Source organism: Gracilinanus agilis, chromosome 1 (assembly GCF_016433145.1).
Source record: "Gracilinanus agilis isolate LMUSP501 chromosome 1, AgileGrace, whole genome shotgun sequence".
In the NCBI taxonomy this organism is placed as follows: domain Eukaryota; kingdom Metazoa; phylum Chordata; class Mammalia; order Didelphimorphia; family Didelphidae; genus Gracilinanus; species Gracilinanus agilis.
In genome coordinates this window covers 780,511,423-780,652,828 of record NC_058130.1, presented here as the reverse complement: position 1 = coordinate 780,652,828, position 141,406 = coordinate 780,511,423, and the positions used below count along the sequence as shown (strand labels likewise).

Genomic DNA, 141,406 nt, shown 5'->3' with positions numbered 1-141,406 from the left:
CCCCAAGGGAATAGACAAGGCTGAAAGTGGGCATAACTTGAATCAGACCCCTGTAAAAGATAGCAAGTTGGGCCAGCAGTGGAGCAGGAAGGGAAGATTCCTTTGCACTGAGCCATCTCAGACCAGCTGAGTTTCTTTCATACACTGTATCTGTGAGCTTAGCAATGTGCCTGTTCCCTGCAGCCATGCCTCTCATCCTGGCCCACTTCCCACTTCCGGCCATGCCCTCCTGTAAGAAGTTGGCTTCAGGTGTGGAGATCATTGACACCTTCATTTCTGAAGATCTCCCTCTTACCTAGTGAGGTGTCCCTGGTAAATACAGATTTATTCTAGTTTATTTTTTAACTGTTACCTTCTGATTTAGATTCGATACTAAGTATTGGTTCCAAGGCTGAAGCGCAGCAACAAGGGCTGGGCAATTGGAGTGAAGCAATTTGCCCAGGGTCACACAGCTAAGAAGTATCTGGGGTCACATTTGAGCCCGGGACCTCCCATCTCCAGGCCTGGCTCTTTATCCACTGAGCCACCTAGCTGCCTCCAAGGTTTGATTTTTAAAAAGAATCTCAATAAAACTAGTCCATACTTCAGCTATATGAGAGACTTCGTGGAAGATGCAAACATCTGAGGAAAAGAGATGTGACCGGGCCATTCCTTTGCTCAGTAATCTCTCAGGCCACCTTTCCTTTTAGTTCTACGTTCCTGACTCGCTGCCCACACTCTTTGGTCCTATTTCACACAGGACGCTCCATGGCCTGTCTTTGTGTCCCCCATGCCTGGAGTGACCTCTCTCCACATCTCTGCTGGTTCCAATCCCTGTTTCCTTCGGAACTCCACTCGAGGGCCACTTTTAACACAAGGCCTTTCCTGAACCTGCTACGTGCTAATGCTTTTCCCAGCCAAAAAAAGGTCTTGTTTTGCTTGTTTATATTTTGTAGGTATACGGATGATGCTTGTCTGTTTGGGTCTAGATCTCCCTCTATCAAATATAAGCTTTTGGAGAGCAAGGGCTCTTTCATTTTTGTCTTTGTATCCCGGCTACTTCTCCCAGTGCCTGGCTGGTAGGAGTTGCTTAATAAATGGCTCGATCGATTTTTTTTAAAGAGAGAGATTAAGATGGTGAGAGTGAGAGATAAGGAGAGACAGTCAAAGAAAGCTCCAGTGTGTTTGTAGACCCTTGATGGAAGATTTCGCGGAGGTTTAAGAAGGCATGGGGGAGATTATAGTGTGCTCCGGTTAATGATGAGGAAATACCCGGATGAAGCCTGTAGCTCCCTCCCTCAGTGTATCTCTGTGAAACAGGATCAGAAATTTCTCCCTGTCTGGTTGGGCCCTGAGAGTGACCTTGTGAGCAAAAGCCTGGCTTCAGGTTCTTTGTCTGTGCTATACCACTTGTTATTTAATCTCATTGAGCCTCACTTTCCACAGTTGCACAGTGGAATGACACTGGGAACCTTGTCCGGTCACTATATAGATGCAAGCTGTTATTTTAGAGGGTCCTGATTACCAAAAGGTAGTAGGAACCCTTGGTAGAGAGAATTCACTGGATTATGAAATAGCTCCTCTTGAAAAACAAAAACAAAACCAAAGAAAATACCCCAAATGCAAGTGCTTTCTAATGGAGAGAAAGCCGATCTGGAGAATGTTTACCCAGGGAAATAATTAGGTGAGGATTCTTTTAAGAGGGACCCCTCAGTGGAACTGAGGAAATGGAACCAATTCTCCAGTCCAGACCTAAAAGGAACTATTAAGCAAACTGTGGAGGTTGATTGTAGGAAAAAATAGACATCCTCTAGAGCAGAAGACCACTGGGAGGACGTGGGATTGAAAAGGCGGTGTTTACCTTGTCTCATGGAAAGATGCTGCCGTGTGCAGCTTCAGCAGGACTAGTGCTGAGCGGGCTTTTTCCTGAGGCTGTCTGCAGAGGAAGGCAAGCCCCAGGGATTAGAGACCCTGGGCAGCCTTTGAACAGCTCTGCCAAGCTCATCATGGGGCCAAGATGAACAGCTGACTTTCTCTCTCATTCAACCAAAATCTAGTAAACTACTTTGGGCCAACTGTAATAGAGTACTGAGACTCTGGGAAGGCAAAGGGCTCAAGGTTCAGAGAAGTTGATTTCAGCCCAAAGGACTGAAAAACTTAGCAGAGATAGTTGTGGAAAGTGGGCAGGACTTACTGGGAGCCAGCCAGTGAGCTGCTCCTTCCTGGAGGGATTCCAGCACAAGATGGCTGGACTACTTGTCTGGGATACTCTGCCAGGTAAATTTTGGACCATGAGGCTTCTCAGTTCCCTTCCAACCCGAATATTCCCTGATTCTAAAAAGTGTGTCACAACTAAGCCTGGAATCGAGAGTCCTACCTTGGTTTGCCACTTACTACCTGTGTGACCTTTGTGTCACTTCCCCCTCCATGGCTCCCATTTCCTATTAAGGAATCAGGCTTACATGGCCTCTGAGGGCTTTCTTTCTCAAAATTTCTTGTTTTCTTTTCTTTTTTTTTTAAACCCTTACCAGAAGAGCGGTAAGGGTAGGCAATGGGGGTCAAGTGACTTGCCCAGGGTCACACAGCTGGGAAGTGTGTGAGGCCAGATTTGAACCTAGGAGGCCTGGCTCCCAATCCACTGAGCTACCCAGCTGCCCCCATTGTTTTCTTGATTCTATACCTTAAAGTAATTTAATTTTTATCTCTGCCTCAGGGATTGACTTTTTTTCCTTGTGGGTCCAGGGCACTGCATAGATAAAAGATTCCCAGTTCCCCCTTGTACAGAATTATTCATTGTAGATCGACAAGGCTTTGTTACTGTGGGCCCCATGCCCAGATGTGGAAATGGTTTTGTTATATAGACCCTGGCTTTGTAGTAGTGTTTACTCTAATGAGATTAATCTGATGACAAATGGAGTTCTTGGAAAGGACCAGTCTCTACTGAATGGACTTCTTTTCTTCTTATCATTTCTTTGCTTTGTTGTCCTCATCTGGAAAGTGAAGTAGAATTCTGCTGTTTCACAAGTTCTCTGTCCTCAGTTTCCTCTGACAAAGGTGGTTGGATGAGGCAGTGTCTGAGGTCCCTTTCAGCTCTTAGATCTGCCTTCTGAGACCCTCTTGTTTCAGTCGAGCGCTCCAGTCCTCAAGAACTTAGGTACTGTTCTTGCTGGTTTCCTCTTCTAGTGCCCAATCTTGATTTTTAGTGTAGAAGCTCCTCGATCAAGGCAAATCCATTGTCCTTTGGTGAGCACGTGATGCTCCTCCTGAGCCCAGTGTCTAGTGCTTTTGCAGCTGGAAGTAACATGGCACGAGGCCAGTTGGGACTGATCCGGACTGGTGGGGGGAGGGCAGAGGGAGCATAGCCACTGCCCCACAATTGAAATTTTGCTTTGTAGTCTGTTGGAAATCTGCTTGTACCTGGTGGCATTTCCCTGGAAGGAAGGAGGTGGTGTCAGCTGGGAAGTTGGCTCTCCCATCCATCCATCCATCCATCCATCCAGCAGCAGGCCAATCCCTGCTCTGACTGGCCAGTAGTACTGACCCAAGCCACGTTTAGACCTTCTGACTCTAAGGGACTTCAGCTAGAATTCAAACAACCCATGCATAACCCAGGCAAAAAGCATTCATTAAAACAGGCTCTGGCCATACAAGTAACAAAGGATGAACCAATCCCGATTCCTAAGGAACTGATAGTCTGATGGGGTAGACAGATGTATATACGTAAATATACAGAGAATAAACATACCCATAAACGCAAGGGAAGGGAGGAGGAAGGTACCAGCAGGTAAGAAGAATTAGGAGTAATGGGGTAATAATGCCAAGTATTTGTATAGCAAGTCGATATTACCTTACCTCATTTTATAGTTAGGAAAGGTTTTATATAGAACAGAGATTCTTAACCTGGAGTCTCTGAACTCAAAATAAATAAAAATGTGTGTGTGTGTGTGTGTGTGTGTGTGTGTGTGTGTGTGTGTGTGTACACGTACACATACATACAGTAGACTGCTAGGTGGCTCAGTGGACTGAGAGCCAGGCCCAGAGATGGGAGCTCCTGGGTTCAAATGTGGCCTTGACACTTTCTCAATGTGTGACCCTGGGCAAGTCACTTAAACCCCATTGCCTAACCTTTACCACTCTTCTGCCTTGGAACAAAGCATAGTATTGATTCTGAGATGGAAGGTAAGAATTTTGAATACACACCCACCCACAGGGTTTGATAATTGTCTCAATAGAATGGATTCCCTTGGCAATCTTGTATATTTTATTTATTTAAAAACATGATTCTGAGTGGGGTTCTGTAGGCTTCATTCATCAGACTGATACAGAGGCCCAGGACACAGAACAGCAGCAATTCTAGCTTACCTTTCTATCATGCCTACTGTGTGCCAAAGACAAAGATATGTCACTGATCTTTTCAACAGTCCTGGGAGAGATTTATTCCCATTTTATGGTTGAAGAAACGGCAGCTGGGAAGTTGTGTCTTGTCTTAGGCCACACAGTTAAGGAGTGAGTGTCTGAGCCCAGTTGAACCTAGGCTGGAGCCTGACTCCACTCTTCTCTAATCTGCCCCAATAATGTGTCTCTGTTCTGTTGGCTTTTTCTTTAAACTCTAATATTCTTTCTCCCCGAAGCCCTCTGTGCGTTCCTCAAGGGCAAGGACTGTTTCCATTTCAGTGTCCCTTGCCTAGCATAGGCTCAGCAGCCTAGGTTCTCAATACACTTTTTTAAGTTAATGAGCTCTGTCTGGCACAGGGCTTTGCATTCATCCCTAGTAAATTCCATCCTCTGTGCTGAAATCCTGCTGTGATGGATCACCTATTTGGATCCTAGGGTGGAGCGAAGGGATGCTAAGATCTGGAAGGCTATACCTGCATGTTCCATACCCCAGCAGGACCAGTGAGGTGGAGAGGCTTCAAGGACAGGCCAGGCGAGCTCATTTTGGGGAATTTTGTCCCGGTGAAGTTGCTCTTGACTCTAGAGGCTGCTGGCATTCTGATTTCCTTGGAAATGTTTAATCACGTTGTCTTGGATCAGCCCAATGTCACAGCCTGTCAGAATCTCTTTGGGTCTTGATTCCATCATTCAAGGCGGCCCCCTTTCTTCCTGCTGTCTGATGAGTGGCAGGAGCCCAAGATACGGTCAGGAGAGCCTAGGTTTCCAGTCTCACCGTGACCTGGTGCTGTGTGACTGTGCTTTCATAAACTCTTAGAGCTTCAGTTTTCTCATCTAAAGAGTACAAGTAAGACTAGTGTAATCAAGACCTCCTGTGCTTATGGGAAAGTCCCAGGAAATAATCGATGTACTATGCTCCTCAGAATGTCATGCTGCAGTCATCACCACCAGCTTTGGGCTCTTCTTTTGCAAGTTTGATGAGCTTATCACCTGTGTCTCATCCCTGACCCAGAGCCAACAGAGACTCCTGGATCCCTCCCTCAAAGATGGACGTGTCACTTCAAGGTGACAGGCAACCATTCTCGTGCCCATCAGTCTACCCTTTAAACTGTCCTTGTCTAGGCCACATCTCCTTATCTCGTCTATCTGTTAATTTAAAAATGTGTGTTTATTAAACAAATACTGTTTCACGAACCATGCTAAGCACTGGAAATACCCGCTAAAACCCTCACCCAAATAGTCTCTGCCTCTGTTACATTCTAATGAGGGACACACCATACATCAAAGTAGTTGGTCGGTAGCTTTAAAGAGGGGGCCGCTAGCATCTGGGAAGGCCATGACAGGCCACTGGCAAAAGGCAGTTGAGTCAGAAAGGACCCTAAGAAGCTTGATCTGGAATCAGATTCCAGACATGCAGAGACTTGGCCAGTGACCTTGTTGGGATCCTCCTGGTCATTAGGCTGGCCGTTCTGTCAAGGTAGATAGGTGATAGATACTCCCTACCTTCTCAACAAAGCAGTTGGATAGTAAGGTGAAAAACTGGGCCAGTGCAAAGCTGCTGGGAGGGAAGACTGGGGCTTCACTAGTTTGAAGGTGGGAATAGATGCCCCCGATTCTGGAGCCAGCATGGCCCCATTCAGCTCATTTAGGCCATTACTGGGAAGAGCCACTGGTGGAGAATGCTGTGGTTTAGTCATAGTTTGCCATTTCCTTCTTCAATGGATTCTGACACACACCATTTAGTGACCTGCCCAGAGTGTCTGAGGCCAGATTTGAACTAAGGTCTTCTGATGCCTGGCCCAGTGCTCTATCCACTGAGCCACTCAGCTGCCTCTCCCCAAATTGGAGACTATCCCTCTTTTTATCAAAGGGGTATCACTCCTTCTTTGTCTCTTGAGGCAGGCCATGTTCCCCATTAGAGATGCTTCTATTCCTGTTCCGAACTGCATTCTTCAAGACCTTTGTGGGCCTCTTGGATGTGGAGCCTCCCTCTCCATGCCTTCGCATGTGCTGTGACTCTTATCCACATAAGTCATAGGATCATACACTTAGAGCCGGAAGGAGAGGTCTTGAGGCCATCATGTCTACCACCCACAAAGGCCCTGAGAAGTTACAGCAATTAGCCCAAGGTCACACTGCTGTGAACCAGGTCCTCTGCCCCAAGTCAGATGCCTCTTATTTAGTGCCAGGCACTGTGCTTGGGTGCTGAGGGGACAAAGACAAAAACTGAATAGCTACTGCTCTCAGAGAACTTAGACACTGGGCACCATTACAGTCTAGGGTCTCTGCAGGCTCTAGATAGTCAGCTGGCACCTAGTAAGCACACCCTTTGCCCCAGGCTCCACGCTAGGCTTTGGGGACACAGATCCAAGTGAAATGGAGCCCACCTTGTCAGCTCTGACAGCTTAAAACTGCCAAAACCTTTTGGCCCATGGGCAGTATATGCAGGATAAATACAAAGAAGTTAGGGAGAGCAGGAACCTTTGGGATCTTCAGCAGAGGCCTGAGGCTTCTTCCAGAAGGTGGTGCTTGAGGGGGGTCTCTGGGTGGTGAGGAGGGAGAGCGTTCTGGGCCTGTAGGACCTGCTGGCAAAGGCCCAGCCTTGTAGTATTGTACGTGAAGCTGGAAGAGCTAGAGAAGGGGCAGATGTGATGAGGACATGGAGGGCTGGTGGGGCCCAGCTCTGAAAGGCTTCATTAGGCAAACAGCATTTATATTTGATCTGTTTGGTTTTAGAGGCTGTAGAGAAACCCTGAGTAAGGGTGTGATTCGGTCAGGCCTGCTCTTCTTTCTGGATTTAAAAAACAAGCTGCTCTTGCCTCTTCCCTCCTCTTTCCCTCCCCACATCGAGCAAGAGTTAAAAGATAAATAACCCCCTCAGTATACAGGGAGTGTTCTAGATGAACCATGTAGGGAAATGGAGCTCTCTTGGCTGCCATGTCACCTTCCACTGGAATATTTAATCTTTACTCTTTTGGATTCCTGACTTATAATGGCATCTCGCAGAGTTCTAGTTGTTCCCCTTCATCAGTTCAGAAAGGTCCCAGTTTCCTCTGAAACTGCCCTTTTCATAATTTCTTATGGCACAGTAATATTCTGTTCCATATTCTGTAGCACGTTATTTTTAACATTCCCCAACAGGAGGACACACCCTTAGTTTCCAGTTTGGGCTCCTACAGAAAGAGCTGATATAAAAATGTTTGTACATAGAGATTCTTTCCCTCTTTCTTTGATCCTTTGGGGCTCTCAACCTGGTAGTCGTATATAAGTGGATCAGAGGGTGGGCACAGTTTGGTAACTTCTGAATGTAGTTCCAAACTGCTTTCCAAGATGGCTGCACTAGTTCCTTCAAAGGTTTATTAACAGTGCCCTGCTTTCCCCCAGCCTCTCTAACATTTACTATTTTTTTCTTTTGTCTTCTTTGCCAGGTGCTCAGGCCCACCCTTTTTTAACTAATATTTTATTTTTAACTCAGTTATATGAAGAAACAGATTTTAACCTTCATTTTCTATAAGTTTGAGCCAAATTTTCCCTCTTCCTCTCTTCCCCTTTCCAATTTGATATAGATTTTCTGTGTGTAATAGAATAAAACATCTTTCCATATTAGCCTTTTTGTGAAAGACAACTCAAACAAATGAAAGAAAAATGAAGAAATGAGTAGGATACAATACAATGAGACTTTGAAGGAGTTGCCTTAGAAACGGACTGACAGAGGAGCATTTCCTTTCCTTTTGGCCCCCTCTTTAAAAAGTTTGCCCATCCCTGATCTTACAGATTGAGAACGAGGTTGTAGAGCTAGAAATGGCAAGATTTGGTCATCAATTAGTTGTGTGGGCTGAGAGAGTAGAGTTGAGGGTAGTCCTGAAGCTGTAGAGGTGGCTGCATGTGGGTGCCTTGAATAGTAATAGGAGAGTTCAGAAGAGGGGCATATTAGAAAGGAAAGATAATGTGGTCTGTTTTGAATAAGATTCATGGTATGAGTTTGACATGTCCAGTAGGCAGTTGGTGATGGGCAGGATTGAGCCAGATGCAGAGAGGTGTACTGAGAGCTCAGTAAGAGTGAGAATGTAAAGAGAGGAGAGGTGATGGCCCAGGGCAGAACCTTTGAGTTTAGGGATGTGAGGGGGTGTGAAGAGCAGGAAAGGACCCTGAGAGGGAGTGATTGGGCAGGCAAGAGGAGAACCAGGGGAGAGCAGGGCCATGCAGACCAAAGAAGAGACCATCCAGGAAGGGGAGGCCCTCGTTGTCAAATGCTGCAGAGGTCAAGAAAGAAGGGGACCAAGAAGAGACCATGATGTTCGCCAGTGAGAAGATCACCAGCTCACTGAGCTCTTTGAGAGAGAGAGACTGAGAGAGACGGGATGGGAGAAGATAGAGAGAGAAAGAAACCGAGAGAGAGAGGGAAGACAGAATATTCGGTTGAGTAAGAGTCAGAAGTCGGTTTTACTGAGCCCTTTGCAACTGGTCAGGTGTTCTCTAAAGGTCAGCTGTTATTCTCTAGTCAATAATGTCCCTTTTGGGACTTAAAACCGGGGGTTCTCCCCTACTTTTAGCCATCAAGGACATAGACTCTCTTCTTCTTTATCTGTCCTAGGTAACAATAACTAAATAGCTAGGAAAGGGCATTTCGAGGTGGAGGTGGCCACATTTGGCTTTCCTGTAGTAGGTTGTTTGTGGGAGAAGAAACATTCCAGAGCATTGCCTGAAAGTGAAAAGCAAAGTCTTAGGAGAATGGCTGTTCTAGCCTAGCTAACAAGGTCAAATTGGGTGAGCCATTAAAACCTTTTGCTTTAGCCTGGCCTGGCCTGAGCTTCAGCCTCAATTCTCAATTCCCCGATTTCCGGAATGATTTGGTGGTTATTTCCCCCAATAGACAGCAGTTCCTGTTGCTTCTTCCTTTCAGGTTGATGAATAGGGAGCTGATTGGGGCCCATTCACCAAGAAAGAGGAGCCCTGGTTAACTTGACTCCAGCTGCCCAAAGAACTTAGCATCACAAAATGGGTTGAAACTGAATAAAGGTTTGCTTTCTCTCACTCTCTAGCTTGAGATGCTCTGAGATAACTGACCTTCTAGGAATTCCCATCCCAGCTGAAGCTTTATGTGGGCATCTGAGTCATCTTCCCTGTCCTTTCCTGCTGGGCTGAAGGCTGGGGGACCTTGTTTGTCCAATGTGCCTGCTCATTTCAGAGCGAGAAAGGAAGTCAGAGAAATGACTGACTTTCAGGATTGGCTCTTTGGACCTAGCCTCCATTTTTCACAGGCTCTAGCACCAGAATGGACTCTTGAGAGCCTTCAGTTCAGTCATCTCTTTGTTTAAAAAAAAAAAAAAGAACTTGAGGTCCCAGGGAAGGAAGGGCTTTACTAAAGAACCCAAGGAGTTTGGCAGTGCCTGATCTGGGATCCAGAGCATCGATGCCAAGATGAGGATGTTTTCTCCTATACTGAGGGATAAAGGGGAAGGGTTCTAGCTGGCAGGTGGCAGAACTGAGACTAGAACCCAAGTTTTCTGCTGGCCCATGTTATCTCTTCATAGGAAATCCTAGCCTCACTTTAGCTGGAGAGAAAAGTCTGGGAACTTGAAGATGGCAGTGCCTTCACAAAACCCCAGGGCAAAGGAAGCTGGTCACATGGTGCTTGTTGTTCTTCTGGGGGGAGTTTCCTTTCCCTTGCTGTCGGGACATTTAGCCCAGTCATTTATCAGTTTAGTAGACTGCTTAACTATACCCTCAGCCAGCGAGTCTAGCATCTTCAGAGAAGTTCTTGGGCTTGTGTAGGTTGGTTCTATTCTGCTCTCCTGGCTTCTGCTTGCTTTGGTTTGGGTTCTGGTTGCAGGTTCTTGAGGCAGTGTTCACTGTTCCTTTCATTCTTAGCAGCATCAGAGGCATGAAGCCTGGCATTGAGGAAGAAGCTTGAGCTTTAGTGTCAGTGCTAATGTGCCTAGACAGGAGACCCATTCAAGCCTCTGAGCCTCTGATCTTCAGCATCCTCATCAACTCCCCAAGCACCTGGCAGCACAAAGTGGAGTAGGGAGTCAGGAGCAGAAGAGGCATGGTGTTAGGACGCAGCTGGCATCACATATGTGCCTGTCTCATGCTCTCCACCCCTGTCATTCTCTTCCTCACTCCGGTGCTGCCTTTTCCCCTCTGATCCCTTCCTCCTTCCAAGAAGTGATCTGTTCTTCCTCAGGCAGAGTGGCCTCTCTGTGTGGGCCCTGAATCGTTTCTTTCTATGCTTTGTCACCATCTGCTATCTTGTTCACTGCCAGGGATGTTGTTCTATTAGTCTTTGTACCTTTGGCACACTCTACATAGCCAGTACTTAATAAATGTATAGTCAGATTTTTGACTGGCTCAGTGTTGCATGTAGGGGGTTTGTCTGCGTAGCCCAAGCTAGGACCTTGGTCATCTGCACCTATTAGGTGACAGACACCATTAGGCACTAGGAATAGAGCCTCTACCCTCAAGGGTCTTAACATTCGAGTGAAGGAGACAACATGTAGGTTTGTACAAGACCGTTTCCAGGTAACCTAGAGGGGAAGGTGCCATAACCTGAGCATGCCAGAAAAGGCCTTGCACAATAGGTGGGTCTGGAAGGAATCTAAGGATCTTGGGATGCAGAAGGGGAAATATTTTCCAGAGTGGAAGGAGATAGGCTGCTTGTGTAAAAACGTGGAGTGAGAAGGGGTGTCATGGGTGAGGAATTGGTAGAAATAATCAGTATGGCCGTGCAGGAAAAGAATGGATGGGGAAGGTCAGAAGGAGCCCATTGTGAAAGCTTTAAATGTCAAACTATATATATGTATATATGATTGCTATTGGATCTTAAGAGTCATAGGGTGTAACTGGACTTCATTGAGTAGGGGCTTGTGATGTAGTCAGACTTCTGCCTTAGGGAAATGACTTGGATGTCTGTGTGGATGATGGATCAGAGTGGAGAGATTAAGGAAGAGAACCTGTAGGGGTCTATAGCACTGTCTGCTAAGAGCCTGATTTTAAGAGATAGTTAAGTGAGTGGAGAACCAGGCTGAGTATATCCAAGGAGTGTGGTAGAGTCAGGAATGACAGGATTTGGCAGAGGATTGGATGTGCAAGATGACTGAGAATTATTAGGTGTGAGGATGACACCAAATTTGTGAACTTTCTAGTGACTAGAAAGATGATGGTGCCTTTTGACAGACATCGGGGAAGTTAGAAAGAGAGGAGGGCTTGTGGGGAAAGGGGAGGAGTTCTGTTTTGGGCATGTTGAGTGTGAGATACCTAGAAATGTGTTCAGTTTAAAATGTTTAATTTAGTTAGTGGTATGGACTTGGAGAGCAAGAGAGAGACTACAACTAGGTAGAGGGATTTGGGAGCTGCTGATGAAGTCACCAAGTAAAAGGATGTAGAGAGGAGAACTGGACCTGGGAGAGAGCCTTGGAATCAATCTCTCTCTCTCTCTCTCTCTCTCTCTCTCTCTCTCTCTCTCTCTCTCTCTCTGCCATGGGGGGAGAGAGTATCCAATCAACCATGCCATAGAGGTGAAGCTGGGTGAGGGTTAAGAAAAAGGCTGTTCATCAGTCAGTGGTAGCTTGGGGGAGAGAGAATAGGGTCTGTTGGAGGATGAGGTTGGACAATGTTCTGAAGTAGATGAGAGCAAACTCCAGGAGTTTGGTTGAAAAGGGAAGAAACCCCAGGAAAGAAGTGAATGGGGAGAGTGGGACTTTGTGGGAAATTCAAAGTAAAATCAGGAAAAGAAAATCAAAGGGAAGCCAGAATTGGCAATCACAGGTATGGCTACCAATTCAACCTTTGACTCCCAGTTTGCCAAACTCCCTCCAACTCTCCTCCAGGAAGCCCTTTTGGACTGAAAAGAGAAGGATTGCCTCCAGACTCCCCTTGTTCAAACAACCACCTCTCCGACTGACTTGTCACCCCTCTTCTGATAAAATGTACCTGCCTGTCAGTCTTGGTTCTGTTGTTTCCACTGTCTATTCATAGAGATACATATGTTTCTACAGATACCCTCGGCTCTTGCTGGAGATTAGCCAGCACATTTCTAGGGTTAGACTGAGTGTGGGTGGCTAAAGACAGAGCTCCTATTAGACAATGAGGTCAGGATCTTCCCAGAATAGTCTTGAGGGTCTGGCCCTTTGTGGTATCTTCTCGTCGTATCTCTCGTGCTGAACTTGGAGCCAGCCATCTAGGAGATGCTTGCCAGATATGTTCACAGGATGTAGCTGCCATGAAATGTCACGTGTGTACAATCCCCAGGCTCTTCTTAGTGAGTTCCTTTTGGGTACCAGGCCACGTGCTAAGAATCCAATGAGTCTGCCTTTTTGGAATTCATTCAGAGGAAAGGAGTGAGTTTTGGGGATGAAGCCAGTTGGGAGGAGGTGGGCCTGGACAGAACATAGGAAGACTTCGTTGACTGTCAGACCTGAAAGACCAGATTGTCCTTTACAGCTCCCAGGGAAGGATACTAGAATGTGAGGAAGGTAGGTTTTGAGGACTGCCGTTAGCCTTCATCCCCCCTAATTATACAGGAGGTAACTTGGAGGAGGAAGTGACATGTGGAGCAGAGGGCAGGAGCAGGCTAATACAGCTTGTCCTGAAGCTCTAGTTAAAGGTGACTGTTTTCCAGTAGCTTCTAACTCCGGCAGAAGAGAAGAAACCCCCACAGCAACCCTCTTGGAATTAACAATATGAATCACCTAGTGCCTTTCTCTGCTACAGCTTTAAAACTCCCTGAGGAAGAAGAAAGGTCTTGCTATGCCCACAGAACTCAACCTCAGTGTCCTTAGTTTGGCCTAAATTGTGATGCTTGAAAAGTCACTTTGGAGCCAGTGTGGTTCAGTGGAAAGGGCTCTGGAGGTAAAGGATCCAGGGTCAGATTTCACTGCCTCTTATACCTGTGAGGCCTTGGGCAAACCTCTTGACCTCTGGGCCTTAATTTCCTCATATGTAAAATAAGGGGGTCAGACTTAGTAGCCTCTGAGGTTCCTTCCCACTCCAGATCCGTTATTGTGGGACCCTCTGATCTCTGTATGCCCCTCTTAGTCATTTGGCAAATGAAAGAATGGCTGGTGGACCAGGCAACCCCTAGGGTCCGTTATGGTTCCAGTGTATTGGAGAACAATAAACAAGAATGCTTCATGTCAAGACTCCCCAGTGGATTTGGATCCCCAGGGCAGTTTAGACTGTCATTCTGACTTTTGTTTGCTTTCCATTAGAGTTGGACCCCATCTGAGCTGGCTGTTGAGCTTGGAAAGCCATTTGGAGCATGTATGAGAGTGTAATAAAGCTCTGCTTCATAGAATTGGGCCCTGTGATCAAGGTGTGTGGAGCCATCCTTCTTTTTTGCTTTTTCTTTGTTTTTAACCCTTACTTTCTGTCCTAATAACAACTCTAAGAAGGACAAAGGCTAGGCAAATGGAGTTAAACGACTTACCTGGGGTCATACAGCCAGGACGTGTCTGAGGCCAGGTCCTCCTGACTCAAGGCCTGGCTCCCTCCACTGACCCACCTAGCTGCCTCCATCCTTTTTCCGCACACCATCCTCTCACCTGTGTCTGGCTGTATCTTATTGGTTTGTCTGTGGACAGCAAAAGGGTTTAAGTTAACATCTTCCTAAGCCATCACATTGCCTCAGCTCAATCCAAGGAGGAACTTGGCTGGGTTGCTCTCTCTGGATGCTTCCAGCCCATGATGCTCAGAGGAGGTGCCCTGTTCCCTACACTAGGGCCAAGGGATAACTCTCTGACTCTTGGTTTTCTTTCCTCTCCTGCCATGGGAGCCTTTATTGCCACAGTTTGATCTGCCTCCTTGAGGGTCTTCCACCTCATTCCTCGATTATAAAATTCCTGTCTGTGACCGCTCTTTTTTTTTTTTAAACCTTTAACTTCTGTATATTGGCTCCTTGGTGGAAGAGTGGTAAGGGTGGGCAATGGGGGTCAAGTGACTTGTCCAGGGTCACACAGCTGGGAAGTATCTGAGGCCAGATTTGAACCTACGACCTCCTGTCTCTAGGCCTGGCTCTCAATCCACTGAGCTACCCAGCTCCCCCCGTGACCACTCTTGAAGAAGCTGTCCTCAATCTGCTCAGCCATTCCCCTAAGACCTCCAAGAGCATTTAGGGGAGTAACTTTCAGATACCCATCTACCATTGCCTCTCATAGCTGTCTATGTAGCTATTTCCCAGACAGAACATACTCTACCGGGCTGTGTCAATCCCATCACATCCTGGGATTGGGAAAGAATCTGGCTTTGTTGCCACAGGGCTGAATGTGCTGGTGTGCCTTGACCCTGGGAAGCTCTGTCTCACAGTGAGTGCTATGACACCTTGTCCTTTGATACACAGTAAGGGCTACTAAGTGTGTGTTGTTTTTGTACTCTCCAGGCTGATGGTTTAGTCTGTCACTGCTGCACCTCCCTCTCTTCCTCCAGATGACTTGGAACTGATTCTTGATTTATACACACACTTGGAAAAACTTGCAGGAGTCTCTGTGCCTCGTTAGGCTGATCCCTCTGTCTGCCTGAAATGCTTGGCCTCCCTGATTTCCTTCAAGTTCCAGCTAAAAGCCTATCTTCTATGGGAAGTCTTCCCTGAGCCCTCTGAATTCTGGTGCCTTCCTTCGGTGCTTTCCTTCTTATTTCCTCTTGGTTTGCTTGTTGTCTCACTCATAGATTGTGAGCTCCCTGAGGGCAAGGACTCTTTTGCCCTTTTTTTTATCCCTAGGACTTAGCACAATACTTGGCACCTAGAAGGTGCTTTGTATTTATTGATTGTCTACTTGGGGACAGGAGTGCAGGGGTCTGTGCTTTCCATTCTGACCTGTCACAAGGTGTCCTTCCCCCGTCCCCTGGTGTATATGCCTTTGAGAACCCAGAATACCTCAGATGGGGCATTGCCAGAGGATGTGCTCTACTTAAAGCAAATGATTGAGTTTGGCCCTCACCCACCTCCGAGCCTCTTTGGTTCTCTCATTGACTTGGACTTTTTAGAGTTTCTCGTCCCTTTCCTAGTTTCACCAATGGGAGCTCGGCCTGTACAGAAGATGTTTATGATCTGAATATGCTCCCTGTTTGTGGTTGTAACTCCTCCCAGGGAAGGGGCTCAGGCCAAATGCACTCTGTAACTAGGTGCGGATGAGAGGCAGAAAAGTGATCAGCTGTGCAGGGGACGTGTATTGATTGGGGTGGGGGGAGCTGGTACCCAAGCCAACTCATCCAGGCCTACTGAAAGAAGCTGGAGTTTCTGCTCCCATGAGGCCTCTTGATTTGCTGGTGTGCCTTAGCACTGAGAAACACTTGTTTTGAAACAATCCTAGCCTCATCTACCCTCACTTCCCTCCTTTCTGTTCAATTCCTTGGCCAGCCTCTGGCTTCCACATCTCCTTTTAGAAACAGAAAGATAAAGACTGTAAGCACTGACAGGTATATCAGAATTACATCCTTCCTTTCTCATGTCAGAGCACTATTAATAAAGCTCTTCTTGTGGCCGCCTTCTTAAATAACCGGGTGCCTTGCTCATCGCCAGTCTAGCATATTGGGATTCTGATTTGAGCTGAGAGGCTTCCCTAGGAGGCAAGGAGCCATTGCTAGGCAGTTCCCTTCACTAACGCCAAACAGGATGACTCAAAGTGACCCTGGAGAACTAGTTACCTGGGAAAAATGTTCCTGTCAGATAAATGGTAGAAAATGAATGCTAAAAATTGTTTTTGCAGGTAGTTGGGAAAAATAAAACATTACTGAAGAGTGAAAAGAAGAAAAAGGAAAAAAGGTCTTATTTCCAAGTGCTATAAGGGACAGATTTAACTTCCTAAGAATGTCCATTCCCTATGGTCAGAGGATATGGCTAGGCAGTTCCCCAGGGAGACAGTCCAAGCTTTCTATAACCATATAAAAAATGCTGCAAATCACTAATAATTAGAGAAATTCAAATCAAATCAACTCCTGAGGTTCCATCTCATACCCGTCAGACTGATCAAACTGTCATAGAAAGACAGTGACAGATGCTAGGCAGGTTTGAGGGAAAAGACACATCAATGCCCAGTTAGTGGAGCTGGGAATTGGTCCATCGATTCTGGAGCACAAATTGGAACTCTGCCTAGAAACTGCCAGATTCTGCCTACCCCTTGACCCACTGGTACCACTACTAGGCTAGAAGAAAAGTCACATATGTACCCATTTTTTGATGTGGCAAATGTGGAAATTTCTTTTGTTTGACTCTCCTTATATGTTATAACATGTTTCTGCTTTTTCCTTTTCTAGGAGAATTAGGGAGATAAGAAGGGAAAAATTAATGCTTCATAATTTGGGGAGGGGGGTGAGTTAAGAAAACATTTGAAAAGAAAAGTGGCTCTAGAGCATCAGAGATTAATTCAGCTTGGATCTGGAGAGAACAGAAAGGAACTGGACTGTGAATCCTTGGCATATCCTGGATACTGTTGGCTTACAGGACCTTGGACATCACAAAACTCTTGAGTTTGCTGAAAGGAGCTATGAAAGTGCAGAATGAGAGAAGTAGAAGGTGGTTGGAGGAGGGTGCTATGGACTACAGACACAACAAGAGAAGCAGCATGTTCTAGAGCAGGGGGTCAGCAACCTTTTTGGCTGTGAGAGCCATAAACGCCACATTTTTTAAAATGTAATTTCGTGAGAGCCGTGTAGTGCTCGCAGTGCTGCTCCTATAACAACGCCTGAAAAAAAAAAAAAAGGACTTTATGGCTCCTGCAGAAAGAGCCATACGTTGCCGACCCCTGCTCTAGTGTTTAGGCACTGGTTTTCTAGTCAGGAAGACTCTGGCACAGGCCCTTGGTATTTCCTGGGTGGGGTATGTGGAGCCGAAAATCCCTCAGCCTTTCTCCGACTCAGTTTGCTCCCTTGGAAAATGAGGCTAATAACTCCTGTAGTAGCTGCCTTGAAGGAAGGCTGTGAGACACAAGGAGAGAGTGTGAATGAAGCACTGTGCCATTGAGAAAAAGCCAAGGAATTGGTTATCATTAGGTGTTAATGTGATGTGGCAGCAAGAAGAGATGGTGCAAGTTTGAGCCCCTACCAGTAGTGGAAGGCTGCTGTCCAGAAATGATAGAGCTCCTTTAGTGGGCCTGGGTGAGACCACAGGGAGCTGGCCTAGTGTGGGCCCGGCATTTAAGAAGGATGTCTCTAGGCTGGCGTGTTTCCAGAGAGAGGAAGAGGAGGTGGAAGGAGACCAAGAAACAAGGGTTTGTCTAAGGATCAGTTGAAGGAATTGGGGATGGCTAGGCTAGGGAATGAAAAATAACGTACACAGACGGGGCGAGAGGGCATGGCAAAGCAGGATATCAGAGAAAACTGTCTGGGAACAGTTTCCCTTCAGGGGAAGAATTGCTGGGGGTCGAGCACAGCCTCCCTGGTGGGATGACCACTTGTTGGCTCTGGTGCAGGCAGGTTTGGTATTTTAGGTTCCAGTAGGACCAGATGAAAATGTGGCTCACTCCCAACACCACAGGGGGAGACAGAAGCCCATTTTGTGTTCTGTAGTTCTTTAATTCAGTTAGTCTTGATTTAGCTTTTGACTATCTACATCCCTCCCAAGAATGATCACGTTTTATTTTTTAAATAAGTATCAGACTCATTTGCAGATATGGGCTGCCCTCCTTCTAGCCAGGAAACAGTTGAGCTGGCTCTAAGAGGCCCAGTGACCACCCGCATGACTATCGATGGGCTCCATCTCTTCTCTTCTCTGGGACCTGGGCTGGGGGCTGGTCCTTACAGCTTCTTCAGTTTGGCTTCCTTTGACTGTTCTCTTCAATGACCTCATTACTGTCATTGTGTAGCCTTCATTCCAATCTCCTGAGTATTTACTAAGGGCCCATTAGTATGCAAGGCACCGGGAGAGCTCTCCTTCTGTGGGGGGAGACTCAGGCTGTGTGCCTGACCTGACATCTTAGGGGCCTTCTCCTCTTGAGCTATTGATAATGTGGATACCAGGGAAGCCCTTTTGTTATTCCATTTGTCATTCTTCAGGCCTGCCGCAGAGCCAGCCCACCCCCTTTTCTGCCCATACATTCCCGGACATCTCTTCTCTGTTCAGGTCTTTGTCAGTGATGGCTACTCCTTTCTTGTGTCCTTTGCTCTGCTAAATCGAATGGTTGCTTTTTTCCCTCTGGGGGAGGGAATAAGTGTTTGCATTAAACCTATAACTACATGCCAGGCACTGTGCTCAGGGCTTTTTTTGAATAGTATGCACTCGATTTCTAGTCAACAAACAAGCTCGGTGGGGTAGTATATTTTATTTACTTTTTATTCAGTCGCAAAACTGTAAAATGTCATCAGCTCCAGAACTCAACCTGTGTTTCCAACTGTGGGTGGAACTCCTAGATGAGAGAACTGCATCCATCCCAATGCAGGTGGCACCTTCTTCGCTATTGTTATAAAGAAGGTATCTCTGTCTATTATTCTAGTTATTATAGGGTATATTAATCAGGGAAGTTGTGCCTTGGATTCCCTTGCTAGCTGGTGCAGGGACAGCTGAGTCCTGTCACTCAGCTGGATGTTATAATAACTGCCCCTTCTTGCTAACAGTGCCCAGGCAGGATCCCTAAAGGTCAGTGAATGGGTAACCCTTTCAGGTCCCACCTGGGATTGGATTATTAGTATTGGGCTCTATTAGCCTTGGATAACATTTTTTTTAAATATGTGGTATTTTATTAGGGTGTTTATTAGTGCCTTAATTCATTTTTTTTTTAAATCCTTAACTTCTGTGTATTGGCTCCTAGGTGGAAGAGTGGTAAGAGTGGGCAATGGGAGTCAAGTCACTTGCCAGGGACACACAGCTGGGAAGTGTCCGAGGCCAGATTTGAATCTAGGACCTCCTGTCTCTAGGCCTGACTCTCAATCCACTGAGCTACCCAGCTGCCCCATTGGATAATGTTTTCATCTGACTGCGTTGCTCCCTCCCCAAGGGTTGTGATGTATTAACCACTCAGGCATGTACTTAATGAAATTTTATCTATAGTTGTTAATAAGGGAAAGAAATAATCAGGAATGGATTAGGGATAGGAGACCTTGTCTCTAATGGCTATGATCACTAATCCCTCAGGACTGTAGGCTATTTCAGTAATGCTGGAGCTCTTGTTCTTCCCCTCCTCTGGCTCAGCTTGGCCACGGCCAAACCAGAGAAGGCAATCTGCTCGGTTGATACAGATATTGGTGATCCCTCTCAGCTTCTTATTGCCAGTTGTTATGTCAGTCCTACAGCCGTCAGGAAATACCTCCCTTACCTCCTTCTGCTTCTTTTCCTTCCCTCTTCCCGGTTCCCACCCGGGCCTGGATGCCTAAATATCTAATGATGGTTCAGATGTCTAAATATCTAGGGGGAATTCAGAGAGAATCAGAGGACCCACGGTCAGAGATCTACAGGTCAATGCTCCAAGATCAGAGATCAATGTCCAAGGCCAAGGGTTCCAGGCCAAGGGTCCAAAGCCAAGGGTCCTTGTCAGATGGCTGTCGGGGTATTTATATCCTCTGGCCAACTGCCTTTCCTCTTGTCCTCAAGGCATCTGGGAACATTCCGATGTCTCCAACTGTCTTCACCTGTCAATCAAGGTGAGACTCACAACTCCCAGAGTTTGAATATGACACTATAGAATATTGTTTGCAAAGAGCCTTCTTGTTCCTTTCCTCATAGCTCAAGGATGCCCTCAGTCTTTGTGAACAGTTTTCTCATGAAGATTTTCTAGAGATGGAAAAGGAGTTGTTGGGTCAGCAGTTTTCTAGGTACCTTTTCCAGTGGAAACCACCTCCTTGACTTATTTTAGGCATTTGGTATCCTCTCCTTTTTCAGGTATCTGGAGAATTGGTCCCTTGACCTGTGGAATTGAGCTGCTTTCAGTCTGGCCAGCTCTACCTACTTTCTTTAGGTTTATTTCTCCTTTAACCCTTTCAGAATGGTGGTGGCAGAGTGCCTTGTTGGGCTTCCCTGCATTGGTCATGGGTGGAGAGAATCTTTGACCATCATCGGCACTCTTCCCTTGGTTCTTGAATTCTTAAGCATGAGCCATGTGATTGGGTGGCTCATCCTTCAACCTTTCTCTATACTTTTTTGTTCTCCATGGTGTCTGTTTTAGGAGTTGATGCTGTGCCCAATTGTGCTCTGGCCTTTCTCATGGGGACTGGAGCTGCTCTATGCAGTTATTATTATTGGGATCTCCCAGAGGAGGATGCAGGTTGGTGTCTTCTCTGCAGTCTGAAGTCACATTGAAGTGTCTTGAGCCCTGAGAGGCTTAGGGACGATTTTTGTCATGTTCCTCAGGGATAGGGCCCCTCATCTGGAGGCAGGTGGCCTCTGTTGTCAGCAGCCTAGTTCTTCCTCTTGAGGTCTATTTTCTCTCTGCCCTTCTGCCCACCTTTGCAAGGAAACCACAAAATATTTGTGAATTAATTTGGAGACTTATCGAATTCTTTACAGAATTTCTCTACCTTCTCTTCATGGACCCCAGTTATTGTTGAGTCACCTACAGTTGATCTTCCTGGTTGTCTTTTTCCATGTGATCATCCCATGCCCTGATGGCCCTCAGAGCCTTTGGAAGGAATGTAAACCAATCTGGCTAACTCCTTTGTCAGTCACTCTGAGGAGGAGTGGCAAGCAGAGAGGAGAAAGTCCATTTTTTGTGATTGGGACAACCCATACAGATGTTTGTAGGTGGGAAATGGAATGGCTGGCAGTTCAGTTTGGCGGAAGCAAAGAATGTTCGAGAACCTTAAATGGCTGGACTTAGCATTTTAGCCTGGGGGCAAGACAGAGCCCCAGAAGATTGGTTTTTGAATAGGGTAATATGTTTAGATCTGTGTCTTAGAAGATGAATTAATCATTCAAGGTAGGGGTGATGGAGGCCTAAACTAGTGTGGTGACTGTGGTGAGGAGAGGGCAACTGATTAGACATGGGGGTGAGAGAGGGAAGGCGGCAAAGAGGGCCCCAAATGTTGTGAATGGTTGACCAGGATGACTCCAGGTCTGAGGATCTGTGCCTGATCCTGTACTGTTTAACATTTTTATCAAAGATTTTGGTAAAATTGTAGAGGCTTTGCCCATCCACAGAGCACACCATCTGAAAGGGTCTGGCTAACACGAGTTGGGAATTGTTGACTGGCATAGCTGATAACGGACCTTACGGTCTAGAGCATCAAACTGAATCTAGCCGGGTGACATTCAGAAGGCGCCAGTGTCAGTCTTTTGTACAGAGGAGCAGCTTGTCAGGTATAAGATGGAAATGCATATTTAGACAGCAGCTGTTTGGAAAGAGATCTGGAGGGGTTTCAGTAGGCCACAAGCTCAGTGGAATTGGCAGTGGAATGTTGGAACCAAAGAAGCAGCTAATGGTGTGTTGGGCTACATTCAGAGATGTCATTTCCTGGAGGAGGCAGGTGATCACCCCCATCTGTTCTCTGCCTGACTCAAACACCACCTGGAGTTTTGCATTCTTTTCCTCACACCACATTTTAAAAAGGAGAATAGGAAGCTGGAGAATGCCCAGAGGACACCATGTTCCTTGAGCGTGTCATCTCTTCTGAAGACTAAATTGAAGGAACCAGAAAAGAAGACTGAGGAGAAGCCCGAGAGCTGCCTTCAAGTACCTAAAAGGCCATCATATACAGGCAGGATATAGAATTGAGAAGTGAGGGTGATCCCCCTCCTTGGAGCCTCGAGCCAGACTGAACCTGCAGTGGATAGTCATTCTAGTGGACCATCCCTCTTGTGTATGTTGAACTAGATCAGTGGTTCCCAAACTTTTTTGGCCTCCCGCCCTCTTTCCAGAAAAAATATTACTTAGCACCCCCTGGAAATTATGAAACTATTTATTGAACTCAGAATAGAATGTAATACTAACAAAGTGTGGCCGTCGCCATTTCCCTGGATCGCGGCAGCACCCACCAGGGGGCGGTAGCGCCCACTTTGGGAATCACTGAACTAGATGGTCATTGAACTCGAACATTTCAGCTCAGAATTTTGTGCTTCTATCACAGAAGTAAAGGATCAAGGGGGAAGCTGTGGTGAGGCAGATTTGTGCTTGCTGGAAAGAAAGACTTCTTAATCAGAATAGCTGTCTGTCTCCGAGGGAGGGCTGTGAGTGCCCCCTTGCCAGAGTTTATCAGTTAAATTTGGGTTGATGGGGATTTTACAGAGGGGATTCATATGGTGGTAACAGGTTAGCATCTGAGGTCCCTTCCATCTTTGCCATATTGTCACCATGTCAGGCAAGAGGGTAGATATTCCATGTAGTATTGTGGTAGAAAGAGTACCAGTTTGGGGGCCTCCAGCTTTGGGTTCAAATCCCACTTGTCACTGGTGATCTTTGTGACCCTGGACAAGTTCTTTCCCTGGACCTCACATCTCTTGTCTCTCCAATGAGGGAGGGCCTTTGCAGTGATGGGCAAACTTTTTAAAGAGAGGGCCAAAGGAAAGGAAATGCTCATCTGTCAGTCTGTTTCTAAGGCAACTCTTTCGAAGTTTCCTTGTAGTGTATCCTATTCATCGTATTCGTCAGATTAGGAATAATGTTGCGCAGCCCGATAGACCATTTCAGGGGGCTGCTTCTGGCCCACAGGCTGTAGTTTGCCCATCACTGATCTAGATGATCTCCAGGGCCCTTTCTTGCGCCATGTGATTCTTTGAGTGTCATTTGAGAATTTCATGGCGATCCCATCAGTCTTGGGTTGAAACTAGCCTGAAAACATGGCCCCTCCATCATGCTTCCTCCTGGGACTATATCCTTGTATCATCTCACTATGTATTAGAGAGCACAGCTTTCTGTTGACCACACAGGTTCCAGACGATTCAACAAATAAATTCAATTTGATTAAACACTTATTAAATGCTTGCTATCTGCAGTGCTCCGTGGCAGGCACTAGAGATGGAAAGATAAGACAAGTTGTAGGCCTCACCCTTGGGAGTCTCACAGTCTGGTAGAAGGGAAGACAGATATACTCTATGACAAATGTATGGAGGAGATAAAAATCCAGGGTCTAGCCAGAGGGGACCAGAGAAGCTCTAAGCAGGAAGTGGCACCCACGCTGGCCCTCGCAGACCAGGACAGGTCTCACCCATTGGAGCACATGCAGATGGGGGAGAAAAGGCAGGACACAATTGGGGAATGTCAAGAAGGCTGGTGCGAGCCTCAAGGGGAACATGAGACAGTAAGGCAGAACCCTCTTGTTGAAAGCCTTAAAGAAGCCAGAGTATGACACTGACATTTTTCTTGGTAAGAAGTGAGGAAGCACAGTCATCTTTTGAACTGAGCCTGATGGGATTTGTTCAATGTTTTGGGCTAAGATTCTGATGTACAGAGCTTTAAAACCATAAGGACCCTCTAAGATCATCCGGTCTCTGACTCATTTTAGGGCTAGTACCAGAGAGATAAAATGGGTCACCTGGTGGTCACCCAGGGAGTAAAGGCTGAGCCCTTCAGAGACCCAGAATTCCCTTCTCCTCTGCCTGTGTGCCACTGGCCACCTTGTGAAGGATAGATAGTGGAGAGAGAGTAGTCACAAGCTTGGGCCACCATTTAAGATGATGGTGGATTTGGATTCTGCCTGGGTTACTAGGAGGAGTCTGGGATGGCTATTTGCCAAGGGAAAGAGTGTGAGGTGATGGTGGGTCATTAGGAAAAGATGTCCAGTGGGCAGTAGGAAACTCAGGCCTGATCTTCTGCCATTCCTTCCTACCTGCGAATAGTCAACATGCAAGTTATAAATGTGGTATTTACTTACAAAAAATGAACTTACAGTAAGTTGATTCACCTCCCCACCTCGGTTAATTTAGGATTGTCCCTCTTAAGACCTAGGGATTTGGAAGCATTTTCGTATTTTACTCATTACTTATGATAACAAGTTTCCATGCAATTTTCCCCAAGTTATATGATCAAATTTATCTCCCTCCCTCCCTTCCCTTTCCCCTGCCAGTGCTGGCAGGTGAGTTGATCTGGGTTATTCATGTATTATCATACAAAACACTGGAACCATTTTTATCCCTGGTCTTAAACCCTCTTCTCCACATGAAACTTTCTCTTCTGAGGATCATGCTCTAAATGCAAAAAATAAAATACATCAGATTAGAAAAGGAACCCGTTATGCTGATATGCAGTTACCCGAATATTGAAAAGCAAGTTCACTGAGCCCAGGCTGAGATCCCTTGGTGGAAGGAAGCTTTGCCATGACCCAAGTTTAGTTATTGTGCCAACCAGACACACTCTGAGGTAGCTCCATTCCTATCAATGACAAGGAGAAAAGTACTTGAAAAAAAATCTTTGGTTGGTGGGATACAGAGTCCCGAAACTCAGATTCAAAGCCTGGCTCCACCACTTTGGAGCTTTGGACCTTTGGGTAAGATGATTCACTTCTGAGCATGGATTTTCCCATCTGTAAAATAGGAACCATAATGATTGTATCACTGGCTTCCTGGGTTGTTGTGAAGGAAGTGTTCCCCCAATGTAAAAACAAGTACAAGTTACCATTGATATTATTACTGGTCTTCTTAACAATAATAAAGGTGACCTGCATTGTTAAAATATTTGTGAATCTTATTGTCTTCTAAAAAATACAGGCCAACTGATATGTCTTCCCTTTTCTTTTTTCTCCAGGCAAACCAATTTTTTCTGTTGATATTCATCCCGATGGGACCAAGTTTGCAACTGGAGGGCAAGGTATGTCCATAGTTTCACCTCTGAGAGTGTTCTCTGAGCTTTGTTCTGGGTCACCAGCAGTTGGCCAGTTAGACACTTGTAGACCATCTGCCCTTTTCAGAGGCCATTCCTCTTTTGGTATGTGATGGTTAAGGCCAGAGAAGCCTAAGGCCTCTCTTTTAAGTTTAGGAACACACACAGATTACATGTGACATTTGGGTCACAGTATACCTTTCCAATTCTTTCTCAAACAAACCTGAAAATGATTTGCATCTGTCATTACTTCATGACAGAGAAGGATAACAGCATGTTGGAGTGAAAGAGAACTGAATTGAGAGACTTGGTAACCAGTTCTAGGTCTGGTTTTGGGTCTATGTGACCTTGGTCAATCCTTGTTTCTTTGAGCCCTTGATTCCTGTCTCCAAGACCCCTTCCAGCCCTGAAAATCTCTTCCTGTACTCTAAGGTCACTCCCTCAGCAGCTCTGAGGTTCTGTAATCCTATGACCTGTCAGCTATACAGATAACACAATCCCAGGACAAAGAACTTGGGTGGTAGGCTAGTAAAATTATTTTTATTAAATGTTTTTTGACATAAATAGCCCCTAGTAGGTAGCCAAGTTTTTGTGGTTTTGTTCAAGTTATCAGGTTAAGTCAAGTGGAACAGACACCAAGAATGTTTTGCAGTATCCTGTATTGACCCTGATAACAAGCTTCACAGTAAAAGTCAAGAGTCAGAAGTTGCCTCTGGAAGCTGCTTTTGCTCCTTGGGGCCTCTGTGACATTGGGTAAGGCCCCTAGCTGTTGGGGCCCTCCACTTCTCCTTTGTAAAGCCAAACAGAAAGGTTAGGGAGCAGTGAGGTGGCTCAGTGGATTGAGAGCCAGGCCTGGAGTTGGGAGGTCCTGGGTTCAAATCTGACCTCAGATACTTCTTAGCTGTGTGACCCTGGACAAGTCACTTAACCCCATTGCCTAGCCTTTACTGTTCTTCTGCCTTGGAACCAATTAACAGGATTAATTCTATGATGGAAAGCAAAGGTTTAAAAATGAAAGACTAAACTCCAGGAATGTTTTAGGTCTGCTAGTTCTAAATCCCCAGTACCTTTAAGAGCATGGCGCCCTAGCCTCTCCTTTTATGAGTGAACCAAAGCCCAGAGTGAGTGAGTGCCTAAGGGCATACAGCAAGCTAGTGGGATGAGTCTGAAGGGAGGCCTACCGGGCCCCTCAGACAAGGGCTGGAGAAAGGAAGAGAACGTCCAAGTTTCTTGAAAGAGAACAGCTGTAGCCCGAGGTTCAAGTTCATGCTAGCTTTGAGGTTTGGTTCTCATCCGGATTCAGCCTGAAGGCTGTATGTCGGGTGCTTCTCTGGCTTCTTCTTGGAATTTGGGCTCATCCCCAGCGGAGGGTATTACAAAGGACTTTTAGGCAGCTCAGAACACCCTTGGGAGAATGCTGACCCTCCTGGTCACTAGCTGGCTTCTGGTTTTGTGTGTGGTAACAATAAAGCTGGCCTGGGAGTGGGGCCTGGCAGCTCCCTGCTCCAAGGGCTTCATTGCCTTTGTGCCAGCCTAGTTGGACACCATTCAGCTTTTCCACAGAAACTCAGCACTCCTGAGCTTGAGTGATCCACCCTGGGGGCAGGAGAAGCCCCCCCCCCCCCAATTTCATCATTGAAGACCCTCATTCTTCATTCTTAGTACCTCCTTCTGCCAGTGTTTTGTGAGGAGAACATGTTAAAAATTCTCCTTCCTGAGCTTTGACCGGCACATTTCCATGCATGCCTGTGAGCTTAGGAAACCATTGTTTTCCTGTGTGGGCACATGTGTATGCATTCAAAGCTGGAGGGAGTCTAGTCAGCCTCCATCCTGCCCTCATTTTACTGAAGGAAACGAGCCCAGAGGGAGTGAGGAGACCCAGGAGCTGAGCCCCACATCTCTGAGTGCAGGTCGACTCCTCAAAGCCAGCTCTTGGTGGGCCTTGTCCGAGGGCTCCGCTGCTCTGAGCCCTTTCTCTCTTAGCTCCCAGTTAATGTTTACAGCATGGGAGGCCCAGAGTGAAGGCTTGAAGAGTGGGCGCTGTTCATCATCCCAGGCCATTGGAACCCATCTAGAACTTAGGAAAAACACCCCAAATCCAGAAGGTCTTTAGCCTGTCAGAACTGGAATGGAGTTCAGGGAAATAAGCTTAGGTTGACCAGGAGCCCCTTGAATTCCTTGCCAGTACTCAGCACCATGCCCACCGCACTACATGCAGGCAGTAAGTGCTTCTCAGTGGCCTGGCATCCACCCAAGACCCCTCAGGGAGCCTGTGGCCAAGCCAGGGCTGGAGTCCAGGTCCCCTTCCTTGCAGGTGGCCATCCTTTACTTCCTTCTGGGCCAGGGGAGGCTATTTTAGACCTTGTGCTTTGGTTTGGTTTTCTCTTTTCCTCTAGATCAGCTAGGTGAGCAGTTCTGTAGTTTCTGGCCTATTGATCTGGTGTCAGTTTAATAGAGTTTCTCCTGTTCCTTACAGGGCAAGATTCTGGGAAGGTTGTGATCTGGAATATGGCTCCAGTCCTCAAAGAGGAAGATGAAAAGAATGAAAATATTCCCAAGATGCTTTGCCAGATGGACAATCACTTAGGTATTACAGAACAGCCCTTTGCGGGCTTTGCGTGTTGGCAGATTGCCCAAAGTTAGCCCATGTGTTTGTAATTAGAAATATAAGGCCCCGTGCAGCGGTAAATGTCCCCGGTCTGCTGTCAGAAGGCACAGATGTTGGCTACACACCTGGTTGAGTTATTCAGCAGAAGACTTGGCCAACCCACAGAACCACCTTTGGACAGTCCTGCAGGTACCTCTGGTGATTTCCTGCTCATGAGTCTTACTGCCTGATTCGATAGGGCTTCCACAAATGTCTCGTGCATCTTTGGGTCCAGCTTCCCAGCAGTCGGAAGATTCTGGGGCAGGGGGTAGAGAGTGGACTATTGGCTGTGCTTTTCCAGTTGGACCAGTGTGGTTCCTGGGGTTTCGCTGTCAGGACCCCTTTGGGTGCCTGACTAGATGTCATAGACTCCTTTTCTGTGTCTGTGACTTAATTTCCCACCCCTTGAGCCTGGTAAGATCATTTATTTTCACAGTATTTCCAGCTTTTGCTGTTCCCTTGCTGATTTCCCATGAGTCATTATTGAGCCATTCTTTTGGCCTGTTGGTGCATCACCTTTCATGGTATAATAGAGGGAATTCCAAAACCCAGTTCTACTTCTTTCTAGTTGGGGGACTTGAACCAAATTATTTAACTTCTCCTGGCCCCTGTGGCCTCATTTATAAAACGGGGCATGTGGGTTGAATGACGGATCTCCGAGGTCCCTTCACTCCGATCTCAGATGCAGCTCTCATGTCCTTGCTCTTGGAGCACCTGCTGGGCCTGAGGCCAAGATGGCCATAGGCCGCTTTAGTGACAGTTTCTATTCTCTTGACTCTATTTGGTTCTCCTGAGGATTGAGCTAGGAACCCTCTGGAAGCCTCAGCCCCTAACAATGACCCTGGCAGATTCTTTGCCTGTTTGCCTAGTTGGCTCTGTTCTGAGAAAGGAATAATGTCCCAGGCCAGGCCTCCCAGGCAGACCAAGTCAGTTTATTGTGTGTCCCTCATGACTCCTGTGCTCTGGTGAAGAAGACATCCTCTTCATTGGTCCCCGCATTCTCCTCCTCCTCCTCCTCTTCCCTAGGCTCATTCCAGCTCCAAAATGGGCCTGCCCAAGACATCCAGGCGTGCCCTTTGTCAGCTTGATTGTGACTGCTGATTTTAACTGTTCCCCAGGTCACTGACCATTTCTCCCTTCCCAAACGGTGGTCCTTCTGGGCCAAATCCAGTAGGTATCAAACCTGAGCAGTGCCTCCATGTGACCAGTGTGACTTTTCAGTGCACCTACTGGCACAGAGATCCCACTTAGGGATGGGAGAGGCCCCTTGGTGGGCCGGCGCCAGGCCTCAGTTTGCTAAAACCCCGACCCATTGCTGCTCACGCCGGGATGCTTTTAGGTTGTGATTTGGATGAATGCTGGTGTTCCTCTGGTGTTGCTGCTGCGGGCAGAGTGCCAGCTCACGTCTCACACATCGGGCCTGCGATTCTTGGACCAGAGCCTGCAGAAGATGAAATGGGCATGAATTAGGGATTTTCATCAGCCTCTTTTCTTTTTCTTCCTAGCCTGTGTGAACTGTGTTCGATGGTCAAACAGTGGGATGTATTTAGCTTCTGGGGGAGATGACAAACTGATTATGGTGTGGAAGCGGGCTACGTAAGCATTCTTTTCCTTTTTTGTGTCTTATTTTTGGAGGGTTTATTTCAAGTTGTCCTCTTCCCTGTCCCACCCTTCGATGAACAGCCACTTAAAGGTCTCATGTGGAACTTGGGGGCATCTTCCTAGAGCTCCCTGGGTGGACTCAGTGTAAGCCTGAAGTCCTGCCCTGCTGTTCCTCCTGGAGCATTCTGTTACCCAGGCCAGAGCTCAGCTCTGCTGTGATTTTGGTCTGGATTTTATTAACAGAAGGTCTGGACTCAGGCCCTAGCCCTGACCCCTGATACCTGTGAAACCTTGGGCAGATGAATTAACGTTTTCTAGGTTCAGTTTCTTCACCTCTTTGTAGTGAAATGAGCACCAATTTCAGTGTCCAAAGATCTGGGTTCAAGGTTCAGCCCTGAGGTTTCCAACAGAGTGACCCTAGGCAAGTCATTTATCCTGATTGTATCTTAGTTCCCTCATCCACAAAGGGAATTACTTTTCTTAAATGGCATCCCTGCCATGTTGATTGTGTAGAAAGTGCTTGCAACCATTAGAGTCATAGAAATGTAACTTGCTCTCTACAAAATGGGGACAGTGCATGCCAAGTACTTCTCAAAGAGTCTGCAGTGTAGATGTACCAGCCATCATTGGTTCAGAGGCAGGAGGGGGCTGCACAGGTCATGTTAAAGACCCTAGAAGTCAGGACCAACTAGATCCATCCACAAAAGCATGGGCTGCCTTCTCCCTCCCTGGAGAGGCTTTTTGGTGTAGCTCTGCCTTAAAGCTGTATGTGTTCTTTGTATCCTTATTTTGTCGGGACTGATTAGGGGACATCTTGACTTCTGTCTCATACAGGTACATTGGCCCCAGCACCGTTTTTGGCTCCAGTAGTAAGCTTGCCAACGTGGAACAATGGCGATGTGTGTCGATTCTCAGAAGCCATTCAGGTGGTGAGTGACCATATGGTTGATTGGATGTGAAGAGCCTAGAGACCTCCCAGGAGGCTCTGCCTCTCTGTTATTTGGACCTAGTCTGGGATCACTGAGGTTTAATGGGACGAGGAGTCAGGACTGGACCAGATACTGTCGAGGACCCTGCCCCTCCTGGGCCCTGGTTATAAGAAAAGAGGTGGGAACGTGGGATTTCTAAAAGATGTTCCCTGGTGTGGACATCCTGTGTTGGAGCCCTCTATGTCTTTCCCTCCCCCTGTGGAACCTCCTTGGGGGAAGGTGCTCTCGTGTGGTAGTGGTGGTCATTGCCTGGAGCCTAGCTATGCTTCCCCCCCCCCCCCCCCCCATCTCTTTCTTTTCCTTTGCTTCCCTCCCTTAGTCTTTCAGCCCTTTTTCTCACTCCCTCTAGCCCTCTGATTCTCATGTTTGCTTTGTCCATTCCTCTAGTTTGGGCCTCTGTGGGCTTCTGCCGCCTGAGGCACTCTCTTTTTTTTTTTAAACCCTTGTACTTTGGTGTATTGGCTCCTAGGTGGAAGAGTGAGTGGTAAGGGTGGGCACTGGGGGTCAAGTGACTTGTCCAGGGTCACACAGCTGGGACGTGTCTGAGGCCAAATGTGAACCCAGGACCTCCCAATTCCAGGCCTCGTGCTTTACGCACTGTGCCACTCACTTTTTTTTTTTTTTTAAACCCTTAACTTCTGTGTATTGGCTCATAGGTGGAAGAGTGGTAAGGGTGGGCACTGGGGGTCAAGTGACTTGCCCAGGGTCACACAGCTGGGAAGTGGCTGAGGCCTGGTTTTGAACCCAGGACCTCCTGTCTCTAGGCCTGACTCTCACTCCACTGAGCTACCCAACTGCCCCGCCTGAGGCACTCTTAATCCATCACCAAAATCAAGCCAAAGCTTGAGCATTTGCCTATTCCATTAGCCAGACAGCCTTCATGCAGTTTCATGCAGTGGGAGGAGGCAAGGGGGAAGCTGGCTGGGTTCTTTACGTAGTTCTGCTGTTTCTGTCGGGTGGGGGGTGGGGGGCGGCCATGCTGTTCTAACGCAATGGGATTTGGACTTTATTTTATACTGGTTTCAAACAAAGAACACAAAGAAAGAATAACAGCTGTGAATGGGGTTACAAATCATACACAATCCATTAAAGTCTAAAAAGTAGAGATATAGGTGCAAGGACAAGGGCCAAATTCCAACCACCAATTAGTAGGGGTTTACTTCTGGGAGCAGAAATAAATTTCATGGAGATGTTTACTAATTGCGTTCTGCCTTGATTTACAGATCTGCACCTGGTCAGATAGTCTGGACTAAATTGTCTGGCTCCAATCCTTATCTAAGTAATATATTTTTTAGGGTTTGGACTTCTTAATTATCAAGGAGAGAAATTGTTAACTCAGTAGCTTCTGGTCTGAGTATGGACTTTCCAATAACTCTATAATGTTTTTCCAATAAGAAAAGGCATGGATCATAAGAGGTGTCAAAAGAGGGGTCTCAGATTTTTATCTATTCTCTTATTGGCTTCCCACAGGGCGGCTTCTATAAAATGTGGGATCAGACTAGATGATTGCTAAGGACTCCTGGCTCCAAGCTGGGGATCTTCAAATGAGAAGGAAAGGGAAAAAGTATTAAGGAATATAGTAACTAGGCCATTAGCAAAAGAAACAGCTGCTGCTCTCATGGCCAGGCCAGGCCACTTCCAGGACAGAAGCATCCTTGCTTAAATTCTTTACTGAGACTGGCACTGTAGACCCTCTCACAGAAAATATTGTGTCCAAACATCACTCGTTCTCCTCAGATCAGCCCATTAGGTCAGTCAGTAAACATTAAGCACCTACTATGTGCTGGGCTCTATGTACACAAAGAGGGGCAAAAGACAGGCCTCCCCTCCCCTCCCCCACGGAGTTTACAGTCTAATAGGGGAGACTACATGCAAACAAATACATAGAAAGCAAGCTCTGGGCAGGATAAATGGGAAAGAACTAACTGATGGAAGGCACCAGAATGAAGAGGGCTTGGGGAAGGCTTCTTTGAGATTTTAGTTGGGACTTGAAGGAAGCTCAGTAGTCAGAGTGGAGGAGGAGGGAGAGAATCCAGACCTGAGAGGCAGCCAGAGAAGATGCCCAGAGCCTAGAGATGGAGGGAGTTGTTTGTGAAAGGCCAGGAGGCTGGTTTCACTGTACTGAAGAGTGTGTCTGGGAGCAAGATGTAAGAAGCCTGGGAGGGTAGGCAGGGGCAGGTATGGGAGGCTTTGCTAAATTTTGTATTTGCTCCTAGAGGTGATAGGGAGACAGCAGAGTGGAGGGGGGGGGGTGACATGGTCTGACCTAGGCTTTAGGAAATCACTTTAGTGGAAGCTGGACTGGGGAGACAGTTGAAGTAGGCAGACCCCCAGCAGCTACTGCAGAAATCCAGATTCGAGGACATGAGGGCCTGCACCAGGGTTGGGGCAGTGTCAAAGGAGAGAAAGGAGTAAATGGGAAAGATGGTTGGAAGGTGGCATGGACAGACAGGCCTTGGCAACAGCTTCGACATGGAGGTGAAAGATGGTGACTCCTAGGGCCTCGGAGGATGCTCTCTGGTGATGGTGGTTGTCCTTTGTACTCGAAGAGGACTGAAATGACATCATGAGGTCAGGGTCGATGGACAGTGTGCCCGATTGGCCAATCAGACCACTATGAGTCTGCCACAGTTTGGACACAAATAGCCCCCATGAACATTTGGGGTGGAGATGTCTCAATTTGTGCATCTCGTGTTTCTTTCACATTGCTCTACTGTAATAGGGTAGGTTTGGGGCCAAGATAATGAGTTCTTTTGGGGACATGGAGTTTAAGATATCTACTGGGCGTCCTGTCAGAGATGTCTGAAAGACAGTGAGACTGGAAGTTGGCAGAGCTATTGGGGAAACATATGTGGATTGGAGAATCATCAGCAAGTGAAGTGGTATAAAGGGAGCCAAGAAAAGGGCCCAGGACAGAGCCCTGAGGGCACAGTTTAGAGGGTGTGACCTAGAGGAGGAAACACTAGACCATTGGTCAGCTAGGTAGGAGAACCAGGGGAGGAGGTGTCTTGAAAACCAACAGTGTCAGAAGGCCACAGAAAGGTCGAGGATGAGGTTTGAGTAGAGACCACTGGATTTGGTAACTAAGAGAGCCTTGGGAACTTGGGAAAGAGCAGTTCCAATTTTTTAAAAAAGTTAATTTAATTTAAAATATTTTTCCATGGTTACATGAATCATGTTCTTCTCCACCCCCCTCCCATAGCCAACAAGCAATTCCACTGGGTTTTGCATGTGTCATTGATCAAGACCTATTTCTATATTATTAATATTTGCATTAAGGTGATCGCTTAGAGCAGTGATTCCCAAAGTGGGTGTTACCGCCCCCTGGTGGGTACTGCAGTGATCCAGGGAGGCAGTGATGGCCACAGGTGCATTTGGGGGCTGTGAATTACTGTAAGGGAGCGGTGATAGTATGTGACAGGGGGCGCCAAGTAATATTTTTTCTGGAAAGGGTGGTAGGCCAAAAAAGTTTGGGAACCCCTGGCGTAGAGTCCCCAATCATATCCCCATCAAACCATGTGATCAAGCAGTTGTTTTCCTTCTATGTTTCTGCTCCCACAGTTCTTTCTCTGGATGTGGAGAGCTTCTTTCTCATAAGTCCCTCAGGGTTGTCCTGGGTCATTGCGTTGCTGCTAGTTCAGAAGTTCATTACATTCGATTGTGCCATAAGTATATGCATCTCTGTGTATAAGGTTTTCCTGGTTCGAACAGTTCCAATCTTAGTCTTCGTATCCCTTTAGAAGTTGACTGAGTAGGAGGAGCAGCCCTCAGGACTTACCACTTACCCCACTGCTGCCCCTTCCAAGATCCCTAGGCACTGCTGACCAGACTACCCAGGTTTCCTTGGGACTCCTTGGGCTTTTCTATCCAACCTTCAGCTGAACTCTCACATTTCTGTTGTTTCTCTAAAAATTAAAGCTCCCCAAGAGCAGGCTGTGTCTAGGTCTTTTTGTTTATACCTCTAGCCCTTAGTGCCAATACTTAGCACAGGGTCCATGATTGCCATTTATTCCAACATGCATGTACTGGACAAGTCTGGTGCCTTGAAAAGACCACAGCTCATAGGACTCACTTTATGGCATAAAATCATGAAGGTCCATCCTGCTAGGATTCTCCCACTGAAGTTTCCTTCAATCCATTAATCATTCAGCAAAGCTTTGTTAAGTGCTTTCCCTGTGCTAGGTCTGCAGAAACCACATAGATCCTCAGAGAGTTTACATTCTATTTGGAGAAACATTGATATGAATATTCCTACTTGACCTGTGCAGATCACAGCCCCCTCTTGGCTTCTCCTCCTCTGACTTTGTTGGCCAGGATTTCCCATAAGTCCATAATGGGAAGATTCAGCCCAGAACACCTGAAGCTACCTTGGGGTCAGCCAGTGTGACCAGGCATGAGTGTACCCTCTGTCCTATAGAGCCCAGTCTCACAGTCTCATCACTAGTACTAAACCCCATTGATTTAAAAAAAAGGTCTCACCTAGAGAAGTTTCCACATGACACTTGGGAGAGGTTCATAGTTGTGTTACCCTCCATTCAGCAATTCAATACTTGCTTGTTCAGACTCTCCCAGTTCATGTTAGAGCTCCAAAGTAGCTAGTTCTTCAGAGTCCTCCAAAGGCTCAAGGCTCCAAACCCAGGGCTCTTTGCACAGGCCTCTGTGGACGGCTCAGCACCCAACAGGAGGAAGGTCCTGGCCAGCTCCAGAGCTGCAGGCCTCCTCTAAATAATAATTGGTTCAGGATCTATTAAGGCCCCAGCCTAAAGTTCTTCCAGTGTAATACTTAAAAGATGACACTTTCTGAGTACCCAGAGGAGCTGTGAGCTCTCTCTGGCCATAGGATTTGTACCAGGAATGCCACTAGTTTTATGGGAACTTGTAGGCCTCTGTGTGCATGGTGTTACCTCTTGCCTTGGGGTTGAAACACGTAGTAATGTTTACCACCCAGAAGTATTATAAGTGTATGGGGTGTGCAGGGAGGAAGGCTTGCTGAGCCCCTTTTCATGGCTGCTTTTTTAGCATCTGCCTTTCACTCAGCCTTCACCTATGGCTCCAGGAAACTGTAGCACAAGCAGCGGCCACACCCCAGTAAAACCATTAAGGCAGATGGAGAAGTCACTGTCAGGCCCAAACTCCTCAGTGAGTTAAGGGGGTGTTTGCCCCAGGCACCGAAGACTTTCCTCAGTGGAAGAGACAGGACAGCTGAGTATTTGGAGCTTGGTCAGACATGGAAGACGCCAGGGTCATCCACCGTATCCCAAGCCATCACCAGACATCCTGACATTTGACTTGCACGCCTCTGGAAGAGAGAGGGAGGCTGAACACTTACTCTAACTCTGCCTCACTTAACTCCAATTCACAAGCAAGTCAAGGCATCACCCTATGTGGTGATTGTTCCTCTTCAATACAAAGGGTAAACAATGCTTATCCTCCAGAAGTATTGTCATCTAGTGATAAGAGCCATGGATTTGGAGAGGGGGCCTGGGTTCAGATCCCGGCTCCAGCCAGATCAAGGAATCCCTGAGCTTAAAGGATTCTCTCTGGTATCCCCTCCACAACCTATTAGAAGACATCACCAAGCCACTGCTCTAAGGCCTCTATATAGGGAGACCTTCCCTCTTCCTGGGGCGGCCCATTTTCTTTTTATATAACTAATCGTTATGAAGTTTTTCCTCCCTTTAAGCCTATTTCTTCTCTGTGACTTCTGCCCATTGCTCTGGGGCCAGGTAGAACAAGTTTAATTCCCCTCCGACACAGCAGCCCCTCCAATACCTGGAGACTATTAGCATACGCCTCCCCAAGTCTTCTTCATTAACTTCAGGCAAATCCTTCCCATTTCTCTCAGCTGGTCTTTCCATGCTCCTTGACATCCCGGTGGCCTTCCTTTGAAGGCCCTCAGGTATCTTCCTTAAGATGTGGCCCCTGATAGGACCATCTCTCTGGTCACAGCAGCAGTAGAGCAGAATGTGAGACACAGCAGTGGTCTGGGCTGGTCTGAGCTGGTCTGGGCTCTGGACCCACCCTCAGCATGTAGACCCCCAGAGGAGGCCTGATTTGCCCCGTGCTTGTGTTGCTCCTGGTTCTCCCCTCTGTCAAACAAATCGCCCCATGACAGCCTTTCAGTGACCTGCAGACAGCTCTCCCACTCTCTTCCCTCTCTTTTTCATCTCTCCATGTTCCTTGCCCATCCTGGTCACCTCCTCCTCCTTAAACTGTGGGGACTAGTTCAGTACACCCAGTTCTCTCACAAGGGCAGCGGACAGACAGTGAGGCTGTTGCTCTCCCATTCCAGGAAACCGTGACCCACTTCTTAATGCAGGCGAAGATCCCATTGGCATTGTTGACTCCCACAGGGGCCTCCTGACTCTTGGAGCTTGTAGTCCCCTAACAGCCTGAGATCTTTTTTAGATGAAATGCTATGTGGCCACTCCTCCCTGTTCTGTACTGAGGAAGTTAATTTATAAAGTTGTTTTGTCCACACCTTTGAGCTTTACTGCCTCCAATGTACTTTTCCTCTAGGCTAGCCCAACATTCTGGTCTGTCGGAACCTTTATGGATCCTCTTCTGTCAGCCAGCACATCAGGTCTTGGTCCCAGCTTAGTCTCCTGGGTAAATTTGACAGAAGTTCTAGCTTCGCTTTTATCCGTGTTACTGATAAAAACTTTAACTAGCCAAACAGGGCCATATGCTGGGGCCCTCCACTAGAGACAGGGACGCCCTTCTACACGAACACTGAACTATTTGTGATTCTTTGGAGAGAGCTTGGGCAAGTCAACATCCTCTTTTTGAGCCTCAGTTTTATGCATATGTGAAATGGGGTGATTGTGAGAAACCTTCACAGCATGATCACAGTGTGAGTTATGGCTCTGAGTGGTTGTCCCTGATCACTGAGCTCCACCTCTGAGATGGGCTTCCTAGTTGTACTGCACCAGATACAAGTGGCCTCCCACTGCGTACACTGTCTAATCCCCGGGAGAAGATCCAGGAACAATGGCTCGTGGTCAGGAAGCTCCCCATTTCCACTAAATGCCTGTTTGCCTGTCTGTTTGGCGTGGTTGGCCTGGGCCTCTGCACTGTCCCCTTTACTACATTGGCCAGCATTTTGTCTACCTTCCACAATACTACAGTTCCTCTCTGCAGGCTCAGTTCTGGGTGCGGGAACTGCTCTCAAAAAGCACCAGGTTTCTGGATGGAGGCCCCTCTGAGCTCAGTTCCCATTTGCCTTGACTAAGTGCCCTAACCAGAAGGTTAGGAGAACCTTCAGGAAGGAGAGGTGACTTTCCAATGGGAAGAAGCCCAAGAGAGCCTCCTAAAGGTGGTGCCACCATCTGATCAAATCTTTGAAGGCTGGGGAGGATTTCAGGTGGAAAGGGCAGCCTGCGAAGCAACACACATGGGCAAAGGTGGGGGCAAATTGAGTCAGCTAGAGCAGATAACTGGAAAGGCAGCCTGGAGGCAGCTCGTGGGGGGCCTTGAAGGCCAGCATGAGGAGTCTAGCTTTAGTCAGTGTTAGGGAAGAGGATGTGTAGCCAGGCACTCGTGGGTCTTGTGTGGGTCACAGATGGGATCTTTTCCATTTCTAAGTTTGTGGTAAGATACTTTTCTTTGGCATCAGATTGATCTGTCCAGTGGTTCCAAATTAGCTTTTAAATCAAGGGGTCAATGGCAAGAGTGCCCAGCACTGGGAGCCAGGGGTTCACTACCGGCCATGCACCTTCCTCCCTGAGCATGCCACATGATGGGCAGAGTTTCCAGCTCTGGCCAATTCTGTATGTGATTAGACACGATCCTCATGGACCTGGAGGGAGCTATGCTCTTTGACCTTGGTTTGGGACACTGCCAGGGAATTGTGACCCCATCCTGTCTTCTTTCTAGACGTGATGGATGTTGCTTGGTCTCCTCATGATGCCTGGCTCGCGTCCTGCAGTGTGGATAACACTGTTGTCATCTGGAATGCTGTGAAATTTCCAGGTATGAAACTTTTGCTCAACCCTTCTCTGTGCTAAGGTGGGAGAGAGGAACAAGTATTTCTGTTGGCTGCTCTGCCTCAAGACTCTTGAGTTTCTGAGGTGGTCCCATTTCACTAGAAAGGAGAAGGGGCCCTATGCAGCCTTAGGTGTATGCCTGACACAGCAGGGCCCAATCCTGGGCTCTTCATGCATCCATTCAGCTCTATAAGCAGCTCCCAGAGAAAGGAAGCAGCCCTGGCCAGAATGGTGCCAAGAGAGGTGGGGAAGGATTGCTGACTAGCTCTTAGCTCAGTCTTATCCTTGATGGGCCGCCCTGCTGTTTATCTCCTGGCTCTGAGAAGCCTTGATCCCATAGGAGATGATCAGAGCTAGAAGCTGGTCAGGGCCTGGCTCTCCTAGGCCACAAGGTAGCCTGCAGGCAGCAGTGTCACCAGCCCCACTTTGGGGATGCTTCCATAATTGCTCTCTCAGTCAGTACCAGCTCTCTGGTTCCATCATCCCAGGTGGACAGCACATTTGGACACCCTCTGCCCTTACTGAGGGGATCAGATTGGTTTGCTGTTAGCCTGCTCTCCTGGGAGCTCTGACTTCAGAGGAGCTGGGGCCTTAGTTGTGGGGCTCGGGGTCTTAGCTTCACCTCACTTTACTAAATAGTCTTCTTTCCTGAGACTTCATACTCAGTCAGCTAGGTTTGGCTTTTCACAGTTTCCTGATTTTGTCTTGTTTCATAGAAATTCTTGCCACTTTACGGGGCCATTCTGGTTTGGTGAAAGGGCTGACCTGGGATCCTGTTGGGAAGTATATTGCTTCTCAGGCTGATGACCGTAGTTTGAAAGTGTGGAGAACCATGGACTGGCAACTGGAAACAAGCATCACCAAACCCTTTGATGAGGTAGAGACTGTGTGGTCCGAGCTCTGCCCCCGCTATGTTGTTGGGTCCATGAGTGGCTTCCTGACCTTCTCTGTCATGTCTGCAGAGATTCCTATGGTCACAGATGAAAATATGGGCTCCTTTCTCTGACATTCGGAATCCTCTCCAGTCAGGCTGTACCTCCCTTTGTAGCCTTTTCCAGAAGTCATGCTCCAGGCAGATGGGCTTGGCTGGTCTCTAGTCCTGGATCTTGTCCTGCATTCTCCTCCTCTCTGCCTTTGTATTCATTATCGCCACCCCTGGAACCGACTGTAGCCCTCCCTGTCCAGGCTCATCCATAAGCCCCCATTGCTCTTTCTGGGGCTACCATTATGAACGGTGTAACTTTGAGCATTGTCCTGGGCTCCCTGACTTCCAAGGCCTTTTTCAGCTCTAAAATCCTAGCCTTATTGGTATTTTAGAGGAATACCCTGAAGTGATTGGGAAAAGAAATGACATGATGCATATTCCATGTTCGTATTCTGTGGGAAGTGCAGATGTCCTCGCCTCTGCCTGCCCACATCATGCCCTCTCGCCCACAACCTGGGCCCAGCAGTTCAACTGATCCCTAAAATCTTAGTGCCTGGACAGAGTGGTGACTGGTGCTTCCTCTGCCGTCATCTCTACCAGCCTGGATCTTTGCCTTCCCTCTTGTCTGCTTCGATAGCTCTCTCGTCCACTGCCAGATAGGACTTGGACTTTAGGGATGTGCCAGGTGATCCTAGCTGCTGCCCTGCTTCCCTGTTGTGCCATCCTGAGCTCACATGACAGGTGTTGGCTGTAGGGTAGTGATGTCTTGAACAGCGTTCGTGTTTAACAATGTTGACTGCTTTAAGTTGCCCTGGCTGATTGCCCCCCTCTTCCAGAGTCAGGCTCCAGGTATGTTTATTAAATCCCTGCTAGGTGAGCCCCACAAGGAGATGGCTGCAGCATCAGGGGCCTCCTTTTGTCTTTCGTGTGTGCTCCCCACAGGGAGCCGCAGTAGGGGGTGGCTTACTGTGGCCTGTTGCCTTAAAGGCTCTCTTCTATCTTTCTCGGCAGTGTGGAGGGACGACCCACGTTTTACGTCTCAGCTGGTCGCCTGATGGACACTATCTGGTCTCTGCTCATGCCATGAATAATTCAGGACCTACTGCTCAGATCATTGAGAGGGATGGCTGGAAAACCAACATGGACTTTGTGGGCCATCGGAAGGCAGTAACGGTGGTGGTGAGTTTGCCCTGGTGTTGAGAAATGGCTCCAGCCACAGTGGGATGCAGGTGGGTGACTACAGCTTCCATGGGACCACAACTGAAAAATGCTTTGTCCACCTCAGGGTGCTACAGAAGTGTTGGAGAGAAGGAAAGAAATGGAGCCAGGGGTGTTTCAGAGAGAATGCTCCCATAGAGCGAGACATTGCCAAGGGCCAATTTTCTTCTCTACCAGACTTCTGCTGCTGAATGCAGCCTTTTGGAAGCAGTCCAGTTTCAGTGCTGATGATTAAGGGAAATTACTAGGCCTGCAGGGGAGACTACCTGAGTGGGAAAGAGCACCCAGATCCCAGGGCAGAATGAGAGGCAGCACCCAGCCAGCCATGGAGGGAAGAGGGCAGACTTTAGGTCCAAATTGTGCCCTGGCGTGGTGCCCAGGGACTGGCTACATCTCTTCCCCTAGCCCCATCTGTGCCACAGCGGACCTAGATAGCAACCAAACTACAGGATAGGGGGCCATCCCCATCTCTATAGGATTGATTATAAGGAGGCAGTTGTTGGAATATAAGGAGGCAATATAAGGATGGAAACCCCAACTGGTAGGGGAAATCTGGCTAGGAGAACTGAGCATCCTGACCTTGGGTGTGGCTCAGCACAAGAACGGGGACCCCCTGTCCCTTTGACTTAACCCTCAGGCTTGATTTACCTGCTCTGTGCTTGCTCTGGACTCTAGAAACCTTCGCCCTTCATCTGGTGTCCCAAAGTAGTCACCCCTCTCTTTCAACCTTTCTCTTCCCAATTTTAGCAAATCTTGTAGTCCTTGGATATGAGCATGCTCGGGGTCCCCAGCCTCCTCTGTAGCATGAATGTGCTGCCCACCTCAGGGTGTGGGGAAGGCTTTGCCCAGATCTCATCAGCACCATGGCACTTCTTTTGAGGGTGCTGTAGGCAGCATGGCAGCAGAGGGTCAGACTCTTTGAGATGGGGCTGAGAACTTCAAAAGAGTAGGAGTCTAGGCATGGCCTTTAGGACTATGAAATTCCCTGGTTGGTTTGGAGACAAGGTGTTTGTTCCTGCTGGCAGTCCAGGGCAACTGGCATGGGCCATGGCTAGAGGGCACCCTCTCACCTGCCCAGCCAGGGCCTTGGGGGATCAAAGGAATGCCCCTTCCCATAAATCTCATTAGTAGAACGGGCTGCCCATGCATGCATTGGTCCAGTAGGACTTTCAAGGATGTGGGTATTGCCTCTGACAGGCCTCAGGGGCCCGGGAAGATGAAGAGTTAACTGGTATTTAAGTGTCTTTGGGACAGGTGCTTACTGGGGGTCTTTTTTTTTTATGTTTGGATCCAGAAATTCAATCCCAAAATCTTCAAGAAGAAGCAGAAGAATGGGAGCTCAACCAAGCCAAGCTGCCCGTATTGCTGCTGTGCCGTCGGCAGCAAGGATCGGTCCCTCTCTGTCTGGGTGAGTCGCCAGAGGCTGGGGCTGGCTGGGGCTGGGAGGCGAGACCTGCACCTGGAACAGGAGGGCCCTCTATATTGAGTGTCTTATCAGGGTCACACAGATAGTGACAGAATTGAGATTCTAACCCGGGGCTTCTGAACCCAGCCCCAGCATCTTTTCTATGGGTTGTGCTGCCTCTCCTGGGCTGTCCCGAAAGGGATCCATGAGGTAGCCTGGGCTAGGGAGTGAGGCTCTGGTCCCCCTGGTGAGGCTGATGGGCCCTCTGCTCCCAGCTGTCTGCCAAGCCTCCTTTTCTATCACCCCCACAAGAGGAAAAGAGAAGCCTTGTGCTTCGGACACTGCTCTATGTTTTCCTCTGGTCCAGTTGACTTTTTGAGTGCCCAAGTAAGCCAGGAGAAGTCACTATGGCTTTTGGGGAACCCTCATCGCCTTGGACGTACCCTTTCCGTTAACACAATCTCAAGGAGCCAACCTAAGGGGCAGTGGCATGAACATTGGCATGGCCTGCTGCTGAGAACACAGGCCAATTCAGGTGGGCTCTTGGGAGGTAGCTGAGTGCGGGCTGTGATATGCACCAGGGTTTGAGGGCTGGCATCAGAAGGCCCCCTCTCTTCCCACAGGGAAGTCTGACTAGACCATGACCATTGATTGGGCTCCTGCTGTGGGCCAGGCCCTGTGAGTGGCCGACCCGAATATAGAGGTCGCCCCCAGGCTAGTGGGGGAGATAACAGGCAAATGGCTCCAGACATAGTTACCTGTACTGTGTGTGAGCTTGGACAAGCCAGCCCTAGACAGGGAGAAGGCCCTGGAATGAAGATGGGAAGGCTTCCTGGAGAAGGCAAGATTTGAGTTGAGATTTAGAGGAAGCCAAGGAGGTCTGAGTGAGATGAGGAACAGGGAAGAGAGCTCATGGCCAATTGCCATTTTTTCTGTAAAATATGAAATTCTCCTGGTTCTTGGCTGAGGGAGAGGAGGCAAGGGAGCCACAGGAGACCTGAGGATGTTGAGGTGGTCTGGAGGAGCTGTGTGGATGGTGGCAAAAAGAAGTAAAGAGGAAGGTGTTTGCCCAGAGGGCTTCGGTCTTGGCTCTGCTGCCTGCTCCAGGCGACTTTTGGCCAGTTCAAGTCTTCAGGCTTCAGATCGCAGGTGCTGTAGGCAATCTTGCACCTTGGAGGCATTAACCAGTATGAGGTTTGCCGGTGTGGAGAATGAACAGCCCTGCTCTCTGGCCTGTCCCTCCATGCCCAACAGAGCCACGGGAAGGGAATGGGCTCTGGATTCAGCTTCTTGGGACCTTTTTTTATGTTTAACTCAGTTAAAAGCCCATCAAGAGTGTGTCATTGTAGCACCGCTGGGCACCATGGAGAGACTCAGTGTATGATGACTTTGGCTCTAGTGCTGGCAGGGCCTTTAGAAGCCATCTAGTCTAGCTGTCCTTTTACAGTTGAGGAAACTGAGGCCCTGAGAGACTCAGTGACTTATCCAGAGTCACTTGGCTGGTCAGGGTCAGATGATCTTCCCTCCCTACAAGGCTGGTGCTCCCCTCACATTCACTGATACCTGGCAACCTTGCTGTCAAGGCTGCATGGCACAGCCCCTGGAGAGCCAGGCTCGGGGTCAGCAACACCTGGATTTGCCATCCCCCTGCTGCCCAGCTTGGGCAGGTGGCAATCCCCTGCATTGGCAAGGGTGACCTCAGCACTAACAGAATCCTTTCATTTCTGGGCCCTGGTTTCTTGGTGACTGAAAGAATGAGGATTTGTCTAGTAGTGGGCAGAGAGGGCACCACTGGACTCAGACCCAACTGTGTGCCCAGAGGCTCCCGGGAGATGCCACCGCCAGCTCCCCTCATTCTTATTCTTGGCGCTTCCCCTGCCCTGGAGGTGAGAGATAGCCTGGGGATTTCTCCCCTTCCTGGTCTCCCTCAATTCTCTCTTCCTCTCCTGCCAGCTCACGTGTCTGAAGCGGCCCCTAGTGGTCATCCATGAGCTATTCGACAAGTCGATCATGGACATCTCTTGGTAAGATGGATGTTCTTCCTCTGCAGACATTCATGTGATCTGACTATGCAGCGCTCTGCCCCGAGCTCCACTGTTCAGGCATAGCTTGTTGGCTCCTCTAGGTTGGGGAGCCCCAGGGGCCAGGCTTTATGTGCTTGGTGACAATCCTGGCATACACCCAGGCTGCCATCTGACTCACAGAGAAGGGCACACTATATAACAAGACTGATTTACTGTGAGACTCCTGGAATGCCATTGTGTACCCGACCTCGAGTCTAGTGTCTGCATGGCAGGGATGGTGGGGGGAGCAGCCACAAAAAAGAGCTCTGTCCTGGCTCCCTGGGGACCCCCTCAGCCTCTGAAAAAGGAGGATGACCAAAGATCCTGGAGTTCTTAGACTCCCAGATTTGGAGTCAAGAAAGTCCTGCCTCGACTTACTAAGCATGCTGAAATGGGTGGTAAAATCCCCTGGCTTCTGAGGCTGTTTGATCATCTGTAAAATAGGGTTCCCAATCCATGGGACTCCCAGGACTATGGTTGGGATCCAGCAAGGCAAGATCAGTGAAGTCTTGGCAAAGCCTCACATCCCACCCTGGTAGCTCCTCCAAGGCCTTCAGGCTGCCTGGGGGTGGGCGACCTCATTGCTGTCAGGTAGCTTCTCATTAGGTGAGGGGCTGACGACTCAAGGAAGAGTCTATGACTCTGATTCCTTTGCAGGACTCTAAATGGACTCGGCATCTTGGTGTGCTCTATGGACGGCTCTGTGGCCTTCTTGGATTTCTCCCAAGATGAACTTGGGGATCCCCTGAGCGAGGAGGAGAAGGTACTGAGTTGGCCCCATTTTTTTTGTCTCATTCTCACCTGGGGGACACTCAGCCTGCTGGAGCTCAGGCTCCCCTAAGCACCATACCTTGCCCTGGGATCACAGACCACCCAGCATCTCAGGGGGAAAAAGCCAATAAAGAAGCCTTCTCCTGGCTTAGTCTCCATCCTCCTCCTCTCTCACATGTGCTTTTTCCTACTTGGAAGTGGCAGTTGCCCATCTAAGAGACTGTCTTCCTGCAGGAGGAGTTCTATGTGAGGCAAGACACAAGGAGAGTGTGATGCTTGCTCTCAAGGAACTTGTATTCCCCCCAGATTTCCTAAATATGTTTTGATTTTACATCTACTACTTTCCCTATTCACTCTTCCTCCTCCTCCCAAAGAACTCTCATAACAAAGATTAAAGAAGGAGAAAAAGCAGAGTGGCTCGGTGGCTCAGGGGATAGATCTCTTAACTTGGAGATGGGAGGTCCTGGGTTCCAATGTGATCTCAAGCACTTCTTTCCTGTGTGACCCTGGCCAAGTCACTTAACCCCATTGCCTAGCCCTTACTGTTCTTCTGCTCTAGAACTAAAACTTAGTATCAATTCTAAGACAGAAGGTAAGGATTAAGGGGGGGAAAGAGAGAAAGTTGAACAAAACTCTCCAGTACATTGGCTATGCCAGATACCCCGAGACTGCTCTGTCTCTGCTAGCCCCTCCTCCCCACAGAGAAAGGGGGCTTCTCTTTTCTCTCCCACCTGTGTATTTGGAGAGGTCAGACGCAGACCAGTCAAGCCAGAGCCTTTGAGAACCCAGGCTCCCCTCTCTCTGGCAAGGAGCAGACTGCTAGGTCTTTGGTGGGTGACTACTCCTTGAATGTAGTTCAGAGAAATCTCCTTGTAAGTCTGCCACTCCTTGGAGCCCCTCTTCAAGCTGGTTTTAATGGGCTCATTGAGGGGACAGGCCCAAGACTCCTAGGACATCTACCCTCAGCTCCAGAGATGCTTTCCCACCCAGATCTTTGGGCCCCTGCAGAGTCACTTTAAGCCTCATCCTCTGCTCAGGGGAACTTGCGTTGGGAGAGGCATCCTTTGTTGAGCCTGCTCTATTAATTAGACCTTAGCGGACAGGAATATGTCAGAGCCTCCAAGGTGGTGGCTTTTGATTAGAGGAAGGGGGAAAGACCATAAGGGTTCATGGCATCCAAGAAGAAAGGAGAGACTGGTAGCACCCAAACTCACCCACCTGCCAGGGTCTAGTCTGTAGGTAGGCTGGAAGAGGCAGGGCTAGCAGGCCCGTGGCCTCGGGAGGCTTCTATGATGGGTCCCCTGCAGAAGCTGACCCAGAGTGCTCTGGGCTCTATTTCTCCTCTCAATAGCAGTAACAGAGCTTTGTATTCCTGATTATACATGGAGAGAGGCAGGCTGTGACAGGGTCAACTCACTCTGTGACCTTGGGCAAATTCCCTCTCTCTGAGCCTCAGTTTCCTTACCCCAGTGGTTGGGCAGAAAAGCCTTGTCTAAGTGTTCAGTTGGAAGCAGCTCCTTCAGATGTGGCCATCTCAGTTTGAAATAGCCCTTGAGGTGGGGACACTGATGCTGGGCCCTTACTTGTTGAAGCTTCTTTTTGTTTTCAGAGCCACATTCATCAGTCCACCTACGGGAAGAGCCTTGCGGTGATGACGGAAGCTCAGCTCCCCACCACCATAATTGAGAACCCCGAGATGCTCAAGTACCAGCAGAGGCAGCAGCAGCAACTGGGTCACAAGAATGCAGCGTCCCGGGAAGCTGGCTCCAACCCCAAAGTGGCCAGCATGGTGAATGGGGAGAGCCTAGAGGACATCAGAAAGGTGGGTCTCACCCCAAGTCCCAGTAGAGTGAGGACCAGGCCCGGCCAACAGAGGTGTGACTTAAGCTTCTTCTGTCTTCAGGCCAATCCTCAGGGGTTCATGTCTGTGCCAGGCATGTGGTGGGCCCTGCCCTTGGGGAGCTTCCTTTCTCCTGAGAGATCAAACCATACCAGAGAGAATGATCTGAGCTGGCCAAGGATTGAGGGCTGAATCCTGGAGCTCACTGCCTCTATCATTGGGATCTGCATTGATCCCAAAGTGAAGCATGTTGAGGCAGGGCTGCCTGGACAGCCTGGGAGCTGGACCTTGAAAGGCGGCAATGATCAAGAGGGGGGACGAGGAGGATGACTGTCTGAGGCAGATGAGGAGGCCAAGGTGGGGAAGTCTCGGGTCAGGAATGCTAGCAAAGATGAGATAGCCCAGCCCCAAAGGTCTAAAAGGCCTGGCCCGGGGAGGCCAAAGCAGCAGTGGGAGTGTACTGACAGCCTAATAGGGCTTGATGGAGGAAGATGAGTCAAAGAGAGTTTGGGGGATTGATGGGGCCAGTGACAGAAGAAGAAAGGAATGCACCCACCTGTGGCTGACTCATTCCCATTCCTTCCTCACTGATTGGTATGTCCTTTGTTGTCTGTCTTCATCTGGGACAGGAGTTACTTAACCATTTTTATGGTCTGGACCCCTCCTCAGAGTCAGGGTTTTTAAATATCTTAAATAATATCTTAAGAGAAAACATGTTGAATTCCCAAGGTGTGACCCCTGCTGTCAAGGTAGCACTGTGTAAGGATTGCTGAAAAGACGGGAGTCACAGATCCCATTGCAAGAATCCCCGATCTCAAAGGACCTCACACTCAGCCACCTCACTTGCTTTCTGGGTTAAGCTAAGAAGTTAGGAAAAGGAAATAATATTATTATTCCTAAATAAGTCCCCTTGGAGAACCTCCCAAGTCTCTCTGAAAACATACCTTTTTACCTCAAAAGCGTCTCCTGGAACTGTTCTTTTCAGTTCACCTAGTAAATCCTCCTGTTTACCTAACAGTCCTGGGAGGAATGGCTGAAGCTTTAGTCAGGTTGATTTCCTGGACTTGGTGGCCTAGTGTTCGTAGCCCTGTGGTAGCCCCTCATACTTACCTGGGATACTTGTCAGCAAATCAGTTTGCTCATGATGACAGAAGAAAAGGCAGTCCTGTCCGTCTGCTTGGGCAGTTGTTGGGGATTGGCAGAAGGGGGCATTCCATTTCACTTGCATGTTTTCCCTTGGCAGAATCTCTTAAAGAAGCAAGTGGAAACACGGACAGCCGACGGCCGCAGGAGGATCACGCCCCTCTGTATAGCTCAGCTGGACACTGGGTACTCATCCAGGTTTTGGTTTTTTTCTTTTACCTGTGGAAGATTTAATCGGATCTATTAGGGGTCTGCTTGGAGGATGCAGCATTGCCTTCTCAAAGTCCTCAGGCTGTCGATGTGATGAAAGTGCTCTCCTGGATCCCACTGCACCCTCCCTCTCTGCTAGCCATTTTTCTTGGGCACAGGCCTTGGATCCCGACACAAATCACTTAAGGCGGCTTCCCAGATTTGGTTCAGTTGAACCTGCCATTGACAGATGAATTCTTTAGCCTGGAGAGGTGATAGGGCCCCCACACTTTACTCCCTCCCACACTGGCTGTTCCCTCATTCTAAGGATCTGCTTTGACCTTGTGGCCATCATCTCATAGGCCTTTTATTCTGCTTAATTTTTGATGGTAGCCACAGGATCCCAGAATGGGGGACAGGAGCATAGCTGTTATCTAGTCTTCCTGTCTTATTTCCCAGAGCAGGAAACAGCGGCTCTTTCTATGGACAAAGACCTTCATCCATTCGAGGGACCAGTAGCTAACTGAGCCAGAATACAAACCCAGGTCTTGGATTGCTGAGCCTGGTGCCCTCTCCACTAGGAACCCTATTAAAACTCTGGGCCCTGATCATGCTCTTTCCACTTCTGGATCATATCCCATCATCCTCAGGACTGATCAGGAGGGGACTGTGCCCCAAGGACTCTCATTCTGGAATGATCTGTGGAACAGCCTTGTCTTTTCCCTGTTGTTTCAAAGCAGAGGCAACAGCTTCCACGGGTTGTGAGTCCCCCATCCTGGAAGGTGTACGGGCAGAGCCTGCCAGGATGACCCTTTGTCTGAGACATTGTAGAGCTGCTCTGACATGTCCATCTCAGACCTCCACCCCCAGCAGCCAGGCTCAGACTTGGCATGGTAGCCAGATGTGAATAGGGCATCCGTGAATTTATCCCACCCTTCTTGATTGAGGCCTGTTTGAAGGTTCTCCCACCTCCTCGTCACCGAGCACTGAGAAGTCTTTCTTCCTGATAGGACCTTTGATCTGAATAGAAACCACACTTTGACCCAAGCATGGATCAAAGCTGTCATCAAAATCAAGGGGTCTCTGTGTGTGTGCATGTGTGTGCATTTGCCATTTCCTCCTCGGAGGCTCGGCCTCCTTTCAGACCAGTAGTCTGTCCTGAACTGGCCAGCTTCCTTCTCGCTTCAGACACGTAGAGCAGGACAGCTGGCACAGGTAAGAGGGAAGGAGAGGAAAAGGAGCAGAAGCCTAATGAGCTCCCCTCTGAACCCTCCTGTCCATGACTAGAATCTGGGAGCCTGTGGTTCGGACTTGCTGCAGTAAGGTTGGGGCCCTGGCTTCCCCCACAGCGGTTTACAGAGCCCAGCCAGTGTTGGATCAGGTTCCACAACGACGGTCCCAGGGAATGTGCCCTTCACGAGGGTCTGTAGCATGGAGGCGACATCTGTTTGCATCTCTAGAATTCGAGATCCTTCTTTTCAAGGATACTGATGACAACGACCAAAAATTCCTATTTCTGAAGTGCCTTTCCTTACAAGGACCCTATGGAATAGATCACGTAGAGATTTAGGGTCGAAGCCCCTTTGACAAGGCTCAGAGAGATCATATGACATTCTCAAGGCCCCGCAGCGTCAGTGACCTCTCCAGACTGGCTCTAAGGCCAGACTGGGCAGTGCCAGATTTTCACTACTGGGCAGTGCCAGATTTTCTTTACGATGGGATGAGGTTGTATTCACACACCTGACTGGCTCCAGTGGACTCACCCTCAACAACTCCCCTGGCATGCCCAGCTTCCAGGGCTTTTCACTGTTAGATCCTTCCTCATTGCCCTAGCAGAGTCGGGCTGCCAGGATCCTTTAGGCACTGGGTACATGACCTTGGGAGGCAGGGGCTGGCCCCCTGCTGTCTGGTGGAAACCCTGTTGACCTGCTTAGCTGCCATCATTTGTGCTCTGGTGGCCCCTGAGTGGGAGTGCAGGCTAGTCCTACTTTGTCGGGAGGGACAGGAGGAAGAGAATTCAAGCTAGTGACTGTGCAGTAGACCCTGCCATAGAGAATGCTTGCTCTTGTCCAGCAAGGCCGTCATTATAGAATGTTCAGGCTGGAAGGGTCAGAGAATGGACAACATCATAGACAGAAGGGACTTGAGAACATGGAATGTTGGAGAGGGAAGGACCTGAGAACAGAGAATGCCAGAGAGGAAGACCAGCAGCTTTAGCCTAAAATGTCAGATTTTGAAGGGATCTTCCTTGGATGATAAAAGGTAGAATGTCCAGTCTAGGACAGAGCTAAGAAGTCATCTTGTGTTCCCCTCCTTTATTTTCTAGAGAAGGACACAGAAGCCTAGGGTGGGAACGGGATTTATTCCCATTTTTACATGGCTCAGTTATGGCCCAGCTAGGACTCCCACTGTGGCCTCCTCCTGGCCAGAACATTGATTCCTAGGGCCCCATGCTGGTTTATAGGTTCTCCCATGCTCCTGTAGGAAAGGGTAAGAAACTTGTTTGTTTCTCTTTCTTGAAATGGTTGCTGAGTAGACCAGACCATCTCAGACCTGCAGGTGGTGGTGACCAAGCTCCAGTAGCTGAGAGGTCCTCCCTAGGCCTGGGACCCTCCAAGGCTTCCTTTTCCACCTTGACCAGACAGAGGCTTCCCACAGAAAAGAGCTTCTATTAGACTCTTGAAGGTGACATTTTCATGAGATGAAGACCTTGTTTCATGGTCTTCTCTTGTGAGCCCTTGCTAGGCCACAAGCCCATTTTCCTTTTGGAAGCTAGAAAACTCTGGAGAGGAGAACATGGGCTTTGGGGGTGTCCAGACCCCAGCCCTTTCCAAATCTGAAGCAGTTCTGTGGTGAGATCTCAGACAGATGTAGGATGGGGGAAGAATTTCCCTGATCACTCTAGACTTGACTCTTGACACTCATTTCTCATGGCCTTGCTCCTAGTTCTCTGTGCCAAGATGTGGCAGTCGCACCAAGGACTTGCCTTTTTTTGGTCCCCAAGGCCATGCCAGGCTCTATACGCTGTATGCGTTTAATGAGTGTTTGAAGACTCTGTGGGTCAGCCCACAAGCATTCATTAGATGCCTTCTGTGCACTTGTACCCAGGAGAGAAACAGGAAAAGGGTGAGGCCTTCCCTGAGAGAGCTTGCATTCCTCAGGGAAGATGGCATTTAGGGACAGAGTCTGTGTGGAACAGATAAAGAATGGGCATAAATAAGGTCATTCTGACCAGAAGGTTAGTGGCATTTGGGGTACCTCAGGGCAGACTTTAAGTGGGAGGAGCCCTCTGAGCTGAATCCTGAAGGAAACTAGTCATTCAATGGGCGATGGTGAGGAGGGAGACCACTCCAGGCATGGGAGAGAGCCAGGACAAAGGCCCAGAGATAAGAAACAAAGTATTGTGTGTGAGGACAGAAAGGTGATTGGTTAGCCTGGACCCAAGTGTGTGCATAAGGAGGCTGGGGAGGTGGTAGCTTGTGCAATTACGGCTTGGAGCCATCATCATTCATGTGGCCTGTTGGCTGCTTGTCAGGATGGCAGGTGAAGGAGGCTGACTCCACTGGCTGATTAGCCTAGGCAGCCCAGGCCAACCTGGGCCTCATCCACGTGGAGGCTCCCTACACCCATTGGGATGGATATCCATGTTTGCCTCTTGGGATCCCATGCTTGGGATGACAGTGCCTATGATCAGAGGCCTTCCAGCTTCTCAGGAACCCTGGGTTACCTTGAGACACAGGAAGAGGCTTGGGAGGCATTACCTTCGTTGGATACCCCCAGAGTTGTCTTTGACTCGGAGGCCTAAAAGTCGAGAGACCTAATTGTGTGTGTGCACATGCATGCTTGTGCTCATGTGTGGCCACTGACAAGGCACTGAATTTTTCTCTGCCTCAGTTTTTTGGGTATGAAGTGGGAATAGAGATCCCTCTGCTCTCCTTTTGCCTGACTGTGGGATCTTGTAAAGCCTGAGGTAGCTTTTAAGCTGCAAATATGGTCCCTCAGAGAAAAGGCTTGGGGGGGCCCCCTTTATCGGGCAGCTCCCTCTTAGCTTTCTGGGGTCGGTGATGGTTCCATCCAGGGAGGCTGAATGTCCAAACCAGGCTCTGCTCCTTGAGGCTCAGGAGTCACACCAGGTTGAATAAAGGTTCCCACTACCTGAGTTCCTTTCATGCTAGACAGGATGGAGAGTGGGCTTGTTCCAGCATTGCTGCTGGGTCTTAAAGGGACGTATTCTGTTTCTGTGCAGGGACTTCTCCACAGCCTTCTTTAATAGTATTCCTCTCTCGGGATCGCTGGCGGGCTCCATGCTGTCTTCTCAAAGTAACCAGCAGCTCCTGGCACTAGATTCCAATGCCACCAACTCCCTCGGCACATCAAAGCCTTCCTTGGAGCCTGTGGCATCAAGCTTGAAGCCCGCGGGGGATGCCATCAACAAAGACAGGTCAGTCCACAGACATGGCTGACACAAGGCTTCCATCCCTCAGCCACTTGGGGCCCTGAATATCCCATTTGGACACAAAGCCTCGTTTCAGAATGCTCTCAAAGGCATGGAGGTAGGAAGTGAAGAACCAGGAAGGCCAGGGATGTAGCCTGAAAAATGCAGGGAGCAAGGAAGATGGGAGAGACCAGACTGGAAAGGGAAAGGAAGCCACAATGGGAAGAATTGTAAAAAGCAGACAGTTTCTATTTGGTCCTTGAGGTGATAGGGAGGTGGTAGTTTGAGGAGGACCATGGCACTGTCGGGCATGCCCTTGAAGACCATCCCATTGGCAGCTAAGAGGTGATGAGCCCAAGTCAGCTGGGGCCCATGGGATGAGAAAATGAGGAGTCCAGGAGAATGGAAGAGTGGGATCCTATGGGATAAGGATGGGGCTTTAGGCACTCAGAAGCAATAGGGCAAGAAGAGAAATAGGGGTGACAGAGTTCTCTTCTGGCATCCATTTCCAAATATCCAGTGGGCAGTCACAGGCCCCTGACTAGAACTAGGTATTGGATAGGAATTAAACCCAGAAGCTACAGGTGTCAGTACAACAGTGGCTGAGACTGGTTTAAGAGCCAGAACTTGATGAGCTAGTGGTAAAAGGAGATGGACAACCAAGAGAGAACAGATGTGAGAATGAGAGAAGGATCCAAGATGGGCTGGCAGCAGGCCAGAGTGGCTAACAAAGCTTGAAGAGGAGGAGGAGGGGCAAGATATTCCTTAGCGTGAGGGGAGATTCTCAGCTGAGAGGGAAGGAGAAGAGAGAAGGGGGCAAGAGGGGGCCAGACAGTGGGGAAGAGTCAAAGTATTGCTTTGCCAAAGAGGGGGCCCGAGTGCTGTGATGTCCCTGGGCCTCTAGTCTTTAACTCATCAGGAGCAGCAAGGTGCTCGTGTGCCATCTTCCCTGCCCCTTGGCAGTGCGTTCCCCATTGGTAACTTTTGTCCTGTGCTTTTCAGTCTAAAAGTTCAGTGCTTTTCAGTCAGCCTTTTCTATGTCAGAGAAGACAGACCCTAAAGCAGGAGTGAGCCACTTGTCCTCAGCAATCTGGGAGCAGCCAGCTCCTCTCCTTTGACCCAGCCCGTAGTATCCCAGGCAGGCCTGTCCCCATCCATCCCCTGGCCCTGCCTGAAGTTCTTAGGGCTGGAAGAACGTAGACTACCTGAGCAACTTCTTCTGTCCTCAAGGAGCTGATGTTCTTGGAGGAACCATTTGAACACAGAGAAGTTCATCAGAACACTGCAGAGGAAGTCCTTGGTGGAGGGGTTCATTAGCAGCTGCCCATGGGGCAGGGAGGGTCCCAACCCCCAGGATGGAACTTGAGGGGTTCAGGGGCCTGGCCCTGTGGAGGTACCCTCCCCGATCTTACTGCCTCCTTCCATAGGGAGGGAGGAAGGAAACAAGGAAACAGATGTTGATTAAGCACTTACTGTGTGTCAGGTGCTATGGGAAGCCCTTCACAGGCATCATCTCATTTGATTCTGTAACAACTTTGGGAAAGAGGTTTTAGTTAAGGAAATTGAGGCAGACCAGGGGCAGAGTGACTGGGCCAAGGTCACATAGCTAGTAAGTATGAGCCACAGTTAACTTGGGGCTTCCTGCCTTCTGTGTCATGTACCTGCTCTTTTGAATGGATGTTTTGATCATGAAGTTGGTTGCTAAGCTTCCTGTCTATCCACATGAAATATATTTTTTACCCACAGCATATTTTTCTGAATACTTTTTGTTCTTACACCCCCTGCATATTTCAGGCCCCCACCTCCCTGCACTTCCCAGAGAACTCCTCAGGGACCATGTTTGCCTTATTTCCTCCAGGGCTTAACACAGGGCCTGGGTCATAGTTAGACCATAATAAGTGCTTGGTGAGTGGCAGACTTTATGAAACATTGAGAGACAGAGAACCATTTCATTGGAAAAAGTTAACACAGTGAAGAAAGGTAATCTACTGCCCCCACCCCCAGGCCACCATCATTTCGTGCTCCCTCTGGGGATCCCCACCCCCCAGTCATTCCAATGTTACAGCCTCTCGGCTCCTTTGGACCAATCCCCTTTACCTAGACCCGAGTTTTCTCTTTGCACGTTGAGCCTTTCTTTTCTGAGAGTTTCCCATGCTTCTCAGAATCATTCTATCCTGTGGCATTTCAGGATGGGGAGCTTCCTTTCTCTGACCCCGAATTGTTGACATGCGCTTCCCCAAAGTAGCGTGGCCATCTGGCTGGTCCAGCCTGCAAGTCCAGGCCATCGCCACCCTAGCAGCAGCTCCACTTGTTGGTAAGAAAGAGCAGAAGAGAATCTCCTCCTTCCTGGGTTTTCCTTTTGAAGAATGAAATGATTGTGCTGAGTCAGGAAATCATGAGCACCCCAGCTTTGGGCAGAGCATGCTGCAGGTGGTGTACAGATCACTGATTGATAGAAGCCCACCATCATTGCTTTCAGGCAGTTAGTTAGCATGTATTAATCACCCACTGTGTACCAGGAATGCAAAAGACAGCCCTGCCCTCTGAGCAAGCTCAGGACAAGAGATTTAGGAAATGATTAAAGGAGGAAAAACACTAGAAGAAAGAGGGGCTTCCTGGAGGAGGTGGGATTTTAGTTGAGACTGATACAAAGGTCAGGCAGAGCAGAGAAGGGGGAGCTTTCCGGGCATGGGGGACAGTCAGAGAGAATGCCTAGAGTTGGGAGAGGGAGTTTCTTGTTTATGGAATAGGCAGAGGGTCAGTGTTAATGGATCACAGAAGAGCAAGGTGGGAAGGGGCTGGGTTTTTGAAGGGCTTTCTGTACTGGACCCTGCAGCCATGGCAGTTTACTGAGTAGGGGGAGGGAGGGCTTAGTCATGATCACACCTTTGGTTTGGGAAATGGAGGAAAACGAACCAGAGGAGATAATTCAATCTAAGGGAGCAGATGAGATTCCCAAGTGATTAGTCTAAAGGGAAGAGAGAAGAGGGCCCAGGACAGAGCCCTGAGGGACCCAGCTAGAAGGCGCCTTCTGTAGGAGGACCCAGCAAAGGAGGGAGCAGTCAGAGAGGTAGGAGGGGAACCAGGAGAGAGAAGCGTCCTGAAAACCAGTGGTCAGCAGTGCCCCCAGGCTGCAGAGCGATCATGGAGAAGGAGGTTTGAGAAGAGCCCATTGCATTTGGCAACTAAGAGATGATTATTACTTTGCGAGAACAGTTTCAGGGGAGTGATGTGGTCAGAAGCCAGATGGTCGGGGTTAAGAAGAGAGAGGAGAGACTTCAAGGGCTTCAGCCACAAAGGGCAGAAGAGAGAGGACGATAGTTAGCAGGGATGGAAGAGCCGCGGCTGGGTGTTTTCAGGACAGGGAGGCATGTTTGTGGGCAGAAGGGAATGAGTCAGGACAGAGGGAGAGACTGAAGCCGAGTGGCCGAGGGAAGGCGGTCATCTGTTGGAGGCGAAAGGGCATCACTTGAGCCAATAGACAGGTCAGCCTTGGCGGAGGAAGACGGCCTCCTCGTGGGAGAAAGGTGGATGAGGAGGAGGTGGCCGAAGGCATCTGAGCAAGCAAAGGAACAGGGAGAAGAGAGTGAATGCCTCCATTTTTCTGTAAAACGACACGATTCTCAGCGAGAAGTTTTCTACTGAAAGTGGCATTGGACACCCTGAGAACTCCACAGCCTGCTCAGGTTTTTTTTAAAGATGCATGTAAAAGGTGGAAGCAAAGGCAGGCCACATGGCTGAGACAGAAGGGTGCCCCCGTGGTGCAAATGGTGTTAGAAGCTAGGAGTTCTGACCACATGGGTCTGCTGGGGACAAACAGAGAAGTCTGGGTTTTTTTAAATCCTTCCCTTCTGCCTTAAAATCAATACTGTGTATTGGTTCTAAGGTAGAAGAGCTGTAAAGGCTATGTAATGGGGGTTAAGTGACTTGCCCAGGGCCACCTAGCTAGGAAGTGTCTGAGACCAGATTTGAACCCAGGACCTCCTGTCTCCAGGCTTGACTCTCTATCCCCTGAGCCACCTAGCTGCCCCCTGCTCACTCTTCACATATACATGGGATTGTGATCACTGATTCCAGAGGAGATAAAGCTGCCTATTTCTTACTATGTTTCTGTCTTCACCAAGGACAATGACCTTTGAATTGGACAGGCCAGACCAACAATGGCCAACTTGAGAGGGGTACACCTGAGAGATGGCCAGAAAGCCCCAAACTGCTTTGGGTGAAATCTGTCCTCAGGTACTAAAAAATCCCGAGGTCAGGGATATTTGAAAGATTGTGGAATCAGTTGCTATAGTTGCCAAGACTCCTCATAGTGTGAAAAATATTGTTCTCCCACGTGGAGAAACTGCCACTTTTTTATGGGTGCAGCGTGGTATTTTACTTGTTTCGTGTGTTAAATAGGATCAGAGTTAATAAAAATAAATGTTTAGGGTGATGCAATCATTGAGGAATGACTGTAGAATGGACCAAATAGAAACCAACGATTCCATGAGATAACAATAATTTTTTTTAAGTCAATAGACAGAAAAGAACAAAAGTAAAGTATCCCATAGCAAGCTAGACAGCTCACTGGATAGAGTGTTGGAGTCAAGAAGACTTCTTTCTGAGTTCAAATCCAGCCTTGGACACTTACCAGCTCTGTGACCCTGGTCAAGTCACTTAACCCCATTTGCCTGAGGTTCCTCATCCGCCAAATGATCTGGAGAAAGAAATGGCCAACTACCCCAGTGTCTCTGCCAAGAAAACCCCAAAAGGGGTCAGGAAGAGTCAGACATGACTGAAATGTATGAACAACAATAACAGTTTCCAAGCAAAAACAACTGACCTGGAAAACAAGAAGGAAAAAAAAAATTTAAGAATCACTGGACAGCCTGAATACTGTGACCAAAAAAAGAACCTAAACGTGATGTTTCAAGAAATCTTAAACTTCCCAGATCTGTTAGAACCAGAGAGCAAAGCAAAAAGAGAATCCGCTGATCACATTCTGAAAAAAAAAACCCAAAGTGAAAACTCACGGGAACGTAACAGCCAAGATTTAGAGTTTCTAGGACAAAGGGGAAGATTTGCAAATAGCCAGAAAGGAAGAAATCAGCTACAGTGAGCCATTGCTCCGAAGGAGCAGAGAGCTGGCCATCAGATGTGTCAGAAGGCAGGGGGTAGAAGAAGGTTAACATGAAGAGGCAGCCTGTAGGCCCTCGAGGAGAAGAAGCCTCTCACATCATCTCTTCTCTGGGGACATGATATCTCTCACTGCTCCTTCTCGACCCCATCACCATCCAGGGTCCTAGAGGGAGTCTCCCTAGCCAGAAGGCCTGGAGTCACCCCTTTGTGTCCGTGATCTTGAAAGAAGACCAGAAGGGACCGACAAGAGGAGGCCATCAGGTGGAGAGCAGAGAGGAGAGTTAGGGATGTCCCATGTAATCAAGGCGTGCGTGCACAGAGGAGTCTGTAGTGGTTTTCCTTTGGACTCAAAGGGGAATGAGAGAGCTATGCTGGGGTCAGTGGCCACCACGAGCTTGGAGGCTTATGGCCTGTGGCCTGTGTGAACGTGGGGATAGAGGCATCTTGAACTCTGCGTGTCTTTGGAACTTACAGTTGGGCTCTGTTCAGAGAGCATCCCTTTGGCGTGGGCTCCCCATGCTCGATGGTGCGGGGCCAGCATCTCCCGTGGCTCACAGTCCATGCCAGAGTTCTGTGGAGAGACCTTGAGAGTGTCCTCGTTCTGCTGCCTCGGACCTCACGTGAGCTGCTCTCTGTTGGGCATTCGAACAGTTGGCCAGCTGTACGCTCTGCAGTAGAGTGAATGCTTGACAGAGAATAGCACCGGAGTTATGAAGACCAGAGATGGAATTGGAGTCAGACACTAACTAGACGGTGATGGGATCCTAGACAATTCACCTCTCAGCCTCAGTTTCTCCAAAATAGGCTTCACTCACCTCACCAGGCTGGTGGGGGTTCATCTCCAAGAATGTCTAGAAAGTGGTTGGTAGCCCTTAGAGTCCTCTTAATCCCTCCCCCTCATTGTGGAGCTTCTCCTCTGTGCCTTCTCTGAGGAGAGGCTTCCCATTCTCAGAGACTCCGTGGGCCCAGAGAACAGGCAGGAGAGAGGACATCCTCCTCAGCTCAGCAGGATCCAGTGCTGCGGACAGGAAGAATAAGCCGGGGCTCGCGGCCCAAGGGGAGGGACAGCAGGCACAGCTACGCACAAACAAGGCTGAGACAGGAGACATTGGGGGCGTGAAGAGCAAGAAAGCTCCCGCTTTAAGGGGGACTGAGAAAAAGCTCCGACATAGGGGAACACTTGGAGAGTCAGCAGGAAAGCAAGTTTAGCCAGGCTTAAGAATGCGTGAAGTCACGTTAGTCATGGCCGATGAGAGAGAAAGTCAGGGCACGAAGGCCTTAAAATGGCAGAGGCAGGAGATACTAAGTGTGCAGAGTAGATAGAAGCAATTGGAGCTCGTCGAGTAGGCAACCCATTGATACAGATAGGAAAATGGAGGCTCCAATTACGTGACGCAGATGCCCAGTCACCCTGCTAGAAAGTATCAGCTGGAATTTTCATGTTCTCTAAGTCCAGGATGTGTGGAGTAACTATCTCCTCTATTCCTGCCTTAGCCACAAGGAAAACGAGGAGCGATTGGCCAAATCTGGGTACAGCTCACTCCCAGGAAGTCTGCCTTCTGAACCTGGGGCGCAGCGAGCCATTCCGTCGGATCGAGTTTTTGTTTCATCCGCATACGCACTCTTCTAACATGCCCCTTTCCAGTTCTTCCCGTTACTGCACAAGAATAGATCATCCTTTGGGGGGGGCAGGGTTGGCAGCAGTTTGGGGCATATTTCTGGAAACTTAAATCTCCATTATTAATTGACTTACTCTCATGCTTAGGGGAGGAAGAAGGGAACCAGCATTTATAAAGCACCTACCGGGTGTCAGGCACTGCTCTCAGGGCTTTTTACAAACATCTCATTTGTTCTGCACGACAACCTGGACAAGTTGGTATTATCATCACCCCCATTTTGTAGATGATAAAACTGAGGCAAATAGGTTGAGAGACTTGGCCAGGATCTCCCAACTAGTAATTGCCCGAGGTCAAATTTGATCTCAGGTTTTCCAGACTAGAGGCAGACATTCTGGCTCTCTCTGGTGGCCACACTGACTGATGGAACCTTCATTCCTGGGCCAATAGGACATGCTTCAGAAAAGCAAGGTGTTCCATCACTGTTAAAACAAGGTACAGGGGACAGCTGGGTAGCTCAGTGGATTGAGAGTTAGGCCTAGAGACGGGAGATCCTGGGTTCAAATCTGGCCTCAGACACTTCCCAGCCATGTGACCCTGGGCAAGTCACTTGACCCCCATTGCCCACCCTTACCGCTCTTCTGCCTTGGAACCATTGCTTAGTATTGCTACCAAGACGGAAGGTAAGGGTATAAAAACAAAAACAAGGTAACAATAATTGCAGCCATTTCTGTGAGGGATGCCTAATGCAAGCAGGATGACTCATTACGTCCATTTTACAGGTGAGGCCACGCTGATGCAAAGAGGCCCAGGGCCAACTCTCTGGGATTTTCCCATCCCTAAAGACAAAGTGGGGAAGGGAAGGTGGCCATGGAGAGGAGAGGGGAAATGAGCCACCCTTTACCATCATGAGAGAATCCAGTCCAGGGTAAAAGGACGTAGGCATGTGATAAGTAGCCCGGCGCTGACTTACAAACCTTTCGTCTCTCCTAAGTTCTTACGTTTCATTGTTTTCAAACAAGCGCCAGCAGCACAATGGCCGTTTCTTAGAGGTGGACACTGGTCTCGTGTCTGTGGGAGAGACCGTACGTAACGGAGGTGCAGACTGACCAAGTGCTGGGGCAGCCCGGCCTGATTTTTAGAGGCTCTGGACTGTGCATGTGCTCTTTGGAGGGGAGACGCGAGGCGCCACCTTCTGTCGGGCTCCTCTGGGCCAGGGGCTTGTTGGGGACTCTGAGGTTTGACTCTTTCTCTCCTTTCCTCCCTCAGTGTAAATGCTACCTCGGCTGCAGCCGTCCCTCCCACATCCTCAACCTCTGTGTTAACAACCCCATCCAAGATTGAACCAATGAAAGCGTTCGATTCCCGATTTACTGAACGATCCAAAGCCACCTCAGGGACCGGGCCTGCCACAATCACGAATGTGAACCAGACTGCCGTGGACCGGTAAGGCATGGGGAGATGAGTTGGGGAGAAGAGTCTGGGAATGGAGAGGAGAAAGTCCATGCAAGTAGATGGACCCCTCCTCCACTTGGGCCTCCTCAGGCTTGTGTGCTGCAGAGTATATGAGGGGCCACTGAGGAATTCACTTCCATAGGGACTATGTGCCCTGGGCACCAGGCTATAAGGAATGATAGAAGGGGTAGTTAGGTAGCTCAGTGGCTAGAGCCAGGCCTGGAGATGTGGTGTCCTACATTCAAATGTGGCCTCAGACACTTCCTAGTTGTGTGACCCTGGGCAAGTCACTTAACCCCCATTGCCCACCCTTACCACTCTTCTGCCTTGGAGCCAATATATAATATCACTTCTAAGATGGAAGGTGCAAGTTTTGAGAGAGAGAGAGAGAGAGAGAGAGAGAGAGAGAGAGAGAGAGAGAGAGCGCAAGAGAGCGTGTGCGCTATATTTTGGAACTGGTGAGAGCAACTCATGTAGCTTGATTGGGTGGCAAGTCGGATAGTAATGGGGAGAGCAAGTAGATGTTGAAGGAGTGGAGGCAGCCATGTAGGGAGAAGGAAGAGACATGAAAGATGGGAGCCAGACAAACGAGGGAGGCTTAGGCATGCTGGCAGCCATCAGAGGAAGAGGCAGCAGCCGAGGAGAGTTGGAAGGTGGGAGCAGTGCATGTAGGAAGGGAACCCCCAGAGAGAGGTGAGCCTTGGCCAGAGGAAGGGCTGAGAATGTCCCAAGGAGCAGGAAGAATGAGGCTAGGCGTGGGGAGTAGGGGACAGGAGGGCACTCACCATTTCTGAGCTTTCCATGGTAGGGACATGAGGCCAATTGTTGGAATCACCATCTCCAAACTGACCTAGGAGGACCTTAGTGCCAAAGGATTGGCCCCATTTTGTAGCCACCTAACAAAGGCTTAGGAGGACAAGTGGCCGCCTCTCTGTGCTGGGGCTCTTTGCGCTGTGGCCAATTCTGCCATGCTTGCTGGGGGTTCTGAAGATCTGCCCCTTTTTTCACCAGCCCATAGAATTTCTCCTTTTATGGTCCTTTTGGTTATGCTATTGAAGGGATTGAACTCTAGTAATAGCCTTATGCCAGAACGTGACTTCACTTCCTTAAATGTTCTTTCCTCTGCTAATTGTCCCAGCTGCCTTGGGCTCTGTGGACTCCTGGAGAACAAAGGTACTCCTGGCACCTGGTGGTATTCAAGCCTCATCTAGACCCTGGGCCTCGTTGCCCCCCCTCTCAGTCTGTGGCCAGCCATCCCCCTTTTCAGTCAGTGGAGCTGGTGATCAAGGTAGGCCACGTTTATGCAGAAAACCTTTTCAGCTTTCCCCAGTGCTGTGAGGTTAGCCTTCAGCAGGTAGTGGACAGGCTCTGGTGGCCCAAAGATCTACTGGGGCCACTCCAGGCGCCTGTAACTTGTGCTTTGGCAGAAGATCAGGGCCAGGACTCCAGGTGGCCAGGCCAGGTGAGCTTGTGGGGCCTTTGCCTCGAAGCCACTGACTAAGACTCTTGCCCATTGTCATGGCAGAATCCTTTGGCCTGGGATGGCCTTGGCTCTCCCTCTTGCCAGAGCCCTGGGGTTGTTAGCCCGTGTCATGCAGAAGCTTCTGGTCAGCCCTGAGCACCCTTTATCTTCCTGTCTTTAGATCTTGTGACAGTCTCTTGTTTTGGGTTCTTTGGTGTGAAACTGCACAGTAGCAACAGTAATAACTTAGACAGGCTTTAAAGTTCGCCACTGAAGCCTCTCTTCCTCTCCCAGCTCTTATTACTGTTCCTACTTTACAGACAAGGAAACTGAGTCAGGTGATGCCCATGCCTCCTAGATGCCTGGGGGCCCCTGATTTCACCTCCATCGCTCTCTCCCTTGTGATTAGGCATGTTCTTTGAACCCCACTTCAGACTGTTGAGCTCTCCCAGCCTGGTGACTGGACTCCCTCAGTTTCTTGGCCCCTTCGGTGGATTTGCCTGTGAGCCTGGGCAGATTCTTTGGGATTGACTCATGGTTCATGTTGGTTCTTGGAAGTAGGCAGGAATCATTTATGTCCTGTTGGGACCATCTTGAAGGCTGTGAGCAGATGCTATCATGGGGAGGCTGCCTGGTCTCTAGGGCCCAAGGCCTCGGGAGGAGAAATCCCAGGGATGGGCTCTGGGTCAAAGTGTAGGGACAGGACAGCCTCCCCAGAGAACCTTGATTGCCTTGCTGGTGCCTTTCACCCTTACCTTCTGTCTTAGAATCGATCCTGGGTATTGCCAAGGCAGAAGAGCGGTAACGGCTAGGCAATGGGGGTGAAATGACTTGTCCAGGGTCACACAGCGAGGAAATGTCTGAGTTCAGAGTGGAACCTGGGACCTCCCGTTTCCAGGCCTGGCTCTCAATCCACAGAGCTACTCAGCTGCCTCTCACTCTGGACCTTAAAGGACCCCTCTGGGCCTGTTCCACTTGGCTCTGGCCCTCACGGAGGCAGCATTTTTAGGTGTCTCAGCCACAGTTCTCCCAGAGGAAGCCCCAGGTCATGGGAGGGTGGAGCCTTCTCCAGCCCATCCCGTCTGAGCAGGAGGCATGGACGTCTCGGGAGGGATGGGGCCTCCTGGTTCCTGAGCAAGGACTCATCCCGTGTCCTCGTGCTAGGTTGAAAGAGCAAAACTTAGTAAAAGAGACGAAAGTCAAGGACATCCTAGAGAGCAGCAGCGACAGCGATGAGAAGATCCCAGTTTCCAAGTCCTCTTCCCTGCCCAAGCGGAAGCTGGATCTCGAAGGGGAGATTGTGGAGAAGAAGAAGAAGGGCCGCCCTCGGAAGGACACGCGCCTCCTACCTGTGGCTCTGTCTGTGCAGGTGAGCCTCTGGGACCTGGCCTGGAGCTGTGTTCTGGGCGCTGGCGGCTGGGGAGGGGGCTGCATCTCCCCCTAGGCCGAATGGCTGTGTGACCTTGGGCAAGTCCCCAACATTTCTGAGGCTCATGAGCGGGGCTCATGAAGCCCAGGCAGGGCAGCATGGCTTCTTCGTGAGGCTTGGGTGCTCTCTGAGGGAGCCTCCGTGCCCTTCTCTTGGGCCACTAGCTTGGGGATTCCTCTCAGGGCACCAGTGTCTACAGAGGGGGGAAGGGGAACAGCCAGAGAGCCTGGGAGAAGCACAGACCAGCATGAGCCCAGGCCCAAGATGCAGGACTAAAAGGGCCTTAGGAGGGTCAGAAACGCTGACAGATTCACCAGAGTTACACAGAACCAGAACCCCCATTCTCTGATTCTGGGGGACATTTGGACACTTGAGAAAGTCCAGACATTGGTTCACTCTGAACTTTAGTCTCCTCCTCCTCCTCCTCCTCCTATGAGCTCTCTGCCTGGCATGCACAACATGGTGAGTGAGTGTCATGGCACTTCACCCCCAGGCTGGATGTTCATTGACCCTTCTTTGCTGTTTGACCCTCTGTCACAGTCCCCTGCTGCACTGACGGCCGACAAAGATGCCCTCTGCGTGTCTACCCCAGCCCTAGCTCTTAAACTGCCGACACCAGCCCCACAAAAGTCCTTCGCCTTGCAGGTAAGCCAGGGGCCTGCTGACCCTTTGCTCCAGGGGGCTGAGGTGTACAGGGTACTGGACCATGGGGGAGGTGCCGCGCTGGGGCTGAACTTGGGCCCTGTCCTCCTGGGTCTGTGGCCCATTCCCCTCCCGTTCACCTCGGGGGAGAGGGGGAGACTGGCAGAGTCCCTCCATAATTCAGGGCACCGATGCCCTTGGAGAGAGACAGAGATAGACAATGAAATGTACTTCCAAGGTAGAAGAGTGGGCATGATCGCCCTTTGGTGGCCTGGAGGAGGAGGGCCAAGAAGGCCTCACTGAGGACCTGCTGCCCAGCCTGTCTGTGGGGCTCCAGGCCTTTGAAAGCCCCTTCATTGGGCCTTGGCCTCAATCCCCAAGAAGATGGGAATGAGAGGTGCCAGAATCTGTCCCAGGGGCACCTGAGCCTGCTCTCCTCGAGGCCTAGCAGGGTTCCTGCCTTCCCATGGCCTAGCCAGGGGCGAAGAGAGGAGAAAGCCACCCAGAGCCAGAGCCCCCATGGGGTCTGTGACTTTGTCGGCAGGCTGCCAAATCCTGCCATGCCCGTCTGAGTACAAAGTCCTGTAGACAACCTTGGGGTCAGCTGCCCAGGAGATGCCCTTGAGACACGGGGTGCACTTAGCGAAGATTTCTGAGCCCCAGGTGTAGCCCAGAGGGCCCCCCAGAGTCGGGGTGAGACGCAGGAAAGGGAGTGCTCGCCTCCCAGTTGGGGATTCCTGGTTTCAAGTCCTGCTTCTGCCCCGCGCTGTCCGAGCGGCCTTGGCCGCCGCGTGCACTTCCCTCTCAGTGCCCCCGCCATCCTCTGAGAGCAGATTACAGAGCAGGTACCCCCTGGCGTTACAAGAGCTCCTCATGCCCATGGAATCCCATTTCTGGATAAAGCCAGATATCCAATCATAGAAACTGTCTTGGTTCTTGGCCCCGGATTAGCTCTACCCTCTCTGGAGCACAGCATGGTTCTTGGTTCTGCCAGAAAACCCAGCCTTCTGCAAAATTCTTAAGAAGATGAAGGCGGAGGGCCTTTTCCCTGTCTTGTTTCTCCCCCAGAATCCCCCTGTCCATCTCCTCCTTCCCCTAGGGTGGTGGGGGAAAAGTGTCTGCACTTGAATAGAGTGTGAAGGCTCCAGCCTAAGGAATGGCTTTCAAATGGTGCAATCGTGAGCCGGAGCCTGGAAGGGGGTGGCAGATGGAGATTGGGGCCCTGGGCCCCTTCCCCCAAATCCAGAATGATGTAAAGGAATCAAGTCATTCCATTTATTTATGACATAACTTGAATCCTTTAGTGACGTAATATTACAGCTAGTTATTTACAATAATACATCATTTCTAAGATACATATTCTAGTATAAACCCATTTCTACTTAAATTCTAATGGGTTCTTTTTATCGTAGCATGTGCCCTTGAGAGCAGGGACCATTTTTGCCTTTCCTTTGGCCTCAGTGCCTGGCACAGAGTGGGTGCAGCTCATGGATGCCAGGGATGTTGGTAGCCCCTCCTAGGCCAGTACTCTTTGATCATAGCTCAGCTTTCCCATGATCCCCAGCCTCGGAAAATGGGGGCAGGAGGGAAGCTTCCCGGGGCTGGGACCTGCTCTCCCCCAGGGTTGTACTACAGAGAGCTGAGGCCAAACCTTGGGACGAGTCCTTGACGGGCCGGCCCCAAATGAGCACAGACTGGCTGCCCTCTTAGTAAGTGGTGAGTTGAGCCTACTCAGCAGCTGCCTGGACAAGAGGAGAGCTTCCGGGGGGCAGCCTCCCACTCCTGCTCCTGCCCTGGATTTCTTCTTTTCCACATTAAGAACCTGTCCTTTGCAGGGCCCCAGGGTCCGGCCCTCCCTGAGGGAGGCAGCTTAAAGACAGCTCATCTGAAGGCTTCTGGAAGAGGGCAGAACAGAACTCTGGGGAGTCCTAGGGGGACTTGGGGCCACCTGGAGAGGGGTCGGGCCTGGGACAGCGGCAGGTGTACAGGTTGGGTTTGAAGGCAAGGCAGGGGCCTCTGGGCTGAGTCTGAGACTTTATCCCCTGCTCCTGCCTTCCCAGCTAGTGTTGGTGAGCCTGGAGGGACAACAGAAACTGGAGACTGCACTGGCAAAGCCTGACATAGGAAGCCATGCAGAGCATGCAGCTGGGTGACCCTGGGCAAGTCACTTAACTCCCATTGCCTAGCCCTAACCCCTCTTCTGCCTTGGAGCCATACTCAGGATCGGTTCTAAGATAGAAGGCCGGGTTTCTTTAAAAGCGTCCCGTGCTTGATGTCCAGGGGAGAGTGTCAGCACGGCGCTGGCCTGGCCTGGCAGCAGCTCATCAAAGGGTCGTGGGCCGGGATGCCCCCAGAACCTCAGAAAGCCGGGCCTGAAGATGTGGCCGGTCAGAGCTTCTCTCTGTTCTTGCTCTAGGTGAGCTCTGACCCTTCCCTGTATATCGAAGTGGAGAACGACGTAACAGCGGTGGGAGGCTTGAAGCTGAGCCGCTTAAAGTGTACGCGGGAAGGAAAAGAGTGGGAGACCGTCCTCACGAGCCGGATTCTCACCGCCGCTGGCAGCTGGTGAGTGCGTGCGGGCCACAGGTGCTGCTGGCCTCGGCCCAGCTCCGGCACTGGCCGGCGGGGCCCTCGGGGACCTGGGCCTGAAATGAAGCCCCTGCCGGAGGAACACGGGAGATGGTGATTAGGCGATGCTCTGGGCTTGGGGCCCTTGGCTTACCACAGACCGTACCTTGGCCTGGGCTTTAATAGGCCAGGGTAGTTCTGGTTCCGGTCCGTGTGACCGGTTTCCGATCTCTGCCGGCTAGAGAGGGCCCTGCTCCAGAAGCGAGGTCCAGGGCAGGGTTCTAGGGGGTACAGTGGAGACCTGAGGTAGGTGGCCTCTAGGACCAGGCCCAGAATACGGTGGGTTACTTCGATGCCTGCAGCACATTGTTTTATGGATCCGGTTATTATTCAGCTGGGGCTGGATGAGGTGACCGCCAAGGTCTGCTTCTTTCCAGATTTCCTTCCTCAGTTCATTTCTGCTCTGTAAAAGGAGATTAATAAAGCTTGCGCTGCCCCTGTTTGGGATCCAGAAGAAGGCACTGGGGGGCACTTTGAGGATCCATCCCCTGGGGGAGACCTCCAGCCTTCCTGGGTAGAGACGGTCTCCCCGCACAAAGGGGGCCTCATGGATGTCCGCCTGTCATCCCCCTTCCTTGTGACCAGCAGCCTCCTTCCCCATTGAGCCTTTTCAGGTTGATGGCACCTCCTAGACCCTCTCCAAGGCTTCTCCTTGTCTGTCAGGAGTCAGGGACCTGCCTGGCCCAGGCTCCTCTGCGAGGAGGTCCAACTGTCCCTGGCCCTGCCAGCCCTAGAACCCTGAGGTCCAGCATACCGTGGCCTGCCTGAGATGCTGAATTTGGGGGCTTTAGAGCACCACTAGGGACTTTCTGGGGGAAAGAAGGGCTTTGGCTTGGGAGATTGTTTGGGGCTGCTGAAAGCACTGGGGCATCTGGCAGGGGCACTTCAGCCTCTGAGCCAGCCTATTCCACCCCTGCTGTGGACAGTCTGTAAAATGGGCGTCATGACGGCACATGCCTTTCTGGGGTGCGGGAGGATTGGGGGTGTAGAGAGAACGCATCGGAGATGCCAGCTGTTGGATGGATGCCCCCTGGAGAGCGGAGCTTCCCCCCTGCCCCTCCTCCAACCCTCCCCTTCTCCCTCCTCGCCATCTTCACCTGTGACTGCTTTCCACCATGTGTTGGGCTTGGCCCCCCTGGACTGTGTGTTCCTGGCATTGATGCCCGCCTCCCCTTGTCTCCTCCCAGTGATGTGGTCTGCGCTGCCTGTGAGAAGAGGACCCTGTCCGTGTTCTCTTCCTGCGGTCGCCGCCTGCTGCCTCCAATCGTCTTGCACTCCCCCGTCTCCACGCTCCATTGCACAGGGCCCTACATCATGGCCCTCACTTCCGCTGCCACCTTGTCTGTGTGGTGAGTGCCTGTGCCCGGCCCAGCTCCCATTCCAGTTCAAAGCAGAAACAGTGTGTAGCCTGGGGCCGGGGAGGAAGGTCTCTAGTAAGTCAGGCCTCTCTCCTAAAATCAGGCTTGTACCAAAGCTGCATGCGATGAAGCCTCCTGGCCATGGGGGCAGGTGGGCGCTCAGCCACCGGACCCCCTTGTTCTTTTCTCATAACCAGGATGTTCTTTGCCCCTTGGCATAGCCTCACCCTTCTTCCAGGCTCCTCAGGGCTCCCTGCACCCCTGCTTTAGCCTTCCAGCTCACAGTGGGAAGAAAGCCGTTTTCAATAGGGTGATTTTTGAAAATTGGCTTTTTAGCTTCCATCTTTTCTGTCCAAAGAGAATTCTTTTAAGGCCTCTATTTGGATGAGGCCAGGGCAGGAGATGGTAGGGAGCTTATAAGCATCGCCTATAGACACGGAGCCCCAGCCGTGTGCTTGGTTCAGAGCTGAGCCCCTGTAAGCTGTGGGGGAAGAAGATGGAGATGAAGAAGCCTCTGGCCGGCCTGGAGAAGTTACAGGTCACACGTGTTTCTGTGTTAAGTGCCAGGCTGTCAGCAATGTGGCCTGGAGCCCAGCCCTCCCCTCTGTTGGACTAGATAGTCCAATGGCTCCCTGCAGGACCCCTTTGAGCTTAAGCTTCTTCCATATAAGATGAGGGTCTTGGCAGAAGGGCCTTCCCCCTGCTCCCAAAGCTTTGCCCTCTCCCAAGCCCTTTCTCTGCTGTGATCTGGGCCTCTGGCTGTGGGCTTGCCAAAGATTTGTCATGTTCTCTGCCAGGCCTCAGCCAAGGCCTTGGCAGAGGTGCCCGATAGCGAAGAAAGGTCCTGTGGCCTCCCATGCTGCCATTGGGTGAGAGTTGTCTTTGGTTCCTCCTGCAGGGATGTCCACAAACAAGTCGTCGTCATCAAAGACGAGTCTCTGCAGACCATCCTTTCAGGTAAGAGGCCGCTAGATGATCAGGGGGCATCCGGGGATCAAACCCCCTTCACTGGAGGTCATGCAGGGCACAGAGGTCAGACGGCACTCGGCAGCGAGCCTTGACTCACCTGGGCCTGCAAAGCAGACTGAAGTGGGATTCGGGTGTGCCAAATGACTCAAAATACCACGGCCCACGGGTGGGAGTAACGCACGTCCTCTGTGGGAGTCGGACCCACTGCTCAAGGTCAGGGTCAGCTCTTGTAGCCTGGCCTGCTGAGGAGGGTGACCTCGGCCCTCCGTCCTGGGCCAACCTGGGGGCATGCCAGATGGTCCAGAGGAGGGCCTGGGGTTCATGCCATAACGTGGGCCTGGTTAGCCTGCGAAAGAGAAGGCCCAGGGCCCAGGAGAAGAGGGGAAAGGGCTGCCGGGGCCTCCGGGTCCCCCAGCCGAGATCCTCAGATGGAGCCAGCCCGTTGTCAAGGGAGGGTGCCATACTGTCTGTAGAGCGTAAGGTGACGTGAAGTACTCTGTAACCTGGAATAAGCGGGTTTTCGAGGCTTTTCTCATCTTCCCGGCAGTGGGGAGATCATTCTTCTGCTTTGCTCTCTAGGAAGTGACATGACGGTGTCCCAGATATTGCTGACCCAGCATGGCATCCCCGTGATGAATCTGTCCGATGGGAAGGCCTACTGCTTCAACCCCTCCCTTTCCACGTGGTGAGTAAGCCGGGGCTCGCTTGGCCTCTGGAGATCAGGGGGTCGTGCCTATGGCGGCGGTGCCCCTTCTCACCAGACATGCCAGGGGGCACAGCACAGGGGGCATGAGGTCGGCAGACTCCATGAGCCATTTCTCACTAATGCTGTGAGGTGGGTCAGGGACTTAAATCATTTTAAACTGCTCCCACCCTGGTCAGTGGCCAGCCTGGTCTGTGCAGCCAGATGAGGGGCGCCCTCTACTGCATTCCCCACCTGACCAAGTCCCTTCTGGGAAACACTAGCCATCTCTACCGTTTGTTGTTGGGTGCGAGACCTGCTAGCAATTGTGATGGCAGGTAAGGGATTGGGCCTCCCCCCTAGCTACGGGATGTTTTGGAGGAAGCAGAGCCTGTGAGATCTTGGATCAGTCATCTTATCTCTCAAATGGGGAGAACATTTGTACCACCTCTCTCATGGGGTTTATTGTGAGGAAATGCTTTACGAAGCCCGAGTGACCCTGTGTGGATGGGTCTAATGCAGGTACCCAGGGAGGAAAAGTGGGGGGTCTGTTGAAAACTGCTTCTTTTAGAGAGGCAGCTGTCAGGGGACTACCCTGGACTCCTTCTGGTGCCATTGGGCTGAAGCCTCACTTCCCACATTTCAGGGGGCTCGGGAATGGCTTTTCCTCCTTGCTGCACCAGGCCGTTGGGAAGGCAGTGGGGTCAGAGGGAAGGGCCCTGATGAAGAAATCCAAGGGCCTGGCTGCCAAGTGCCCCCTCCCTTATCATCCAGCCCTCTGCCCTTGGGCAGGACAGCTACCCCCTTCTTCCCTCGTCCCAAAGGGCAGCCACACTGTAGCATCCCCTGAGGCCACCCTGCGACATACCACTCCCAGCCAGGTTGGAGCCCCAGGCTTCCTGGCTTCTAGAAGCTGAAGCTGATCCCTGGAGTCTGACATGGCCCCACTGGGCTCTCCCACCTGCTGCAGCTTGGCAGCTTTTGGGTAGGGCACTGGCCCCTTTCTCACCCTGCTCAGGGCCCTGATGCCCACAGGAGAGGAGCCCCCATGATCCAAGCCCCGTGCCTCTTGTGACCCTCTGAAGCCGGGAGGACCAGTATTTACTGGCAGTGTCAGAGCCTCAGTCATTCTCAGGCCAGTTGGACTGCAATGTAGGGGGAATGCCAAGTGGAATAATATTAGATCCTGATGGCCTCCCCCAAACAGCCTGGCATTGCCACTTGGCCAGCCTTCAGACTGTCAACCCTTCAGTGGGTGTCTGGCCCTGCCCTCAGGAGAGCGAGTCATACTCTCTGGAACCTCCAAGGATTTGCAGCTAAGATCAGCGGATCAGCTTGAAGAGCCCGGGGTTCCCATGCTGGGTCAAAAGCAGAGGGTGGCTGTGGAGGAGACCCTGGCTGGGCAGCAGAGGCCGGACAGCCTGCGGAATGGTGCAGCGCCTTGCTAAGAAGGCCTAGGGGCCTCTTCCTGCCCAGGAGCTCTCAGTAGCCATCAGCTTGGGTGGCTTGCCAAAGGGGGAAGCCTCAGTGGAAGCAGCTGTCTTCCATGGGGCCAGGCTGGTCTCTGAGCCGCAGAGAAATGGGTGCTGAGGAGAGAATGGTCCCCCAGCCTCGGAGCCCCATAGTCCTCAGCCCCCCGAGGCTGCGTTCACAGGAACCGCCAGTCACCATCAGTGGAGGGACCATACCCAGGGACCGGACGTCCACAGTTCCTGACCATGAACAGAGCTGCAGAGCCCCTCGAGCCACCCTCGTGGCCTGGGGGGTCCTGAATCCACACGTCTCTTCTCTTCTCTTCTCCCTCCAGGAATCTGGTTTCTGACAAGCAGGATTCCTTAGCCCAGTGTGCAGACTACAGGAACAGCTTACCGTCCCAGGAAGCCATGCTGTGTTCGGGGCCGCTGGCTATCATCCAGGGACGCACGTCCAAGTATGTGCTGCGCCCAGACGGCGATGGAGGGAGGGGTGGAGGGTGAATGAGGGCATTCACGAGAGGTACCGCAAGAATTCAGATTCTGAGACTGGTCCTTAGGATTTAATACAGTTTATTAGAGTCACTTGGACAGGTAAAAGATCAGAAATGGGTAGAAGGATAAAAGTAAAATAGACTATCTAACTGCCATGTGGGTGCTCTCAGCCTGGCCTCCAGCAGCATCTTCCTTGGCCCATCACCAGAGCAGAGAGAGCCCCCACTTCCTCGATCGTCCCTCTTATCCTCTCTCTCGCTTCTGGGTCAGATTCAGAGTCGTGTCCAGACCAAGTTTGGAGGTCGCAGTCCTGTGACCTTCACGTAGGTGATGCAAACTCTCAAAGACTCGGGGCTCTCCCCTCTATTCAGACACCGAGAGCTTTCCGAAGGCCCAGGGCTGTGACTAGGTCACCCCTTACTCAGTAAAGGCCAGAGGCTCCCTACAGCCTTCAGAAGTGAACACAGATACTCTGTTTGGCCTTCAAGGCCCTCCGTGGTCTGGCCCCCTCCTCTTTTCTCCACTGCAGCCACTGTCCCCTGGCTTCCTTCAGATCCCGCCTTCTCCAGGAAGCCTTCCCCTCCCTTGTGGTTCCAGGGCCTCCTCTGGCCATTGTTTCTCCCAGAGTTTGTTTGGTGCTTCTTGGTTTGCTTCTTGTCTCCCCTTGAGGGCAGGGTTGCTCTTCTGCCTCTTGTGGTGGCCCCAGAGCCTAGCACAGTACCTGACACATAGTAGGTGTTTAATAAATGCTGAGGTCTCTGGGCAGCTCGCTAATCCTAGAATTCCGCCCTCCTGGTGCATCTTCTTTAGTGTCCTCCCCATCATCAAGCTGTGTCTCTTTTTCACGTGGAACCATTGTGGTCAGCCTGTCCTGGGCTCTCCCACAGCCAGGGGCCTTTGAGCCAGCAGCTCGCCCAAGCTGGGTCCTTTAAATATTTTTGTGTCACACGTACACGAGTGTGGCCCTTGGCCAGGTGTACATGGGTGTCCAGTGAAGCACCATGACCATGGGAGGAGAGGGGGACCCCTCTGCCCCAGCTCAGTAGGGTCTTGTCTTGCCACATTCACCGTGGTCTGGATTGGCTTAATGGAAGCCAGCCATGACGTTTGTCCTGCTCTCTGCTCCGGGGCCCCACCCCCTGCCCCCCACCTTGTCTTGTGTTTGGAGGGGCACAGCAGCTCAGAGCCAAGGTGAAGGGTCTCACTTGGCCTCCTGGCCCTTCTCTGCTGTCCGGCTGCCTGTCGGCTCACCACGCGCCTCCTCCTCCGTCTTGTCTTTGCAGTTCAGGAAGACAAGCGACTCGGTTGTTCTCTGTGCCTCATTTGGTCCAGCAAGAGACCACCTTGGCCTACCTGGAGAGCCAGATGGCAGCAGCGCTGACATTACAGTCCAGCCACGAGTATCGCCACTGGCTCCTCATCTATGCACGGTACCTCGTTAATGAAGGTGAGCTGGGGATCGGAGAGCCCCCGCGGGCCCCCAGCAGGCCATTCCGAGCCTCTCCTTCCCCCGAGGGGGGATGGGGGAAGGCGGCGGTCACCACAGGCCCGGGCTTCGCTCAGCACATCCTCCTTTCCCCGCAGGGTTTGAATATCGGCTACGAGAGTTATGCAAGGATCTGCTGGGCCCGGTCCATCACTCCACGGGCAGTCAGTGGGAATCTACAGTGGTGGTAAGGCTGCGTCTTCCTCCGTGCAGGGGCGGAGAGCCTGTAAAGCAGCGCGGGCAGCGGGAGGCCAGTGGGCAAACGAGCAGGGGTGCCGCCGGGCCCGTGGGCTCGCTGGGAAGGAAGTCTTTCTCTAAAATGAGAAGGCAGCAAAGAACCTGGGTTCAAGGCCCGTGACCTTCCCGAGCCTCCCTTTCATCATCACTGGAGTGAGGCGAAGCTGGGGCCCCTCCTGCTCATGAGCTCCTCTGTCTGGTCCTGTTAGAACCATTTGTTATGGCAGAGGCTAGCAGGCCCGAAGGCGGGAGGTCCTGGGTTCCAGTGTGGCCTCAGACACTTCCTAGCTGGGTGACTAGCCCTGGCCCAGCTGCCTTAGAAAGCTTCTCTCCCTCCGTGCCGTGGATGGCCGCCTGCTTCCTTAAATTGCCCGTGACTCCAGCTGGGAGCAGCTGGCACGCACGAGCTGGCGGGACTCAGAAATGCCGGGAATCTAGAATGTTGTGGTTGGTCTGACCAGCTGAAAAGGAACACGGTTTAGGGACGGGCCCCCCGCGGTCCCCAGGAGAAGCCGGGGCGGGGGGTCGTCTGGAGAAAAGATCGTTTCTGAGTCAGCCCAGCGAGCCCTACAGAGGCCAGGAAACAAAGGAGTGCCATGCGGACAGTGTGACAAGAGCCCGGGGAGCAGGAGGAGGGGGCTTCTGTTCTGGAGACCCCGTCCTAGGAGGGGTGCCGGGAGGCTGGACACGGCCCCTGTGCAAATACCGAGACAGAAACGAGGAAGGGCCTGCTCGCAGCGAGCCACGGGCCCTCGTGGCCCCAGGGGGAGGGCAGGGTTGGCTTCAGCCCCCTGGGCCCGGGTGGCTGTGGCGTGGGGTGTTGCTCCCCCTCGGGCCCGGGGTGCCTAGCAGACTGCTCAGGCTCCCGTGCCTGGGGCCCCTGGGGGAGGGCTTCCCCCCCACCTCCGCTCTCCTGTCTCCGTGTCCAGGGCTTACGGAAGCGAGAACTCCTCAAAGAGCTGCTCCCAGTCATCGGGCAGAACCTGCGCTTCCAGCGATTGTTCACGGAGTACCAGGAGCAGCTGGACATCCTGAAAGACAAGTAGCCGCCCCCGCTCTGTGGAGGTGGCCTGCTCCAGGAGGAGCGGCTCCTCGGCTCCAGCCTCCGACACAGCCGCGTCTCACCCGACGGACGGCCAGACGGCCGCCCTGCCCTCCCGATGCGAGCCAGTGGGAGGGCGTCGTCTTTGTCCAGGGAGACCGCGGCAGGCGCGTGACATCCAGACGTGCGGATGGCCCGGGCCTCCTTCCTCTCCGGAGCAAGGTCCCGGGACTGCGGGGAGGCCCGGGCCCCGGGAGACTCACCACGACTTGTTGGGGAGGCAGAGGGAGACGGCCACCTCCCTGCCCGGTGACCGGCACGGCTCTCTGGAGCCTGTCGGAGCCGGCGGCCGCGGGCAGGGCCGGGGCCCGTGAGCTCGGCAGGCTCCGGGGCCTGCCCTGTGGACGGCAGAGGCGCCAGCAGCCCAGAGACTCCCCCCGAGAGAAAGGCTGCGCTCCCCCTCGTGAGAGAGGACTTTTCTTGGCCAATAATCAGGATTTCCTATGGGGCACGTGGACACTTGTCACCCGTAGGACGTTGCAACTCTAATTATGACAGCTACGTTGCTCAGTAATTGTACCAAAATTAACCTGTCCTCATTTGGTTTTTAATTTTTCAATGTTTGTAAAAGAGACCGTTTTTCTGGGAAGGGACAAGGGGTGGGCGATTCTTTTTGTAAGTATAAAATAAATGAACAGCATTGGATACAAAACCGACCCCACTTCCAGCTGGCTCTTCCTGGCCCCCCGAGGCTGTCTCCTGTCCCTGGGAAGAAGGACAAGCAGGCAGGGCGAGGCACAGGGCCTGGGGGCCTCTCCGGTAGTCAGCGGGGTCAGCCGGGCTCTTCTCTGGGCTGGGTCTCCCTGGGCCCCCCGCCCCCCTACACACAATTCAGAATGTTGGGCCTGAGGAGCCCTGCTCAGACGCCTTCATTTTGCAGAGAAGGAGCCCGGGAGGCCCAGAGATGGGAGAGCTTTGTTCGAGGTCCCACAGCGAATCAGAGCCAGCCACGTGCCCAGGAGTCGAGGGCTTTAGCCCATGGCTGGCACACTTCCAGCCACAGAGCAGGATCTGGCCTCCACTAGCCCCAGGGCCAGCCTTCCCCAGAGCTGACCCGGCAGCATCTCCAAGTCCCGAGACAGCCGAGGCCTGCGAACCAGTGGCTGAAAAGAGTCCCAAAGACTCCCCTCCGTCACAAGGGTTGGGTCCAAGCCCAGGCTGGGCCTGTGCTGCCCGTCCAGGGGTGGCCGCTTCCTCGCTCCTCGGCCCAGAAGATTCTGGGGGCGTCTGTGCGGCTCCTTCCACTTCTGGACTCCCAAGAGAAGAAGCAGAGTCAGGTCAGTGAAACCTCGTGCCCAGCCTTGAAGGGGACGGGGCTGGCCCGCTCGGACCCAGCGGATGCCCAGGGCTTCCAGGGCCAACTCTTCCTCCCCCACCCCATCGACATCTGGCATCAGAGACTGAGGCCCCGATGTGATGGAGAGAACCCTGGCCTGAGGCAGGAGGCCTGGCCGGGAGGCTCCACCCAGGTTCTCGGTAGCTGTGTGACCCGGGGGCAGCCGGATGGCACAGTAGATATCGCACCAGGCACCGGCATGGGAGGACCTGGGTCCAAGTCTGACCCTGAGACGCTTCCTAGAGGTGTGACCCTGGACAAGTCACTTAATCCCCGTTTCCTAGCCTGTAACTGTACATAGTGCTGATTCTAAGACAGAAGGTGAGGGTCTTAAATAACAACAATAATAATAATAATAATAGTTCTTCCTCCGCCACCTCCTTGCAGAGCTACTTTGAAGGAAAGCCTTTTGTACCCTGTCACTTGTCACAGAAATGAGTCATTGGTCTTCCTGAATACGGGGTGATTATAATCATTTCCAGCGATGCTGGTGGAGGTGGTGATTCCCCCAAAGAAATGGATTTTGAATGGTAGGAGTTCAGTTTGGGGAGAGGCAGTGGGAGGCAGCTGCAGGGACCACCTAGGAAGTGCCAGACACAGGCCCACTCAGGAGAGGGCCCGGCCGAAGGATGGTTCTGGAATGGCTTCGGCCACCGGTAGGCCTACAGGAACCCTGGCTAGCCCAGCTGGCCAGGAGGCTGCTTTCCAGGAGCTTCCAGGTCCAAACCCACAGTGGGTGGGCGGGCGGGCGGGCAGACGGGCACCTTTGGTCACTAAAGATGGCCTAAGAGGCGGCGGGAGCTCCAGAGGGCAGCTCATGAAGAGTTGAGACCTAGAGCCCTGGAGATCTCACTGACAGAAAGAGAAGGGGCGGATCTGGGAGCATTTCCCTTCGGGGGCACCTCGTCCTCCTCAGATCTGCCTTGAGACTCTCTAGCCTGGTGGTCAGCAGCCCGAGTTCTCGTCCTGCCCTTGCAGGCGCACAGTCATGGTGTGACTTGGGGAAGGGCCCTCTCTAGGCTTCCCTCGCCTTCCTCCACGTGAAATAAGAAATCTGGAGATCTTCAGGCAGGGTCCCATGACTTAAAACATAGAGTAGAGGAAAAGGAACAAAGGTCAAAGCGGGAGAAGTGAACAAAAAGGCTCCTGCTGGGTGCTCGTTCTCGAGGGCCTCGCTCCCCTGGGGAAGGCAGCTCATAAAAGGAGGCTCCCTAGCAGGGGGCAGAGCCCCACAGGAGCAGAGGGCAGAGCCCCAGGGTCCTCGGGTCGAGTCAGAAAGGTCCAGAACGAGGGCAAGGCCTGGTGGCCCCCATTTCATCAGAAGGAACAATGGGTAAATCCCAGGACATCCAAACAATGGTGAATAGTGTTGCCAGCGAATGGGGCCAGCATCGGGGCATCGACTTGCCACGCTAGCTAATGCCGCCAATCACAACTAGCGCTCTTGAGGCAGAGCCAAGATGGCGGCACAGTAGCTGCAAAAGCTGGAGCTGCTCCGAGAACTAGACCAGCCAACAACCAGGGCGCTTTTGTCCAGATTCATTCCCCCAGAGCCAAGTCCCATCCCCTCCCTCCTGGCTCCAGCCACATTCCCAGGTCCAGACTTCCCAAATCCCAGAATGCATTCAGTTCCTTGAGCATCCATCAAGGGCCAAGAGAATCCAGGCTGGCTGGCTAAGGTTAGCCACGTGACTTCTAGTCCAACATCAACGGAGGAAGGAGGTAAGAGCCGTTCAGTCATTTAGTCATGATGGGCTCTACTTGGCTGACATCTGTTTCCTTTTCCAGTTCATTTGACAGATAAGGAAACTGAAGTAAACGGGGTAAAGTGACTTGTCCAGGGCCATATAGCTAGTGATGATCTGAATCTGGATTTGAACTCAGGAAAAAGTCTTCCTGACTTCAGACCCAGATCTCTTTCCAGTGCACAATTCAACTCTAAGGGTCTGAGGCAGGATTCAAACTCGGTTCCGCTCATTCTTGGGTCAGGTACTATGCAACCTCTCCACATGGCCCCAAGGTAAGTTTAATAGAAAGGAGAGAGGGACAGGGAAGATGGGAGACATCCAGACCAAATCTTTAACACTATTTTGGGGAATGAGACTATTTCTAGGGGGTGCCAGCCCCCAGGGCATTCCTCCTGCTTAATGCCTGGCCCCACAGCCGCCCTTAAACCAGGCCCTTTCCGAGTCCATGTCGATGCTCCTTGAGCTCCCTGACTTCCAGTCCCTAAATCATCTCGGTGACCTCTTTCTCCACTCAGTCCATCAGTCACTCCCAGGGATGGCCGGAAACCTAGATCTGGTCATCTCTTCACTTACATCCTCAAGGCCCCGAATTTCCTCACGGCTCATCTCTCCGTCCATCCCTCCTTTTGTCTCACTCCTCCTAAAAACCTCCTGGGCCTCCTCTGTCCCCAAGTTGTCCTTGAGGCCGTCCCCCTCGTTTCCCTTCCCTCTCATCCTCCCTGTCTGCTCTGCCAACAACAATGGACATCGAGCACAAATGGCAGAAGGGATCCCCAAGGAAGAGGGTGCTTAGTTGTCATGGATGGATTTAAGTTAGGAATCCCCAAAGGACTACCTTCTCGGGTCCTGAGAGAACTGGCAAATGGGATTGCTAAGCCGATGCCAGCCATATAGCAAAGATCAGAAGAAACACGTCTCTTTGGCAGACAGACGGCCCTGCGTCCAGAGAAGCATTTGATCCCGTGTCCAGGTTTGTTTTTCTGCGAATGATTACTTAAGTAATGTTTATAAAGCACCTACTATGTGCCAGGCACTGTGCACACTGGGAACAATCCCTGCCCTGAAAGAGCTCCCCGTCTGATTGGGGAGAAAACACAACCGCATATGCATTGAGGGGAAAAGCAAGTGTCTTCTGGGCAGGCAGTACCACGAGGTTAGCTTTTGTCCCCAAAAGCTGGGTTGGATAAACAGAGGACACACTTGGGGAGGTAAGGCTTGGCGTCATTGATTCATCCTCATGCAGAGGTGCCACACTCGCCCACCAGTGAATACACAGGAAGGGTTAGTGGATTCGAAGAAGAGAAACTTGTTATCAGATAAAAATGAAATTGTAAGAAGTTAGTGCAGCAGAAATGTAGAGGCTAAACTGGGAAGAGTACAATTAAAGAGGCGCCCCTTTCCTCCTCCCTAGGCTGTCCTGAGCCCTGCATGTCTGCCAGTCGTTGCCTGGGCTCCATGAGTTTGCCCAACTGGGCCCAGCTCGTCCATGTGTCTGTCTGTCTGTGCCCAGCCCCTTCCTCCCCAGACTGCCCTGACCTCTGCAGATCTGCCAATCTGTCCGATTGCCATGAGTTTGCCCAGCTATGTCCGGTCCCTCTCACGTCAGTCTCCCTGTGTCCAGCCCCTTCCCAGGTTCATCTGTCTGTACCCTGCCCCTCCATGAGTCTGTCCATCTATGCTTGGGTCCTTCCCATGTCCATCATCTGTGTCCTCTGCCCCCCCCTCTCAGTCTGCCATGCCGGGTCTCCAGGTGTCTTCCCAGCTTCCCAGTTTCTCTCTGTTCTGTCCGGGCAGTCCTCACCCCCTCCCTGCCCTGGAGCCTTCTCCCAGGCCCCCACATGGGTCTGTTGACCCTTTCCTGGGTTGGGGAATTCGTCCTGCCCTGCCACATGGCTTCTGCCCCCACATGTTGCCTGCCAGCTCTGTCTGCTCCACTCTCACTTCCCCCTCGAGGTCTACCCCAGCTGCCAGCGGGGTACCTGGTGGCTCACTCAGGCTGCCGTTGTGGTTTTAACCCCTCCCCATCCCCAAAGCTTATAGAAGATGGCCTCGGAGAGAGGAGGACGTTTATAGAAAAGCTCTGTGGGGGCAGGGCATCTCAGACTCTGGGTCCACTTTGAGATTAATTAAAAACTTAAGGCAGGGGGCAAAGGGATGGCATAGAGAGCCAGCCCTGAAGTTGGGAAGTCCTGGGTTCAGACACTTCCTAGCCGTGTGACCCTGGGCAAGTCATTGAGCTGCAGTTGCATAGCCCTTTTACTGCTCTTCTTCCTTGGCACTGATACTTGTCTGTTCTAAGACAGGAAGTAAAGGTTTAAAAAAATTTTAGGAAAGAAAGGAAATTCTACTTAGAGATTCTGAATTTAAGCTAGAGAGGTCGAAAAGCAGACATTACCAAGGAGGCGCCTCACGCCTAGCTAGGCTGGGGGTGGGAAGATGACGTCTGTGGTCCACTGTGACCCCAGGGCTGCCATCCACATCTGTAACTTGCCCTGGGATATCCCTGGAGCCGCCTGTGAGGGACCTCCGTTCCAGAGGGGGGGACAGGCTTAGCAGACCCTTCCCAGGCAGAGGGTCAGCCCACATCCTTCCAGGATCCAGCCAATAGTGAGCATTCTGGGGACGTGGACTCCGAGGCCATTCAAGGCAAGCCTCTCTAGGCGTAGTCCTCAGCCACAGACGGTAGAAGAGCTCTTCGCCCTCGGGGATCTCGTGTGGGATGACACGGGTTCGAGGCACGTGCTGCCACACACAGTCTGGGAAAGTGGGGAGCTGGCGGGGCAGAGCCCAAGGCAAGGAAGTCCTCTGGGGATGGGCGTAGATGATGGAGGTAGAAGGACTTTCTGGCAAATAGAGTAGAAGTCTGGCGAGAGGTGCAAAGGCGATGGCTGTGTGAGATCTCCTTCTTGAGAATGAAAGAAAGAAAGAACAAAGCTTTCATTTACCAAAGACGCATGCAAAGCGCTGTACTCGGCTTTGGGGACAGGAAGAAGCTCAGGTCCTGATGGGGAGACGGCAATCGGTTCCATCAATCAACGTTTATTTAGTGCTTATGTATGTGCCAGGCACTGTGCCAAGTACCAATGACGGGCAGAGGCCAAGAGCCCCTGCGCTCAAGGAACTTTCTAATGGGGGAAACAACATGCAGACAGATCTGTACAAAGCAAGTTATAGACGGGATAAATGGGATCGTTAACAGAGAGAAGGCACCAGAACTAAGAGGTTAAACTTAGGGAAGGCAACATTTTGGTTGGGACTTAAAAGAAGCCGGAGGTCAGAGTGGAGGAGAGGAACAGACACGCAGGGAAGTGGAAGAGGACAAGTCGAGGAGCCATGCGGGACAACCCTGGATGGTTAGAAGAGGGGCGTCGCTTGGAGAAGTCCCTTTCGTGGGCAGCAGCAAAGCAGACAGTCCTGCTTCTTCTTGGATGGCTTTTCCTCTGATAAAATCCTCAGTTCCTGGTGCGGACCGAAGCCTTTGATGGCCAGAACTTTGGCCTCAGGGCGGCTTCCCAGGACAATATCTGCGGGCTCTGGGCTGGAAGCCTGGCTGTTCCCAAGCCTTACACTTGGCACACTCCCATATAGTCATACTATCTAATGCCAATGATTGCTGTTATTATTTTTTAAGCCTTGGAATCAAGCAGAAGAGCGGTAAGGGTAGGCAATGGGGGTTAAGTGACTTGTCCAGGGTCACCCAGCTGGGAAGTGTCTGAGGTCACATTTGAACCCAGGACCTCCCACCTCTAGACCTGGTTCTCCATCCACTGAGCCACCAAGCTACCCCATATTCCTGTTATTATTTAGGATTGTGTTGGGCTTGGGCTGTCTCCATCATGGTCTGAAGGGGAACGGTGGTCATGGCGCTCTCACTTGCCCTCATCCTTGGCCAGGCTGTTTTGCCTGACCCATGGATGGCGGTGGGTTGGCACTGGCAGAGACATGAGAATACCAATAAGACAGTTGGAGAAATGAATGGCAAATACATCAGTGGTGAAATGCTCTTTGTAGTCGGGCACAAGTAAAGAGCGAAACACTGAGTTAAAGAGGAAATCTAGACAGAAGGGAGGCCGCCATTGACTGCCAATGCAGCTGTGCCAAAGTTCCTAGTGGGTAAAACACTCAGAAAGGGGAACCAGGGACCGAGAGAAAAATGGGTTACGAGTTCAAGTCTAAGGGAAGGAGAGCAAAAGGCGAGAAGAAAGACAAAGACAAAGAAAGTTCCGACATGAGGTAGTCAGACAGGGAGGAAGCTCTGGTGGATAAGAGCTTAACCCTTAACTGACATACTAGTGTTTTTATTGGGGTTACAACAGTGTAGGGGCAAGGGAGAAGGATCATTAGACAAGTGGCCCGATACATGGACATTACCAGGTCATCATCAGGAGCTACAAACTGCTGGAACCCAGATCAGGAATCCCCATGGCCTGAGGTAGCTAAGTTTGCTGGATGCGTATGTTAATTGATTATTATTGGTAAACCAAGGCGGCTGAGTGTAATCTCTGGGAAGGGCTAGGAATTTGGCCAGGTTGAGGTTCAGTTGAACTCAAGGTTACAGAAACCAATCTTAAGAGTCAATTTCTTGAGTGCTCCTAAAACAATATCAGATTGAATAAGCCTGGACTCCTACAGCCGAGACGGAATCTCCATAGGAAGGTCTGTGGACGCCGTCGAAAGCTAAAAATTAAGGAAGGAGTTTCCTTTTTTGGGGATCGATTTTCAGGGCTGAAGTGATGCTGGAGGATGGGCAAAGCAACAGGTTTGACTCTGTCTGCCTTTACCTTCTATAGCAGAGGTTGGCAACTTTTTTGGCCGTGAGAGCCATAAACGCCACATTTTTTAAAATGTAATTTCGTGAGAGCCGTGCAGTGCTCACAGTGCCGCTCCTGTAACAGCACCGGGAAAAAAAAAAAAAGGACTTTATGGCTCCTGCAGAAAGAGCCAGATATGGCTCAAGAACCAGACGTTGCCGACCCCTGTTCTAGAGCAAGGAAGGGGGGAATCACTGTTAGTATAGTGGATGGAGTACAGGCCTGGAGACAGGAGGACCTGGGTTCAAATCTGGCCTCAAACACTTCTTAGCTGAGTGACCCTGGGCAAGTCACTTAACTCCAGGTATCTAGCCCTTGCTATTCTTCTGTCTTAGAGTTGTTAGCAGGGCAGCAGGTAAGAGTTAAAAAACAAAAACAAAAGAAGTGAATGGGCATGTGGTAGGAGTGATCCAGAGGGAGATGCTTCCTACCAGCAATGTCCTAGGTTCAGAAGAATAAGAGGTAACATTTACCTAGTAATGATAGCTATTCTATAAGGCTTGCTTTACTATTATTGCTTCATTCCTCACAATCTAGGTGCTATTATACCCATTTCACAGATGAAAGGGGAAAAGGAAAAGGGTAAGCAAGTGTCCACTGTGTGCCAGGCATATGTGCTAGATGGGTGTTTTTACAAATATGAGGATCTCATTTGATCCTCATGACCATTCTATTTCTATTTTATAGTTGAGGAAACTGAGGCAAGCAGGTCTTTAAGTGACTTGCTCTAGGTCACACAGCCTAGTAAGAATCTGAGATAGGATTTGCACTTGGGTCTTCCTGATTCCAAGAATCCACTCGGTGCACCTTCCCACTTGACTACTGCTGGATTAAAACAGGAAGCTGGTCCTTATATTTCAATAAAATGTATTAGGATGACTTGGGATAGGTAGAAGATGAGAGAGAGACATGGAAAAGGGGCCCTGGTCTCACTCTCCACGTGGCTCTTCCAGCAGAGACTTGGCGCAGAAGTTCCTTGGCAGAACACCAGAGACCCTTTTTATTACCTCCTGGCTCTACCTGGCCTGGCCTTCGGGTCAAGTTCTGGCTCCCGCCAGGTGCCATGTCACCTGCGTGACCTCAGAAAGCGAAGAAGGTAAATATCCTTCTCACACTGCTGAAGAGTAGATCTTGGGGGCAGCTGGGTGTCTCAGTGGATAGAGAGCCAGGCCTAGAGACGTGAGGGCCTGGTTCAAATGTGGCCTCAGATACTCTCTATCTGTGTGACCCTGGGCAAGTCACTTGACCTCCATTGCCTAGCCCTTACTGTTCTTCTGCTTTGGAACCAATACATAGTACTGAGTTTAAGACAGAAGGTGAGGATTATTTGTTTGTTTAAGAAGATTTCCTCCTTATACGCCCAGTCAAATAACCCAAATGAGATCTAACCTTCAATTCAACAAGATGGCATTCCATAATTTGCTCCTTACAGAATCATCCTAGAAATATGTCAGTGTTTAAAAGATGGCCCTTGTTTAATGGAGAAGCCTGAGGTCTTAGAAGACCTTAGTCATTTCTCTGAGGCAATCTAGCCATCTCTCTTCCTCTGATTCCATTTGGGGCTCTGCTCTGAAGACTGTGACCCTGGCTTCAAGACAAATTATGGGTTTGGGTCAGCCAACATTCGAAAATCATAGCTCAGGAGCCCCCATCAATGGTTTTCTTCCAAGGCTTCCAGAGCGGCCAAATTCCATTCACCCACCGGGATCATACCCAGCTGTGTGCTTCCAGGTTGCAGGGGGTAATACTGAGGCCTCTCATGGCCCATCTATAATGGCTCAGCTTGTGGAGGTCACTTTTCCTGTGCCTTCCGCTGGTAGTCCAAGCTGTACAAATATGGTGCCCGTGCTTGAAGTCCCAGCACTACCTTTGTAGATTCCTAGAGACCTTGGGCAGGCCATTTGTTCCCACTGGCTCCAGCTGTGGGCTCTAGCTGAACAGGGCAGATTGTCAGTGTGCTGCTGGAGACCAAATTGCCTGCATCTGCTGGAGGAGAAGGAGGCCCATTCCAAAACTGGCTCAACATGCCAGGAAGAGACCTCAAAAAGAAGGCAGAGTATGTGCTGCCTCTTGGACTGGGGATGCTGGCTCGCCAGCAGCCAAATAGCCCCTTTGCGATTGGATAGTCGCTCAACCCAAATGGGGATGCTTTCACCGATGAGCAGGAGAAGCCTAAGGCTCTATTGGCGAGGGGACAAATGCATTGAACTGTCTGTTCTTGGAAGCCAAACATTTCTCAGTGACTGCAATTCATTTCAGACATTTCATGTATGCGTAGAGCCCACCCGTCTTTAACCTTTGGGACTTTAATGTTCTCTCTCTACAAAGAAGGAGCTTTCCTGACCATGCAGAGTGTGTGTGTGTGTGTCTGTCTGTTTGTCTGTCTGTCTTTGCTTCTATGGAGAATTGATGTGATTGAAACATCTACTTTGCCAAGGAGGGGAAAAAAGGCATTTTCCAGTGAAGAAATAAAACCTTTCCTAAAAAAAGTTCGGTCTCTTTGAGAGGTGTAAAAACTCCTGATAATGGACATCACAAAGTGAAGAGTTTAATTACCAATAAGAATTAGACTTGGTCAGTCACAGAGGCAGTGAGTGGCAAAGGCAGGGCTTGAGGCAGTGTTTCACTTGGCCCCATGCCCTATGCTCTATTCATCATGCCACACTGCCCTAGACTGTGAGCTCAGTACATTAACGGACCCTTGAAATGGAAACCACCTCCAAAGATACCCAAGAATGTGGTCAAAAGCAAAAAAGATGGGAGCCATGAATGGACTCCTTTTCTTTGGAAGGAAAGGCTCAGGGGACTGGACCCCACTCAGGCTAGGGTCCTCCCTTTTAAATCCCTCAACAAGCCACCCCCTTAATGGTGAGACATGAATGAACCATGGCCACCCTCCAAAAAATGCTCGTTTGTTCCTACCATTGTGCTCACTCATTCTGTGCCCTTCCAAAACTTATTTTCATTAGGCCAGATCTCTGCCAGGTGGGAGTTTGTTCCTACAGACGCTGTTCCAAGACCCATGTTCCTGTGTCCTGTCTATGGGAAAATTCAATGACCATTTTTTCTGTAATCATAAGTAGCTCGTAATTAGATCTCATGACTTGAGACTGCATGCCTAAAACCAGAAATAAAACAGGATTTTGTTGGGGGGGGGGGCAAATCCAGAGATCTCGGCAGCCTGCAGGGCCCCTTGGCCCTCTGGAGGTTTTGATGCTTGGCTGGATCTGAGGGACCCTCCAATGTGGGGGACCCTCCCCACCAGAGCACATTGGACTCCATCTACACCCTCTCCATCTGGGTGACTCTTGTCTGGATCTTTCCATTATTTATCCACTGCCCTTGGGCCTTTCCAACACAGTGTAGTAGAAAGTTAGTCTGTCAATGAACACGTAGTAAGGGGGCAGTTAGGTGGCACAGTGTGACTTGGGTTTGAATCTGGGCTCAGACATTTCCTGGCTCTGTGACCCTGGGCGAGTCATTTAACCCCAGTTGCCTAGCCTTTGCAGCTCTTTTGCTTTAGAATCAATACTTACTACTGATTTTAAAACAGGAGGTAAGAGTCTTTAAAAAAAAAAAAAAAAGAGGAGGAGGAGAAGCAACAAGATTATAAAGAGCTTTGAATGCCAAACGGCTCCTGGAGACGATAAGGAGTCCTGAAGTTTATTGAGTAGGGGCTGACATGGTCAGCTCTGCACTTTGGGAATATCCTTTGGTGGCTGAATGGAGGATGGAATGGAGTGGGGAGAGTCTGGAGGCAGGCAGAGCCCCCAGCAGCTACTGCAGTAGTCCGGGTGTGAGAGGATGAGGGTCTGCATCAGGGTACAAGTAGAGTCAGGAGAAGGGTGTGGGTTTGAGAGATGTTAATGAAGGTAAAATGAATTGTCCTTGGCACCAGATTGGATGGAGGATAAGGGGTGCCCTCAGCGGTCACGGGGACACTTGGAAGAATGGGGAAGATCACGAGTTCAGTTTTGGACATAATGAGTTTGAGATGCCTTCAGGCGTCTCGAGCTGTCCACTGGGCAAGTAGAAGTTTGAAATGAGAGACTGGGATGGGGTCAGTGGATCCGGGTATCATCCGCATAGAAGGCGATGAATCTTTCTGCAAAGCTTTTATTAAGTTCTTACGGTGTGCATAGTGGGGGATAGTGAGACCGCCCTTGCGCTCAAGGAGCTGAAGGCTCCATGAATGGTGATGGTTTGACCTCCCTGTCACATAGTGCCTCCTCCCTCATAGAGATGCTCATTCAGTCCATGACAGCTGATGGGCTCACCAAGCAAGAGAGTTTAGAGGAAGAAGAGAAGATGCTTAACCACCCATGTTAGCAGGTACAGCCCAGGTGAAGGTCCAGCAAAGGGGACTGAGAAGGAGGAGCAGGAGAGAGGGCGGCCTGAAAACCTAGAGCAGTGATTCCCAAAGTGGGCGCCACCGCCCCCTGGTGGGTGCTGCAGCGATCCAGGAGGGCGGTGATGGCCACAGGGGGATTTGGGGGCAGTGAATAACTGTAAAGGGGTGGTGATAGTATGTGATGGGGCGCTAAGTCATATTTTTTCGGAAAGGGGGCGCTGGGCCAAAAAAGTTTGGGAACCCCTGGGCTAGAGAGAAGAGAGGCTCCAAGAGAAGACAGTGATGGGCACTGCCAAGGGCTGCAGAATGGTCAAGGACAAGGAGCTTTGAGAGAAGGCCATTGGATTTGGCAACTAAGGTCATAGTGACTTTGGAGAGAGGAATTTCTGGAGAGTGATGAAGGTAGAAATCGGCCTTGAGAATTAAGAAGTGAGAAGGAAGGAAATGGAGGTATTGATTATAGACGACCTCCTCTAGGAGTTTAGCTACCAAAGGGAGGAGAGACAAGGGGACACCAGCTAGAAGGGATGGACAGAGAAGTGAAGGTTTTCTGTTTTTGAACTCTTAGAACTTTCTCTCTTGGAACACTAAGAATTGATTCCAAGACAGAAAAGCAATAAGGGTTAGGCAGTTAGGGTTAAGTGACCTGCCCAGGGGCACATAGCTAGGAAGTGTCCGAGGCTAGATTTGAATCCAGGATCTCCCATCTCCAGGTCCGGCTCTTCACCCATTGAACCACCTGAGTTGGGGGTTTTTAAGGATGGGAGAGACTTAGGCAGGTTTGAGGACAGCAAGGAAGGAGGAAGAGACAGCGTTTTTAGAGTTGCTTTCATAGAGCTCCTGTGGGTATCTTGGTAGGTAGGCTCCTCCCTCGTGTTTTAGCTGTTTTAATTATTTTAAAGAGAATTTCTCTAGCCCTTTCTGATGGCTTTTATATATCACAGACAGCAGTCTTTCCCAGTTTTTCACTTTGCCCGCTGACTTGTCTGTATCTGGACAGATTTCATTTGTGATTTCTTAAAAGATGGCATCCAGGTTTTTCAGTTCCATCATGATTTTCAGATACTCAGATGATTCTGCAGTTCTCTCTCCTTGACCTGTTTTCTAGGTTAGCTGTTTTTGATACTAGATATCTCCCATGTTCTCGACACCAATCACATTTAGGTATCTCCTATCTTCTACATGCCCATTATGCTCTAGATACCTCCCACATGCCTGTTACATGTTACATACCTTCTGTATGCTAGACGCCTGCCACGTTCTAGGTATTTCCTATCTTCTAAATGCCCATTATGCTCTAGATACCTCCCACATGCCTGTTACGTTCTTTTATTACCTTCCATATCCTAGACACCTGCCATGTTCTAGATATCTAAATATCCATCACATTCCAAGGGACAATGGTAAATTGGGGGTTTCACAATACAAGTTGTTATTTCCCTGGAGTTCAAATCCGGCCTCAGACACTTCTTAGCTGTGTGACCCTGGGCAAGTCACTTGACCTCCATTGCCCACCCTTACCACTCTTCTGCCTTGGAATCAATAGGGAGTATTGACTCCAAGACAGAAGGTGAGGTTTTTTTTTTTAAAAAACAAACAAACAAACAAAAAACAAGTCATGCCCCCCTTCTAGTCAGAGACATTCCACCATTGCCTAGAACAAGGGTCAAAGGGCAGGGTGCCTGGGAGAGTCTGAGAGTGGCCCCCCTGTTATGAATGGTAGAGGGGAAGCAAGGGGCCTAAGCATGGACAGTTGGCTCCCCATCATTGATAGTTAGCCAGAAGATGGCTTTGGCAACATCTCACGACAGAAAAAGCTACGCACTTTCCCACATTGTCATGTCTTTCAAGTCCTATATGTGGCTGTGGGCTCCAGTGGCCTTCTTCTTTTGGAGAAGCCAGGCTCTTGAACAGTTTCATTTCTGGAAAAGAAAACTGGGAAATCTAGAACCAAATTCTTAAATAAGAACTGACTGACTCTTGGGATATTTGCTCCCAAGTACAGACAAGACTAAGTTACGCCGTCAGCCCCAGCAGAGATTCAGTCATTCTGGCCTGATTGAGATGTTCTGTTGGTCCTTAGAAATGACTTGCTCCTGGTGCTTAGAACAACACTAAAAGGTAACCTCATTAGCTAGCTTTTAACATTTTACTATTTCTATTAAAGTCCTCTTGTAGCGAGTATAATCTCTCCAAGCCATACTTGCTAAGTAAATACAGTTTACCTAACCATACCAAAGTAGTTACACAGTAAAAGCAACATTAAAAAATAGATACATGCTGAGCTACATAAAAGCAAAAATCCCCCCAGGTTAGTCAAGATGCGTAAATCTGGAAATGACCCCACTCACCACTGGGGAAAGAAAGGAAAAAACAAAACAAAAACATTACCTGATGCCGAATAAACATTCTAATTGCGTATCCTATTATAAAACCAAAACAACATTAAACATGCTAGCATGACTCAGTTCGGAAACAATTTTTGAATTAAATTTAAAATTCTCAAACTTAAAAATTAAATTCACAATTAAACGTTTTACTTCTCACTTCCCCTTGTGGACATTGAGATACTAATTCCACGTTTTCATTTCCCCCTTCTAGAGAATGAGAGGCTGTGAATTTAAAAACAGCATCTTTTCATTTGCTTTAACTACTTCTTTAATAAGCAGGACCAGCGTCCAATGGAGTGGCCATTTCTCTCACATTAACCACTACTTAAAAAATAGATTTCAGAACCCTTGAGCTCTCGTGCACTTTCAGGATGTGCTTTCTCTGTTCTGTGTGGCTCGATCCCAAATTAAACACCACATCCGAGTGAGTGGATGTCTATTTGAGATAACAAGATCATTTTTTCCTAGTGATAACTCAAACTCAGTGTTCATCCACTTGATCGTTTGAATGGTTAAAATTCTACGTATATTCACTTCTTGCCTATGTTAGCCTATCTGCGAGTACATCACCTTTCATGATTGCAGAAAACTTGCCAAAATGGGAGAAAAGAGAGACATAACTAAAATAAGGGAGAAATGCTCCTGTAATTGGGCGTATTCATGCCAGATAGAAGTTGACAATGATGTACAGCCATATGTGAAATCTTCCAGGTTTCATTCTAGGTGTGAAGAGTGAATCAAACTTTCTTTGTCTATTAACCAGCAACTTTTAAATTAATCAATTAATTAAATAAATTTAAATTAATCAATCAAAAACTTAAACACCTCTACTTAACACTAAGTAAGAGTGTTTGTAAGTCACTTGCTAAAAGTGGGTGACGACCCCAAAGGCAACTGCCCTGCCCTGGGCAGTGCTAGGCAAATTGAAAGACTGCAATTGGTTCCCATAAAGTGGAGGAAGGGATAGGAAGTGATGTGGGAAAAGGACTATAAAAAGTCTTGAACTTCCTGTGGGGGGTGGGGGGAACTTCTCCTTTGGGCTTCGGCTTCCCTTTTGGATCCTGGCTTTGGACTGCTTCTTTGGAGGACTTCTCCTGGGGACTTTGCCTTCAGAGACTCTGCGTCGGCTTGCTGGGTGAGTAGCTGGCCTTCCTTTCCTGGCTTCTGGAGAGATTGGTTCTGGAGAGGCTTTCCTTTCCTGGCTTCTGGAGAGGCTTTCCTTTCTTGGAGGAGGCTGCACGGGTGGAACCCTTGCTGAGGACACCACTGGCTCCTTTGGCTGAAGGTTACCAGCTCAGCCAGATACCGGAGCAACATTTAGTGTGATAGGCTAGACATTTTCTCTACCCTCTTCTTACATATCTCCACTTTTACTCTTTCCACCTCTTTGTAAATAAAGCTACTGGATTTTGACTTAAGCTATGATATTTTTAAATTCAATGAACACAATATTACTTCAGAATTCTCACATTAGCATAAAAACCTAAATTTTTATATTCTTACATAGGGAAGCCGGCCAAGCACCCTTCTCAGCTCCCCCGTGTTATGGAACCGTATGTGCAGCTACCAGAAGACACCCCGTTGAACTGCTGGCACCACAGGCCCATCTGTTCCATGGCATTCCTGCTCCTTACATTCTCTACAACTTAACCTCAAATGGCAGTTCTCCCCAATCTTGCTTAGGATTGACTATAACTACCTCCTCTTGTTGCAGCTGTATCTATAAAAATGATCAGGCTTTCACGAGCCTTTCCTAAATCTTCTGCCATCCAATTAAGAAATAATTATATTCTGTAATTCTTCACAGATCCTGAACGTAGATGAGCACACTGGACAACTTGTTGTAAATCTCCAAGTTAACAGGTATTAAATTATAGGAAGCCTCATACAAAGTAAACAGGCCTGAGCTGAAAATTTCCTCTTCTTGTTAGTGATGAGGCTTGGCTCTCTCCCTTTCTGCCTTTTCGAGTTTCTGGCTTAGAAGAGCTGTCTGTCTTAAAAGGGCCCTTGCTCAGGGACACATATTGAAAGAAACCTAATGGACACTAGAAGGGAGAACAGAGAGGATCTTTAGCCACGTTCGGGGTCTTTGGAGACTTGGGGAAGTCCTTCCCATTTGGCTGTCAGGTTCCTCGTACGGATGTCCTTGATGGGCTCCATCTTCAGGTTCAAGGCTGTAGGGTAACCTTGTTGGGACTCCCTGGGAAATGTCTGGGAAATGGAATAGGTAGGGCTCTGGGGCCTGGAGGAGTTCTCTTTGTGCCTCTCTCTCACCTGGGGCTCCCCAAGAAAGCTTGCCTCAGCATCAGCTACACCCCAGAGGGTCCTCTTTGGTTAAGCAGAAGCCACTTCCAAGAGGAACTTGGGCTATTTGGTGAAATCGCTTGGGGTTTTTGACTGTTAGTTACAAAGTAATTTCCCAAATATTTCTGGTCCATTTGCAATACCCAGTCAGGTCTGCAGTTTGCCCAATCTAAATTAACTTTTTTTAACACTCTGCAACACCTATGTGGAAGTCAGAGAAGTCCAGTGTTCTCTAGGAAGAACAAGTAATAGCTTAAATTCTGAAATCCCAGCATTCAAATCTAGAGTTAGTACCAAGGATAAAAATGTATATCATTACTGCTCTCATCTAAAAAATAAACCTTTACCTTCCGTCTTAGAATCAATCCAAGCAAAAGAGCAGTAAGGACAGAGCACTGGTTGTGCAATGACTGGCCCAGTCACACAGCTGGGAAATGTCTCTCTGAGGCCAAATTAGAACTCATTCAATCCACTGAGCCACCTAGCGGCCCCCATTATTGACATCATTTGAAAAATCAACCATGCTGATGCCAGAAGCTATCAGGGAAACACTAAAATCCAGTGCCATCAATCCTGGGCCTTTCCTTTGGCTCCCGCTGGAGATTGGTACCCACCTCACAAGTTCTATATGCTCAGCTGTTGGGCAATCACCAGTTAGCATGCTTTCAAGCATTATTGGCTGACATTTAAACAGCAATTATTTACGGTTATTAGAGAGAAACCTCCCTCGAAGAAATACGTTAGAATTACAACATGGCCCAAACCCCAGAAGAAGCTTTAAAAATGTCTACGCCCATTTTCACCAAGAAAATCTTCAGTTACAGCATTTCCTAGCAGGAGGAACTTTCCTCTATTTTAATTGATCCAAAGCAGTCACTCAAATTTAGATGAACCACATTGGGGTTTAATATCCTGGATTCCAGCACTCCAGCCTGACTCCCATTCAGAGCTTCAGCCAACCGTCCAATGAGGTCGCTTCTTCCCCACTGCTGTGTGCATCTCTCTCGTGTACCACCCCATCCTCTCTCCAACTTCCTCTAGGGGAAGGGTGGGAATGTCACAGACATCTGAATGAGTGTGGGGTTGACAACCAGGCTGAACTCAACTCCATTTTGGCCCAAGTGCTTAAGGCCACCTTTAGGTAACTTCTGCCAATTATCTCAACACCTCCAGGGCTTATGGGGAGAGTGAGCCTGATTCCTGAGGAGCCCATGCCTGAAGAATTACAAAGCACCCCAATAAATTTGAAGAGATTTGTGACTGTGATTGATGGCTGGGGGGCAGCTCAAAGGTAGAAGTCTGCCCCAGAATACAAAAGGATGGAGGTTATAAGTGTTTCACAAGAGAGCTGGTTACCTAACAGAAAACTGGGGGAACGGGGCATGTGACTTCCAGGACAGGTGGCTCCGGGGGAAGGTTGACAAAGTTGTCTTCATCCATTTATTGGTGGTTTTCAGAGATGGTCTCTGGCCAGCCCAGATCCTGAGTCTAGAGAAATTCTTGGGGTATCCCTGGGTTTCCTGCATCCTTCTCTATTTCCTGCCCCCTCTTTATTTCTGGGGCCCACCACACAGGTACCTGACCCACAGTTTGAAGACATATATCCAATGTTGGTCTCCCCTCCACGGGACCTGCTGGGCAGGCACATCTTTGTCATTGCCCATAGTTCGATAAACTCCTGACCTAAGAGTGGTTCACTTTCCCAAATACACAAGAGTCTGTTGTCTGTTGTCGAGAGTTTCACTCACCCAGCCAAACTGCCAAGTTGAGTCTGGACTGGCACTCAGCGGGTTCCTGTGGGCACCACACGTCTGGGACCACTTTAGCAGGCGGTTCGGGCAGCAGCAACCTCAAATCTCGCTGAGGCCTCCAAATATGTCAGCCTGAAAAAAACACAGAAGCACCAAAGCAGTCACAAAAGAGCATCTTTAATCAGGACAAGGGAGACCATGCTCTTATGGCCTCCACTTAGCCATACATACCGTTAACTTAAAAAAACTATTAAATAGTCGGGAAAAACACTCTTTAATTAAGGAAAGGGGTTCAGTGCTTTCCTCAAGGCCTCCATTCAGAGCTGTGCACTACACACCCTCGCAGAGTCCCAAGATCCTAGTTACTCTGATCACTGACCCCTGTGAGAGCCAGTTGTGCTATTTGACAACTCTGAGGAACAAAAGAATTTGGGGCTATATTATATACCTTTTGGGAAACCGAGGGACAGGGAAATATGAATGATTGACATCACCATGGCTACAAGGAAATTGGAATGTCCAAACTAGCTGACAGGCTTGGGATGGAAACCATAGCCAGAGGCTACCTCACAATGGATACTAAAAGGATGGTCCCTGCTCAGGTATGGATCTTCTGGGGAAAGGGTCTCTGACACACAATGGGGAAGACTACCTAAGAAAAAAGAGGACTTAGCATTTGCTTAGCTCCACCTAACTGGGATTATCATTTACCTTCCGTTCCATTATTCAGTCTGAAACCAGTATGAGATTCCCTTCAGGGTAGATTCTTATGAGAACAGGGAACAAGTACAAGCTTTGGGGTCTCCAGTTTATAAGCTAGTCCTAAAACTTGGGGTCCATCAGATCTTACTAGGCTACAAGTTTAGGGGCAGGGTTCTAGATTCCATGTTGACAACACACACACACACTGGCACAGAGACACCTAGCTCCTAGACTCTGGGAACAGTGTCTCTGGGAAACAACCAAAGAACTTGGGTTCTCTTTATACCTTAGGGTATGATGGCATACTTATGGCATGGGTGCCAAAGATGGCACACAGAGCGCTCTCTGTGGGAACGCAGCTAGTCCACCCCCACCCCCAGTTTGCTACTAGAAAAGCAGAGAGACTCCAGTGGAGCTGTTCCCCTCCCCCTCTCCATCACCCCTCTGCCCAGCAGCCAATAGGAGCCCACAGGAGGTAAGGTGGGCATCTCACAGGCAGCAGAGCTGGAGGGGAGCAGAGCTCTCGGGTCACTCCCCTTCCCCTCCCCACACTCACTGAGGACATTCCTCACTTCACCTGCCTAGCAGACCAATGGGAGCACTTTCTTCCTCCCTTGTGTGAGGTAAAGAGGGGACGGGGCACTCCCAGCACTTGGTGGAAGGAAGGGGCATGGCACATGGTCTCTGGGGGGTGGGCACAGCACTCGGTCTGGGGATGGGATGGGGTGGGGGTGGGGCCAGGCCCTCTATCTCTAAAAGGCTCGCCATCACTGTCCTAGGGAATATAACCAAAGAGAAACAAGGGACTGGTTGCAGAGGGGCTTAGGAAAGAGGCTGCAGCCTGAGGCTAGGTACCTGGGAGAAGCCTAAGTACAGTAAGAGAAACCCAGAAACCAAAATAGGGTACATAAGACTTGTCTACCTTTACCAGTCCTATCTGGGGTGCTCCATGGGTGCTTGATGGTCGTTGGTGTTCCGCACAGGACAAAGGGTCATTTTGGGAGTTTCTTGAAGGCAAGTTTCCATTGGACAAAGGTCAATTTGGGGTTTCATAAAACAAGGTTAAGCTTAGTGCACTTTCTGGCATACTATAGTGCTATCTAAAAAGATTCCCTCTTCCATAGATAGAGAGACAGAGAGAGAGGAGGGAGGAAGAGAAAGGAGACGGAAAAGGGAAGAGAGGAGAGGAAAGGCAGAGACAGACCAAAGATAGACAGAGATGGTTTTTTTCCTCCCTCAACCTTTTGAGTTTACAGCCCTTTTTTTGGATTATTAATAAACTAGTAGGCAAATGCATTGTTAGGAACTTCTGTTAAGGGTACTCCACCTTTAGCCAAGTATATGTTATCCTTTGGGGTTCACAAGTCCAAACCCCACTTTTATTAGCCAAATGTTCAGTTCCCAAATCAGTTCTCTCTTCTGAACCCTTTGCTTTCAACCCCAGACACAGTGAAGTAAACACCATCTGTGGCCCTGCAGTTTTCAATTGTCCCCCAAGGACTTTGCCATTCCTTTTCGGTTGCTCTTGGCAGGGTCATTTCCCTTTAACCATTCCAGGAAGGGTCTGTGGGGAATGTGGCTTCCCTTTAGCTCCCACTGGCTTGTGTCCCACCCGTCCATTCCACCTTCTTTCTCCCCAATTTCTCTCCCTTTTTTTCTTATTTTCTTCCTTTCTCTCTAAAAACCTTGCCTTCCATCTTAGGAATCGTAGAATCAATACTATGTATTAAGGCAGAAGAGCCATAAAGGCTGGGCTATGGGGATTAAGTGACTTGCCCAGGGTCACACAGCTAGGAAGTATCTAAGGCCACATTTGAACCCAGGACCTCTCATCTCTAGGCCTGGCTCTTAATCCACTAACTTAGCCTTCTGGCTCTCAATCCACCCAGCCACCACAGAGCTTCCAACTCCCAGACTTCTTAGGCCTTGTTTTCAGAAGCCCTGAGGGTTTCCCTTTCACTGTGCCACACCAGGAAATGTCTTGGAGCTTTCCGTCTAATGCACTTAGGATTCTAATGCTCCACTCTGGAGGGCTAACGCTGGGCTCTGTGCTCGGTGTACAAGCCATCCAGAGACTCAATTTTATCAGCAAAATTAATCGAATTATCATCTCTGCTCAGAGAGATCTCAAGAGGGAAGGGACAGAAATCCATCCTTCCTTTGAACATTTCTCTTCCCCAAACCACTGCTGAGCTTGTAGTGCCCCCAACAAAGACAGCCTGCCCCAAGAAGATGGCATCATTCCGGAGTTCCCTTAACAGTTCTGATTCATCTAACAGAAAGACTGGCATTCAAAATGGCAGCCAGTCCCGGGCAATCCTCTTCATAAGGGTGGACATAGGCAGTTAATTAAAGTCGAGTCAAGTCAACAAAACGCCTACTACGTGCCAGGCACTGGGTTTAGTACTGGGGATACAAAGAGAGGCAAAAGACAGTCCGTCTGTCCTCAGGGAGCTCCCATCTAATTGTGGGGGAGGCAAACAAGTATGGCACAGTCTGGCACATAGTAGGCAATTAATGAATGTTGTTTCTTTTCTTCCTACAAGCCGGATCATGGACTGATCAGGTTTTCGGCATTCTGCCTGGTGTTAACCTGGAAAACCCCGGAACCCCCAAAGCGGTTCCAGAGCCCGTGACTTTAATCTTTAATTCTTCCTCAGCCAAGACAGTGCAAACCAGTGGTTGGGGAAGTCCAATAGGTTGGCCTTTACTGATCATACAAGCACTAACTAGAGCCGGGCATCCTGCTAGGGTGACGGGATGGAGGGAAGGCAAGGACTGGCCCCTGAGAGCCACTCACAAACATTAGCAGCCTGGAAGTTCGGGATGGCGTGGCCTGGAGGGGCCCTGCCTGATCCAGAGCATGGGGAGACTGGAAGAAAGGGCGGGGAAAGACGGAAGTCAAGAAGGATGAAGGCAAGTAGGCCAGCATCTCCGTTAACATCTCAGTCACTGGCACTCGGGTTAACCGGCTCAGGTTTACCGATGAATACCAATGAATTTTGACAAAGGGATATTTTGTTAAAAGGTTTCCCCAGGACCCAAGCACAGAGCTGTCCTCCAGAAGCTGGGCACGTCTCCCCTCTCCAGGCCCCCCTCCCTCTTCTCCATTTTCCCCTCTCCACGCCCTCCTCTGCTGCCTTGATCCCTGGAGAATGAAAGTGTTTTCCCAAGGCCGCAGGTGGCATCGCTGGCTGCCCGTCTCCCCCCGCTTTATAAGGACGCCCCGTCTTGGCTGAAGGGGCCCAGGGGCCTCTGGATCGTCGGGGCTCGCCTGTTTGCTCTCGTCACACGTTCATTTTATAGCTGAGGAAACTGAGGTCCAGAGCTGCGATGATCGCCCAGGATCCGTGGCGGTCAGTAGGTGGAGCTGGTCAGCGAGCATCTCCCTGGCCTCTCCCTGGTATGTTGGATCCAGCCTGGATATCTGGAGGCAAATCGGAGTTTCCCTGCTGCCTCCCTGGCAGCTGAAACGGAAGCTGAGCCCTTTGCAACGAGGACGGCCCAGGGCAGCTGCTGGCCCCAGCTCATGGTGGCCGAACGGCAGACATTCCAGTTCTGAGGCCGGTGACTCAGCAAAGGCCAGGGGCCTCCCGGACCGGAATTATACTGGGCACTCGGGCCCTTGTCCCCGGGTCTTTAGCAGCCACCCGGGGCCCTCATTTAGGGACGATACTTCAGAGCCCTGCAAAGAGCCAGCCAACAGCCTTCCCAAAAAGGGGCCGAGAGCCCTTGGACCAGAGACAACCAGGGCCGGGGAGGACGCTGGGGGGAGGCAGAGGAGAATGTTTTGGAAGGAGGGCAGGTCCTATTTGTCTAGGACCGTGAGTGGGTTTCTGGGAGTTTCTGCTCTGGCATCCTGGGATAGCACATTCCCTGCCCTCGGTGGCCTCTCCCCATTTACAGTGTGCATAGCCAGAGGACAGTGAGGTTGCTTTCTGTAACCCCAGTGCCGGTGGCAGGCCTGAACAAGCGCCCCGGGCACTTGGGGCCATCGTGGGGTCCTCATCCCCAGCCCGAGACAGAAAGCACGAGGATGCTTGGTGGAGGGGTAGCCTGGAGGCACGCAGGTGCCGGCCTCCCACCTTATTCCACATGGCACCCTCCATGGGAGAAGGCGACTCGTCCATTCGCCAACCATCGCCATGTGTGTGCCAGGCTCTGCACTGGGCACTGGGGAGCCAAAGGGCTAGCCCCGGGGAGCCGACAGTCTGGGGGAAGGAACAGGTGAACAAGCACAAAGTACGGCAAAGATAGATGTAGCGGGGCAGGCGCGCGCTGGACACTACGGGGACCCATCAGGAGGAGTATGTTGTGGCGTGGCTCTAGAGAAAGGGAATGGGGGGGAGGGAGAGGGAGACGGAGATGGAGAGAGTCAGGAGTGAGAGACAGAGACAGACAGACACAGACAGACAGAGACAGACAGAGCCAGCTTCAGTCTGGGCTGGAAGGTGCCACGAGGGTGATGCAGCCACAGGGATGTGATGGCATCCCAAAATGCATTCTAAAAGTGCCCTGGGCAAGTGAATAAACTGGCTTTCTGGGTAAGTGATGCCAACTTGCCAGGCCTCCTTGAGGCAGGAGAGGGAGAGGAAATGAAGAGGAGGGGGCCAATTCACCAGGCCCCGATTCTGGCCAGGCAGATCACTCCCTAAGCAGGTCAGCGTAGGGACAATAATTATAACAGCAAGCTCAGCTCGAACCTTATAAGATTTGCAAAATGCTTTAAGCATGTCACTCGATGCTCATGAGGAACCTGGGAGTGGGTGGCTTTTACTGTCGTGTTACAGATGAGGAAACTAAGGCACATAGCTTGTAAATGTCAGAGGGTGGATTCACACTCAGGACTCCTGACTCCAAGTCCAATGCGTTCCTCTGCTGAACGAATAAAGCGTTTGTCAGGTGCCTCCAGGGTGCCAGGCACCATGCGTCCCCTGTGGCCTCCCAACCCACACAGCTTTTAAAATAATACTTGTCGGGGGCAGCTGGGTAGCTCAGTGGATTGAGAGCCAGGCCTAGAGGCGGGAGGTCCTGGGTTCAAAACTGGCCTCAGACACTTCCTATCTGTGTGACCCTGGGCAAGTCACTTGACCCCCATTGCGTACCCTTACCAATCTTCTGCCTTAGAGCCAATACACAGTATTGACTCCAAGACGGAAGGTGAGGGTTAAAAAAAAAATACTTGTCACTGGGTTTTGCAAAGCCCTTTCCCTATCCGAACCCTGCAGGGTAGAGAGTGCGAGGGACACCTGTCCCCATGGAGGGAGCTCCAGGGCCCAAATGTGCTTCAGGAAGCAGACAGGCCAAGTGGGCACAGGAGAGGTCCGTGCTGGAGGTGACCTGAGATTAAGGATGTTGAGGGCTGATTCTCCAGCTCTGTAGAGGGAAGGTAGAGAAGATACCTAACAATTGGGTCTCGTTACCATCCTGCCCCTCCAAAGGAGATATTGGGCACTAGGGGACCCAGTGGATAGAGCTCTGGGCCCAGTCAGGAAGGCCTGTGGTCAAACCTGGCTTCAGACATTTACTAGCAGCATGACCCTGGGCAAGTCACTTCACCCTGTTTGCCTCAGTTTCCTCATTTGTCAAATGAGCCAGAGAAGGAAATGGCAAACCACTTCAGGATCTTTGCCAAGAAAACCCTAAATGGGGAGAGTCAGACGTGACTAAAATGACTGGACAACCCCCCAGAAAGGTGACCAAGAAAATTCAAAAAATGGTTACTCCTGTCTTCTTTCCCACGACTCACAGCCATGTAGTATTACAAAAAAAAAAAAAAAAAAAAAAAAAGGTTTCAAAATGGGCCTTTGTTTCCAGGAAGAGATTGAGGTCACCAGAAACATCACAGTTTCCCACTGGCGATCTGGCCCACCCTCCTCTTCTTGGAGGATTCTGGGCCAGCCCATTGGCACTGTCCATCCAAGAACTACACACTGATGCTAAGGGCTGTCCAACCAAACCTCTGTCATGGTCGAAAACAAGGGTTCTTAACCTTAGGCCCATGAATTATATATATATAATCACACAGGTCAGTGGGACAGTGAATGGAGCTTGGGTTCAAATCCTGCTTGAGGCTCGCTACATAACCCGAACAAGTCTCTAAACTTCTCTGCCTCAATTTCTTCATCTGTAAAATGGGGGCAATAATAGCACCCACTTTTAGGGGTACCACGAGCCTCATTCTGCAAACGAAGCACTCTATAAAAGTCAGTTATTATTCATAGTATTAGCAGGGGCACAATGGATAGAGCACGGGGTCTGGAGTCAGGAAGACCCGAATTCAAATTTGACCTCAGACACTTGCTAGCTGTGCGACCTTGGGCAAGTCACTTTGCCCTTTTGGCCTCAGTTTCCTCATCTGTCAAATGAGCTGGAGAAGGGCCAGACCATTCTAGGGTCTTTGCCAAGAAAACCCCAAATGGGCTCACGGAGTCAGACATGATTGAAATGACCGAAGCCATCCTCGATTTCCCCCAGCCGCTAGTGCCGGCCTCCTGAAATGATCTCGTGTTTCTGGGGGCTCCCTGATCAACCTGGATCAATTCCTTGTGAGCAGTGATGGTTTCCCGTTTGACTTCATATCTCAAGTGCCCAGAACACGCTTAGGAAACGCCTGCCATCGATCTGGACTGCCACAGCCGGGCGGGGGGCTTCTTGGAGCCCAAGATCAGGAAACCAAGGCAAACCCTGGGCCACGATGACGGCTTCACCAGCCTTGGCCCGAGTACTCAGTCGTTTAGTGCTCCGGGGCCGGGGGATTTCCTGCCTTGCAGACTGCAGCCCCCCTCTGACACCCAAAGGGATTAAATGATTTGCCAAAGGAGGCTAGCATGGGTAGGAGGCTGGATTGGAACCCAGGTCTTCCAAGTCCAACACACTTTCCGCTTTGCCTTCTGGCTTCATAGTCATCGTTCACATTTTGGAAAACAGCGAGAAAAGCTGTATTCCTACCGACATCCGATTATTCGTGCCCAGAGAGGAAGCAGGGAAACAAATATAGTTTAGAACATAGAGCACATCCAGCAGGCACTTAATAAATGCATTGACTTTCAAACAGTATCTCTGGCCCTTTCTAGTCACATCTTTTCTAGAATGGTAAACAGGATAGTTGGGGACAGCTAGTGGGGGCAGTGGACAGAGAGCAGATCCTGCATCGGACGCTTATTAGCTGCATGGCCCTGGACAAGTCACTTCACCCTGTTGGCCTCAGTTTCCTCATCTGTAAAGGAGTTGAAGGAAATGGCAAACCACTCCAGTACCTTCGTCAAGAAAATCCCAAATGGGTTCACATAGAATCAGAACTGGACAGCAGCAAAACAAAGGATAATATGGGCTATTTGGGGTCTGCTCCCTTCTATTCCCCCTGCCCCCCCTTTTGGGTTCATGCCCGTGGGCAGTAAAATGGGCATAACGGGGGCAGTGAGGAGAACAAGAGAAACAATGCTTATGGAAGGGGCGTGTTTTGCTTTGCCCTATAGCTCCATGTGCCCACGTGGGTCTAGAGGTGACATGCAGGAAGGCCTGAAGAGGCATTTCTAGAGTCTCTTCCTCTTTCTCGATTTCTCCATAGGAAGCTTTGATTCTTGCCAGGAGGGGAGCAGAAGGTTGGAGCCAGAGGCTGGCTACTCTGTCCTCCTCAGAGAAGTGGGGGACCTGGCTAGAATCACTTCTGCCTTCTCAAATAGTGGTAGTCCAGGGGAAAGCATTTTAGGGGTTTCTTAACCCCTTACCTTCCAATTTTGTGTATTGGTTCCAAGGCAGAAGAGCGGTCAGGGCTAGGCAATGGGGGTTAAGGGACTTGCCCAGCGTCACACAGCTAGGAAGTGTCTGAGGCCACATTTGAACCCGGGACCTCTCGTCTCTAGACCTGGCTCTCTCTCCACTGAGCTACCTGCTGCCTCTATGTTCATTCCTCCAAAAGCCAACCTGCAGTGTCCCAAAGGCTCCCCAACCTGCGACCTTATGTTCTAGGATCCTTTGCCCATTCCAAACTGAATTAATCTTTAAAAGTTCATTTAAAGGCAAAGTGGAGGGGCCCACGTGCCAAAATTGCTAGTTATGATTCTGCCCAGATCTCTCATTTAGAACCAGCATGGCATAGTGGACCATTGGTGGGCCTGGGTTTGATCCTGCCTTAAATGCCTCCTAGCTATGTGACCCTGGGCAAATGACTCGGAGCCCCAGGCAAATCTCTCCAAAAGTTAGTTACAGGGGTCAACTAGGTGGCTCAGTGGAAAAGAGATGGGAGGTCCTGGGTTCAAATCTGACCTCAGATATTTTCTAGCTGTGTGACCCTGGGCAAGTCACTTGACCCCCCCCATTGCCCAGCCCTTACCGCTCTTCTGCCTTGGGAGCCGAACACAGTATTGATTCTAGGACAGAAAGTGAGAGTTTAAAAGACCTACGAACGCCGACCTACACGGTGACCCTCAACCTCCCCAGGATTCCAGGGGATCCCTGCTGAAGCCCATTACCCACTTCCTGAGAGGTGATGGAGTGGCTCCAGGAGCAGAAGAGATGGACATTTCTGAAAACGGTCCATACAAAAATTTGTTTTACTTCCTTTGATTTTTACACAGGTTTTGCTTTTATTTTAATTTCAGGGAAAAGGAGAGGAAGTGAGAATAAAAATCGAATCTCCATTCAAAACTTGAAAAATGTTGCAGAAATCAGACACAAGTTTCCCATAAGATCCTGCATGTGTTTTGCTGCTAGTAGAGCAACAGAAACATTGACTGTAAAGCAACCACCCAATAAAGTTTCATCCCATGTCATCATCCCTATTTTAAAGATGAGAAAACCAAGCCTGGAAGGAGGGAGTTTTTGGTTCGGAGTCGCCCAGTGACCCACCCAGGAACAGAAACCCAAGAATTCCTATTTCCCCATCCGTGGCTCGATCTGGGAGAACATAGCGTTCCTTTCCAAGGATAGCACAGATCATTCTCGTCTCACTGGGCGAGAGCCCGACGTACTGCCAACTTTGTCGTTTTAGCCCAACCATCAAAATAGCAAATCCCTTTCCTCCAGTGCATAAAGGTTCTTGTCTCGGAATCTAGAACTAGGCAAGCACCAGACCAGAGATTTAGGGGCCGATTCTATGAAATCGGGTGGGCTGAGGAGGGGCCTCCAGGTCACCGCCACCCCTGCCAAAATGGGGGAATCCAGGGCAGCTCGTCCCGGACGCTACAGAAGACCAGCAGCAGAGGCTGAAAGCAGCCATCGCCGAGGGAGTGAGTACAATGCGAGGGCCAGAGGGCCAGACAACAATACGGGTTTGTTCCTTCCAGACAACGGGCTCCCTTCGGAAGTGAGTGAACAGTACTGTTCCTGAGCCCATTTCTGGCTCTGAAATGGACAGGCCACTTGGCCAACAGAACTAGCAACTGAACAGCCCAGCCTGGGACTCGTTTCTGTCATTTCCTCTGGACCCAGAGACTGCCCTGCTGATCATCCTGGCCTGACCCCAGGGAGACAATCGAAGCTGCCACTTTCTTATTTGGTCACCTTGTACAAAGGCAACCAAGAGAAGGCCAAAGGAGTTTGCTTTGGCTCCCCAGACAAGCGCCTGGGAGGTCGGGAACCATCCCATCGACTGCTCTTGTCAGAAAGACCCACCGAGGTGTTTTTAAAGACCTGAGGCTTGGCTTAAAGCAACACCACAGCTGGGACCCGTTCCCACAGCTTAGAAGTTCTAAGCAACACGACATTTTTGTACTCCTGGACTGCAAGCAAGAGCAATCAAATTCATGAACGGGCAGAAGCCCTGGCTGCTAGGAAGCCAGACTTGCTTGGATACACACGCCCTGCCTGTCATACACACAGTTCTCTGGGGCTTCACCCTCCCCCCCCGATCTGGGGAACAGCTGGGGCCAGCCCTCAGGAGGCTCCGTTTTCCTCTGCCTCCCTTCTCAGGGCAGGAGAAATCTGAACACAGTGGCAATGTTTTAGAGCCCGGCGAAGGGAGGTGGGAGAGTTCTGGTTGTAGCTTAGGCAAGGACTAGTTTAGCTAACCTTCTTCCCTGGGGCCTAGGGCTCTGCACAGAGTAGAAGAGGAACAGATTTGTCCTCGAATGAACCGCCTCCATTTACCTCTCCATTCCACTTTCTTACCTAAGGTTCTCGGGTACTCGGGCTCCCGGCAGCCTCTGCCTCTAGCCCCACTAGTCAGTATCCGCCCTCCTTTTGATGGCTCCCTGAAGATCCTGCTTGGCCGTCCTTACCTACAGCACCAGAAGTATTCTCCTTCATTCCGTAATGAGTTCAATGCCTAGCTCATAGTATTTCTCTTCTTTTTATTTTTGTTGGAGTCGATTAGTTGTGCAACCCTTCATGACCCCTTTGGTGTTTTCGTGGCAGAGACTGGTGTGGTCGACCACCTCCTTCTCTGTCCAGCTCATTTTTTTAAAACCTCAACTTCCATCAGAGAATCAATACTGGGTTCTAAGGTCGATGAGTGGTAAAGGTAGGCAATGGGGGTTAAGCGACTTGCTCAGGGTCACACAGCTAGGAAGTGTCTGAGGCCAGATTTGAATCTAGGGCTTCTTGTCTCTATCTAGAGCCAGCCAACTAGCTATTCCCTGTCCTAGTTTACAAATGAGGAAATTAAGATCAACCTGGTTAAGTGACTTACCATGGGTTAAAGAGGTGCCTAAGGCTTGATTTGAACTCAAGTCCTCCTGATACCTGGACTGGTGCTCTATCTACTGCATCACCTAGCAGCCCTTACGCTTTCTCACTAGGAGACTTCAACACATATATTGATATTCCCTCAAGTACCTTTTAAGGTAACACAGTGGATTGAGCCCTATCTGGAGTCAGGAAAACTCATCTTTCTGAGTTCAAATCTGGCCTCAGATACTTCCTAGCTGTGTGATCCTAGGGAAGTCACCTCACCTTGTTCACCTCAGTTTCCTCTTCTGTGAAATGAGCTGGAGAAAGAAATGGCAAACCACTCCAGTATCTTTGCCAAGAAAAGCTCAAATGGGGTCTCAAGGTCAGACACAACTAAAACAACTGATCAACAAGCAGTACCTTCATTTCCAATTCAGTTCCCATGATCCTCCTCAGCTGCACCCACAAGTGGTGACAGCCTTGATCTTTCCATTCCCCACATGGTCCATGACCATGTTGTTCATGAACTCTGAAATTCCTTTCTCCGATCATACTCTTCCCTCTTCCTTCTGACCCCTACGTCTGTTTTTGATCTTCCTTGGCCCTCTGATCTCTCCCAGGCAGTCACTAGAGCACTGACTACATTCACCTCCTCTATCCTGACCCCTTGGGTCAACTCTCTTACCCTCAAGTTCCTTAAACCCAGTCCAAGAGTACAAAAATGTTCCACCTTGCCAAGCCTCAACCTTGTATCACTCCCTCTGTCAGCCCCCTTTGATCCTATTCAAGAGTTTTGCAATAGAGCAGGAAAAGCATTCATGCTTAACTGGGGCCACCACCATCACTGGGAATTCAAATGAAAAGGGGAGGGGAGGGAAGGAGAGGAAAAAGAAAAGAAAGTTCCTCCTTTCAAGGAGTTTCTATTCTAAGGAAGTAAGTCAACACAGAAAAAGCAAGTTCAGCCTCAGCAGGGCCAAAGAATGTTTTCTTGGCAGAAATCCTGGAGTGGTTTACCACTTCTTCTCCAATTGATGGGCACCCCTTCAATTTCCAGTTCTTTGTCACCACAAAGAGAGCTGCTGTAAATATTGTGGAACATATAGACTCTTTCCCTTTTTCTCTTATCACTTCAGGAAACAAACCTAATAGTGGTATCGCTGGGTCTAAGGGTATATACAATTTATAACTCTCTGGACAATTCCAAATTGCTCTTCAGTTCACAGTTCCACCAACAGTGTATTAGTGTCCCCATTTTTCCACATCCCCCAACATTTGTCCTTTTGTCCTTTTATCCACTCTTGACAGGTAATGGGATGAGACCTCCAAATTGTTTTGATTTGCATTTCTCAAGTCAATAATGATTTAGAGCATTTTTTCATGTGTCCATACAGAGCTCTACCCTCATTTTATATCATTCAGGTGCCTTTTGCCACTATTTCCTTCTCTGTCACTCCTGTTAGGTTGAGGTGGCTCTTCTTTTTGCCAAGGCAAACCCTTTTCTACATGCAAACGTAATCCCATTCCATCCTGTCTTCTCTAGCAGATTGGTCCCCTCTATTATGCCCATTCTCTCACTAATCTTTAATCTCTCCTGATCAATCTATTGGCTCTTTCCCTCCTAGTTATCCCATATTTCACCTCCCCACATATGCATCAACTCCTTGGGAAAGCCATATATGATCAGTGCCTCGGCTTCCTTTCTTCTTTCCATTCTAAGCCCTTTGTGGTCTGGCTTCTTTCTCCCTGGTCATTGAACTGAAACAATTCTATCCAAAGTTTTCGATCTTCTCTTAACTGCCAGACCTAATGACCTTTTCCTCTCGACTTCTCTGGTCCCCTCCACCCCCTGCCAGTCACCTTTTCTTCTGCGATACTCTCTCCTTTCTGGTTTTTCATGATACTGTTTTCTCCTGGCCCTTCCTCTGTGCCTGACTGTTGCTCTTTAGTCCGCTTTGCTGACTTGTCATTTAGGTCGTCACTTTGCTGTGGGTGTCCTCCAAAGCTCAGTCCTAGGTTCTCTTCTCTTTTTGACTGATGATTTCATCAGCTTCCATGAGTTCAATTATTATATCTATGAAGATCATTCCTAGATCTTTGAAGGAGCAAGGCATGGAGTGGATCAAACCTTCACCACAACCACCATCTTCCCTTCAGACCTTAATGGCGACAGACCAGGACCCTGAGCCCAAGAGCCTTGGGAATAGCAGTGCCTCTCCCAATCCAGCAGACCAAAAGGCACTATCTTTCTGCCCAAATCCTCCTTTCTTCCAAACTTCCCCATTCCTTTCAAGGGAATCATTATTCTCCCAGTCCCCTGGGTTCCTAAACTAGGTGTCATTCTTGACTGCTCACTCATCTCTCATGCCCCATATCCAATCAGTTGCCAGCCCCATCATATCTACCTTTATGATAGGTCTTTTATATGCCCTCTTCTTGGACACTGCACTACTCTAGTGCCATCATTATCTTATGGTTGAACCATGGCCACAGCCAGATTGGTCTGTCACAGTTCTGCCCCCATTCCAATACATCCTCCACTCAACTGCCAAAGTGATTTTCCTGAAGGAGTCTGACCGTGTCACCTTGAGCCCCACCTCTCCCCTCAGTGGCTCTCTATTATCTCTAGGATCAAATAGAAAATACACTGGCTTTTAAAGCCCTCATAATCTGGTCCATCCCTATCTTTCCATTCTTCCTTCCTTCCATTCGTTACTCACCCCCAGATACTCTGGATGGTCCAATGGCACTGGCTTTCTTGCTGTTGCCCCTACTGGACAGTCCAACTCCAGCCTGGGAGCATTTCATTTGGCAGCCCCCCTTGCTTGGAACTCTCCCCTGCCTCTCCTGGCTTCTTTCCATCCCAGCTAGAATCCCAACTTCTCGGCAAGAAGTCCTTCCCCAATCCCCCTGAATGCTAATATCTTCCTACTGAGACTTATTGTGTCTGTATCTGGAGCAGTTTACCGCTCCATGGAATCCCCTCAGGTACTGTGCCTACCTCTTCAAACGACCTTGTATTTACTTATCTGTGTACATGTTGTACTCTCCCTTCCCTCCCCAGAGAATGTAAGCTCCCCGAGTGCAGGGATGGCCCCCCCTGTCTTTTATCCCCAGCATCAAGCAGTATTTGGCATTTGCAGTGTTGAATGATAGGCTGAATTATGGTTAAAGCTGACGGGGAGTCTTCAGGTGCCTCAGGTTGTACGACCTTCATTTTCAAAGAAGACCAATGACATCACAGGATGATGTCTTGACTTGTGCTGGAATTGGATTTAAGCAAGGCAGAGTTGCATAAGGCCACCAGCTTCGATCTCCCTTCCAGAATCATCAGAGTCCAGTGGTAAGTCAGGACGACTCCCGTGGGGGGAGCTAGCTATGGAGGATGGCCGCATCCTAACCAGCTTGGAAGCCATTGTGGCCAAGCAAGTCCTCCTGGCGGGGAGAGTGGTCCGGGTTTTCTGCAAAGGCATCAATATTCTAGGAAACTTCTACAGGAACAAATGGAAATGGAATGAACACAAATCCTTCAAGAACCCCCAAGCAGTATTTTTGGACTAAGAGGGAGGGATGCCTCCTCATTAGACCAAGGGAACTTGAGCTACCTTGGAACTCCTTAAAAGTGTTTGGTGGCAGCCCCAACTCTATGACAAGTGGAAGTACTAGGTTATCTGGGCTGCTCTCAGGGTTGTGGACTGAAGCCCTCTTGGAAATCTGCCTATCTGGGGTCCCTGGCCCCCAGGGGGCTGGAAGTATAGGTGGTGACTGCTCTGTTGGAAGAGAAGAGGCAGGAGAAAGCCAACCTCCATTGTTGAAAGAAAACAACGCTCAGGAAACCAGGGAAGACAAACCAGTCACCAAGGTGCTGAAGAGTCAGGGCTGCCCCTGTGAGTCCCAGAGAGTCTGTCCCGGACAGACAGCTTGGCCTCTTCCAGGGCTGACCAAACTCTGGATGCTTCAGGACACTGCTTAGGTTTTGGAACAATAGCTCTCAGCGGCCAGTGTGCCAGGGGAGCCTTTGGGTGCCAGGCTGGAGTGCTGGTGTCAGGGCTAGTGTATAGCCCACTTGCAGTGATGGTTTATGGGGCTGCTGCAGCTTCTTGGAGCCTGAGAGAAAGAACTGAGGGCCGGATGGGCACCCCTGCACGCCGGCTTAGAGCGGTCTGCACAGGCTGGGGCAGCTCTCCAGTGACTCAGTTTACCCCATTGTCTTGCAGCAGCTGGTCATGGGGAAGCCCAGGGCAGAGCCATCGGCTTTGGCCTCTGCAGCCCAGCTCCGTCTTCCTTTCCTTCCGGACCTCTAGGAAAAGGGAGTCCTGACCTCCAGGCAGGAGACTCCGGCCCTAAATCAGCCTCTGGGCCGGCGACCGCTGTGTGTGTGTGTAGGCGCCCAGGGAGCTAGCCCGGCCCCCGCCTACAAAGACGGGCGTTCTGGACCCTTTATACCCCCTCGGTTGACGGGTAAGGGCAGCACCGGCGGTGACTCAGTTTCCCTCTCCCTGGCAGCACTGGGTCCGCGCGCTCCCGAGGAGAGGTGGGCGGGGCTCGGGCTCGCGCGGGGCTAACGGAGATAACGGTCCCTTCCCCCTCCCCCTCGTGGCCGCGCGGCCCAGAGAAGGGGGCGTCACGTGACCCAACGGAGAGTCAGCCTTGTTTCGGGGCAAAGCCCCCGCCTCTGTGACCCCTGGCCAAGGCTGACCCCTACCCTCATCCCCCTGGACTTCGCCTATTCCGTCTGGCCCAGGGGGCGGAGGGTGGGGGGGGACGCCCTCAGGGGGAGGGGCGGAGCGGACTACTTGTCTCGAGACCCTGCTTGTGGGCGCCCGGCCGGGGCGGAGGGATCCGGCGGAGGGGGCGCGAGGGGCGGCGAGAACAGTCACTGCGCGTGCGCCGTGCGGCGGGGAGGGGGTGAGGGAGTAAGGGAGCGGGCACGAGCCTGGCGCGGGAGCGCGCGTCGGAGCGGGGCTAGAGCAAGGGAGGGAGGGAGCTGGGGAGCGAGGGAGGGGGTCCGGCCCGACCCCAGACCCGGTCCCAGCCATGGCGCAGATACTGCCCATCCGCTTCCAGGAGCACTTCCAGGTGAGGAGGGGGACCCCGGCCCTCCGGAGGCACCCCATACCACGCCCCCCCGGCCCTTCGTGGATACCTTTGGGCCCGGCCCCCATTTCCCGTCCCCTCCTTCTAGGGATACCCCTGGACCCAGCCCTCCGTTCCCCAGAGCCCTTTTACTGTACCCCTAAATCTTCTAGAGACGCCCTCAGGAGTCCTCTTTTATCAGCCGCCCCGCCCCTCCAGTGTCCTCTTTACTGCCCCCCATACCTTAGCCCTTTTCCTGTAGGGGCTCCCCTTTACCTGTTACCCAACTCTATCTCTAATGGGGACGTCGGTAGCCCTCAGTCACTACACCGCCCCTCCCCTTCCCTGGGCCCCCTCCTCTCTGTGCCCCCCGTTAGCCCCTCCCCTCAGCCTTGACCCCAGCCCCATTGGGCTTTGTGGTATCTCTCCCCCTCCCCCCACTAACTTCCTGTTTTCTCGGTGGCCCCTTCCCCTCCTCTCTGTAGCTCCCCTAGAGCTTCATCTTGGGCCGAATCCAGGGGCCGGGAGAGAGCCGGGGGCACCTCTCACTTGCCCTCCCCCCATATTAAGTTTCTTCCAACACGTGTCTTCTCCCGGGATGTGCTCCTACCACAGCCAGGGAGCGGAGGGAGCCTTGGAGTCTGTGTCTCTCAGGTTTGCTCAGTTGGGGAAACTGAGCCTAAAAGCCCGGCTGGTTCCCCACCCCGAACCTCTCTCCCACCACTGTTCCCTGAGGAAGGCAGCNCCCCCCCCCCCCCCGGGGAGCGTCCAGGCTATTGTTTGCTTGTATTGACCGAGCTTCCTTGGGGGGCGGGGCGGGAAGGGTTGGCTGGCTGGCTTATCGTTTAAACGGAGGAGATGGAGGGACTGGGTTCCCCCTTTTCTGCCCAGGCACACAAAAACCGCAATCAAAGGAATTCAGTAAATGAATGAAGGAGCAGGAAGTAGGCTTGGCCAGGAGTGGTTGGGTGTCTGCCCCACTTGTCTATAGTAGAGGAAGCTTCTGTTTCAGAATGTGAACTGTCTGCCACACAGTGAGTTATTTAGTCTATGGAGGTTTTTTTTAATTCTTTTATCTCAAAGGCGCTTCTGCTCTAAAGTGGAGCGTCCTCACCAACTTTCCCATGGCTGTAGCACTGATTCCTGCTGAATTCTGGTAAATAGGCAAAGTGTAGGAAGAAATTGAGAGCCAGAGGATTTTACATTTAGAGTCCTACTACCACCAGCCTCACTTTGACAAGCGAGGGAGCCGAGATCAGAGATGACCCACCTGGAACACAGCAGAGCACCCACCCTGGTCCTTTGACTTTGAATGGTGGGTCCCCACAGTCCTGCTCATCCTTCTTTGTGGGGTCAGTGTCAGCTCCCCTCCTTGAAGCAGCATCTCAGGATGGGTCAGAGAGCTCAGAGCTTTGGAGTCCAGGGTCCTGGATTCCAGTCCCAACATTGATGCTTGCCTCCCTACTTGTGTGGGGGACTGTAGACTCCTTAACTGTAAAATAATGGGATTGAATGAGATGTCCTTTAATGTACCTCCCACCCCCAAATGAGTGATCCCCATTGTAAGATGGGGCTCAATTGATCCGTTTTGTTTTGGGGGAGAGACAAGTGAAATTCTTAGTGACCTTCATCAACATTGTCCTAAATAGCACCTATTGTGTGCCAGACCTGGGACCAACGCATATGGACTGCACCAACCAGAACTGGAGACTCGCTAGAGGTTCCACCTTCTCTAAGTTCTTTTGAAAGATTCACTCTGGCTTTGAGTGTCGGACTTGACTGAAACGCTGTCTTGTTCTCGGAATCTGCCGGAGGCTTCAGCACTTGGCCCATAGTCCAACTAGGGTTCGTTGGCTGGTCTCACTGCTATCCACAGGTGGCTTTGGAGAATGGCTAACAGAAATGATGGTCTGGGGAAAAAAAGATCTTTATGATAGGTACTCTCACAAAAACTCAACAGAGAGGAATTTTTCAGATCTCTTATTGGTTAATTCCTACTTGCTTTGTCCATGGTTTCTTTTTCCCCTCTGTGCCCTGGGTAGGTCATTAAATGAGAGGCTCATGGCTAATCCTAAGGCCTTTGTGGCGACTGGGCAAGCCACATTCCCATTAGCAAACAGGTGTCCTCAATGGAGAGGGGCAGCTAGGCCACTTGACCTCTTTCTTCTCTGTTCCTGAGACGTTGATTCCATTCCCCAGCATCACACCATGTTTGGGGATCCTCCGAGCTGGATCTAGTTTGACTCTATGTCCTGGAGCCATATTATACTGGAGCTTTCAAGGAGAAGCTCCTTTTGAAAGAAGCAGCTGGTTCTCTGGTGAACTTGGCCACCAGAAACAAGTATGAGGCCAAGTTGCAGAGGTCTGACCTCATGAATTAGCTAACTAACCCTGGTGAGAGAGACAGACAGAGACAGAGAGAGAGACATGTGTCCCTAGGTAGGGAAGGAAGGATGTACTTTCTGTAAAACTTCTTTTTTAACCCTTACTTTCTATCTTAGACTTAATACTGTGTATTGCTTCTAAGGCAGAAGAACTATAAGGACTTGGCAATGGGGGTTAAGTAATGCCCAGGGTCACACAGCCAGGAAGTGTCTGATGCCAGATTTGAACCCAGGACCTCCTGTCTCTGAATCTGGCTAACAACAGCTACTGAGCCACCCAGCTGCACCCTGTAAAACTTTTTTTTATGTTTTTTAAACCCTTAACTTCTGTGTATTGGCTCTTTGGTGGAAGAGTGGTAAGGGTGGGCAATGAGGGTCAAGTGACTTGCCCAGGGTCACACAGCTGGGAAGTGTCTGAGGCCAGATTTGAACCTAGGACCTCCCCGTCTCTAGGCCTGACTCTCATTCCACTGAGCTACCCAGCTGCCCCCCTGTAAAACTTTTTAATGCTGTTTGGTTTTCATAGTAACTTGGAATAGACACCAGATTGCCCATCCCTGTTCTGCCATGGTTTCAGCTCCCCTGTGAACTCCACCTGGCATGATGCCATCATTTCATTTTTATCTATAAGCGCCTCCCTCTCTGGCCCACCCAGGCTTTTTCCTCCAATTCCAGGATATTTTAACATAAAAACAATTCTCTGTCCAAGAAACTGCAGGTAATTCTGGGTTTTGACTCAAACTTGATAGGCAGGAATATACCATTTGAGAAGACAGCAAAGCCTCTGATTATATGCTGGTCTGGTCTGATTTACTGCAACTGCAGCCCACTCCGAATTTCAGCTTAAGTCTTGAAGCCCTTTGCACCTCTGCCGTACCTTTTGCCCAAGTGCTAAAAGCTGAGATCCTGTGGCCTCTCCTTACTGGTGTTAAGACACCAGTTCTGAGCAAGTTTGGGTATCTGGTTTCCCAGATCATTAAGACTTAGGATCTTCTGAGGGAAGGTGAGAAGGAGGCCCTGGTGAGTGAATCAGCAGTCTGGGCAGAATGGACCCACCTTTAGAACCCTCAGGTTCTCCAGCTTTAGTCAGAAGTCCTCATTTTATAGAAAAAGAAGCCTACAAAAACTTGAAAGGATTTGCTCCATATCACTCAGATGTCCTGACACCCACTCTCAGGGCTATTATCTCTCATGCATTTATTAAGTCCCTACTGTGTGCTAAGCACTGGGCTGAGTTTGGAGAGGGGGGTGGTTCAAAGAAGAGCCAGAAATGGTGCTTCAGAAGGCCTGATCTAGAGCTTTGGCCTGAAGTGATCACAGGGTTGTGCACTTAGGGACCAGAGGGCCACCAAGTCCAAACCCTGCATTTTCTAGGATCTTGAGGTCGAGAGAGTTAAGTGACTTGTCTAGAGCCCCACAGTGTGATTTGAACCCAGGTCTTCTGACCCTCCAAGCCCTGCAGTCCTGTCTACCCTACTAGTTTTCAGAAGCACTTAGTAAACACCTACTCTATGTGGACTAGCTTTGGTTCCATAGAAAGTGTGAGGATACTTGGAAAGTGCTTGGCAAGGTGCCGGGCACATGGTAGGTACTTGATGAATGCCCCTGCCCCTTCTCCCTTCCAGTGTTTAGGTCTGTTGTGCTCTTGCTATAAATGTGCTTACTATTTATTTTCTTGCCGGGCGAGGGTGATTGTCTGTGCTTTTGTGCCTCTGCAGTGTGTCCCCAGCATCCAGGGAGGGGCAACCTGTTCTCTGGCTCAGGAGGAGGGAGATGGGAGCCCCTTTTTAGACCTCTTGGCATCCTGTCATTGGAGCTTCTTAACTCAGCTGATAGGAATAGTTCCGGGCTTGCTGCAAACTCCATTTCACAGACCAGGAAAGCAGAGGTCTGGGTGGTGTGAATCATGACCCTCAGGGAGGTCATCCTAGAAGAATAGGAGGCCACACTTGGGTCTGTGGACCCCAGCTTGGGCGAGAAGCTGCTTGTGGCCTTGGAGGCTCTCGTCCCAGGTGCCCTAGAAGTAGCCCTGGCTACTCTGTTTTCTTCTCTCTTGCTTACCTAAGGAATGTGCGGTGTCTTAGGATGGCTTCCTTTGGCCTGTTTTGGGTTGGCCACTTTTGGTTTCAGGCCAGATGGTTTCTACGAGAACCCATCTCTGAATGAGAAGATGCGATTTTGCATTCTGAAGCTCGTTTACTGGTCAGCTTTCTGAACAGCCTGGCTACTGCTAGATTGTGCTTCGATCTCTTCCAGCTCTTTGGGAAGGGGAAGCCGCAGACAGTGCTGTTCTCTTGGTGTCTGTAGAACTTGGCTGTTTGCTTGGACCATGTCATGAATTTGGAGGTGAAGGCTGGTTCATGTAAAGCCTAGATCCTCAGAGCAAAGGAGCAGGAAAGAGGTGGCCATGTTTTAGGAGCATTTAACTTTCTTAACCTTCATTATTAAAATGGCAAACTGCTGCCCAGGCAGAAAGCAACTTATAAATGTCGTTTCCTCCCTCTCTTGCTAGAGCTCTGGAAGGGACAGCTTGAAATAGATCCTAAAGGCCAGCCTCATGCTCAAAAGGACAGCTGATCTCATCGAATTCCCTCCAAGGTGGCTGGCCGGCCTGGGCCTGTGGGACTCGTGCCCATGTCCTCTCACATGTTTGCCCACGGGTGTGTGAGGAGAGTTAAGAAAATCGTACCCAGGACTTGGTTGCTGGTAACGAATGTGCTTTCACTAAGCATGTGGGGTCTGAATGGACCTTCAACGTAGAGCGAAACCAGAGACACGATTGGGGCACTGACCTGGAGGAGACAGGTGTGAGGCTGAGAGGCACCCTGAGCTGTTGGGCCTCCATTAGGGATCTCTCAAGCCACCTTCCAGATGTAAACCTGCTTCAGGTTGCAGCAGTGGAGGTGCATAGCAGGTCTTCTACTACCAAGTCCAGCGTCGTGCCTTTGTGGGCCTTGTGCTCTTGTCAGTGTTATGCGTTGGGTATCTCGAGGGGAGGCAGGTAGCAGAAGGACATCAGAGCAAACTGGGGTACTGTGGGAAAAGAGCTCCAGGTTTGCAGGCCAGGTCACCCGGGGTCCAGTCCTGGCAACTTAGACCCCTTTGGCCTCAGTTTCCACATCTTTAAAATGACAGGGGTTGGATTAGATGACGTCAGGCCCCTTCCAGCTCTAAGTTGAGGAGAATGTTAAGAATCACCACCTGGAAAGCCTCAAGGAGGAACAGGGGCTCTCGGGATGGTGATAGTTAATCCTTGATGGCCAGGACCACATCCTCTTCTCTTGGGGGATCCTGAAGAGAGGAGAAACTAGACTGGGTTGAGGTCAATCTGTGTGAGGTCAATCCATCGATCAAAAGATCAGTAAATATTAAGTGCCTACTCTGTGCCAGGCACTGGGTGAAGTGCTGAGGATATACAAAAAGAGTCAGACAGTCCCTGCCCTCAAGGAGCTTCCAGTCTAATGAAGGAAACAACATGCAAATTTATGGCACTAGAGTGAAGAGGGGTGGGGAAGGCTTCCTGGAGAAGGTGGGATCTTAGAACTGAAGCCAGAGAAGCCAAGAGGCAGAGATGAAGAGAGAGCATGTCCAGGCCTGGGGGCCAGCCAGAGGAGACACCTCGTCTTTAGGGTCATCACTCGGGAAGCATTCAGAAGCACTTCATAGGTTCCATCCTCTGCTGGGAGCTGGATAGAGACAAAAGGGAGCATCCCCTCCCCAGGCATGGCTGGCTTTCTCTCTGCCCGGAAACACCAGGGGGAGGTGACCTTGTGGAAGGACCCGAGAGTGCCCTAAGGGAGCGCTCCCTGCAGAGCCTGGGAAAGCCAGGTGAAGAGGCTGGGCTGTCAGCAAAAACAGCCACAAGGGTGCCCATCCCAAGGAGTTTGTACCCTGACAGGGGAAGGCCAGGCTCCAGAGGGTGGGGAGCCAATTGACTTGCCCTTTCTGAAACCGGGGGCTGGACAGACCTGGCTGGAGAGAAGCTGAAGCATGCTGTCTGGTCAGGTTTCCTCACCAGAACTGCTGGGCTCCAGGCATGCCTCCCAAAGCATGGTAGCTGGTAGAGGGAACGAAGGAGGAGGAGGATGGATATAGAGTTAGAGGGAACCTCAGAGGTTGTCTAGGCCAACCCCCCATTTTAAAGATGAGAAAACAGACCCCCCCCCCCCCAGGGAGGGCAAGGGAACTTGTCTAAGGTCACACAGGAGTCAGAGGTGGGATATGAATCCAGGTTCCAGAGTCAATGTATTTGTTTGTTTTTAATTTTAAATCCTTACCTTCCATCCTAGAATCATTATTTTATATTGATTCCAAGGCAGGAGGAGCAGTAAGAGCTAGGTAGTGGAAGTTATTAATGACTTGCCCAGGGTCACACAGTTGGGAAGTATCTGATGAACCCTGGTCCTTTCGACTCCGATGCTAATGCTTTTATCTACTTAGCTACGCCCTCAAACTCATTTTTGAAACATCCATTTATCCTCTACTGGACTAACCTAGAAGGAAAACCTTCCTTAGGGAAAGAGAGAGCTTTCTATAAAATTTTAGTGTCCTGTGAAAGGCATGAAGCTGAGCTGGAAGGTTGTTTTCCTCTACTTGAGAAAATCCTCCTTAAGAATCATTGTAGTTCTAGTGGTGAATGACTTCTTTAGAATCTTCTTCCCTTGCACAAAAGATTGTCGCTGCCAATGGTTAGTAAATAATAAATGCCAGAAGCAGCCACATAATAATGACCTGGCAAAATGCAACAATCTTGACCCATTTGAAAATCATTCAAGTATATGTTTTTGAAAATTTCTCTTATTTTACATTTATTCATTTTGTAGTTTATTTTAGCTTTCCTTCCCACTGCCCCCTTCCTCCCTGTGGATCAATTAAAAGGAGAAAGAAAAGCCTCACAACCTTTTCCATAAAGGTTTGCCTTATTCAGCAGTTTGAGTCTGTCACCTCTCCCAGGGAGTCTTCTGTCCTTTGGATTTGCATTTATCATGCACGCAAGTCTTTGAGTTGTTCTTCTGGTTCTGGGCATTTCACTGCATCAGTTCATAGAGGTCTTCTCAGCTCCCCCTGAAACCATCTAGATGTAACATTTCTTCTTGCGCAGTGATATTCCATTCTGTTCACATAGGATATCTGCCTCCTTGGCCACCAAGAACCAAACAAGAACTGTAGCCGTTTCAGCACAGTCTGGCAAAACAGCCCCACAAGGTGTTTTTGGGCATCATCAAAGAGAAATCTTGTTCATTAAGATGATGACGGGAGGGCTTGACCTCTAGATTGAGCCCTGTTGGAGGAGCAGCTGTTTTAACTAAGCCTTTCGAATGACCCTTTTTGGGGAGGGTCTGGACCTGTGACTTTTTTTTTAAATCCTTACCTTCCTTCTTAGAATCAATATTAAACAAGGGTTCCAAGGCAGATGAGCAGTTAAGGGCTAGGCAATGGGGATTAAGTGACTTGTCCAGGGTCACACAGGAAGTAGCTGAGGTCAGATTTTCAGGACTTCCTCTCTTGGCCTGGCTCTCTATCCACTGACCACCTTGCTGCCCCCAATGTTAAGGTTTCTAGTGGCAACTGTATGTGACTGCCAAAAAAGCTCATGTCATCATGTCATCACATGAAAATGAAAGCATCCAGAAACAAGGAGATGAGGGTCTCTGTACTCTGCCTTTGACTTCATCTGGAGTCTTGGGTTCATGTCTGGAGAAGCCAGAGTGTTGCAAGGAGAACAAGCAAGATGGCAGAGAGCCTTTTGATTCGGTGCCATATGATGGTCCACGGAGCTTGGGATGTTTGTTTAGCCCAGAGAAGACAAGACTTAGGGGATGGGGAGGGCTGTCTTCAAGCATTTGAAGGGTTGTCATGTTGGCCAGAGATTGTGTTGTGCGGTTTGGTCCTGAAGATGAGAGTGAAGAGCAGTGAGTAGAATGTGTAGCCAGGCAGATAGAAAGAAAACTTGCTTAAGAATTGTTAAAGCTGTCTCAGAGGGGTGGAGTAGGGATTTCTTCTTTGCATGGGTTGGACTCAATGGCCCTCCCAGCTTGTAAATTGTGTGGTTCTGGGTCAGTTTTCTTTTGGGCGGGCTCTTTAATTTATTCAAGATCCCATGAGAAAGGGTGGGTAGATTTCAGTCTGTAGTGAACATCCACTGATGGGGCTCATTTTAGTTTTGTGATTTAGCTTAGAGCCAAAGGCTTGGGCTCAGATTCTTCCTCTCCTGGCTTCCACACTGCTACCAAGAAGGTACTAAGACCAAGTAGCTAGGGTCACCATGGCACACAGAGCCCCGCACCTGGAGTCTGGGAGACTCCTCTCCCTGAGTTCAAATCTGGCCTCACACATGTAATACTTGTGTGACCCTGGACAAGACACTTCTGCCTATTGGCCTCGGTTTCCTCATCTGTCAAATGAGCTGGAGAAGACACTGGCAAACCACTCCAGGATCTGCCAAAAAAAAACCCAGGGGTGTCATGAGGAGTTGGGACACGACTGAAACGACCAAACAACCACAAGATGTCAGTAATTGTGCCTAACACTGAGAATTCACAGAAAGGCCAAAAATGCAGCATCAAGGAAGCTGCCCTGGCTGAACCTGGAGAAGGCCTTCAGCCAGAGCCTATTCCCAGCCCTCTTGACTGGCCTCTTCCTTGACATTATTTTGGAGGTGGCTTATCTGGATCTGCTTATTTCTTTGTGTATTGATGTGTCCATAGAAATCTTTAAAGCAAAGACTTTGTGGGCAAGCACAAGAAGATTTTAAACAAAAGAAAACTGGTCCCTTTGAGAGGAAAAAGGAAGTAGTTCTTTCTAGCTTTCTCATTCTTGAAGATTCCTGTCCTGCTGTCCCCTCCTCCACTTTGTGAATTCCTCCTGGAGCCTGCTTTCTTTTTTTAAACTTTTACCTTCCATCTTAGAGTCAATACTGTGTGTCGATTCCAAGGTGGAAGAGCAGTAAAGGCTAGGCAGTGGGGGTTAAGTGACTTGTTTGGAGTCACATAGCTAGGAAGTGCCTCCTGTCTCCACACCTGGCTCTCCATCTACTGAGCCGTGTAGCCATCCTCTATGGAACCGCCATTTTGAGGAAGTGCCCAAGATTGCTGTGTTTCATCCACCCTTCTCTCAAGTCTGTTCCTGACTCTCTGGACTGCCCCCCCTCCCCATGCCTTCATGTGGTACCTTTTATCCATGCCCTCCCACCACCCCTTCAGTTCCCTTTTATATTTTGTCTTCCCTCAGTAGAACATAAGCTCTCTTTATTGTTGCTTGTATTGTACTCCTAGCACCCAACACAGTACCTGGAACATACCAGAAGTTTAATAAATTTTTCTTGATTGGCATGTCGTGTGTACATATACAGACCCAGAGAGAGATCGTACCAGCTTCCTCAGCCTTTCTTAAGAAGCAGGACTGGTCATTTTAGGCCATTGCACCTTTCTGATCTCCCCTCTTCTGCCACAGAACCGCACTCTCTAACGGACACACTGACTTGGCATTCTGCAGTTGGAGTCCGCCATGTCTACCAAGAGGAGGGAGATAGGTGTGTGATTAAGCCTGTCCATCTACCTACCTCCATTTCATAGGGACATTCATTTATAGACCTCTTGGTAGTCAGTCATTCTTCAAGTAGTGGACACTTTTATTCCCAGTTTTGCTGCCTTGAGTATTTCCTGCCCTGCCTTTTCCTAGTCTTCTGAGCCCAGACAGTCTCCTCTTTCCTTCCCCTACCAGCTCTAGGTGCCTTTTTTGCTCCTCTTTCAGGGTGCCGCCCTGACTTGGAATAGCAGCTCTCCAATTCTCGTGGTCTGTATTTTCTCCTCTTCACCTCCTCCAGGAATTCAAAGCCTCTTTTGTTTAGGGATGTTGGTTTTTTGTATATCGCAGGTGGTGTTCAAATTATTTATTATTGTTGAATTGAGCAAGGTTAAAGGCAGTAAATAGGCCAGGCAGAATGCTGGTCAGCATTCTTTCAAACCTGTTTGTCTTTACAGTGTTTTTGTTATTTGGTAAACTCTTGTCCTGGTTCCGCTTCCTTCAGTTAGTACAAGTCTTCCCAGGTCTCTCAGAAACTGTCCTGTTCTCATTTCTGACGTTCCAGTTAAAGTCCATCACCTTCACATACCATAGTTTGGCTTGCCAGTTCCCACTTGAAGGGGGGGACCTCAATCCCCTTCCGGTTCCAGTTTTTGGCTACCACAAAAAGGGCTGCTACAAAGAAATGATTTTGTCCCTCTGGGTCCTTTCACTCTTTCCTTGATCTCTTTGAAGGATGTGGAGGCTGGCAGTGATATGATTGAGTGAAAGAGTTATATACACAGTTGGCAACTTTTTGTCCTCATTCTAAATGGCTTTCCAGAACGACTGTTGTTGTTCAAGTCAGTGCACTCACCTCTGACTCTTTGGGACCTCATTTGCAATTTTCTTGGCTAAGATCTTGGAGTAGTTTGCCATTTCCTTCTCTAGCTCATTGGACAGGTGAAGAAACCGAGGCAGCCAGGGTTCAGTGACTTACCTGGGGTCACACAGTTAGGAAGTGTTTCTGAGGTCAGATTTGAACCCAGGACCTCCCTTCTCTGGGCCTGGCTCTCAATCCACTGAACCACCCAGCTGCCCTTTGGCTTGCTTCTTTTGAGAAGTTTTTGTCCACATTATTTGACCTCTTATCAATTGGGGAATGGCTTTTGGTGCTCTATTTGTTAGTTTACCAGGTACCTTGGACAGCTGACCTTTTAACCAAGACATTTGGTAGAAAGCTCCGGCTCCCCCTTCTTAGCCTAGCTTCATTGTTTTGGGGAGTACAAACACTTTCACTTTGAGGCCATGATAGTTACTTAATTTATCTTTTGTAAGCTTCTGTCACTGTAAGGGAGAGGCACCCAACTTCAGGAGGCACCATCTTCCAGCGTCGGGAGGGGCAGTATTTAACCCTTGCCTGGGGTGCACAGGCATTTTGTCCTGCCCCTTTAAGAAGTCTAGTGACCTAGGCGTGTGATCCTGGGTAAGTCACTTAACCTCTCTCCTGTCTTAGAATTGATCCTAGGATACTAATTGATAACAAGATGGAAGGTAAGGGCTTAAAAAGGAGTCTTCTAGTAACCCTGATTCCAATATCATTGGTAGAAGATCCCTCTGAATTAAATTCATTAAGTATCTACTGTGTGCCAAGCACTGTGCTAGGAACTGGGGACAGAGACAAAAATGCCATGCTCTGCTCTGGCCTCACAGAACTTGGGGTGTACACCACATATATATTTCAGTAAGTTAAAAGTAATGTTGGAGTGGTGCGGCTTAAGTTCTAATAACTGGGCAAAGGCGTCTTGGAGAACGTACTACTTGCATTGCGTTTTCAATAATAATGAAGAACTAGGGCGGCGAGGTGGCTCAGTAGATAGAGCTCCTGGAGGACCTGGGTTCAGATCTGCCCTCAGCTCCTTCCTAGCCGGGCAAGTCACTGAAGCCTGTTTGCCTAGTCCTTGTTCTTCTATCTTGGAGTTGTTACTGTGAGGGTTATTGTTCATTCATTACTGGGCCTGCTCATCTGCTGCTTTTGCATTTCGTTTGTTCTCAGACATGCCAGGGAATTCTTTCCTTTGAACAAAATTTGGTTAAAAGAAAAGGGAGAAGATGATTCTCTTCCTGCCTACCTGACCTCCGTCATCTATGGTGTGGGGAAGAGTTGAGAGTTTGATAGACCATCTCCTAATTCTCTATTTAGCTCGTAGAGATGCCTTGGAGCATTCAAGGGAGGGCTGAATTATGAGCTCCTTAAAACGATTTCTTCGGGGATCCTTGGTCTTTGAGAGGTGCACTGACCTAGCAGTCTATCGCTTATATTGCTCGCTAGTCTAGACATAGATTCTGTGTGCATATATATATATATATATATATATATATATATATATATATATATATATATATATATATGAAATTAGGTATCTAATGCTAGCAATGAGTTGCTATCTTCCCCCAAAAGCAGACTCTTGAAATCATTTTAATCATAACATTACTAGGACAGAAAGGGTTTTAAAAGCAAACAAAACTAAGAACAGTGGGCCAGGATTTCTGTGTTGAAGAATGCTAATGTTTTACGTGTGTTTTCTCATTGGATCCTCCCAACAGCCCCATGAGGTCTGTGCTGTTTTTATCCCCATTTTACAAGTAAGGAAACTGAGGCAGAAAAGGGGGTGTAACCTCTACCCAGGATAACATAGGTAGCGAGTCTCCCAGGCAAGGTTCAGAATCAAGGCTTCCTGTCACCAAGTCCAGCGGCCTCTCCACTGTGCCATCAAACTTCTTGAAGGAAGGGACCTAAGGCTTCCAAGTGGCAGGGCAGGGCAGAGGTCAGGAGGGGCAGTGTTGCAGGCCCAGGAACAGAGCAGGGCAGTCAAACTCAGGCCCAGAGTGTTGGAGGAGGATCATTCCAGGGTTTCTTGACCCTCATTTTCAGCCTGACCCTAGCGTACAAAGAAGGAGGACTTGGAGTCTTGAAGCCACTTTCTGTCTACCCTAGCTCTTGTTCTGCATCTCCCCCACCCAAATGTTCTATAAAAATGACAGAGTTGGGCTCGTTGACCTCTTCTGTAACCCCTTCCCTTTGTCCGTGTTGGTTCCGAGGCAGTTTCTGTGTGTTCCTAGTTGATCATATTTTAATTTTTTCACTTACTGCCTCCCTTCCTTTCCCCTCCAGTCGCTAAGATCTCATAGGTGGTCAGTTCATGTCTGAGTGAATGGACAGATCATTGCTGATGTCTCCTTGCCCTGACACGCAGCTTCTGCTGGAGCCAGTTAGAGTATATTTGAAAGCCAAGGCTTTCTGCCTCATCTTTTTTCATTTTGATTATCAAATAGACCCCAAAATAAGGCTTTGGACCCCACTGCTTCCCAAGCCCATTTTTTGCATTTGCACACTTAAATATGACCTACTAGCATTTCTTTGACTAATGCAGAATGTATCCTCTCTGATACACAGACCCTGAGAGAGAGAGTGTTTTTCTTTAACTGTTGCTGTGGCCAAAAATGGTAGCCAAGTGGCTGCTGCTTTCCTTCAGATTGAGCTGGACTAGTCCTCAGATCTACATTCAAGACTTCCCATCTACTTAGGATTCCCAGAGAACTTTTTGTTGACCTAACCCAGGGCCTGGCACTGAGTCAGCACTGAAGAGAGGCTTGTTTCCTTGGTGCTCTTTCCACGATTCCATCGGGCACTGGAGTAGGACTGAAATGGAAGCCCTTTATTTTGTAGCAGTGTGATATAATGCAAAAACTTGGATTTGGAATTTGAAAACTTGGGTTCAAATCCTGACTCCAGTTGGGGAGATTTGATCTGTTTCTATAAAATAAGGGGCTTGGACTCTGATCTCTACAGGCCTTTTCTATCTCTGAAGTTCTGTTGAATTTGACCAAGTCTTCTTCTGTTTAGCTTCAGAACCTGGGAATTAATCCTGCCAACATTGGCTTCAGCACACTGACAATGGAGTCTGACAAATTCATCTGCATCCGAGAGAAGGTTGGTGAGCAAGCGCAGGTGGTCATCATCGATATGAGCGACCCGGCTGCCCCCATCCGTCGGCCCATCTCTGCCGAAAGTGCCATCATGAATCCAGCTTCTAAAGTCATCGCCCTGAAAGGTAAATGGATGGGAAAGGCTGGAGCTTTCCCAGCTTGCTTTAGGAAGGAAGCAAGCAAGCAAACATTTACCGAGCTAAAAGGAAGGGGCCACTAGTTCTCCCATTGGGTGGCTCTGAGTAAAGACATTCTCTGGGTAGAGGGGTCTGGTAGAGCTGTGGACCCTGGTGTGGATGACATCATTGAGGTAGCACAGGGCCAAGTGGAAGGTGACGGTAACTTGTCTCTTTTTTTTAAACCCTTCCTTTCTGTGTGTGTATTGGTTCTGAGGCAGAAGAATGTAAGGATTAGGCTATGGGGGTTAAGTGCCCAGGATCACCCAGGTAGGAAGTGTCTGAGGCTACATTTGAACCTAGGACCTCCCTTCTCTAGAACTGCTCTCTATCCACTGAGCCACCAGCCTCCTTGGGAACTTGTTTTTGTCACTGATCGGTGCCTCAGAATTCTCTGCCTTGCGGCAGGCCTCTGCAGTAGCTCTGATTTTAAAGGAGAATGTTGGTGTCAAACCCAGCTGTTTGGGTTTGACACCAACACCCACAGTGCAGATGAGTCTTCCTATAAGACTGTGTCCCAGGAGGAGCTTCTATCCATGCCTCAGGACACCGATGTTATTGCTTGTGGGAATTCCACCACTTGGGAGCAGTGACCGAAAGCCTGAAGTCAAGTTACGTGGAGAGGGGGTGAGGTGGACACAGCCGATGAACTGAAATTGTCAGAAAATCAGACCTGATCCCGGGCTTTGGTGAAACGGATTTTAATTGTGGAATCTTTGCCATGTTTTGAGAAGTGAAAATTCTCCATCTGAAACTTGGGAATGTTGACTCTTGGGCCACTGGGCTGACCACATGCTTTGGAAGCTAGAAGGAAGGGGCCACTGGCTTTCCCCGTGGGTGTCTGTTGAAGCATCTGTGAGTAAAGACATTCTGTTTAGACATCAGATTTCTTCCAAAATAAATCTGTGCTTTCCTTCTTGCTTCCTGGTCTTAAACAGATGGTGAGTTAAATCATCCTGAAGCACTTGGTATTGTGGTCCTTCCTCGTAAAACATTCTGGGTATCCCTGCTAGTTTGCTGTCTCTTCATTATGAGTGTCGGCCAGATAGGATTTGGAATGAGTAGGTCGCCTCCTTTTCATCATTTTCCCACTTAGAAGTCTTTGGCCTATGATTGTGACAGCATAAACCTACCCAGCAGAACGTATTCTGAGGATGTTTGACTTTGTCATGATACTGTTATGGGAGGCCAATGTTAGCACATTGTCTTGTATGCCTATCACGTCATTGTGGCCCTGTTGTTCCCCATTTGGTAAACTCCAGTGACTCCAGCTTACCTCTGGGATTGAATAGAAGATCCTGTTTGGCTTCAGAAGCCCTTCTTCGGCTAGCCCCTGCCTCCCTCTGCAGTGTTTTTACACTTTTCTCCCCCAGACCTACTGTGACCTGGTGACTCCTGGCATCTCTGGGCATTCTCTTTGGCGTCCCCTGTGCCTGGGCTGCTGCTCCTCTTCCCCTAGCTTCAGAAAGCTTTTCCTGATTCCTTGTAAGGCTGGGGCCTCCTCCTGGCATCATCTCCACTGGATTCTGTCCCTGTCTTGTTTGTGCACTGGCATTTGTGTATCTCTTCCCCACTGGACTGAAGAGGGGGGGCTGGTTTTTTTAATTCTTTTTTTTTTTTCACTTCCTCAGTGCTTAGCCCTAGCTCAGTACATTCATAAATGCATTGATCTGGCAGAATCACTTTGGCATTCGGAGGGAACAAGAAATGCCTTGGTTTGAAGCACTGGGGGGTCATGGGCCTTTCTTGCTGGTTGATCTTAAAACATTCAGTGGCATTTGGAAGTGTCATCTGCTTCCATAGCTCTACAGAATTCTTTAAGTTAAACAGAAACTGGAGCTGCTGAAGTTTGAAGGCTGTGTTCTAAGTCTACTAGGCTCTTGTGTCTGTCAAGATTATCTTGGGTAGAGAAAATGCACCGTGCCCCCCTCCCCCCATTTAATCTTTCAAATCTTTTTGAACTTGGCTCAGAGAGAGTTGGCTTCTGTTTCCATGCATCTCTCACTGGATCCAATTGTTGGTTGAGAAAGCCCCGTGAAGGCCGCCTGCTTTTCCAGAGTCCTGCCTAGCAAAATTACTGGGTTGTGGAGGTCAGTATGGCAGCCAAGGAGCAGGGGGAGTCACTGCCCACCCCCGTGGAGTCTCTCTCCACTTTAGGCAAGAAGTGTGTGACAGCTTTGGTTTTTTCCTATAAATCTAGTCATTATAAGCAGAGATTTTTAAGAACACATTAGAACATGTCTTTTAAAAACAAAATAGCCACACACCCAAGTGGCACTGAAGGGTGAGCCAGAGCTGCTTGGCATCTCATGGAGTTGTGGCATTTCCGATGAGGGTTGGGCTATAGGCTTGCTGCCCTCCCTGTTCCTTCTTGGCCACAGCATCTGAGTGTGGGGCCCCCTGCCCTTTCCCTGATGGTAGATTTGGGGGTAATAGAGCGGAGATGGCCTTTGTCCATATTTCCAAAAGGGTCTGCAGTGAATAGTTTTTCTTGGAATTGATGGGTGGCAGAAAAGAGAGTGACTAGAGTGCATTTCGGATTTTTCTGGACTCCTCACCACATTAAACCAGACACTGTGTCTCTTTACTCGTGGGGGTCTTTTCTAGCTCCTTTATAATGTCAGGCCATCAAAAGAGTGGGGAATGTGGCATTTTGAGGCCTATATCAAGGAATGTAAAAATGCATTTTTACTCATTTTTAACTGAAAGAACTTTTGTTTTCCAAGTGGGAAAAAATGTAGACCAAATTAAGACCATTGGAAAGTGACTAACCATGCACAGGGCATCTGTTGTAAGGCATTTTGATAATTGGGTCTTCCTTATCCAGGATCACTTCAGGGTAATTTGTTTTTTTGTTAGCCAATAGGGATGGGGGTGGGGAAGGGCTGTGAGAGAGCACATCTCCCAAAGCTCCACCTTGAACCTTAGGAAGCTAAGGACCATCAGTCCTTCTTGAGACTCCCCCAGGCTGAGGTTTACTTTCACTGACTGTCCTCTCTTTCTGTTTTCCCTAATTTGACATGAAGTTTTATGCTCTGAAATAGAAGCCCCTTTCTCAAAGGTGTTGGGCTCCTCTTAGAGAGATGGTCATAGGAAAGGAGGATGGGCAGCTAATGGGGCCTAAGAATTCATTCAGATTTCAGAAGTACAAAACTGGAATTCCCATAGAAGTCCACCGGTTTGCCTCAGGTGTATAGATAGTGAGTGAGTGGGGAGATTGGAGTGTGAATCTGAGTCTTCTGGTGCTAGAGCCCCTATATTTGTGTGTGTGTGTGTGTGTGTGTGTGTGTGTGTGTGTGTGTTTTTGTTGTTGTTTTTTTTTTTTAAGAATATTTTTCCATGGTTACTTGATTTATGTTCTTTCCCTTCCCCCTCTCCCCCCCCCCCCCCCCGTAGCTGACATACAATTCCCCTGGGTTTTACATGTATCATTAATTGAGACTTATTTCCATATTATTGATAGTTGCACTGAGGTGATCGGTTAGAGGCTACATCCCCAATCATATCCCCATCAACCCATGTGATCAAACAGTTGTTTTTCTTCTGTGTTTCCGCTCCCACAGTTCTTCCTCTGGATATAGAGAACGTTCTCTCTAAGTCCCTCAGATTGTCCTGGATTGTTGCATTGCTACCAGTAGAGAAGTCTGTTATATTCAGTTGTACCACAATGTGTCAGTCTCTGTGTGTAATGTTCTCCTGGTTCTGTAGAGCCCCTATATTCAGGCTGCTGATGGAGCTCTGGAGTGAGTTTGTACAATAGCACCTTGTATTTGTCACTCTGCTTCATGAGTAAAAGGTGACTTGACTGCCTTAAAAGCAGGGTTTTCGAATTCATTACCACAAAGACCAGCATAATTTGCAAAGAGTCTTCCAAATAATTCCACTTTGAGGATAAAGCATCTCACTTGTTCAATGGATCATCCTTTCCAGGATCCGTCAGAGGTGAGGCTTTTAGCTGCCACCAGTTGTCACTCCATGTACTTTCCTCTTACAGCTCTACTCAGACCCTACAATTGAACTACTTAGTGATAATGTAGAGAGTACCATATATTCTTTATATCTCTCATAAGAGCCCAAGTAGGGAAAAGAAGAGATTTTGTCCTGATAGCATTCCTTAATTTTGTATCTTATCAATAGGAAGGATTGGGAAGTTGGTTTTATATGAAAAAGGAATGGGCAGTGAGTAGGTAAATGAAATTGGACAATGGTTCTTAGGTCACACTTATTAAAAGCCAATTTTATTAAAGGGCAGTGAGTGAAAGTTGTATTGATTAGAAGGAAAAGCATTTTAACCAGTAGAGCTGCCCAATATTGGGAGAGGAAGCCTCAGGGGCTCTGCCCCTGCCTTCCTGGGAGTTTTCACAACCTGGATACAGCATCTCTTTATTTGGGAATGGGTCGCAGTGGCTAGCAATGTGAATTCCCACATCAGCCATGATCTCATTCTTTTTTTTTTTAAACCCTTAACCTTTCACCTTAGAATCAACACTATGTAATGGTTCCTGCACAGAAGAGTGGTAAAGGCTAGGCAATGGGGGTTAAGTGACTTGCCCAGGGTCACACAGCTGGGAAGTGTCTGAGGCCACATTTGAACCCAGGACCTCCTGTCTCTAGGCCTGTCACGATCTTGTTCTGCATATTGGTATATCATTTCTTGGTCCTTATCAGTGGACTTCTGGAGTCATGGTTGCTACTGGGTCCATCACAGTTTCTAAGTCCTTCTGAGTTAACCTATCTACACTGTTGATGTGATAGTCCACATTGTTCTTCTGGTTCTGGCTCACTTCACTCAGTATCAGTTCATACAAATCTTTTCCATTTCTCTGAAAAGCATCTTTCTTCATTTCTTAGAGCATAGTAGTATTCTATTGCATTCACACACTATGATTGTTCAGCCATTTCCCAGTTGATGGGCATTCCTGTCTAGTATTTTGTCTCCACAGAAAGAGCTACTATCAATATTTGCACACACAGAGGACCTTTTCTCTTTTGATCTTCCTGGGTCTAGTTCCAGACTGATTTCTAGAATGGCCAGACCGTTTCGCAGCTGCACCAGCCATGTATCTGTGGGCCCCTCCCCAACGTTTGTCACTTTCTTCTTTGGCCAGTTGCGCTAATCTGATGGGTGTGAGGTAGACCCTCACAGTCACTTTCATTTGCATTTTCTACTTCTTAGAGATTTGGAGCATTTTTTTCATATGACTACATGATGTTTGGATGTCTTCCCTTCATATTCTCTGATCATTGGGGAATGACTTCTGTTATAAATGTGAATGCGTTCCTCATATATCTTGGAAATGAAACCTCTTTCAGAGAAACTGGGGGTGAAGATTGTTTTTCACTTCATTGGATTTATTAATTATTTATTCTTTATTTAATAATAAAATTTATTAATTTTTAATTTTATGTTTTTTATCCTACCCTTTTTTTCTAAAGACTTTTCCTCTTTGCTCCCCTTCTGCCATATTTACATAGACACGGAGGGCCATGGAGCAAAAGATTGTTCAAGGCTAATGGTTGAGCCTTAGTCATAACATCAATAGAGCAAGAGGGGCATTCTAAGCTTAGATTGTTATACTTCAGTTAAAACTGCTTGATAAAACAGTAGGAGAAATATTTTTTTTTTAAACCCTTAACTTCTGTGTATTGGCTCCTTGGTGGAAGGGTGATAAGGGTGGGCAATAGGGGTCAAGTGACTTGCCCAGGGTCACACAGCTGGGGAGTGTCTGAGGCCAGATTTGAACCTAGGACCTCCTATCTCTAGGCCTGACTCTCACTCCACTGAGCTATCCAGCTGCCCCCAGGAGAAATATTTTTATAAAAATGGAGGTGAGATTTTTTATTTGATACTCAGTTCTTTTTTTATTAAGATGTTTTATTTTTGCCAATTACATGTAATAACACATTTCCACATAAGTTTTCTTAAGTTATATGATCCAAAATGTGTTTCTCCCTTCCTTCCTCCTCTCCCGGAGCTGGCAAGCAATTAGATTTGGGTTGTATGTGTATTATCACGCATTTTCCATATTCTTATTTTCATATTTCCATATTCATTTTTGTAACAGAATAATCATATAAAACCAAAACCCCAAAAGAAAACCTCAAATAATCTTAAATGAAAAATCACATGCTTTGATCTGCATTCTGAGGTGGAGAGCATCTTTGTCATAAGTCCCTCAGAATTGTCCTGAATCAACGTATTCCTGTTAGTAGCTCACTCTGTCACAGTCGATCACTCCGCAATCTTGCAGTTACTTTATACAATGTTCTCCTGGTTCTGCTTATTTCACTCCGCATCAGTCCATGAAGTTCTCTCCAGCTTTTTCTGAACTCATCCTGTTCCTCATTCCTTATAAGCACAACAGTATTCCATCACCATCATATGCCACAATTTGTTCAGCCATTCCCCAATTGATGGACACTTGATACTCATTCTTGCTTAATTTAATTTTGAAGATGGACAGATAAGATAACAAATGTAGTTATTCTGATCCAAGGGTATTCTCACATTATATTGTGATGTGCTAAGAAGTGTTTGAGCTCATTTTCCTGCTTGTACCTCCTCAGGTGTCTCAAATATGGAAGGAAGGGTTTGGTCTCTCACTCCTTGGTAATTGCCAGTCAGTAAACATTAAATGCCTACTGCATGCTAAGCAGTGGTCAGTGGGGAAAGACTACACAGAAAAGGAAGCTCAGGATGCCCAGGGTGGGATTAGGGGCATGGGCATGGTGGAAGAGAAGGTCTCCAGCTCAGGAAGCATGAGAGGAGGACAGCTGGGTGGCAAATGAAGAGACGGCCAGCCTGGGTGCCCTCCTACAATGCTTCTAGCTTTAGGACATGAGGAGAGGGAAGAAAGCAACATTTGCTATTAAAAGATGCATGAGATTTATAAAATATGCAGAAAGTTGGTTTGGGAACAGACTAGTGATTGGCTAACATTTTTAAACATAGCAAAAATGTTTTTAATTTGTTTTGGCTAATTATTTCTTCTTGTCAGAAGCTTGCAACTATAAAAATGATCCGATATCTTAAAATTAAGCCCTAATAATATAGTTTTACCACTTAGAAATGACTTAAGAAGGCTGTTATTTATTTGAACTGATTTAACCTTATCCAGTGATAATAATTTGGCATTTTTCTTATCATAACATTTTACAGCTTTGTAAACTTAAATTATTTATTGACAAGTCAAGTGAACAAATATTTATTAAGTAGCTACTATGTTCCAGGCCCTGGGCCAAATGCTACAGATAAAAAGAAAGGGAAAAAAGTATTCCTTGCCTTCTGGGAACTCCCAATCTACAGAGGGACAAACAAGCTATAGACAGGATGAGCTAGAGAACATCCAGGGAGGGATCAGGGCAGGCTTCTTGTAGAAGGTGGGGTTTTAGTGGAGACTTGACAGGAGTCGGGGAAGCCGGGTGGTAGAGGGAGGGGATATCGGCCGGCCGTTGGGGACAGCCAGTGAGAAGGCATGGAAGGCCAGCGTCACAGGCCTAAAGGACGGGGAGGAGGGAAGTGACGTCTGAGAATACTGAAGAGAGGTATAAGGGGACTGAGGTTAGGAAGGACTTTTGAAGGCCAGCAGAGAAATGTGTGTGTGATTTTGGAGGTTGTCAGGGAGCCCCTGGAGTTCATGGAGGTGGTGGTGAGCCATGGTTGGACCTGTGCTTTTGGGAAGTGACTTCAGTGGCTGAATTGGAATGGGGATGGACTTGAGACAGCCAGGCCCACCAATAACTACTACAATTTCTCAAAATAGGTTTGAGGAGGTGGAGGCCTGCACCAGCCTGGTGGCAGTGTCAGAAGATAGCCAGGGGCTTCCAGGAGAGCCTGCAAAGAGAGCTTCTAAAGGCTAATCATGTTCAGTAGAGTTCTGTTCTGACTCGTGTCCCTGGGGTACAGAATACTTTTTCCATATGGTAGCATAGTTAACTATAGAGTAATATGTTTCCCATATGATACTATTATTTGGAAAATTGAAGATTTGGCATCCCCTCCCTGAAAGGGAGACACTACTACCAGTCTCTTCCTCTTTCATATCCAGAAAAGTCTTAGAAAATTAACCCAAGACCCCAACACTTGAGCTGCAGTCATTTCAACAGAATTGATTGAGCCCTTTGCTGTTCTTAATGTTTAGACAGTGACAAGTCATTGTTGTAGTACAGAGAGTGCCCCTTCCTCCTTCAGCAGATCATCCCTGAAACTGGTTTTCAAAACATTTAGGAATAGATAATCAAATAACTGTAGCTATGAAAGGTGGAACACATCTGTTTAGCTGGGTAATTTCTCTCTCTCCTTCCTCCCCTCTCCCTTTCTCTCTTTTTTCTCCCTCCTCCTGTCCCTCCCTCCTCTCCTTTTTCCCAATCCTATCTCCTCCTAGCGGGAAAGACCCTTCAGATCTTCAATATTGAGATGAAGAGTAAAATGAAAGCCCACACAATGGCTGAGGAGGTGACTTTCTGGAAATGGATCTCTGTCAACACCGTTGCCTTGGTGACTGACACAGCTGTCTACCATTGGAGCATGGAGGGTGACTCTCAGCCCCTGAAGGTGTTTGACCGCCATGCGAGTCTGGCCGGCTGCCAGATCATCAACTATAGGACTGATGACCACCAGAAGTGGCTGCTGCTCATCGGCATCTCTGCCCAGGTGAGCCATAGGATGGCTGTTCAGTCTCCTCTTGTAGGACTGTGTCCGGGGAAGGTGTTGATAGAGGGGTGGGCAGGCGGGCAGGCGGGCCGACTGACAAGAGCTTGAAGAAAACTTCTCCAGCTCCAGAGACTGCTCCATCTAGGCCGATTCCCCGATATTGGCTGGTGTTTGCGGCGTCTACGTATGAGAAGAAACGGTGGTCACAAGTTCCGGCCTAACTTCCAAGACTTGTACCATGTTGGGGAGGCCTCGGGTCCCCAGAGGGAATGAAGCAGAGCAGAGTGCTGGCAGAACAGCCTTGGGCTGTAGTTCTTTTGGGTTGGGAAGATGGTTTCCCTTTGTGGGCCCTGCGAGTCTCATCTGTAAAATGAAAGGCAGGGCCTGGAGGGTTTGCAGCCTGACCTGTTCAGTTCTCCTTGCTGCATTTCCTGACAGCACTCATTCTGGGGAGTTGCATGGAATACGGGGCAAAGCTTGAAATGGCACAAGGGGAACCTTTCATGGGAGCCAGACAGAGGATACGGGCAGTCAGCCTGCACTTGGCGAGAGTCTGCTGTGTGCTAGGCCCTGCGCTAACACTGGGGACACCAGGACCGTCCCTGCCCAAGGAACTCGCAGTCCTCATAGGAGAGACGACAGACAAGCCCAGCTGTGGGCATTTGGGGCAAACTCTGTGCAGGAGACATGGGCAGTGATCCCCAGAGTCGGGAGGGATGGGGGAAGAGAAGGGGTCCGCACATACTCCCCAAGTGCTCTCTAGCGGTTTAATAGAACATATCTCTCCAAATCTCAGAAGGAATTTCAGGGGCCCCGATCCATCCTGAACAGAAAGTCCTCTCCCACTTCCCGTAGCTGCCTTCTGTGTGACTGGGGGCAAGTATTCCCAGGGCTATTGTGGACGAAGGGCTCTGTTGTTAGCCTCACAGAACAGAATGGAAATGTCCAAGAGGCCAGTTTAGATCAACATAAAGAAGTTGCCACCTCATTGCACTAAATATCTCCCATTCTTTTTACTGGTCCTTGTATCTTGGGCTCCATTCTCTTCACCATGATAACTTCCCTGCCACTGACTTGAGCAGAGCTCAGTGGGGCGTCTCTTTTTTAAAAAAAGAAACCTTTATCTTCTCTCCTAGAATCAATACTGTATTGGTACTAAGGCAGGAGTGCAGTAAGGGCTGGGCAATGGGAGTTAAGTGACTCACCCAGAGTCACACACATAGGTAATATCTGAGGTCAGATTGGACCCCAGGACCTCCCATCTCTATCCATTGAGCCACCTCACTGCCCCTACATTAGCTTTTTGACTGCCCTCCCTTCAATGTGTGGTTCACCAAAGCCATTCCCACTCCTCACCTATTATTTTATAGGTTTTCATCTAGCTATGACTCTCCTCCCTTAGACTTGTGAGGCAAAGTTTTCTTAACTTTACACTGTTCTCTAATCTCATTTTCCCAGCTTGCTCACGCTTTAGTATCCTGGGTGTGTGCCCTCCGGGATGTTAGCTGTTCCTTCTTTATGCAATCGCAGGTCCCATCAGTGTGCCACCTCTGCTTGTGGGTGATGGCAAAAGGCCGCAGGGCCAGACGAGCTTTAAGGATTATCCTCACATTCCCACCCTGCTTTTTCATTCTGTTTTGTGACCGTTCTCTGGAAGAAATCAAGAGCTGTTTTTTTTAAAATCCTGTTTTATTGCATATGCTGCGAGGTTCTGTTGATAATCAATTGATCATTTTGGCTGAACTTTTTTCCACTATTAGAAGGAAAGGCTTTCTGGGTAGGCAGAAAGAGTAAATTCAGAAATGAAGCTAATGTAAAAGGCAAAAACTGTCAGAAATTTTTTAAAGATGGATTCTCCTCCAGTTAAAAATGCCAATTTTCCTTTTAAAGAGAATATCAATTTGTGGTTCTCTTCAGGATCTCTGATTTCATGTCATATCAACTTTAATAACATTCTTTTCACTTTCCACATGGTCTTTTAGCAAAATCGTGTGGTTGGAGCAATGCAGCTTTACTCAGTGGACAGGAAGGTCTCTCAGCCAATAGAAGGCCATGCTGCAGCTTTTGCCGAGTTCAAAATAGAAGGGAACTCCAAGACTTCCACTCTTTTCTGTTTTGCAGTCCGGAGCCCTACAGGTGGCAAGGTAAAAAACTTTTTTTCTTGCCTTTCACATTCTCTTCCTACACAGTTAGGGCCTCAGTTCTTGCAAAAAACATCAATTTATAAAAAGAAGTAGAATCCAGAGCCTGGGGTTGGAGTGAGAAAACAAATTTACTTTGATTCGGTGAAACTAGTATTCACAGCTCTCTGAGCAGTTTTCTACTAAATTCAAATCTCTGGGGAGCAGCTGGGTAGCTCAGTGGATTGAGAGCCAGGCCTGGAGACAGTAAATCCTGGGTTCCAATCTGGCCTCAGACACTTCCCAGCTGTGTGACCCTGGGCAAGTCACTTGACCCCCATTGCCTAACCCTTAACACTCTTCTGCCTTGGAGCCAATATACAGTATTGACTCCAAGACGGAAGGTGAGGGTTTAAAAAAAATTTCAAATCTCTGATCAAATAGAGTTTTGATTTCAAAATGAATCAGCAGTGTCCATGGCTAGGGGGCTTACAAAGAGAAAATAGGTCCTTGTGAAGGCTTCTGAATAATCCTACCCTTTCAGTCATAATTGGAGGGGAGTTGGGGAACATCAAACAAACACATTTTGGGTGATTGATTTGTTCTACTTTATTGCCTAAGGGATTTCTGTTCTTTTATTTCTGATTTTGGATACTTATTTTCATTAGGCTTGTTTTTTTTTAAGCTGGATTTTCTTTTTTTTGCCATTAAAAAAAATTTACTACTCTGCCTCTCCTTCCCTTCCAAAAAAACCAGAAGGGAACAACAGAAGGGAGCAGAAGCCCAGACAAGCAGGACAGTTTTGAAAGCGTGAAATGATTTTGGACTCCTAAAAACAAGATGTGGCATGAAATGGCTATTCTCAGTTTTCTGGGCAGCCCTCTTTTGTGTTCTGTTTATGTAGAAGGGCTCTTTTTTTGGTGCTTCAAATCAAAATTAACATTTAATTTTAGAAATTTAAAGAGAGAGCTTTCAGATAGTGAAGCACAGCCACTTTTCTTTATGGAACATGAGCCTAAGGCAGCGATGGCTAACCTTTTAGAGACTGAGTGCCCAAACTGCACCCTCACATCACATGTGAGCCCACCCCCCTCCGCCTTATCCCAGACAGGACAGGGAGGAAGTGCTCCCATTTGTCCTCTGGGCAGAGGGGTGGGAGATGAGAGAAGTGTCGTCAGGCAGCTGTGGAGAGGGGGAAGGGAGCAGCCCCCATGATATATGTGCCATAGGTTCCCCAACACTGGCCTACAGCATGTGGCAGTGATAGAATTGGGAGGCAAAAGCCTGGATCTTCTGGATTACTTGATGAGTGTGACAAGGCAAGGCAACTGAGAACTAAGAGAATCTTGGATCCCTTTGTCATAGCTTCATGCATTTTTTTAAGCCCTTACCTTCCATCTTAGAAGCAATAGTAAGCATCGGTTCCGAGGCAGATGAGTGGTTAAGGGCTCAGCAGTGGGGGTTAAGGGGTTAAGTGACTCGTCCAGGGTCACACAGCTAGGAAGTGTCTAATTTGAAGCGAGGACCTCCTGTCTCCAGGCCTGGCACTTTAGCCAGCTGCCCCTTTCATAGCCTCATAACCCTGGCAAAATCGACTCTCCTAAGTATCCTGTCACCCCATCCCTCCTTTGGTGGGATGTCCTTTTGTCCTTGGGGTGGGAAAGGTAATACTCCTGGAATGGTTGAGAATGCTTGTTGTCTGTCGTGCTCCTCCGGCTCTCGAAGGCCTCCTGTGTGCCCCGTGTCCATTGAGTTGGAGAGTCCGACCTTCCTTGACCATTCATTCCCTCTTGCCAGACTTCTTTCGCCTTCTCCCAGCTTTCTCCTGCCACTGCTGTGTGCTCTCACATACGCCTGTCAGCTTTTGGTGGCTCCCTGGGACTGCAGGCATTGAAGGGGCCCTGATTCTCCTTTCCTCCTCCTACCTGCTCCTGCCACAGACTCTGTACCCTGGCTACACCTGCACGTGGCTTCCCGGAGAACTCTGCCTCTTGGTGGTGGACGGATGGACGGACGGACCCACCCATCACCTGAGGCATTTTTGTGTACACTTAAATGAAAAATGCCTGCCGAGTGAGTCCCCAGCCTTCTAAGATGTCCATCCAAGGGAGAGCTGGGGTCTCTGCCCTCAGATTATTTCTCCTCCCCCTTTATCCTCTGTGATGTTGAACTTTCTTGGGGCTCTCGCCCAGCCATCTGTCCTTCCTGGGTTCTCCTCCCCTTCCCGTTTGCAAGTCTTGCATCCGTGTCCCCACACGTGGGGCCTTTCCTTAGTGTCTGTTCTCTCTTACCCCCTCACTCATTCATGCGTCCAGGAAGCAACAGCTGCCCCTTCTAGGCTCCCTGATTCCACATCGTTTGTGTCTCCTGGGCCTCCGAGCCTCCTTTGCCCCTTCGTAGCGTGTGCTCAGAGTGGAGCACTGACCAACCTGGCCCGTGTCCTTTGCGTGTGGTGCTCGGCGTGTGCCTTGGCTCGTCTTGCCAGCTCAATGGGATATTCGATCCTGGAGGCTTTGCTGAGCCCCCAGGCTCTCTGCTCGGCCCAGAGTTCTTGCAAAGCTACCTCAGAGCCTCATGTCCTGAACTCTCTCCCCCTAGCTGCACATCATTGAGGTGGGCCAGCCTGCAGCAGGAAACCAGCCCTTTGGGAAGAAAGCCCTTGATGTGTTTTTTCCTCCAGAGGCTCAGACGGATTTCCCTGTGGCTATGCAGGTAGGACTGTTGCATTTTCTTTGAATCCTTCTCATGATTGGACAGCACGGTGTGGGAGAGAAGGTCCTGGGTTTGGAGGCTCAGGCCCTGGGTTCAGTTCTTTACCAGTGATGTGCCCTTTAATGACTGACTTCTCTGTCTAGGCCTGCTTTCCTCCTCTCCTGAATCCCAGAACACTAGGACTGCCTCCATTTCTTCATAATAGGCCCGAGTGGCTTCTTTTTTTCCCCCTTTTAAAACACTTGCCTTCTGTCTTAGACTCAATACTTTGTATTGGTTCCAAAGCACACGAGGAGTAAGGGCTAGGCAAAGGGGGTGAAGTGACTTGCCCAGGTCATCTAGCTAGGAAGTGTCTGAGGTCAGATTTGAACCCAGGACCTCCTGTCTCTAGGCCTGGCTTTCAATCCACTGGGCCACCTCGCTGCCCCCTCTGAGTGACTTCTTAGAAGGAAAACTACAAAGCCAAGGGGGCTGGCATTTTTGCCAGACCACCTTGGGCCAGATTTAGGCCACTGCAGTGTTAAGAGATGCCAGACATGGTTTTGTCTCTTTTCTTACACTTTCCCGCCTTGTCTTTTTCAGATAGTTTAAGAATGTTTTTTGATTATGAAAATGCTTCCAGATGACCTTCAAATTCTGTTTATAGAACTGCTGAAGTCTGGAAGTTTGGTCCCTAGTGGACAACGCCTGTCCGTAGCTGCAAACCTACTTGGTTAATGCTAACTTTTATTAACATAACTCATGGTCACGTACAGATGGGTAGTTGCTTACTGCTAGCCAAGTACTTTCCTGACAACCCTGTGAAGAAGATGGCATTAAGCATGTTAAAATCAAAATTATTTTGAGAGACTGATTTTGGATAAGAATATCAGTTTGTTGAGTAGACCAGCCTTATAACCAGGCAGGTGATGGGTCATCGGCCCGCTTGATGACCAGAGACCCCAACGGACAGACCTCCGGGCAGATTTGTAAAAGAAGTTTTAGGACCTCATTATTCAAGACTGCCCTTGAGCATCCCAAGACCTCTCTGATTGGCAGATAACTAATTAGGAATTGGTCCCCTAAACTGCCCACCACTCCCCAAACTATAGGTGACGAATCTCACGTAGGCAGGAAGAGAATCCATGTCTCTGCTTTCTGTTAAACAGATTCTGTTAAAAGGGAAAACATTCTTTGGGATTCCTAAAGAAAAAGAAAATGCAGAAAGCAGCAGACTGGATGGAATAGAACCCAGACACGAGAATACACAGAAATTCTCACTGACCTTTATGTAGAAGTTAGTGGAGGATATAAAAAATAAATTCTGGCACGTACTATGGACATTTTACATATGAAGAAACCAAGGCTCGGAGGTAGAGGGACTCGCTCCAGGGTCACACATGTCAAATTCTGTTGTCCCCAGTATTTTTTCGGGGCCAGAATCATGGTCTAAGAACTCCTAAACCCAACCCCTGCAGAAAGTCAAGACACAGCCTTCCTGCACAACCCTGTAGCCACACTGAACCTATCCCAAAGCGAAAGGGCCGGTATTTCTAGCTAATGTAACAGGCAGGGAGTGGAGGTAGTTAACCCCTTTCTCCTCTGCTCCCCTCAATCTTGGGACACTCAGTGGCATGTGCAATGGATTGAGCATTGGGCCTAGAGTCAAGAAGACCTGAGCTTAAGTCTGGCCTCAGACACTGACTGTGTGAGTGTGGGCAAGTCCCTTAACCTCTGTTTGCCTCAATTTCCTCTTCTGCAAAATGAAGATAATAACAGCATCTCCCTTGTTGAGAGGATCAAATGAGGTGATCCTTGAGAGTGCCTGGCACATAGGTGGTGCTATATAAATGCCAGTTGCTGCTATTATTATTTTTACTCACAAGAGGCTAGACCAAGTCCGATTACCTATAAAATGAAGATTTCTTTTTTTTTTTAAACCCCAGCCTTCTCTTAGAATCAGTACTAAGCATTGACTCCAAGGCAGAAGAACAGTAAGGGATAGACAGTAGGGGTTAAATGAATTGCCCAGAGTCACACAGGAAGTGTTTAGACTAGATTTGAACCCAAGTCTTCCCAACTCTGGGCTTGGCTCCCTGTCCACTGAACCATTTAGATGCCCCCCAAATGAAGATTTCTTAACTTAAAATGAACAAGGGGTCTCAGCTGAGCTCTCTACTCCGTGCCCTGCCCTGATGCTTCTTACATGGCAGCTTCTGATCTGCAGACTCTGGCAGGCAGGTACTAAAGGTTCACCTCATGGAATAGAAACCTTCTACCTGGGACCATCCCTTCCTTTAAGGAGAGGATAGTGCTGAGGGGACAGTGAGGCACCCTCCCATCAAAGGGGAATGATGAATTGTTTTCAGTAGCAAACGGCTTTTTTCTGCATGATCACAATGGTAAAGGCCTGGGTTTTTTTCTTTCTTCCCAGATAGGAGTCAAGCATGGGGTTATTTACTTGATCACAAAGCACGGCTACATTCACATGTACGACTTGGAGTCTGGGGCGTGCATCTATATGAACCGCATCAGCGCCGACACAGTCTTTGTCACGGCTTCTCACGAGCCCACCTCTGGCATTATTGGTGTGAACAAGAAAGGACAGGTAGGGGCTGTGGTGCACTTGCCATTTTCTCCTCTTCATAAACCACGATTCAGGATTAGGGAATGCCACTCGACGAATTCAGAGAAAGGACCTCTAGGCTGTCGAGCTTTGATGACCATGTTAGTTCTCTAACTTTTCCCTCTGCCTGTGAGCCTAGCAAGATGGCCCACTTTCCAAGAAGTCGGATTTTTTCTGTGCAGGAGTTCATCCTCCCTTAGAGCGCTGCCCATTTGCTGATGAAGCTTGCCTGTGACCATCATCTGTTAGGATTAAGATGCTCTGGAAGCTATTAATTTATAATTAGTTATTATAAAGTTGGAGCAAGAGAATCACGTAATTACCTGGCTACACCTAGCTAATCTGAGTTTGCCCTGCTTGTTTCCATTTGCCAGCCAAAATGGAGCTAAGAGAGCCAAGAGCCAAAAAGCCCAAAAAAGACCTTTTTGCTTCCTCAGATCCCTCTCATAAAACCATTGACATCACTCCTTCTGTGTCTATCTGGTTGGACAGACTTGACTTCAGTCCAGGTCAGAGGCCAGTCTTGCAGTCACAAGGAGTTGTGAGGACAAACAACAGGCTTCTTCTGGTACATCAGGGGCCACGAGGCCTCAGGTGTCCTCCCATAGTATGCATGGGCACCAATCAAAAGGTGGGGCTGATGCCAACCAGAATGGGTTTTCAGAAGGAAAAAGGATACGGTTGATATTAAATTCATATACACTCATGAAACAGAGAAAAATGCAAAATGGCTCTTAGTCCACACTGGCCCCCTCATGCTTATTATCCAGCAATAAGTGGTGGGGAAGAGAGCTCTAAGAATGATAGCCTTAGCAATTGGTATTATAAAGTGCGTGGCCAGGGGCAGCTCTGGCTTGCTCAGTGGATTGAGAGTCAGGCCTAGAGACAGGAGGTCCTGGGTTCAAACCCGGCCTCAGCCACTTCCCAGCTGTGTGACCCTGGGCAAGTCACTTGACCCCCATTGCCCACCCTTACCACTTTTCCACCTAGGAGCCACTACACAGAAGTTAAGGATTTTAAAAAAATAAAATGCATGGCCATACTACAGAAGAAACTGAATCATCCATCTTGACCCCAGTATCAACAGACTCAGGAGATTAATCACAGTTTTACGAAATGGAGGGATGGATTTGTTAGCTTTCATTAGCATAGGCAAATAATGGTCCTTTCCCATTCATTTCTTAGAGGAGCACTCATAGGAATTGTTTGTAAAGAAACAACCATGATTAGAAGTCAGTGGAGCCAAGATGATTGAGTAGAGGTACCTTTCCAGTTGAACCCTCTGGAGATATCTTTCTTTTCCAGGACACTTTAGGAAGTTGGAAGGAGAGGTCTGTGGCACTGGGCTGAGGGGTTGGCCTGGAGCACATGCAGTAGCAATACCACACCATTGGGTCTTGGAGGTGACTGTAATAGCAGCAATTTGGGGAACTTGAAACCCAGAGGCTGGAAGGGGATTGAACAACTTGTTAGATAGAGAGTAGAGGGAAGACTAGATGGTTTTCAGCAGCTCCATTGCCCATGCCCAGTTCCAGGTTGTAGTTCCAGGGCAGAGAGGAATGCTAGTGCTTACAGCTTAGAGAGAGCAGGGACAATACTTGAATAAGGACCAGAGTGCTGACGAGAAGAGTATCTCAGATCATACTACCTTGGAAACATCAAAAACTTACAGATGTCCCTGGCAGTAGGCTAGAAAATGAGCAAACACCAACAAAAAAAGATCCTGACCATAAAAAATCATGAAAAATGCCATAAGTAGAACCTCAAAAAAAAATGC

At 49.4% G+C, this 141,406-nt stretch overlaps 2 protein-coding genes across 2 annotated transcripts in view; both read left to right on the top strand.

Annotated features, from left to right (window-relative positions):
* The first annotated feature begins 24,973 nt into the window (after positions 1 to 24,973).
* On the top strand, positions 24,974 to 75,063 carry LOC123245577 (protein HIRA). The gene is made up of 24 exons (XM_044674527.1): positions 24,974 to 25,031; positions 27,520 to 27,630; positions 29,196 to 29,286; positions 30,127 to 30,221; positions 38,157 to 38,252; positions 38,983 to 39,143; positions 40,203 to 40,370; positions 41,704 to 41,817; positions 43,768 to 43,838; positions 44,535 to 44,640; positions 46,258 to 46,470; positions 47,732 to 47,817; positions 52,067 to 52,261; positions 60,262 to 60,438; positions 63,074 to 63,278; positions 63,879 to 63,983; positions 66,397 to 66,545; positions 67,796 to 67,957; positions 68,865 to 68,923; positions 69,515 to 69,620; positions 71,425 to 71,547; positions 72,868 to 73,031; positions 73,169 to 73,257; positions 74,237 to 75,063. Exons 2-24 carry the CDS (start codon positions 27,552 to 27,554, stop codon positions 74,351 to 74,353), a joined length of 2,931 nt encoding a protein of 976 aa, XP_044530462.1. The 5' UTR covers positions 24,974 to 25,031; positions 27,520 to 27,551; the 3' UTR covers positions 74,354 to 75,063.
* A 34,345-nt stretch (positions 75,064 to 109,408) lies between these two features.
* Positions 109,409 to 141,406, top strand: part of CLTCL1 (clathrin heavy chain like 1) — a 91,334-nt gene continuing 59,336 nt past the window's right edge. Inside the window, exons 1-6 of the mRNA XM_044674518.1 lie at positions 109,409 to 109,489; positions 123,281 to 123,488; positions 131,924 to 132,192; positions 134,175 to 134,336; positions 136,911 to 137,024; positions 139,438 to 139,611. Coding sequence (XP_044530453.1) covers positions 109,448 to 109,489; positions 123,281 to 123,488; positions 131,924 to 132,192; positions 134,175 to 134,336; positions 136,911 to 137,024; positions 139,438 to 139,611 — 969 coding nt within the window. The 5' untranslated portion in view covers positions 109,409 to 109,447. The remainder of the gene's footprint in view (positions 109,490 to 123,280; positions 123,489 to 131,923; positions 132,193 to 134,174; positions 134,337 to 136,910; positions 137,025 to 139,437; positions 139,612 to 141,406) is intronic.

Coding starts and splice junctions, on each gene's coding strand:
- LOC123245577 (XM_044674527.1), top strand. CDS start 27,552: ATGGCTCCAGTCCTCAAAGAGGAAGATGAAAAGAATGAAAATATTCCC. Junction 29,287..30,126: donor ATGGTGTGGAAGCGGGCTAC/GTAAGCATTCTT, acceptor TGTCTCATACAG/GTACATTGGCCCCAGCACCG. Junction 30,222..38,156: donor TCTCAGAAGCCATTCAGGTG/GTGAGTGACCAT, acceptor TCTTCTTTCTAG/ACGTGATGGATGTTGCTTGG.